The sequence below is a fragment of the Ruditapes philippinarum genome, unplaced genomic scaffold (assembly GCF_026571515.1).
Source record: "Ruditapes philippinarum isolate M1 unplaced genomic scaffold, ASM2657151v2 ctg2724_1_1_1_1, whole genome shotgun sequence".
Taxonomy (NCBI): Eukaryota; Metazoa; Mollusca; class Bivalvia; order Venerida; family Veneridae; genus Ruditapes; species Ruditapes philippinarum.
Window position 1 is genome coordinate 1,314 of NW_026856906.1, and position 118,571 is coordinate 119,884.

The 118,571-nt window shown below is 31.9% G+C and overlaps 5 protein-coding genes and 1 long non-coding RNA gene across 10 annotated transcripts; 1 reads left to right on the forward strand and 5 right to left on the reverse strand.

The window, feature by feature from the left end:
• Positions 1-3,178: 3,178 nt before the first annotated feature.
• LOC132748099 (E3 ubiquitin-protein ligase TRIM71-like) lies at positions 3,179-11,059 on the reverse strand. 2 transcript variants are annotated; one of them, XM_060737647.1, is made up of 2 exons: positions 10,945-11,059; positions 3,179-5,419 (listed from the first exon to the last, which is right to left on the reverse strand). In XM_060737647.1, the coding sequence occupies exon 2, from the start codon at positions 5,409-5,411 to the stop codon at positions 3,684-3,686; it is 1,728 nt and encodes a 575-aa protein (XP_060593630.1). In that variant the 5' UTR covers positions 5,412-5,419; positions 10,945-11,059; the 3' UTR covers positions 3,179-3,683. The 2 variants fall into 2 exon arrangements, with proteins under 2 accessions (XP_060593630.1, XP_060593629.1); XM_060737646.1 differs by lacking the exon at positions 10,945-11,059 and adding an exon at positions 6,072-7,682.
• A 5,770-nt stretch (positions 11,060-16,829) lies between these two features.
• LOC132748100 (uncharacterized) lies at positions 16,830-23,053 on the reverse strand. The gene is made up of 2 exons (XM_060737648.1): positions 23,020-23,053; positions 16,830-18,736 (listed from the first exon to the last, which is right to left on the reverse strand). Exon 2 carries the CDS (start codon positions 18,726-18,728, stop codon positions 17,004-17,006), a length of 1,725 nt encoding a protein of 574 aa, XP_060593631.1. The 5' UTR covers positions 18,729-18,736; positions 23,020-23,053; the 3' UTR covers positions 16,830-17,003.
• A 1,596-nt stretch (positions 23,054-24,649) lies between these two features.
• LOC132748101 (uncharacterized) lies at positions 24,650-44,599 on the reverse strand. Of its 3 annotated transcripts, none has more exons than XM_060737651.1 (5): positions 44,456-44,599; positions 43,892-44,032; positions 43,141-43,237; positions 42,433-42,568; positions 24,650-25,691 (listed from the first exon to the last, which is right to left on the reverse strand). In XM_060737651.1, exons 2-5 carry the CDS (start codon positions 44,028-44,030, stop codon positions 25,590-25,592), a joined length of 474 nt encoding a protein of 157 aa, XP_060593634.1. In that variant the 5' UTR covers positions 44,031-44,032; positions 44,456-44,599; the 3' UTR covers positions 24,650-25,589. The 3 variants fall into 3 exon arrangements, with proteins under 3 accessions (XP_060593634.1, XP_060593633.1, XP_060593635.1); XM_060737650.1 differs by lacking the exon at positions 24,650-25,691 and adding an exon at positions 39,951-41,136 and having other exon boundaries at positions 44,456-44,598; XM_060737652.1 differs by lacking the exon at positions 24,650-25,691 and adding an exon at positions 41,532-42,165 and having other exon boundaries at positions 44,456-44,598.
• A 691-nt stretch (positions 44,600-45,290) lies between these two features.
• On the reverse strand, positions 45,291-49,303 carry LOC132748103 (uncharacterized). Of its 2 annotated transcripts, none has more exons than XR_009628209.1 (5): positions 49,226-49,303; positions 48,094-48,162; positions 47,435-47,531; positions 46,921-47,059; positions 45,291-45,705 (listed from the first exon to the last, which is right to left on the reverse strand). It is a non-coding gene; the product is annotated as an uncharacterized LOC132748103 (long non-coding RNA). The 2 variants fall into 2 exon arrangements; XR_009628208.1 differs by lacking the exon at positions 49,226-49,303 and adding an exon at positions 48,587-48,838 and having other exon boundaries at positions 45,292-45,705.
• LOC132748102 (aminoacylase-1-like) lies at positions 49,281-65,236 on the forward strand. The gene is given in 18 exon segments (XM_060737653.1): positions 49,281-49,500; positions 49,809-49,873; positions 50,118-50,222; positions 52,144-52,179; positions 52,181-52,204; positions 52,206-52,217; positions 52,880-52,902; positions 53,161-53,237; positions 55,291-55,380; positions 58,053-58,109; positions 58,405-58,478; positions 59,811-59,860; positions 60,070-60,133; positions 60,887-60,929; positions 62,068-62,174; positions 62,666-62,745; positions 63,787-63,847; positions 64,672-65,236. Coding segments are annotated over 18 exon segments (1,221 nt in total). The 5' UTR covers positions 49,281-49,394; the 3' UTR covers positions 64,819-65,236.
• A 37,943-nt stretch (positions 65,237-103,179) lies between these two features.
• Positions 103,180-103,611, reverse strand: LOC132748105 (CCHC-type zinc finger nucleic acid binding protein-like). The gene has a single exon (XM_060737656.1). The coding sequence runs from the start codon at positions 103,609-103,611 to the stop codon at positions 103,180-103,182; it is 432 nt and encodes a 143-aa protein (XP_060593639.1).
• Positions 103,612-118,571: the final 14,960 nt, after the last annotated feature.

Consider the following 118,571-nt stretch of genomic DNA (forward strand, 5'->3'; position numbering starts at 1 on the left):
CATAGACTTACGGCGTTTGCAGTGGAATAAGTTTATTTGTACACATGCGAATATTCATTTTCCTACATGGATACTTACTTTTAAAATATTTTACAACAAAACATAATGTATATTCTTACCTTTCTTTCTTACTTATCCAGTTCAAACATGAACTTTGTAGGGTAAAATAAAAAGTTCCAGTACACGGAATCCGGAACACAGGATATTCTCCGCCTTACGCTGGATAGTTTCCGGCCTTGTACACCTTAAATTAAATTTAAATAGTACACTAGTACACTGTCAATAGTCTGATCATTCAATAATAAATTCAGTTTATGTAAATGAAGTGTAAAAAAGCTCGGGAAAGTGATACAAAATTAATTTGAATATACGGGTTGTCGCAAATTCCGGAAAAAATACGGCCCGGCACGTGTTGGTCAGCCCTCAGCCCGTGACATATGGCATGTGCTACCAGCATCGGGGCTGACACGTACACAGACTGCAGGCGTGCCTTACAATGCCTCTATCTTGGGGCTGAAGGGTCCAGAATGAGCTCCTCTTGTAAAATTATCATAACGGTCCTGTTTATATATATGTATATAAAGTCATTGCTATGATTTTTGATGAAGATGATACAAGTGCGCAGATAAATTATATATATGAATAAATACACACATACCACCAAATCGATATGCCAGTCCAATTACGGCACAGCGCCTAGCAGAACAGTCATGAAAGCATAGCCATTGCTAATCCACCATCACAAAAATGATGGTTTCAGAACAGCTTTATATACAGTCAAAAACTGTACTACACATTGAAACTGGCTCAACATTCGCATATATGTAGAGTATATTCTCTGTTATCGTGTCTCACAAATCAACGATGACATTTTTATTGTCTTCTTCATTGATTGGGACCAGAGAACTATATATCGATGTCCGAAAGTCAACTGGAGCCCGTAAGATCCGTAGGACTGTTCTGCTAGGCGCTGTGCCGTAATTGGACTGGCATATCGATTTGGTGGTATGTGTGTATTAATTCTCTCATTTCAATAATAATTTATCTGCACACTTGTATCAACTTCATCAAAAGTCATAGCAATGATTTCCCAACTTATAGTTTTCACAATTACAAAACGCTATACTCTGTAAAGTTATATGTGTTTACATTATTTTTTTATTTTCCGAATGGTTAAATATTTTTAAAGAACCTGAGCCTGGGGCATTTGTGTTTAACAAACACGTTTTTGTTTATATTTAGTATTTGTCAAGCATTTACATAGAAATGGGTTTACATATATTTCTACTAATGTATTCCTTAACTGTAGTAGAAGAGATGACTGGTGTTAAACATTTAATTATGACCCCACTATTTATAATGCAGTTGTAAACTTTTTAAACATGCATTTCTATCAAAGATTCTGAGACAGAAGATAACGGGTTATCTTCTGTCCAGCGAGAATCAATGACTATTGGAATTATTTTAATTAATATTCAGGGAAACATTCTAAGCACACTATGTTTCTGTATTTTTTTAAATTTTTAATTTTTTTCAGCTTTGGGTCCCCAAAAGCGGGAACCCCCTTTATTGGGGAAAATATACAACATACAAAAACAATTAACAAAAAAATTAAAAAAAGATCAGAAAAAAACTAAACATTTGGGATAAGACAGTTCAAATTTTCACATTACATTTATAATATAATTTGAAATGCGATTATATAAATATTCGTTAGGAGAACATTGTAATACGGCGGTTTATTAATTATATTATATGATATTCATAAATATATAGTTTTGTGAGATAGTTTTTACATTTATTTATATATGGTTTATCAAATATACATTGTATCTTATTGGTTTAAACTGTAGGTTTAAACTAATTTCCCCATCTATTATTATTCATATTATATGTGATAACAAAGGAATTTTTTTCGTTTTCGTATCATTACTTTTTGGTTTGTAATAAATTGTCACTTTGGTAATCGTCACATGTTTTCTCTAGAACACATTTGTTATACATACAGTTATCATGTTGATTTACTAGCCATGTATTGTTGTTTGAACTTTGTTTGTTTACAGCATATGGTATACATATAAATTTATCAAAATCATCTTGGGAGAATTATAGTTAAACAAATCGTTTTCTCAACTCAACCTTAATTTATAAGAAAGTTTAATCCATGGTGGATTGTAAACCACTGGCACTTCAACTCTGTAGGATTTAATCTTGTCAGGGACTTTGGTTTCTTTCATATCTGGCTACTTAACGGAAGGTTAATGACTCTACTGCGGTGCTCGCTTTTGACTGCAACAATGCATTGATGAACACTAGAGATTTACCTTAAACAAAAACATGATTACATTATCATAACAATCTTTATATTTTGAATGGTTTTACAGGGAGAGATATTTGTACTTTAATTTCTGTAAATTATCAAATATACTATTATGTACTAAATAGTGGCGTTACTTTGTTTATTCGCCGATATTTTAAATTTGATATATCCTAAGAACACCATGCATGTTTCCTTGTTTGATTTTACAGCAATATTTGATGTACGAAATAGAGCTAAAACCTTCTTATATAAAAAAATAAGCTGATGCACAGTGTATGATAAATAGTGATATTTGTGTTTTTTTGTGGTATTTGTTGTCTAAATGACGTTTTAAGTAGGGCATGGAATTTCATTCGAAATATTCCAAACACCACTGAACATTCAAATAGGGAAAAGCGAAGACGAATGTTTGGGAAAAAAAACTAAAGATTTTTTCTCTCATTTGTTTGTCATATGAGGATCATAGTTCTTTCAATCAAATAACTCACTTGTTTTTCAAACCCTTATATCTGATGAATATATTTGTCATCAATAGTACATGACTTCTATTTGTTGATGTTCAAGGTAAGAGTGACCACAAAACGTTTGCGGGATAATTTTGCATATAGACCCTATAATAAGGTGATGAAAATCGTGTCATATGTGTTACATTTACATCTTTTTACATCTTGTAGGACTGTGTGCAGAACCAACATTTTATAGACACGCTATAGTTTCACAATTTGTATTTGGTTATATGTATATTTTAGACAATTTCTTGTACGGGACTGTGTGCAGAACCAACATTTCAAACACGCTTAAGTTTCACAATTTGTATTTGGTTATATGTACATGATGTATATTTTAGACAAACTTCTTGTATGGGCATTCATTTTCTTAAAAGGTTTTAAATTGTATTTTGCAGGTTTGTTCATAACAAAGCAGTCCTGTTGGATATAACAATGCCATGTCGAACATAAAAAGTGATCAAATAATCATTATTCTCTATCACATTTGCACTTATCGTTATTTGCTGTTCCTAGATGTTCCATTTGAATGATGTTTCACCTAATACAATAATATACATGAATACCAGCAAATAGAAACTCTACTGATTTTTTTATCTCAAAAGTAACCAGGATGTCTTCGATGTTTTAACTGCTGGGCTTTTTATCAATTAAAGAAAATTTGTGGAAAATCTAAATATTTATTGGCAAAATGATATGATACAATATATTACACAAATGTCACTGTCAGAATAACTTCAGAAAGATATTTCTCCTTAACAGTAAATGAAATGGATACACTATCGTTTCTTAAAATTAATTGTCTTCTATAAATACTAGATTACACTCAAAGTAATGAATTGAACGGTAACATATCTCTAAGTCCATTTTACACTAAATATTTTGATTATATCACGAGGAGAACTTTTTCCACTTTCAGACGAACAACTAATGTACAGTTTATGATTTCTATCATTGTAATATACAGCCACTGGATTATAAAAGTCTGTTTTCTCTAATCCTACAATTTCACATTTCTTGAAGCTGCTCGACAATCTTACAATATTGCTACTGTCTGTGTAGCATACTAACAACGTACCATCTTCCAACTCTTGTATTCCTTTAGGATATATATATCCTTGATCCGCGAATCTTTGTAAAACATTACCTTGCCAGTCTACTTTTACAACTTCACTTTGCTGACCATCATAATTAGATACATACATGAACTTCTCATCACTGCTGATAACAATCTTGTCGGGCCCCTTAAACAAGCCAGGAGTATCAAACACCTGTATGATATTTCCGTCTAAATCCAGAATAACCAGCTTTCCTGGATTAAAATTACAGCCTACTACTAGCTTGTCCTGACAATAAGCTACACAATAACACGATTCTCCGACATCTATACGACGATCTAAAGACAAACTTGTATCAGTGTAAGACACTATCTGGATACACTTTTCAGCAGGTAATGCAACAGCAAGTTTATTTTGTGGAAGTTTTATAACATCGCGTGGTGATGAAGATAGGATTATCTCTGATACCAGCGTTCCTGTGTCTATATTAATTATTTTAATTTTCTTATTGTTGTAGTCAGCGACGATCATATTTGTTGTGGAAATCAGTACCATTCCTAAGATATTGCTTCTTGACTTATCAGAGGGGGGTTGCACTTGAATTTCTCTTTCATATTGGACACATACTGCACTTTCTGCACAAGGTCTCCTGTATGCCGAAATCGTTCCAAGAATGTTGCTACTTTTCAGTTTATTAAGTGTCTTCTCATTTTGTATGAATATGATTTCAGCATCTGTTTTGATATCTTCAGCTAATTGTTTCTCTTTATCCGATAGTTTTGCAACTTGAGGTTCAGCGTGTTTCATCTCAATAAACAGCTTATTCCGCTTGTTTTCGTCACTCAGAGACTTGAGCATTGACATTGTACTTGACATTTCCTCTGCGATATGTAAGCTTCCTGTCATTACATTTTCTTGTTTACTCTTTGCTGTCAGTGCGAGAGATTTAGCGTCCCTCATAATTTCGGCTTCCATCTTATCCAGACATTCGTTTATTTCATTTCTGAAAACTTGTATATCTTCAACAACGGCCGTATACATGTGTTCTATGTTTGCTGTAGCAGTCTCGGCAATTCTAACATTAGATTTACACTTTTGCATAAGTGTCTCCATTCTGTCAATCAGTTTTTCAAGCTCACCAGACACATTTCCTGAAACATCGGGAATATAGTCTACTTTGCAGTGCTTGTGTTCTAGAGTCACACAAACGTAACACATATTAGACTCATGTGTGTTACAATAGAATTCCAGTGGTTTATCGCTATGCTTTGTACAAAAATCAGTTATTTGATCATTGTTTGTATTCCCGGACTTCGATTGCTGTGGCATTCTGTCTTTATCAAGCAGGACGTGGTTCATGGTAGGTTTTGGTTTCCTGTGGTGTTTATAACAACTCTCACAAAGATGTTCCTCGCAGTCCTGACAATAACCAAAAGCTGGTTCTTTTAAACCTTCTCTGTCGCAAGGAAAGCAGTAAAGATTGGAATCTTGTTCTGAAGAAACAGCAAATTTCCCCGACACTTCCATGTTTTTATCTGTAATAAAGATCGGAAAGAAACATGTATTTTACGGAAGATTAATAATTATCAAAGGTAAGTAATAGAAAGAGCATCGAAACACGAGGCTATCTGATTTGTACGATGGGATTGCCGAGTGTTTTGATGTTCTTTCTATTTTGTATCATAGTCAAACATAACTAGAACTATCACTAAATGTGGTTAATAACCCCGCAAGACTGCTTCGGAAATGAGAAAGTTACTAGTAACAGAATACCTTGCAAAAGAATTGAAATAGAGTTATGGTTGTGGGCAATTGGGCAATTAAAGATAGTTGTGGTTCTTGTATGTTGCATTTCCTTTCAATGTGGTTGACCATTGATGAAGTTTTATTAAATTACTCTGTAATAAGTCCAGAAAGAGTTACACTTCTTAAGCACTGCACTTCCTCTCATTGCGCTTGACCATTGTATGAAGTTGCATTGAATTCTAAACATTAATTTTTAAGTTATTCACCATACAAGGAAGAGGAACAAAGAGCAATAACTCTACAAATACTGCAGATTGAGTTATGGTTTTTGTACGCTGCACTTCCTATCATTGTGCTTGACCATTGTATGAAATTGTATTGAATTCCAATTACTAGTTTTCAAGTTATGCACTGGACAAAAAAGTAACAAAGGGCACTAACTGTAATTAGTCCAAATAAAGTTATGGTTCTTGTGCACTGCACTTCATCTCACTGCCCTTGCCCATAGTATGAAGTTTCTTTCCAACCATTAACTTTCAAGTTATGCACTTGACAATAAAAAGTAACAAAGGGCAAACTCTTAAATGAGTCAATAAAGAGTTATGGTTTCTGTGCACTGCACTTTCTCTCAATATACTTGACGATTGTATGAAATTGTATTGAATTCCAACCAGTACTTTTCAAGTTATGCTCCGGACAAGGAAAAGTATCGAAGGGCAATAACTCTGTAATTTGTCAAAATAGTGTGATGGTTCTTGTGCACTGCGCTTTCTCTTAATATGCTTGACGATTGTATGAAGTTGTATTGAATTCCAACTAATAGTTTTCAAGTTATGCTCTGGACAAGAAAAAAACAATGGAAAAGTAACAAAGGGCAATAACTCTATAATTACTCTGGACAGAGTTATGGTTCTTGTGCACTGCAATTGCTTTTTGTGCTTGACCATTGTATGAAGTTGTTTTGAATTCCAACCAGTACTTTTCAAGTAATGCTCCGGACAAGGAAAAGTATCTAAGGGCAATAACTCTGTAATTTGTCAAAATGGTGTGATGGTTCTTGTGCACTGCACTTCCCCTTTTTGTGCTTGACCATTGTATAAAGTTGTATTGAATTCCAACCAGTAATTTTCAAGTCAAAATGCTCTGGACAAGGAAAAGTAACAAAGAGCAATAACTCTGTAATTAGTGAAGATGGAGTTATGGTTCTTGTGCACGGCACTTCCTCTCAATGTGTTTGACCATTGTATGAAGTTGTATTGAATTCCAACCATTAGTCTTTAAGTTATGCTCCGAACAAGGAAAATGCAACGGACCGCTGGACCGACCGACCGACCAACCAACCGACCACCGAGTGACTGCTTTATATCCCCCCAAACTTCGTTTCGGTGGTATAAAAACACGTTCCCTGTTGTCACAATATAAAACCCCAGAAAAAAGTAACCAATGAACGAGCATCTGAATATGATACTTTTATCGCTTTCCCTTTCTTTGCCGCCACAATAAGTAAACCCCAGCAAAAATAAGCCAATCAATGGGCATGCTCTGGAGTGCGGGTAACTAATACCTGCACTCCAGTTAACGCACTGTGCATGTATATGTATACGATTTAACTCTGACACATTTTCAACAGAAAGGTCCCCAAACACAATTAGTAAAAAATTAACTATAAGTAATAACTAGAACTCCGCGAGTCGGATGTGTCGCCTTATGAACAATATAGTTTAGGAGAAATGGCCACGACAAAAATGAAATTTGAAAATCAACAAAGGGCAATAACTCAAAAAATAAGAAATGCAGAGAAGCAGTCTCTGTGCACTGCACTTCTTATATTTATGAGAAATGGCCTGGACAAAAATAAAGTATGAAAATTAACAAAGGGCAATAACTCAAAAAAATAAGAAATGCAGAGTACCCGTTCTTATGCACTGCACTTCTTCTTAATGAGATCTATCATCCTATGAAGTTTCAAGTCCATAGCTTTTATCCTTTAGGAGAAATGGCCTGGACAAAAATAAAGTATGAAAATTAACAAATGGCAATAACTCAAAAAATAAGAAATGCAGAGTACCCGTTCTTGTGCACTGCACTTCTTAATGAGATCTATTTTCCTATGAAGTTTCATGTCCATAAATTTTATACTTTAGGAGAAATGGCCCAGACAAAAATAGAGTACAAAAATTAACAAAGGGCAATAACTCAAACAAGAGGGCCATGATGGCCCAAAGTCGCTCACCTGTATATAAGACCCTGGAGCGGGGCCAGTTTAAACCCCAGGGCTTTTATTTGAACAAACTTGGTTGTATATGTATGCATGTATATATATATATATATATATATATATATATATATATATATATATATATATATATATATATATATATATATATATAGATATATATATATATATATATATATATATATATAAATATATATGTATATATATAATATGTATATATCTAAAAAAAAAAAGTCAAGCTAATGAATGACCCCCGGGCGCGGGCCAATTTTGACCCAGGGCTTTTATTTGAACAAACTTGGTAGACACCCATGAGAACATGTTTCATGCTAAATATCTTAGCTCTAGCTCTTTGAGTTCTTTAAAAGAAGATTTTTTAAGTTTCTACTATATGCACATAGGGAAAATCAATGACCCCTGGGGGCGGGGCCAATTTTGACCCTAGGGCTTTTATTTGAACAAACTTTGTAGACACTCATTAGAAGATGTTTCATGCTAAATATCTTAGCTCTAGCTCTTTGGGTTCTTTAAAAGAAGATTTTTTAAGTTTTAACTATATGCATATAGGGAAAATCAAAGACACCCTGGGGCTGGGCCAATTTTGACCCTAGGTCTTTGATTTGAACAAACTTGGTAGACACTCACTAGAAGATGTTTCATGCTTTATATCTAAACACTAGCTATCTGGGTTTTTTCAAAGAAGATTTTTAAGTTTTTGCTATACACAGTCATATAAGGAAAATCAATGACCCCCGGGGCGGGGCCAATTTTGACCCTAGGGCTTTGATTTGAACAAACTTTGTAGACACTCACTAGAAGATGTTTCATGCTTAATAGCTAAACTCCAGCTATTTGGGTTTTTTTAAAGAAGTTTTTTAAGTTTTTGCTATACACATATAAGGAAAATCAATGACCCCCGGGGCGGAGCCAATTTTGACCCCAGGGCTTTTATTTGAACAAACTTGGTAGACACCCATTAGAATATGTTTCATGCTAAATATCTTAGCTCTAGCTCTTTGAGTTCTTTAAAAGAAGATTTTTTAAGTTTTTACTATATGCATATAGGGAAAATCAATGACCCCCTGGGGCGGGGCCAATTTTGACCCTAGGGCTTTGATTTGAACAAACTTGGTAGGCACTCATTAGAAGATGTTTCATGCCAAATATCTAAGCTCTAGCTCTTATGGTTTTTTAGAAGAAGATTTTTTAAGTTTTTCTTATTGGTTGCCATGGCAACCAGAGTTTTTAATGGAATTTAAATTTTTGAACAACTTTGAAAGGGGTCCACCTAAGGATCATTTCTGTAAAGTTTGGTTGCAATTGGCCATGTAGTTTAGGAGGAGATGTTGTTTGAAAAGTTTGACGCCATTTTTTGAAGGACGCACGACGCACGCAGAGTGATGACAAAAGCTCACCTTTGAGCACTTCGTGCTCAGGTGAGCTAAAAATAAGAAGTGCAGAGTACCCGTTCTTGTGCACTGCACTTCGGGTCATTATAAGAAGCATGCATACCAAGTTTGAAGTCAATCCAACTGATAATGACTGACTTATGCTCCGGACAAGCTTTAGGGGGCGCCGACAACGACGCCGGCAAAAGTAACCCCTATATGTCGCCTTTTTCAAGGCGGCACAAAAAGAGCATCGAAACACGAGGCTATCTGATTTGTACGAGGGGAAGTGGGGGGCGTAGCCCCCCGAGTATTTATCAAATTGCCGAGTGTTTTGATGTTCTTTCCATTTTGTATCATAGTCAAACAGAAAAACACGTTCCCTGTTGTCACAATATGAAACCCCATGAAAAAGTAACCAATGAATGAGCATCTGAATATGATATTTCTGTCTGTTTCTTTGCCGTCACAATTAGTAAACCCCAGCAAAAATGAGCCAATCAATGGGCGTGGTCCGGAGTGCGGGTATCTAATACCTGCACTCCAGTTAAGCACTGTGCATGTATATGTATACGATTTAACTCTGACACATTTTCAACAGAAAGGTCCCCAAACTATGATACAATTCTTGCTTGAACTTCACCATCTTTTCAATGAGATCTGGTTAAAATCAAACACATGATTGTCAATTCTACTCATTGAAATACTTTGTTTTCATCTGCACAATTTAGTCAGGTAATACAAATTTCATTAACACGTTTGATTATCTTAGACAGATTAAGTAATCCATTTATTAAATAAAGAATGCATGTATGTCAACAATCTGGCTGTTAATTAAAGTTGTTTGAAAATCCTTTTCAATAGTTTTACCTTTTTAATAAAACTTTCAATAGAATGTAAATTAAATTATCCACGTAAATTAATCCATTCACAGTTTTCATTTTTATCGATATACATGTATGTTGCTTTTAATATAAATACAATTTGAACAAAACGGACCATTTTCTCACTTTGATAATTCTTGAACGAGACATTTATACTAAAGTGCCTGTCATATACATTAAGTAGGCCCGCAGTTTTATAACTTTAGAAAGATTATCACGTATCTCTTCAAAACCAGTAAAGCCCAATTCTAATTTTCAGAAAATGAATTGTTACTAGGGCCATCCTTAAAAAAATGTTTGTTTGCAGTAACCCGACCCAGAATTTTCAAGGTGGGTAGGTAGGTCGATTTTTTTTTTTATTATTGATCTGTACTCCCAAATAAACATGGAATTTCAAAATGCTGGACAATATATGCTTTGATAATCTGGTAACAATTAATAAATTGATAACTGAATTCTAATTTAATAAGACCTACATTTTATTTCTTCCATCAACCTTTAAAAGAACAAAAACAAAGCACAAGGCATAATTTTCTGATTCAAAAAAATTTTTTTTTATCCAGACCATGAAAAAAAATTTTGAGTAGGGGCAAATTTTGTGAGTCGGTCGCGTTACTGCAAACGAACATTTTTTAAAGGATGGCCTAGTGGTTGGCCTACATTTTGGTTATCAATTTATCGATATATCACAGACTTGCGGCGTTTGCAGTGGAATACGTGTATTTGTACACATGCGAATATTCATTTTCCTACATGGATACTTACTTTTAAAATATTTTACAACAAAACATAATGTATATTCTTACCTTTCTTACTTCCTTATACAGTTCAAAGGGTAAAATAAAAAGTTCCAGTACACGGAATCCGGAACACAGGATATTCTCCGCCTTACGCTGGATAGTTTCCGGCCTTGTAAACTTTAAATAATACAATAGTACACTGTCAATAGTCTGATCATTCAATAATAAATTCAGTTTATGTAAATGAAGTGTAAAAAAGCTCGGGAAAGTGATACAAAATTAATTTGAATATACGGGTTGTCGCAAATTCCGGAAAAAATACGGCCCGGCACGTGTTGGTCAGCCCTCAGCCCGTGACATAGGGCATGTGACACCAGCATCGGGGCTGACACGTACACAGACTGCAGGCGTGCCTTACAATGCCTCTATCTTGGGGCTGAAGGGTCCAGAATGAGCTCCTCTTGTAAAATTATCATAACGGTCCTGTTTATATATATGTATATAAAGTCATTGCTATGACTTTTGATGAAGATGATACAAGTGCGCAGATAAATTATATATATGAATAAATACACACATACCACCAAATCGATATGCCAGTCCAATTACGGCACAGCGCCTAGCAGAACAGTCATGAAAGCATAGCCATTGCTAATCCACCATCACAAAAATGATGGTTTCAGAACAGCTTTATATACAGTCAAAAACTGTACTACACATTGAAACTGGCTCAACATTCGCATATATGTAGAGTATATTCTCTGTTATCGTGTCTCACAAATCAACGATAACATTTTTATTGTCTTCTTCATTGATTGGGACCAGAAAACTTTATAGCAATGATTTCCCAACTTATAGTTTCCACAATTACAAAACGCTATGACTCCGTAAAGTTATATGTGTTTACATTTTTTTATTATTTTCCGAATGGTATAATATTTTTAAAGAACCTGAGCCGGGGGCATTTGTGTTTAAGAGTCTATGACATCTAGACCCCTTGACACCTCGACCCCTTGACACCTCGACCCCTTAGACATCTCGACCCCTGACACTTAGACCCCTAAGACACTTAGACCCCTTAAATATACCGGACATTTCGACCCTTTATTAATGTATTGTTCTTTAAGGAAAGATCGTGCTTTTTTTAAATAAAAAAACAACAAAGTATTGACTAGTTTAGAACATTTTCAGCCGTTTATTAATCATTTATGTATATTATTTACAAAAACAGTAACACAAATAAATATGCATGTTCACACATTTCATTGAAATAACAATACATAGAATACGCAGACACTATCACTCTCTTTATATGCAAGTATGTAATAAGTACAATATTTACAATATATATACTTTTTGAAGCTGTATTTTTGTATGTCTTATTGATAATATTTTTCCAATTATACATTTCCTTGTCTGAATGATCAACGGAGTTGTCATGATCAGATGTTGCTTGATCTGAAGGAGCGTCACTGCAAATACTACAAGTGAACTGTACGACGCTTAAACGTTTACGTGCCTTGTAATAATCGATCCTACTGATACCTGCAAAATACAAATTTTTCATCTTATAACAAAATCTAAAAAAATAAAGTAATGTTTTATTGATAATACATGTATATACCGTTCTAATGAGCGATAATCGGATTAGTATTGGCACGCGCCAGTGTTAATCCAATTACGTGTCACTGAATAAACACATACATGTATGACCGATAATTTGATTATTTAACGGCACGCGCCGGTGTTTATCCTATCACGTGTCACTGATTAAACACATACATGTATGACATTAAACCAGCACACGGGAGATACATGATGATTTTTTATTAAAGTCATTTTCATTTTTTGTGGTCAAAATATGTATGAAAGTGATTAAATGTGTATCAAAAATAAATCCTTATTATTATTATTTTTTTTTTTGATACAGTTTGATGCACGCTCATTCTAATTTTCACCGTTACGAATTTTAATTGTTTAAGTAATGAGTCATATATATTTTTGTAAATATCTGACAGACCAAGTCAATAAATATATCTTCAACTATATCATTTATCTAAAATTACTGTAGTTTTTTTTATTTTGATAAATATGGCGGTCAGCTTCCGTAAATTATTACGCAGTCAATAATTACATTTCCGTAAACTATTACACACAATTCTATATTTCATTTAGTATAAACGTTCATTGCCAATGTAATATTATTACGTCTTACAAAACAATAAACTGAAGTTTACAAAGTTTTAGTTATTATTAATACGACTTGCGTATGAATTATATGTAAATGGAAAAATGAAACATTACTCACCAGTATTGCAGGTTCTGTGTTGCACCTTCTGTAACGACATGTTGTAAAGGACGAACAGTCTCTTTGCACGCAATACACAAAACGGACAATATCATTTAATAAATTATCATTTAATAAATTAATATGATTATGACAAATATACTCTCAAAAATAAAAGTCTGTAATAATATTCCTCCACTTATTTATCAGACAATATTAATAGGAAACACGCTTAATATTAATAAAACTGAAATGTTGTAGTAAATACGCGTTTTTATGTATATCTTCACAAGTTTGAGTAAATGATATTATTAAGAAATGTGTGTAAATAATTAGCAAAAGCTTTCTATAACATCAATACTCATTTGTAACGCGTGATGTTATATATTTAATAAATATTTCTTACTTAATGCACTAATAACAAAATTATAAATTAGCACCATTGCATTAAACCACGGGACTTTAATCCGATTTTAGTCCGTAATTAAACAAATGAAAACTGTGATTAGTTTATTATAATCACCAAAATTAGATTTAAAAAAAAAATGTAAATTTTGCAACTGATATGTCAGAAAAACAAATAAATTTAAACAAAAATCTTAAAGATTATATATAAGTCTTACAATATTTTCAAAATATATAAACGGTTCTTTTAAAGTCCAACATTTAAAACAGGAGTCGAAATGTCTTACTCAGTAGGGGTCGAAAAGTCATCTTACAAGGGGTCTAAGAGTCAAGGGGTCTAGATGTCATCTTAATATCCTAAGGGGTCGAGAAGTCAAGGGGTCTAGATGTCTTACTTGCGTGTTTAACAAACACGTTCTTGTTTATATTTAGTATTTGTCGAGCATTGTTATATATATATATCTACTAATGTATTCCTTAACTGTAGTAGAAGAGATGATTGGTGTTAAACATTTAATTTTGACCCCACTATTTATAATGCAGTTGTAAACTTTTTAAACACGCATTTCTATCAAGATTCTGAGACAGAAGATAACGGGTTATCTTCTGTCCTAGCGAGAATCAATGACTATTGGAATTATTTTAATTTATATTCAGGGAAACATTCTAAGCACACTATGTTTCTGTATGTTTTTTTTCCATCTTCTAGTCCACAAATGTGGAACCCTAGGGTGTACAACAAAAAGTGGTTTCCTGGGGGGGGAGGGGGCTGACATATTGGTGGAAGATTTTGATAAAAATAATGCAATAGGTGAAAATTGTGCATGTTTGAAGAGTGGGCCAGCAGTTATAACTGATGTGTTTTATAGCTCATCATGAGTGGCTTCGTACTTCGCTTATATATATATGCGCATACTATGTTTTTTTGTAAACATTTAGATGATATGGAATAAAGAAAGATATATGTAATTGGGGTGGGCCTGGGTGGGGTGTCTTCTCCCATAGACTGAGAAAATTTTGAAATACGAGGTTGAAAATGGTGTTATTTCCTTGACTTTCTAGTGCTGTTTATGGTACCTTTTGGATGGTTTTACACCACCATGGAGCTTAATATAAGATTTTATATATCTGTGACATCGCACTGTATTTTGCAAAAGTTAGTGTTTGCAAGGTTTGCAACCCCATTTATTGGAAAGACATACATACAATCATACAATAAAGAATAGTCATACAAATAAATATAAAGAAGATCAGTAAAAAAAACTAAACATGTGGTATAATACAGTTTCAAAATTTTTCACATTACATTTATAATATAATTTGAAATGCGATTATATAAATATTCGTTAGGAGAACATTGTAATACGGCGGTTTATTAATTATATTATATGATATTTATAAATATATGGTTTTGTGAGATAGTTTTTACATTTATTTATATATGGTGTATCAAATCTACATTGTATCTTATTGGTTTAAACTAATTTCCCCCTCTATTATTATTCATATTATATGTGATAACAAAGGGATTTTTTTTCGTTTTGGTATCATTAGTTTTTGGTTTGTAATAAATTGTCACTTTGGTAATCGTCACATCTTATTAAAAAAATATCGTAATGTTTTCTCTAGAACACATGTGTTATACATACAGTTATCATGTTGATTTACTAGCCATATATTGTTGTATGAACTTTGTTTGTTTACAGCAAATGGTATACATATTTATCAAAATCATCTTGGAAGAGCAGTAAATGATAGTTAAGCAAATCGTTTTCTCAACTCAACCTTAATTTGCAAGAAAGTTTGATCCATGGTGGACTGTAAACCACTGGCACTTCAACGGTGTAGGATTTAATCTTGTCAGGGACTTTGGATTCTTTCATATCTGGCTACTAACAAAGGTTAATGACTCTACTGCGGTGCTCGCTTTTGACTGCAACGATGCATTGATGAATAATGGAGATTTACCTTTACCAAAAACATGATTACATTATCATAACAATTTTTATATTTTGAATGGTTTTACAGGGAGAGATATTTGTACTTTAATTTCTGTAAATTATCAAATATACTATTATGCACTAAATAGTGGCGTTACTATGTTTATTCACCGATATAATTTGATATATCCTAAGAACACCATGCTTGTTTCCTTGTTTGATTTTACAGCACTGTTTTGATGTACGAAATAGAGCTAAAACCTTCACGTATTTTAATCTACGAAATATATCTAAAACAGTCTTAAATTTGAAGTTGACATTGGTTCAATTGATTGCTGCAGTATGAGTTAAATTACAAGTTACAGCAGTTATGAATAATGTTTTGCTGAATAAGTGTTTAACCATATATAGCAGAAGTTAAAATGGAGTAAAATACAGGATGTAAACTTGGGTTTTTATAAAAAGTTCAGACAGATAAGTGGATTTTAAAAAAGCTGATGCACAGTGTAGGATAAATACTGATATTTGTGTTTTTGTGGTATTTGTTGTCTAAATGACGTTTTAAGTAGGGCATGGAATTTCATTCGAATATTCCAAACACCACCGAACATTTAAATAGGGAAAAGCGAAGACGAATGTTTGGGAAAAAACAAAATATTTTTTCTCTCATTTGTTTGTCTCAAAATTTCAAAATATGAGGATCATAGTTCTTTCAATCAAATAATTCGCTTGTTTTTCAAACTCTTTATATCTGATGAATATGTTTGTCATCAACAGTATATGACTTCTATTTGTTGATGTTCAAGGTAAGATTGACCACAAAACGTTTGCGGGATAATTTTGCATATAGACCCTATAATAAGGTGATGAGAATCATGTCATATGTGTTACATTTACATCTTTTTTACGTCTTATAAGACTGTATGCAGAACCAACATTTTAGACATGCTTAAGTTTCACAATTTGTATTTGGTTATATGTATATTTTAGACAACTTCTTGTACGGGCATTCATTTTCTTAAAAGGTTTTAAATTGTATTTTGCAGGTTTGTTCATAACAAAGTAGTCCTCTTGGATATAACAATGCCATGTCAAACATAAAAAGTGATCAAATAATCATTATTCTCTATCACACTTGCACTTATCGTTATTTACTCTTCCTAGATGTTCCATTTGAATGCTGTTTCACCTAATACAATAATATACATGAATACAAGCAAACAGAAACTCTACTGTTTTTTTTATCTCAAAGTAATCAGGATTTCTTCGATGTTTTAACTGCTGGGCTTTTTATCAATTCAAAGATAATTTGTGGTTAATTAAAATATTTATTGGCAAAATGATATGATACAATATATTACACAAATGTCACTGTCAGCATACTTTCAGAGAGATAGTTCTCCTTAACAGTAAATGAAAGGGATACACTATCGTTGCCTAAAATTAATTGTCTTCTATAAATACTAGATTACACTCAGAGTGGTAACATATCTCTAAGTCCATTTTACACTAAATATCTTGATTATATCACAAGAATATAATTTTTTTTCACATGAACAACTAATGTACAGTTTATGAGTTCTATCATTGTAATATACAGCCACTGGATTATAAAAGTTTGTTTTCTCAATGCCTACAATTTCACATTTCTTGAAGCTGCTCGACAATCTTACAATATTGTTACTGTTTTTGTAGCATACTAACAACGTACCATCTTCCAACTCTTGTATTCCTTTTGGTCTTACATATCCTCTATTTTCGAATGTTTGTACGCTTTTACCTTGCCAGTCTACTTTTACAACTCTACTATGCTGAACATTACAATCAGATACATACATGAACTTCTCATCCCTGCTGATAACAATCTTTTCGGGCCCCTTAAACAATCCAGGATTATCAAACACCTGTATCAATTTTCCGTCTAAACCCAGAATAACCAGCTTCCAGTGTTTAGAATAACAGCTTACTATCAGCTTGTCTTGATAATAAGCTAAACAATAACATGATTCTCCAACATCTATATGACGATCTAAAGACAAACTTGTATCAGTATAAGAAATTATCTCAACATACTTTTCATCACGTAATGCAACAGCAAGTTTATTTTGTGGAAGTTTAATAACATCTCGTGGTGATGAAGATAGGATTATCTCTGATACCAACGTTCCTGTGTCTATATTTATTATTTTAATTTTGTTATTGTTGTTGTCAGCGACGATCATATTTGTTGTGGAAATCAGTACCATTCCAGAAATATTGCTTCTTGACTCATCAGAGGAGTTTTGCACTTGAATTTCTCTTTCATATTGGACACATACTTCACTTTCTGCACAAGGTCTCCCGTATGTAGAAATCGTTCCAAGAATGTTGCTTCTTTTCAGTTTATTAAGTGTCTTCTCATTTTGTAGGAATATGACTTCAGCATCTGTTTTGATATCTTCAGCTAATTGTTTCTCTTGATCCGATAGTCTTACAACTTGAGGTTCAACGTGTTTCATCTCAATAAACAGCTTGTTTCGCTTGTTTTCGTCGCTCAGAGACTTGAGCATTGACATTGTACTTGACATTTCCTCTGCGATATGTAAGCTTCCTGTTTTTACATTTTCTTGTTTACTCTTTGCTGTCAGTGCGAGAGATTTAGCGTCCCTCATAATTTCGGCTTCCATCTTATCCAGACATTCGTTTATTTCATTTCTGAAAACTTGTATATCTTCAACAACGGCCGTATACATTTGTTCTATATTTGATGTAGCAGTCTCTGCAATTCTAACATTAGATTTACACTTTTGCATAAGTGTCTCCATTCTGTCAATCAGTTTTTCAAGCTCACCAGACAAATTTCCTGAAACATCGGGAATATAGTCTACTTTGCAGTGCTTGTGCTCTAGAGTCACACAAACATAACACGCATTAGAATCATGTGTGTTACAATAGAATTCCAGTGGTTTATCGCTATGTTTTGTACAAAAATCAGTTATTTTATCATTTTTTACATTCCCAGTCTTCAATTGCTTAGGCATTCTGTCTTTATCAAGCAGAACGTGGTTCATAGTAGGTTTTGGTTTCCTGTGGTGTTTATAACAACTCTCACAAAGATGTTCATCGCAGTCCTGGCAATAACCAAAAGCTGGTTCTTTTAAACCATCTCTGTCGCAAGGAAAGCAGTAAAGATTGGAATCTTGTTCTGAAGAAACAGCAAATTTCCCCGACACTTCCATGTTTTTATCTGTAATAAAGATCGGAAAGAAACATGTATTTTACGGAAGATTAATAATTATCAAAGGTAAGTAATAGAAAGAGCATCGAAACACGAGGCTATCTGATTTGTACGATGGGATTGCCGAGTGTTTTGATGTTCTTTCTATTTTGTATCATAGTCAAACATAACTAGAACTATAACCCCGCAAGACTGCTTCGGAAATGAGAAAGTTACTAGTAACAGAATACCTTACAAAAGAATTGAAATAGAGTTATATGGTTGTGGGAAATAGGGCAATTAAAGATAGTTGTGGTTCTTGTACGTTGCATTTCCTTTCAATGTTGTTGACCATTGATGAAGTTTTAAATTACTCTGTAATAAGTCCAGAAAGAGTTACACTTCTTGAGCACTGCACTTCCTCTCATTGCTCTTGACCATTGTATGAAGTTGCATTGCATTCAGAACATTAATTTTTAAGTTATTCACCGTACAAGGAAGAGGAACAAAGAGCAATAACTCTACAAATACTGCAGATTGAGTTATGGTTTTTGTACACTGCACTTCTTCTCATTGTGCTTGACCCTTGTATGAAATTGTATTGAATTCCAATTACTAGTTTTCAAGTTATGCACTGGACAAAAAAGTAACAAAGGGCACTAACTGTAATAAGTCTAAATAAAGTTATGGTTCTTGTGCACTGCACTTCATCTCACTGCCCTTGCCCACTGTATGAAGTTTCTTTCCAACCATTAACTTTCAAGTTATGCACTTGATAATAAAAAGTAACAAAGGGCAAACTCTTAAATCAGTCAATAAAGAGTTATGGTTTCTGTGCACTGCACTTTCTCTCAATATACTTGACGATTGTATGAAATTGTATTGAATTCCAACCAGTACTTTTAAAGTTATGCTCCGGACAAGGAAAAGTATCGAAGGGCAATAACTCTGTAATTTGTCAAAATAGTGTGATGGTTCTTGTGCACTGCGCTTTCTCTCAATATGCTTGACAATTGTATGAAGTTGTATTGAATCCAACTAAAAGTTTTCAAGTTATGCTCTGGACAAGAAAAAAGCAATGGAAAAGTAACAAAGGGCAATTACTCTATAATTACTCTGGACAGAGTTATGGTTCTTGTGCACTGCAATTGCTTTTTGTGCTTGACCATTGTATGAAGTTGTTTTGAATTCCAACCAGTACTTTTCAAGTAATGCTCCGGACAAGGAAAAGAATCTAAGGGCAATAACTCTGTAATTTGTCAAAATGGTGTGATGGTTCTTGTGCACTGCACTTCCCCTTTTTGCGCTTGACCATTGTATAAAGTTGTATTGAATTCCAACCAGTAATTTTCAAGTCAAAATGCTCCGGACAAGGAAAAGTAACAAAGGGCAATAACTCTGTAATTAGTGAAGATGGAGTTATGGTTCTTGTGCAATGCACTTCCTCTCTATGTGTTTGACCATTGTATGAAGTTGTATTGAATTCCAACCATTAGTCTTTAAGTTATGCTCCGAACAAGGAAAATGCAACGGATCGCTGGACCGACCGACCGACCAACCAACCGACCACCGAGTAACTGCTTTATATCCCCCCAAACTTTGTTTCAGTGGTATAAAAACACGTTCCCTGTTGTCACAATATAAAACCCCAGAAAAAAGCAACCAATGAACCAGCATCTGAATATGATACTTTTATCGCTTTCCCTTTCTTTGCCGCCACAATAAGTAAACCCAAGCAAAAATAAGCCAATCAATGGGCATGCTCTGGAGTGCGGGTAACTAATACCTGCACTCCAGTTAACGCACTTTGCATGTATATGTATACGATTTAACTTTGACACATTTTCAACAGAAAGGTCCCCAAACACAATGAGTAAAAAATTAACTATAAGTAATAAAAAGAGCATCGAAACACGAGGCTATCTGATTTGTACGAGGGGAAGGGGGGCGTAGCCCCTGAGTATTAATCAGATTGCCGAGTGTTTTGATGTTCTTTGTATTTTGTATCATAGTCAAACAGAAAAACAGGTTCCCTGTTGTCACAATATGAAACCCCATGAAAAAGTAACCAATGAATGAGCATCTGAATATGATATTTCTGTCTGTTTCTTTGCCGTCACAATTAGTAAACCCCAGCAAAAATGAGCCAATCAATGGGCGTGGTCCGGAATGCGGGTATCTCATACCTGCACTTCAGTTAAGCACTGTGCATGTTCAACAGAAAGGTCCCCAAACTATGATACAATTCTTGCTTGAACTTCACCATCTTTTCAATGAGATCTCAGTGGCGTAGCTACTATTAGGCCATGTAGGATTGGGCCTACAACTTGGTCAAGAAATTGACATTTTCAAAAGTATAGTTGTGTGCATGATATACCATCTTCAGTAAAGTTTGCATCTAATCAAATTCATAGTTTAAAATTATTGTTCTGATAATTTTCCTTGAACATACTTTGGAACGCACATTTTGCTCTTTTTAATCTGAACTTGTTTTTTGCCTCTGGGGGCTAAGCCCCGAGACCCCCTTTTAAGTGCCTACAAGTTGAAGAAAACTGGCTACGCCCCTGGATCTGGTTAAAATCAAACACATGATTGTCAATTCTACTCATTGAAATACTTTGTTTTCATCTGCACAATTTAGTCAGGTAATACAAATTTCATTAACACGTTTGATTATCTTAGACAGATCTGGGATATACTATAACATCGTATTTATCGTATGTCCCAGGACAGATTAAGTAATCCATTTATTAAATAAAGAATGCATGTATGTCAACAATCTTGCTGTTAATTAAAGTTGTTTGAAAATCCTTTTCAATAGTTTTACCTTTTTAATAAAACTTTCAATAGAATGTAAATTAAATTATCCACGTAAATTAATCCATTCGCAGTTTTCATTTTTATCGATATACATGTATGTTGCTTATATATATATATTGAAGGCGAAAGTGCATATGTTAATTATGACTTTAAGCGAGGGTTTTAGTCAAGATTGTTTACTTTTTAGATCGACGTGTTGGCTACAGTAAATAATTTACTTTGTTTGTTTCATTAAGTTTAATTTTTAAACTGAAAAAAAAAAAAAAAACACCGAAAAAAAATGTTGTTGGGCTCTGATAATTGCGACAATTACCGCCGGTATAGAAGTTTGTCCATCGTCCATCATTAAGAAAAGTTTGCATTATTAAATTATTTTTCCTTTTCATCGTTTTTTTTTAATATTCTTTTTATTTATTTATTTACTTCCCTCCGATCATTATTTATTCGATCCATATGTGCTTAATTAACAGATTTAACAATTCATCTTTCATACAAATCATAAGCATGAAAATTAAGGACGTTATAACATGCAACTTAATTTGACACTCAATTTTATTAAGATAGACAACGCTTACTCGTATTTATTTTTTTGTGCAAAATTGCGGAGCATCTTAATTAAAGTGAACACACTAGGACAAATGCGGAGATTTGATTAAAATCGTTGTTTAAAGACACAAAATAACAAATGCATTTTCGACTTCCATATAATTTTGAAAAGTGCCGTACGGCTAGCCAATACAGTGTGTCCAGGCTAGTCGTACGTGACTCACGTACGGCTAGAACTTTTGGCTAGCCGTACGGGCCCGTACGGCTAGCCACTTCCTTTAATATAAATACAATTTGAGCAAAACGGACTATTTTCTCACTTTGATAATTCTTGAACGAGACATTTATACTAAAGTGCCTGTCATATACATTAAGTAGGCCCACAGTTTTATAACTTTAGAAAGATTATCACGTATCTCTTCAAAACCAGTAAAGCCCAATTCTAATTTTCAGAAAATTAGAATTGGGCTTTACCAACAGGTGCTATTTGCATTGATTTGACCTAAAAATGTGTTTGACCTTGTTATTTATACAATAAAATATCAATATATTAAAAAAAAAAAAAAAAAAAAAAAAAAAAAAAATTTTCACTGTTATAGATCTATTATTATAGTAATATAACAGTGAAATTTTTTTTTTTTTTTTTTTTTTTTTTTTTTTTTTAAATATATTGATATTTTATTGTATAAATAACAAGGTCAAACACATTTTAGGTCAAATCAATGCAACAAGCACCTGTGGGCTTTACTGGTTTTGAAGAGATACGTGATAGTATACTAGTGGTTGGCCTACATTTTGGTTATCAATTTATCGATATATCATAGACTTACGGCGTTTGAAGTTGAATACGTTTACTTGTACACATGCGAATATTCATTTTCCTACATGGATACTTACTTTTAAAATATTTTACAACAAAACATAATGTATATTCAGATAATTCTTACCTTTCTTACTTCTCCTCTTACTTCCTTATACAGTTCAAAGGGTAAAGTAAAAAGTTCCAGTACACGGAATCCGGAACACAGGATATTCTCCGCCTTACGCTGGATAGTTTCCGGCCTTGTAAACTTTAAATAATACAATAGTACACTATCAATAGTCTGATCATTCAATAATAAATTCAGTTTATGTAAATGAAGTGCTAAAAAGCTCGGGAAAGTGATACAAAATTAATTTGAATATACGGATTGTCGCAAATTCCGGAAAAAATACGGCCCGGCACGTGTTGGTCAGCCCTCAGCCCGTGACATAGGGCATGTGACACCAGCATCGGGGCTGACAAGTACACAGACTGCAGGCGTGCCTTACAATGTCTCTATCTTGGGGCTGAAGGGTCCAGAATGAGCTCCTCTTGTAAAATTATCATAACGGTCCTGTTTATATATACGTATATAAAGTCATTGCTATGACTTTTGATGAAGATGATAGAAGTACGCAGATAAATTATATATATATATATATATATATGAATAAATACACACATACCACCAAATCGAAATGCCAGTCCAAGTACGGCACAGCGCCTAGCAGAACAATCATGAAAGCATAGCCATTGCCAATCCACCATCACAAAAATGATGGGTTCAGAACAGCTATATACAGTCAAAAATGATGGGTTCAGAACAGCTATATACAGTCAAAAACTGTACTACACATTGACACTGGCTCAACATTTGCATAAATGTAGAGTATATACTCTGTTGTCGTGTCTCACAAATCAACGATGACATTTTTATTGTCTTCTTCATTGATTGGGACCAGAGAACTATATATCTATTTCCGAAAGTCAACTGGAGCCCGTAAGATCCGTAGGACTGTTCTGCTAGGCGCTGTACCGTAATTGGACTGGCATATCGATTTGGTGGTATGTGTGTATTAATTCTCTCATTTCTATAATAATTTATCTGCACACTTGTATCAACTTCATCAAAAGTCATAGCAATGATTTCCCAACTTATAGTTTTCACAATTACAAAACGCTATAGGACTCTGTCAAGTTTTTTTTTCCGAATGGTTAAATATTTTTTTAAGAACCTGAGCCGGGGGCATTTGTGTTTAACAAACACATTTTTGTTTATATTTAGTATTTGTCGAGCATTTACATAGAAATTTGTTTATACATATATTTCTTCTACTGTATTCCTAAACTGTAGTAGAAGAGATGACTGGTGTTAAAAATTTAATTATATGACCCCACTATTTATAATGCAGTTGTAAACTTTTTACATGCATTTCTATCAAGATTCTGAGACAAAAGATAACAGGTTATCTTCTGTCCCAGCGAGAATCAATGACTATTTGAATTATTTTGATTAATATTCAGGGAAACATTCTAAGCACACTATATATATATGTTTCTGTATGTCTTTTGATTTTTTTTTAAACTTCGGGTCCACACATGTGGAACCCCATTTATTAGAAAGACATACATACAATCATACAATAAAGCATAATCATACAAATAAATATAAAGAAGATCAGTAAAAAAAACTAAACATGTGGTATAATACAGTTTCAAAATTTTTCACATTACATTTATAGTATAATTTGAAATGCGATTATATAAATATTATATAAATATTCGTTAGGAGAACATTGTAATACGGCGGTTTATTAATTATATTATATGATATTTATAAACAGATGGTTTGGTGAGTTTTTACATTCATTTATATAATGTTATTTTCTCATCCTTGTCACCACAGTGCCCCCAGCTAGAAAACCTTAACGAAAAGTGTATACGAAAAGTAGATTAGGTCTTCCCGTGGATTATGGTTTAGAAAATGAGTAAAGATGTATAATATGAAAGTATTTTGTTAAATTGACATAATTTATTACATAGTAGGTAGAGTTATTAATTATCGTGGCATATTTCTGCAACCAGATAACCATATAATTAACCAGTTAATTAAGAGGTTAACTAGTTACGTAACTAGTTAACCTCTTAATATTAAGCTGGCAAAATCAAAGGATGGCAGTTGTAAGCACAAACATGCATTTATTTCTCGTTATGATCTTTTATTTATTGAAGAAAAAAAACTACATGTAGTTACGTAACTAGTTAACCACATAACTAACTAGTTAATTAAGAGGTTAACGAGTTACGTAACTAGTTAACCTCTTAATTAACTAGTTAGTTATATGGTTATCTGGTGGCAGAAATATGCCACCATACTGAACACCATGGACAAGGATTATTTTGATAAATAAAATAAACCACAATTCCATGTCTCCTAACGGAATAGTTTATTGACATGTTTCTATTATCAGAGAATCTTTTTGAAGAAATTTATATAATAACATTCTTCATTTATACTGTGTAAATTCTCCTTTGAAAACATTCAGTTCGCCACACATACCCTCTCAAATCTTTGGCTTTTGTCATGAATAAAGTTTTGAGTAGTCCATTTATAATTAATACATTTTAACAGATCATAATTTCATATTTTACAAGTTCTCTTAAATACAGTTTTATTCTTGTCCATTATTTTTTTCAATTTCAACCATGGTGTTGTTATTGCGTACTGGAGTTATTGTTCCGGACAGGTTGAGAATGTGGCATCCATGTTTTAGGTGTTATTGGTGTACTTCTTCTGCTTGTATTTAATACATTTACCTGTAACATAGGAAATAAAATATCTACAGGTTAATCATATTGTAACATAGTCAATCATGATCAGGCACCTTGCTATAATGTGGTAAAGCACGAATTGAAAACCAGGCAATCTGTATGATTGAAGACGGGACCAGATCCTGGCCAGGTTCTATAATACTGGTGGCAAAGGCTTTGTCACTTTTCCTAATAAACTGTGAAGCTGACTAAACACATCTTGTAGACAAACAGCGGACACTGACAGATAAGCTGTCACTACGGTACTTGAATACATCAAACATGGAAATATTATATTCTTAGTCTTTTCTCTCATTATATAATGCGAAAGATGAATTATTGATTAAGGGATAATAATTGCTTTTCTCTTGTTCTGTTTTAATAGATTAGTAAATCGACAATTACCAACAGTGCAGTCTAGCTCTTTTCACGAATTAGTTCACAACTTTGAATACCATCAAATCCTGCCACAGTATTACGTATCTATTTTACACACAACGTTAACAAAATCCTCTATTAAATGTGAGTGGGCAGATGGAGGAAGTGGTGACCTAATATATTGGAATTGAAATAATTGTTTAAAGTTATCAGCCTTTTACATACTGCCGAGATTGCTTTTGAAAGTGTCAAATGTCACTATTCCCTTGTTTTTAAGCTTTAATCAACTAAACGACTATCATATCAACAAATACAGTTTTTCCATATCAATGTTAATTTCTTATCTGTAGAAACACAATACCGACTACAGTCGGTTTTGTTTTGTTTTATTTTCATTTTAAATAAATATGATAAAAAATACATTGTATGACACGAAGTAGCCTTCATTAAATTTCTGCAATTGACTTAGGAGATGAAGTAATTTTATCATCAATATGCAAAATTTAAGCAACCAATAGCGTAGCGCCTTGTCACACACTGCAAGGATGTCCATGCTGACTTGGAACTACATGTGTATACTGGCAACAAACTTCCAACAGGTTAATGGTAAAAAGTTATGAAAGCTGTTCGTAACTTATAAATCCATGAGACACAAAATATTATCTGTTAAAATACATGTACAATTAATGTACATCTACTGTAAGAACACAACTTATAATTGTTAAAAACTCTTCAGAGCAAGTGTTTAGTGAAGCAACTATGTTAATCTAAGAGGAGGCACTACTTACAACAGAATCACAAAAAAAATCACAAAATCAAAACGTATTTAATTTATTACTCAAAGCATTTGAGTTATTATTTCTTTTTGTCCCTTTTCCATCTTCACCTCACCGTCTCTGAAAAGAGACAAAATAGTTCAGTCAACTAAACATATATACGTGCAAAAATGTTATTTGAAGTGAAAATAACCAATAAAATGTTGCAAGTGATAAAAATGTTTGTATTTTCCCGGGAAAGTGACTAAAAATGTTTTAAATTTAAATTTAATGTTTTATCGGGGAAAGTAAATTGGAAATTTTTCGTTTGGGGTGTTTTTCCCGGTTACTAGTAGTTTAATTGGGAATTTATGTTGTCCCTTAACAAATTAAAATTGGACACTTACATAAGAAATTTGTCCGTCATCTAAGCGACTTCTGACATATCATATTTGAGTTGAATATGTACCACTGTTGGGGAGATAATGAATGTGAACTGAAAATTTCCTTTTTTTCAAAGTTAAAGGGGATTAACTCTGCCAAAAATCATCGAACCATGACAAAATTCAAACTTGACCTGTGCATTTCTTTGACGTATCCATATGTCAAATTTGAGTTGAACGGAAACTGAAAATTTCATATTATTTTCAACGTGAAAGAGGGCATAACTCTGCCAAAAATCATCGAACCATGACCAAATTCGAACTTGACCTGTATTTTCTCATGACATATCCATATGCCAAATTTGAATGTTGAATGTGTGCTGCAACCGTTACTAAGATAATGAACGGAAACTGATGATGGCGGAATGACAGAATGACGGAAACAGGGTAACACTATATGCCCCAGCCATTATATGGCGGGGGCATAAAAAGCTGATGCACAGTGTAGGATAAATACTGATATTTGTGGTATTTGTTGTCTAAATGACGTTTTAAGTAGGGCATGGAATTTCATTCGAATATTCCAAACACCACTGAACATTCAAATGGGGAAAAGCGAAGACGAATGTTTGGGAAAAAAAACTAAAGATTTTTTCTCTCATTTGTTTGTCATAAAATTATGAGGATTATAGTTCTTTCAATCAAATAACTTACTTTTTTTTCAAAACCCTTATATCTGATGATTATAATTTTGTCATCCAATAGTACATGACTTCTATTTTTTTGATGTTCAAGGTAAGAGTGACCACAAAACGTTTTTGGATAATTTTGCATATAGACCCTATAATAAGGTGATGAAAATCGTGTCATATGTGTTACATTTACATCTTTTTACATCTTATCTGACTGTGCAGAATCAACATTTCAGACACGCTTAAGTTTCACAATTTGTATTTGGTTATATGTATATTTTAGACAAACTACTTGTTCGGGCATTCATTTTCTTAAAAGGTTTTAATTTGTATTTTGCAACCGAGCCTGCAACATTTTCAATTTTGCCGTGTTGGGCTTTCTTTAGGGATTCTGTATTTATCTATTTTGTTCATAACAAAGCAGTCCTGTTGGATATAACAATGCCATGTCGGACATAAAAAGTGATCAAATAATCATTGTTCTCTATCACATTTACACTTATCGTTATTTGCTGTTCCTAGATGTTCCATTTGAATGATGTTTCACCTAATACAATGATATACATGAATACAAAAAAAAAACAAAAATTGTACATAAATACAAGCAAATAGAAACTCTGCTGATTATTTTATCTCAAAAGTAATCAGGATGTCTTCGATGTTTTAACTGCTGGGCTTTTTATCAATTAAAGTAAATTTGTGATAAATCAAAATATGTATTGGCAAAATGATATGATACAATATATTACACACATTTCACTGTCAGCATATTTTCGGAAAGATATTGCTCCTTTACAGTTAATGAAATGGATACACTATCGTTGCCTAAAATTAAATGTCTTCTATAAATACTAAATTACATTCCAAGTAATGAATTGAACAATAACAGATCTCTAAGTCCATTTTACGCTCAATATCTTGATTGTATCAATAGGACAATAACTTCCTTTTTCAGATGAACAACTAATGTACAGTTTATGAGTTCTATCATTGTAATATACAGCCACTGGATTATAAATGTCTGTTTTCTCTAATCCTACAATTTCACATTTCTTGAAGCTGCTCGACAATCTTACAATATTGCTACTGTGTGTGTAGCATACTAACATCGTACCATCATCCAACTCTTGTATTCCTTGAGGATATTCATACCCTTGATCCTCGAATCTTTGTACACAATTACCTTGCCAGTCTACTTTTACAACTGAACTATGAAGGTAACAATCAGACACATACATGAACTTCTCATCACTGCTGATAACAATCTTTTCGGGCCTCTTAAACAAACCAGGAGTATCAAACACCTGTATGATATTTCCGTCTAAATCCAGAATAACCAGCTTTCCCGGATTATAATTACAGCCTACTACTAGCTTGTCCTGACAATAAGCTACACAAATACACGATTCTCCGACATCTATACGACGATCTAAAGACAAACTTGTATCAGTGTAAGACACTATCTGGATACACTTTTCAGCAAGTAATGCAACAGCAAGTCTATTTTGTGGAAGTTTTTACAACATCGTTTGGTGATGAAAACAGGATTATCTCTGATACCAGCGTTCCTGTGTCTATATTAATTATTTTTAATTTTAAAATTGTTGCGGTCAGCGACGATCATATTTGTTGTGGAAATCAGTACCATTCCAGAGATATTGCTTCTTGACTCATCAGAGGAGGGTAGCAATTGAATTTCTCTTTCATATTGGACACATACTGCACTTTCTGCACAAGGTCTCCCGTATGTAGAAATCGTTCCAAGAATGTTGCTACTTTTCAGTTTATTAAGTGTCTTCTCATTTTGTATGAATATGATTTCAGCATTCTGATTTTCATATCTTCAGCTAATTGTTTCTCTTTATCCGATAGTTTTGCAACTTGAGGTGCAGCATGTTTCATCTCAATAAACAGCTTATTTCGCTTGTTTTTCGTCACTCAGAGACTTGAGCATTGACATTGTACTTGACATTTTCCTCTGCGATATGTAAGCTTCCTGTCATTACATTTTCTTGTTTACTCTTTGCTGTCAGTGCGAGAGATTTAGCGTCCCTCATAATTTCGGCTTCCATCTTATCCAGACATTCGTTTATTTCATTTCTGAAAACTTGTATATCTTCAACAACGGCCGTATACATGTGTTGTATATTTGATGTAGCAGTCTCGGCAATTCTAACATTAGATTTACACTTTTGCATAAGTGTCTCCATTCTGTCAATTCATTTTTTCAAGCTCACCAGACAAATTTCTTGAAACATCGGGGGAATATAGTCTACTTTGCAGTGCTTGTGCTCTAGAGTCACACAAACATAACACGCGTTAGAATCATGTGTGTTACAATAGAAATCCAGTGGTTTTATCGCTATGTTTTGTACAACAATCAGTTATTTGATCATTTTTTTACATTCCCAGTCTTCAATTGCTGTGGCATTCTGTCTTTATCAAGCAGAACGTGGTTCATAGTAGGTTTTGGTTTCCTGTGATGTTTTAACAAAACTCTCACAAAGATGTTCATCGCAGTCCTGACAATAACCAAAAGCTGGTTCTTTTAAACCATCTCTGTCGCATGGAAGGCAGTAAAGATTGGAATCTTGTTCTGAAGAAACAGCAAATTTCCCCGACACTTCCATGTTTTTTATCTGTAATAAAGATCGGAAAGAAACATGTATTTTACGGAAGATTAATAATTATCAAAGGTAAGTAATAGAAAGAGCATCGAAACACAAGGCTATCTGATTTGTAGGAGGGGATTGCCGAGTGTTTTGATGTTCTTTCTATTTTGTATCATAGTCAAACATAACTAGAACTATCACTATATGTGGTTAATAACCCGCAAGACTGCTTCGGAAATGAGAAAGTTACTAGTAACAGAATACCTTGCAAAAGAATTGAAATAGAGTTATGGTTGTGGGCAATTGGGCAATTAAAGATAGTTGTGGTTCTTGTATGTTGCATTTCCTTTCAATGTGGTTGACCATTGATGAAGTTTTATTAAATTACTCTGTAATAAGTCCAGAAAGAGTTACATTTCTTGAGCACCGCACTTCCTCTCATTGCGCTTGACCATTGTATGAAGTTGCATTGAAGTCTAAACATTAGTTTTTAAGTTATGCACCGCACAAGGAAGAGGAACAAAGAGCAATAACTCTACAAATGCTGAAGATGGAGTAAGGGTTATTGTACACTACACTTCCTCTCATTGTGCTTGACCGTTGTATGAAGTTGTATTGAATTCCAACTACTGGTTTTCAAGTTACTTAGTATACACTGGACAAAAAAGTAACAAAGGGCACTAACTGTAATTAGTCCAAATAAAGTTATGGTTCTTGTGCACTGCACTACATCTCACTGCCCTTGCCAATTGTATGAAGTTTCTTTCCAACCATAAACTTTCAAGTTATGCACTGGACAATAAAAATTTACAAAGGGCAAACTCTTAAATGAGTCAATAAAGAGTTATGGTTTCTGTGCACTTTCTCTCAATATACTTGACGATTGTATGAAATTGTATTGAATTCCAACCAGTACTTTTCAAGTTATGCTCCGGACAAGGAAAAGTATCGAAGGGCAATAACTCTTTAATTTGTCAAAATAGTGTGATGGTTCTTGTGCACTGCACTTCCTCTTAATGTGCTTGACGATTGTATGAAGTTGTATTGAATTCCAACTAAAAGTTTTCAAGTTATGCTCTGGACAAGAAAAAAGCAATGGAAAAGTAACAAAGGGCAATAACTCTATAATTACTCTGGACAGAGTTATGGTTCTTGTGCACTGCAATTGCTTTTTGTGCTTGACCATTGTATGAAGTTGTTTTGAATTCCAACCAGTACTTTTCAAGTCTAAGGGCAATAACTCAGTAATTTGTCAAAATAGCAATAACTCAGTAATTTGTCAAAATAGTGTGATGGTTCTTGTGCACTGCACTTCCCCTTTTTGTGCTTGACCATTGTATAAAGTTGTATTGAATTCCAACCAGTAATTTTCAAGTCTAAATGCTCCGGACAAGGCAAAAGTAACAAAAAGGCAATAACTCTGTAATTAGTGAAGATGGAGTTATGGTTCTTGTGCACGGCACTTCCTCTCAATGTGTTTGACCATTGTATGAAGTTGTATTGAATTCCAACCATTAGTGTTTAAGTTATGCTCCGAACAAGGAAAATGCAATGGACCGCTCGAACGACCGACCAACCAACTGACCACCCGAGTGACTGCTTTATATCCCCCCAAACTTCGTTTCGGTGGTATAAAAACGCGTTCCCTGTTGTCACAATATAAAACCCCAGAAAAAAGTATCCAGTGAACGAGCATCTGAATATGATACTTTTATCGCTTTCCCTTTCTTTGCCGCCACAATAAGTAAAACCCCAGCAAAAATAAGCCAATCAATGGGCATGCTCTGGAGTGCGGGTAACTAATACCTGCACTCCAGTTAACGCACTGTGCATGTATATGTATACGATTTAACTCTGACACATTTTCAACAGAAAACGTCCCCAAACACAATTATTAAAAAAATTAACTATAAGTAATAACTAGAACTCCGCGAGTCGGATGTGTCCCTTATGAACAATATAGTTTAGGAGAAATGGCCACGACAAAAATGAAATTTGAAAATCAACAAAGGGCAATAACTCAAAAAATAAGAAATGCAGAGAAGCAGTCTCTGTGCACTGCACTTCTTATATTTATGAGAAATGGCCTGGACAAAAATAAAGTATGAAAATTAACAAAGGGCAATAACTCAAAAAAAAATAAGAAATGCAGAGTACCCGTTCTTATGCACTGCACTTCTTCTTAATAAGATCTATCATCCTATGAAGTTTCAAGTCCATAGCTTTTATCCTTTAGGAGAAATGGCCTGGACAAAAATAAAGTATGAAAATTAACAAAGGGCAATAACTCAAAAAATAAGAAATGCAGAGTACCCGTTCTTGTTGCACTGCACTTCTTAATGAGATCTATTTTCCTATGAAGTTTCATGTCCATAAATTTTATACTTTAGGAGAAATGGCCCAGACAAAAATAGAGTATGAAAATTAACAAAGGGCAATAACTCAAAACATAAGAAATGCAGAGTACCAGTTCTTGTGCACTGCACTTCTTCTTAATGAGATCTATCATCCTATGAAGTTTCAAGTCCATAGCTTTTATACTTAAGGAGAAATGGCCCGGACAAAAATAAAAGAATGAAAAATTAACAAAGGGCAATAACTCAAAAAATAAGAAATGCAGAGTTCCAGTTCTTGTGCACTGCACGTCTTCTTAATGAGATCTATCATCCTATGAAGTTTCAAGTCCATAGATTTCATACTTAAGGAGAAATGGCCGGGACAAAAATAAAGTACAAAAATTAACAAAGGGCAATAACTCAAACAAGAGGGCCATGATGGCCCAAAGTCGCTCACCTGTATATAAGCCCCTGGAGCGGGCCAGTTTAAACCCCAGGGCTTTTTTTTGAACAAACTTGGTTGTATATGTATGCATGTATATATATATATATTTTATATATATATATTTATATATATATTAATATATATATAATATATATATATATATATATATATATATATATATTAAATATATATGTATATATATAATATGTATATATCTAAAAAAAAAAAAAGCCAAGCTAATGAATGACCCCGGGGCGGGGCCAATTTTTGACCCCCCCCCCCAGGGTTTTTTTATTTGAACAAACTTGGTAGACACCCATGAGAACATGTTTATGCTAAATATCTTAGCTCTAGCTCTTTGAGTTCTTTAAAAGAAGATTTTTTAAGTTTCTACTATATGCACATAGGGAAAAATCAATGACCCCCCGGGGGCGGGGCCAATTTTGACCCCCCGGATTTTATTTGAACAAACTTTTGTAGACACTCATTAGAAGATGTTTCATGCTAAATATCTTAGCTCTAGCTCTTTGGGTTCTTTAAAAGAAGATTTTTTAAGTTTTTAACTATATGCATATAGGGAAAATCAAAAGACACCCTGGGGCGGGGCCAATTTTGACCCTAGGCTTTTATTTGAAAACAAACTTGGTAGACACTCACTAGAAGATGTTTTCATGCTTTATATCTAAACACTAGCTATCTGGGTTTTTCAAAACACCTAAGGATCATTTCTGTAAAGTTTGGTTGCAATTGGCCATGTAGTTTAGGAGGAGATGTTGTTTGAAAAGTTTGACGCCATTTTTTTGAAGGACGCACGACGCACGCAGAGTGATGAACAAAAGCTCACCTTTGAAGCACTTCGTGCTCAGGTGAGCTAAAAATAAGAAAGTGCAGAGTACCCGGTTCTTGTGCACTGCACTTCGGGTCATTATAAGAAGCATGCATACCAAGTTTGAAGTCATCCAACTGATAATGACTGACTTATGCTCCGGACAAGCTTTAGGGGGCGCCGACAACGACGCCGGCAAAAGTAACCCCTATATGTCGCCTTTTTCAAGGCGACACAAAAAGAGCATCGAAACACGAGGATATCTGATTTGTACGAGGGGAAGTGGGGGGCATAGCCCCCGAGTATTTATCAAATTGCCGAGTGTTTTGATGTTCTTTCCATTTTGTATCATAGTCAAACAGAAAAACACGTTCCCTGTTGTCACAATATGAAACCCCATGAAAAGGTAACCTATGAATGAGCATCTGAATATATGATATTTCTGTCTGTTTCTTTGCCGTCACAATTAGTAAATCCCAGCCAAAATTAGCCAATCAATAGGCGTGGTCCGGAGTGCGGGTATCTTATACCTGCACTCTAGTTAAGCACTGTGCATGTATATGTATACGATTTAACTCTGACACATTTTCAACAATAAGGTCCCCAAACTGTTTTCAGCAAGATTTCTTAAGAGTCTATAGTTTTCAGCGAGGTTGTCTTTTAAGAGTCTGCGGGGTTTTGAGCGAGGTTTTCTTTATGAGTGAGAGGTTTTCAGCAAGTTACTGTGGGGAATTATTCACCAATTGTGTAGATTTTTGGCTTGAAAAATGAAGAAGAAAAGTAATATAAATTTCCAGTATGTAATGTTGTCAACAGAATGGTCTAATGAAAAGATGAATACAAACATGAGAAAAATAATGAATAGTTATAAGAACAAAATGTATGTGAATAAAAGAATGAAAAGACCTAAAAGAACGTTACACTTTATGAATTGAAACATAATAATACAATTGACAAATATTAGAAAAAGTGATAAGTTACAAAATATAAATTAAACATTTGAATTAAACATAAGTATATAATGAAAAAATTGCATGAAAGAGTGGGGAAAATCGCTCAGTGAGAAGTTGTCAACAAATAATTGATAAAAATAACTTTTTAAAGAATTGTTTAAGAATTATTAACAAGAGCTGTCGGTAGGACAGCAACGCTCGACTATTCTTAGTGCTTGATAGTAAAACAAATGCTTGATAGAGTTACCTCCTCCTGTTTACAGGTTGGGGTCATGATGGTGAACAAGTGTGCAAAGTTTCAAAGCCATATGTCTATGGACTTTGAAAATATTTGAACTATTACAAAAACTTTAACATAAGTGGTCAGAGCTGCATTACTGGTACTGGTACTGCAGTACGTACTGCAGCGATTTTGCAAGTACTGGTACTGATACTGAATTACTCTTACAAAATTTTGCTACTACTGGTACTGGTACTGCATTACTGTCTTAAAAAGTGGTACTGCTACTGCATTACCCAGTACTTTTGGTGTTGATAAAAATTAAAAATAACATCAATTTTTCTCATAAAATAAAGCTGTAAATTACATTAACTATATTTTATTTTTGTGAAAAAGTAAGTTATCAAATCTAAAGATAATTTGCTGCAATATTCCTTCAAATGTAAACATAGTTTTCATCATAAAAAGCACCAAAGACTTTAAGTAAAAATTAGATTAAGATAAACAGACTCAATAACTCTTTACCCTAAAATATCCTTATTAAAATCTTTTATTACTTTGTATTTACTAGTAAAAGAGCAAAATAAACACTAATTAATTTCTTCAATTCTAAAAAATCCCATTTCAAGTGAAAAAAGTGATATTTTTAGCACCATAAAAAGTTGTTATTTACTTTGGTATAAATTGAACAGTGGTGTGAAGGTGTGAAAGGCAACAACAGACTGTTGTGTTTTAAATGAAAGATGTTTGCATTGTATTTATACAGTTGACTGGTTACTAAACAATTAGATATGACATGAATATATGTTGTAAATATTGTTTGTAAAAAGTATGTTAAAAATATAAAATTGTAGATATGTTAATATGTTAACTTTAAAGCAGCATGCCTCCAGATTCATCCTAATTTTCATGAAAATTTTGAAAATGTATTTAAAGGTAAAATATTGTTAAACGAACAAAGAAAGTACTTGACACATTACAATCGGCACTTAAAATCCACGTAAATTACCAAAAAGAGGTCAAAACATGCATAAATAGCCCCTACTGTGTTAGTAACGCAGTAGAAATATGGTGATAAATACTACAAAATACAGTCATAAAAAAAAATTGCACATAAGATATAAATTATCACTTGAATCTTTAATTTGTTTACTTTTCTCAAAGTTTTAGTAATTTTTTTCCAAGTTTAATTTTCTTGAAATAGTTTTGGTCATCTGGAGGCATGCAGCTTTAAAATTATGATTTTATTTCTTTGCTGAATAATATTTGCAATTATTTGTTCGGCACTGTATTAATTCAGATGAATATATAAAAGTAATGGTACTGATACTTAATTACTTCACCAAAAAAAGTACTGGTACTGCAGTACAGCTAAAATCTAGTACTGGTACTGGTAAACTGCATAATTTGGTACTGGTACTGGTACTTAAGTATACACCCTTAGTTTGCCAGCTCTGTAAGTGGTACTTTGCCGACGACGCTCGGGTGAACTGCAATAGCTCTACTTAAGTATCGAATAGTCGAGCTAAAAAATCTTAAAGAAAGAATTGATAATAATAAGTTATGAAATGCTCTTGAAAAATGAAGAAGAAAAGTAATATAAAAATTTCCAGTATGTAATGTTGTCAACAGAATGGTACTGTGTAAAAACAACACACTGGCCTTTTATATGAATTTGTAGTCAAGCATTTCACCTTAACAACAAACAGAAATTAAGACATGGTGATAAATAGAATTATAAATGTAATATTACTATCTTATAGAGAATTAAGATTTATTTGTCAAATACAAAGTAATATGTTGAAAACTATTGATATTGATATTTTCCTGTAACAACAGGTACCCTAACATGATTACTGGACAGATTAGTAAAATATATAATCTCTTTGTTTGGTAAAATATCTTTGTGACACTATGATACAATTCTTGCTTGAACTTCACCATCTTTTTGACAATGAGATCTGGTTAAAATCAAACACATGATTGTCAATTCTACTCATTGAAATACTTTGTTTTTCATCTGCACAATTTAGTCATGCAGGTAATACAAATTACATAACACGTTTGATTATCTTAGACAGATTAAGTAATCCATTTATTAAATAAAGAATGCATGTATGTCAACAATCTGGCTGTTAATTAAAGTTGTTTGAAAATCCTTTTCAATAGTTTTACCTTTTTTAATAAAACTTTCAATAGAATGTAAATTAAATTATCCACGTAAAATTAATCCATTCGCAGTTTTCATTTTTATCGATATACATGTATGTTGCTTTTAATATAAATACAATTCGAACAAAACGGACTATTTTCTCACTTTGATAATTCTTGAACGAGACATTTATACTAAAGTGCCTGTCATATACATTAAGTAGGCCCGCAGTTCTATAACTTTAGAAAGATTATCACGTATCTCTTCAAAACCAGTACTGGTCGGAGAGATAACTCCGACGCATAGATAACCCCGACACTTGATAAATATAATTGTTTTAGCTTTGTTTTTCAACAAATAAGCACATGCTCACCTAACAGTATAGGAACAGGACAGAATGTGATGATTTGTTATGAATTTGGTAGACTTTTTAATGTTTTTCAAATAACCTAAACTTTTTGTAGGCAAAAACTGCTTCAAAACGTTCTTTTTACTAAATTACAGTAAGGTAGTTAGAAATGTATTGACCACAGGCCACTGACTTGGGAAAGATTTTTGAAAAAATTGTTTAAAATATTTACAAAAAATAGATAAACCATATAAGATGTAAAAATAAATTATTGATGCTGATTTTCCAGTCATTTTTTACTTAAAAATTTAAGTGTCGACTTTATCTACTGTTTGTGGGGTAAAAAGACCATGTTTTGTATATACCTCATTCAAGACCTTAAAGAAGTACCAGATTCCATTTTCATACATAGTTTTTGTGGTGTAATGTAAAGTCTTTGAACTGAACTTTGTTTAGGTGGTTCAATATTTAAAATATACTGGAAGATAATTAAAATATTGCAAAAAATATGTGTTTTAGTGTCGGAGTTATCTCTCCAACCAGTAAAGCCCAATTCTAATTTCCGAAAATGAAACTAGTGGTTGGCCTACATTTTGGTTATCAATTTATCGATATATCATAGACTTACGGCGTTTGCAGTTGAATACGTTTACTTGTACACATGCGAATATTCATTTTCCTACATGGATACTTACTTTTAAAATATTTTACAACAAAACATAATGTATATTCTTACCTTTCTTACTTCCTTATACAGTTCAAAGGGTAAAGTAAGTAAAAAGTTCCAGTACACGGAATCCGGAACACAGGATATTCTCCGCCTTACGCTGGATAGTTTCCGGCCTTGTAAACTTTAAATAATACAATAGTACACTGTCAATAGTCTGATCATTCAATAATAAATTCAGTTTATGTAAATGAAGTGCAAAAAAGCTCGGAAAGTGATACAAAATTAATTTGAATATACGGATTGTCGCAAATTCCGGAAAAAAATACGGCCCGGCACGTGTTGGTCAGCCCTCAGCCCGTGACATAGGGCATGTGACACCAGCATCGGGGCTGACACGTACACAGACTGCAGGCGTGCCTTACAATGTCTCTATCTTGGGGCTGAAGGGTCCAGAATGAGCTCCTCTTGTAAAATTATCATAACGGTCCTGTTTATATATACGTATATAAAGTCATTGCTATGACTTTTGATGAAGATGATATAAGTACGCAGATAAATTATATTATATATATGAAATAAATACACACATACCACCAAATCGATATGCCAGTCCAAGTACGGTACAGCGCCTAGCAGAACAATCATGAAAGCATAGCCATTGCCAATCCACCATCACAAAAATGATGGGTTCAGAACAGCTATTTTAACCCGTCAAAAAATGTTTCTTTCACATTGAAAATGGCTCAAAATTTGCATATAAAGTAGAGTAAAATACTCTTTTTTTTCGTGTTCCAAAAAAATTTAACGATGGGCATTTTTTTGTTTTCTTCCCCTAATTTGGGGCCCCAAAAGGGAAAAATAATCTATTTGCAAAAATTTTTAACTGGATCCCCTAAGATTTAAGTACATTTCCTTTGGACTGGGTTTTTCTAGGCGTACAATTTCCATAATTGGACTGGCATATCGATTTGGTGGTATGTGTGTATTAATTCTCTCATTTCTATAATAATTTATCTGCACACTTGTATCAACTTCATCAAAAGTCATAGCAATGACTTGCCAACTTATAGTTTTCACAATTATAAAACGCTATATAGGACTCTGTCATGTGTTTCTTTTTTTTTTTTTCCGAATGGTTAAGTATTTTTTTAAAGAACCTGAGCCGGGGGCATTTTGTGTTTAACAAACACATTTTTGTTTATATTTAGTATTTGTCGAGCATTTACATAGAAATTTGTTTATACATATATTTTTTCTACTACTGTATTCCTAAACTGTAGTAGAAGAGATGACTGGTGTTAAACATTTAATTATATGACCCCACTATTTATAATGCAGTTGTAAACTTTTTAAACATGCACGGGTTATCTTCTGTCCCAGCGAGAATCAATGACTATTGAAAATATTTTAATTCATATATTTAGGGAAACATTCTAAGCACACTATGTTTCTGTATGTCTTTTGAATTTTTTTTCAGCTTCGGGTCCACAAAAGTGGAACGCCATTTATTGGAAAGACATACATACAATCATACAATAAAGAATAGTCATACAAATAAATATAAAGAAGATCAGTAAAAAAAACTAAACATGTGGTATGATACAGTTTCAAAATTTTTCACATTACATTTATAATATAATTTGAAATGCGATTATATAAATATTCGTTAGGAGAACATTGTAATACGGCGGTTTATTAATTATATTATATGATATTTATAAACAGATGGTTTTGTGAGATAGTTTTTACATTCATTTATATAATGTTATTTTCTCATCCTTGTCACCACAGTGCCCCCAGCTAGAAAACCTTAACGAAAAGTGTATACGAAAAATAGATTAGGTCTTCCCGTGGATTATGGTTTAGAAAATGAGTAAAGATGTATAATATGAAAGTATTATGTTTAGTTGACATACTTAATTACATAGTAGGTAGAGTTATTAATTATGGTGGCATATTTCTGCCACCAGATAACCATATAACTAACCAGTTAATTAAGAGGTTAACTAGTTACGTTACTAGTTAACCTGGTAAAATAATAAAAGGATGGCAGTTGTAGGCACTAACATGCATTTATTTCCCGTTATGATCTTTTATTTATTGAAAATATTTAGTTACGTAGTTACGTAACTAGTTAACCACATAACTAACTAGTTAATTAAGAGGTTAACGAGTTACGTAACTAGTTAACCTCTTAATTAACTAGTTAGTTATATGGTTATCTGGTGGCAGAAATATGCCACCATACTTAACATCATTGACAAGAATTATCTTAATAAATAAAATAAACCACAATTCCATGTCTCCTAACGGAATAGTTTATGGACATGTTTCTATTACCGTATCAAGAATTTTATATAATAACATTCTTCATTTATACTGTGTAAAATCTCCTTTGAAAACATTCAGTTAGCCACACATACCCACAAACCTATGGCTTTTGTCGTAAAATAAAACTTTGAGCAGTTTTTGATAGTAAATACATTTTAACAGATCATAATTTCATATTTTACAAGTTCTCTTAAATACAGATAGTTTTATTCTTGTCCATTATTTTTTCAATTTCAACCATGTGTTGTTATTGCGTACTGGAGTTGTTGTTGCGGACAGGTTGTGAATGTGGCATCCATGTTTTAGGTGTTATTGGTGTACTTCTTCTGCTTGTATTTAATACATTTACCTGTAACATAGGAAATGATATATATACAGGTAAATCATATTGTAACATATTCATTCATGACTGGACACCTTGCTATAATGCGGTAAAACAGGAATTGAAAACCAGGCAATCTGTATGATTGAAGATGGGACCAGATCCTGGCCAGGTTCTATAATACTGGTGGCAAAGGCTTTGTCACTTTTCCTAATAAACTGTGAAGCTGACTAAACACATCTTGTAGACAAACAGCGGACACTGACAGATAAGCTGTCACTACGGTACTGGAATACATCAAACATGGAAATATTATATCCATAGTCTTTTCTCTCATTATATAATGCGAAAGATGAATTATTGATTAAGGGATAATAATGTGTATTATTATAGACGTTGAAATATCAAAAGTCACCACCCGCTTTTCAAGCTTTAATCAACAAAACGACTATCATATCAACAAATACATTTTTCCATATCAATGTTAATTTCTTATCTGTATAAACACAATACCGATTAGAGTCGGTTTTGTTTTGTTTTATTTTTATTTTAAATAAATATGATAAAAAAATACATTGTATGACACGAAGAAGCCTTCATTAAATTTCTGCAATTGACTAAGGAGTTTAAATAATTTTTTAATCAAGATGCAAAACTAATGCAACCAACAACGTAGCGCCTTGTCACATACTGCACGATTGTCCATGCTGACTTGGAACAACATTTGTGTATATTGGCAACAAACTTTCAATATGTTAACGGTTAAGCTATGATTCCTTTAATGGAAAGTTGTTCGTAACATATGAATCCATGAGACACAAAATATTATCTGTTAAAATACATGTACAATGTACATCCACTGTAAGAACACAACTTAATTGTTAAAAACTCTTCAGAGCAAGTGTTTAGTGAAGCAACTATGTTAATCTAAGAGGAGGCACTACTAACAACAGAATCACAAAAAAAAATCACAAAACCAAAACGTATTTAATTTATTACTCAAAGCATTTGAGTTATTATTTCTTTTTGTCCTTTTCCATCTTCATCTCACCGTCTCTGAAAAGAGACAAAACATTTCAGTCAACTAAACATATATACGTGCAAAAATGTTATTTGAAGTGAAAATAACCAATAGAATGTTGCAAGTGACTGAAATGTGTTGTACCTTTCCAGGAAAGTGACTGAAATGTGTTAATTAATTAATGCTGATCGAGAAAGTAATATGGCATGTTCGACTGTGGTGCTTTTCCGAGTACTAGTAGATAATTGGAATATGTTGTCCCTTTACAAGAAATTATTAACAAATTAAAATTGGGCACTTACATAAGATATTTGTCCGTCATCTAAGCGACTTCTGCTAGACACATAAGTTGGTCGGCAACACCAACATCCGAGATGGTCTGTATCATCTACGGGACGCCTCAACGCACCAACACCCAGAATATTCCCCGTCCAACACCTGTATACGAATATAATAAAATTCTATATGTAATACTTTTTGCTATTTCATTGTTTTTATGACTTAAAAGATTCATTAAAACCGTGTTCGCGAAAACATTTTAGTTTTAACATACATGAATTTATCAAAGCTCGATTGCGAAACAAGTTTTTTGCAACTTATCTACTATAATCACTTTCGAATCCGCTTCCTGGAACCAACCTGTACTTGTATCATATGAAGAAACATGTTCGTGACCCGATTTGGCTCGAAACTATGAACTTTGGGTTGAGAGACAGACACCTTAACCTCTAGTGAATCACAGGAACTTGAAATTCTATCAAATAACCAATATTAATTATAATTTCCAAATATACCCCCTATATACTATAAAAAAACTATATATAAAACTATTTTTTTATAGTATATAGGGGGTATATTTCGCATATTATCGTTAATAGTGATAGAATTTCAAGTTCCTGTGAGTGAATACAGATTAATAAATTTCATGAGGGCGACCCCTTTTTACAATGCATATTTAATGAGAAATTATCTTTGATAATATATTATATTTTAGATATAAAGATACTGACCCACATAGTCTCATACAACATAACAACAGACAGGTCAACAACAGTAACGCAGCACAACATGCTGTGATCCCTAGCAACACTTGCAGCCAAACTGGAACTGTAAAATTAACAAGAAAAATCAGTTTTCATTAAAAAGGCCTCCTAACTAATAGGTTACACAAAAATTCTAACAAATCGAATACTTAACATGTGTGTATAGATCACAAAAGATGCGACAGTTTATTATATATTTATAAATGAAATTTTGGGAAATATTGATGAAATAAAATGCATATCTTCATTTTTCGTATTTTTACTGCAAACATTTTGTTTTCACTGCTGTGAACATATTTGCCGTATTTTCTCTGGTGACTTGCCGACTAACTTCCTTATAAATTCAGCCAATACAAACGATTAAAGGGGAAGTCTTTCGAATTGCAAGGTCAAAAAAAGGTATATATAATACACAGTATTTTTAAGTTTTTTTCCATACAATAACAGGATTTATTTTCATCGAGTGGTATGAAAAATAGTTCACGACTTGCGGCAATATCCTCTATTTATTGTTCAACTCTGGTAAAAAGTGTTTTAACAATGTTAATATATTTTACTTTAACTCTGAGTTACATAATAATTATTATATAGGTAATATAATTACATTTTCTTTACGTGATTAGGTTTTACAACAATTTAACACTAGATGATCAAGAATACATTCTTGCACATTCTGACTTTATAATTAAAAGTTGTGAGTAAAAAAAATCGTACTAACTGTCGTTTGTGTAGAGGTATAATTGTGGTGGTGGCGGTGGTTCAGTTGTTGCCGGCCCCTGTGATTCTATTATACGTAGACATTTAATCAAAACCGCTATGAATAACATCCAATATGGATGACCACAGATTCCAGCCATTTCTGAAAATTTATAGACACCTGTGTCATTGGTAGGCAGAGGGTTTGACAGTATGATTTACGTCCTTACATCTTCGTTGTTACTTGTTTCCTCTTGAATTCAATCATAGATTATCGAAGAAATTCAAGTGAGTCTGAATGAAAGTCTGAATTGTAACTTTTAATTGTTTAAACTAGCCGAGACTCCCTTAGAACCTAATGTATGTAAAAAATCAAGTGGTATAACTTTAATTTGTTGTATCCTTATAAAATATGTATACGTTTTAATAACGAAAAAACTTGTCCATAAACATTCTTAAAAGGAAATAAAGATTATTGTCATAGAAGGAACTGACTTTTACTATTAAAATGCAAAAATGTACATGTAAATATTATTATTAAAAGCACTTATTTCCTCAAATTATTTGAATTATCAAAATGACTTACCTGTATGAATTTAAGTCTCTCTATTTAAACATCCAAATATAAACGGCTTTTAAATTACCCGTATTTCAATCTCGGCTTATAACGGAATTTAAGTTGCACTGGAAATTGTCGTTTTTTGAATCGTATCTTATCATTGTTTACATTAGTAGTTGACTAATTGAATTGATATAAAAGTAATCACGTTATGTCAGCTATGTAAATAATAACACATTTTACATGTTGGAGTCGAACTAAAGGTAAATTTTCTTACATTTTTTTCTGTGTTGTAAATAGGATTCATTTATTGTTCCAGTCCAAATATTCGTTCTCTCAAAGTCTGAGAAGATATAGATTTCTTGGACGTTCAACACATATTTTTTATGGAATAATCGGAACTTAAACTGGTTGATATTTGTTACACATGCACGAGCAACACTGATGCACGAGAAAACTAGGAATGGATCAAGTTCAATGACTTCGGATCACTTTCCTGACTCTGACGAAGGTTCTATGTTAGATTTCTCTCCTTTTTTCTTGGCCAAATATATCGGTGTTTCAATAAAGTAACTGATTCATTAAAAGGAACACAAGTTATATTTTACAGTTTTTGTAACCAATTAATATCAACAATTTTAGTCTATATATCAAACTCAGTTCAAAGTTCACATATCACACCTTCATTAATTTAAAATGATGTAGGCCTATCCTTTAATACCCCTGTGATATTTGTGTGAGACTGAAATATATTATCAATACAAGATTTCATCTAAACCAGATAAATGGAATGGACTTGCATGTTACCCAAGTAGAGGAATGATAATAATCATTATTATACAATATCTTGAAGTCACAGAACACAACATACATATAGTAGGTTCAAAGTGTTTTACTTGTGATAACAATATATAGTAAACATGACAAAAGGTATATGATAAACACATTTACAAAATCTATTAAAAGCAATAATGACGTTAAAGTATGTACAAGTATATGCAAACATAATATGAGTCAATTACAAACACAAATGTATATACAATGTATAAAAGTAAGTAAACGAGCACATTCAACTATAAATTAACAGCTAGTGCGAATAAAAGAAATAGAACTACTTGGTTCATCATGAATAAAAAAAAACTCTTTTTTCCTAGATTACTGTGATTAAGGTAAACCATCTACAAGTGTTTTATAAGTTTTAGAAATTTCAAATCAGTCCGTGACGTGTACGTCTCCGTTACTTCTTTCTGATAGATTTTTGTCAACTCCATGCACTCCTGAAAATTGAACACACAAAAAATTAGGCCCAAGAAATTAAACCTATTATATTTTTTTTAAATTATACCAAATCAATGTGCACGTATAGGATTCTTAAAACTTCTATTCTTATTATCGCATTATGTTTAACATCAATCTGAAACGTGTGTTTTCTCTAATTAGTTTGACCTATAACAAAACAAAAATGAAACGGTTACATTTTATGAAACACTTAAGTCTACTGGAACTGAAAGGGGTAAGCCCTTGGTCGGACAAGCCTGTATCTGAATCGTGCCGTCTGACCAGGCTTTATACTGTGGGTTAACAATGTATACATGTATTTTGATACTCCTTCAACTTTGAACTCAAAATGCAAAGCAGGACAAATCCATAACAAAAATTCAGCAAATAAAGTGTCAGTAATATATAAAGATAACAAGTAAAATACATTATAGATTTGACTAAATTTGAGGTAATTATAGTCTATTTTCTTCTTCTTTTTAAACATTACCAGGAGAAGAGTTGCTTATGTTGTGACTTGTCAGAACATTATGTTCAACGCTTTTGCATTTTGCTTTAATTGTTGCTAGATATAAAAAATTAATTAAATGAAATACATAAACAGGAACAAACAGATGTTAACTATGATATACCCGACATTTATTTCCGATCATATCATGTATGTTTTTGTCTTCAACTTAAGATATATTGAAATGCCTCAGTCTGCAATTTTCATGTAATTTTGTTGTTATTAATGCTTTCGAGGGCTCACACTTTTTTCCAGACTTTTATACTTCACAACAGCAGGTGTCAAGTGTTGTGTGGCAGCTGTAAAAAGCTGTCCCATACTTAATTTCAGTGTTGTTATATTTTTCTGATCCTTCGGCGTCATTGATTCAAACACTTTAATTTAATTAAGTGTTGAAAATTGAGTACCGCTCAAGCCGGTGCTACGGGGCGTGAGGGATGTTACACTTTTTCATTCTCCCTCATGTACAGACTCAATCAAACCGAGTCTTCAGTTTTCATGTAATTTTATTGTTTTAATGCTTTCGAGAGATCACACTTTTTCCAGATTTTCAAATATACTTAACATTATGTTAAAAGTAAAATATTGCACAGCTAATGGATTAAAAAAAACTACACGAAGAAAATGTATTGGACATAGATTGATTTTTGCAGAAGATTCAAGCGCGAAGATACTCATAATTTTATATGTTATACATTGTACATACTTTATATATAACATTTGTCCGTCATCTACGCGATCTGTCTGAAACATAATGTGGTCTACAACACCAGCACCCCATATGATCCGTGTCATCCATTGGTCGTTTTAGTGCTCCAACACCAAAAAAATTCCCTGTCCAACATCTGTAAAATATATAGCGTTATTGCTCCTTAGCCACTTTATGTTGTATGCATTTCAAAATGTAAGAAGTCGGAATAGTTAATTAATATCATTTGCCAAAAAATGAAAATAAATGTACCATTACGAAGAAACTTGCATATTAACTTATACAACAGACGGAATAACGTCAACATTGAAATAGGTGTTTAAGAAATATGTCTATAGAACGTGTAACAGAAAAGATTCGAAAACTTTAAACAATGTTGCAGAATTCTATGAAGTTACGAGTTACTAGTGTTGTGCAAGTGCTTTTTTTCAAAAGCTTTTTTAGAGGCTGGTGCGTGCTAGGGCAGGGTAAAAGTAAAGTCATCCTTGTGTTTGTAAAATATTAGACTCACCCACACAGTCGCATACAGCACAGTGTTAGACATGTCAATAATAGTAACGAAGCTGTTACTGTAGTTATCCCCAACACCACCTCTAACCATACCGGAACTAAAAAAAAAATGTCATATATTGTAGTGTGTCGACGTTTTTTATATAGCATTGTAAGATAGTTTATCTACTGGATTTGCCATGCTTTAAATTTGAAACAGTCCATTCGAAGTTTACGGGATTTCAATATCAAAATAATAAAATTTAGCTAACAACAGATTGTAAAGACTAAGGAACTTGGAATATAGCAGATTAAGATGTTAAATCAAAATCGCTGAACTTTTATATTATCTAATATATTGTATTCGGTGACCTATGTCCTTTTAAACGAGGGTTTCCGTGGCCCTGTGGTTATGGTGGCTGACTTCCAATCACTTGCCCCTCACAGAGCACTTCGGGTCTGAATCCCGGTGAAAGCTATACAGCTAGCATGCGAAAGGTCGATGATCCTTCTTAGGAGCCCACCCGTTCTTTTCCTTATGTTTTAGCGCATCTTTTAAAATGAAAATATCAATATTTAACATATCAAATATACATGTATTCATGCAATCTCTCCAGATATTAATACAAGTATATATTATAGATATACATGTATGTAACATAGATAAAAAGAAATACATACTTTCACTTGTATATAGATAAATAAGTGGTGGAGATCCACTTGTTGCTTGTCCACTTACAGACCCCATAACTGAAATCATTAAAGATTATAAATGTGTAAAAAACAACTTTTGAATGCCATAGAAATATAAATAATCTTACGCACGTTATCTTCCGATACAGTTTAAACATAGATTTCGCTATATTCACTGTTTAATGCTGCAAGTATTAATTGAATTATTATTTCTCTTGATTTGATAGCAACATTTAAATATAGTCTAGCCTCTCGTTCTCTGTTGTGCAACACTGTTTCTAACGTAAATACATATACAGTATGCTTTTTAATGAAGCAATCGTAAAATTTAAAAGTGCAAAAAAATAAAAATACAAAAACCCTCAACTATGTATTTCGATCGTAGACTTAGTCTCTCCTGGTAATATTAAGTCCTAACACTTGCGTACGTAGTTTTATATGTGTGTTTATTGAATAAAAGAAAATAAAGAAAAAAATGTACCTGCACATAAATCCGGATGGAATCAGCCGAATAAATATCAAATATTTTCATTTGTGTAAACACTAGAATTCAAGATGAATTGGGAATGGCGTTTCGTGAATAATATCTTATCTTTCCGCAAATTAATGATCGGCTTGTTGAATTAATTTAGCTTTAGTTGTAAACATGACAAGTTTGTAAACATTGTAGACTAAATACCCATGTCAAATATGTAGACAGTCTTAACTATATAGTTCTTATATGACATAGTATACGCCATAGGAAATAAGTCATCAAAATATTGTCTGAATAATGTTCTAAATTTAAAATTTATATCATTATTTACCCTGGCATTTCTAAAATGGAATTGTCCAGCTTTTTGTTTTGGAACTGTTCATTGGCATTTTTGTGTATTTCTTTTACATAAAAAAATTGGTTCAAACAAGACAAATGAGCCGAATGCCTGTGATTACGATGTTCACTGCATTTTGTTATTTTTGAACCATCATATTAAATATATATTGTTCACGGCTTTTTTTCCATTACAACCTTAAACATTCAAAAAAATATATAATCTACTTAAGATTTGTACATACAAAAAAATAAAATAACAATAAATAAATAAATAATAAATAATAAATAAATAAATGAATGAATTACCAGAATTAAATATAGTGGTGTTCGACTCGAATCCGTCGCGTAAGAAATTTTCACAAGCAAGTATATCTTCACGACACACCGTCCTGGAAAAAATAGATAAAAAATTGGAATTTTGTTTTAATATTTTCGTATTTATTGCGGAATTTCTACGCTAGTACAGAGCGACAAAATGCCAGAGGAGTCGACAAACAAACGTGTTAAAGCAGAGGATAAGGCTGTCACAAATTTTCGAGAGTATTTGAGGATAAAAACTGTTCACCCAGAACCTGACTATGGTAATAAGGTTTGAAACAACTAAATCATAGCATGTTTTTATTTATTCTTTTTTATTTATCTCCAGAATTTAATATGCACTTGGTTTTCTTAAGTGTACCCGAGCCTGATGAAGCTGAGTTATTCCATAACTGCTATCAAAGTGTAACACAGATGTGTTAAACTAAATTGGACAAGAGAGCTGTAGCTTTTCAGATACAGTAAAGATGCTAAATTTAAAATATGCCTGATAAATGATCTGTAGTAAACAAATGTTGAGTTGAGTCCTGGAAATTTAAGTTTTTAACAACATTTTTGTTTTTCATTTCAGATGGAGCTATAGCTTTCTTACAAAGGCAAGCTGATGAAATTGGTTTATCATTCAGTACTGTTGAGGTAACCCTTACTTTTACACTTAAGATTATTTTGCATATTGGTTTTGAAAATTAATAATTTTTTTTATTAAATATTTATTAACAATTATTTTGAAATAAAAGAAGTTTCTAATAGTGCTTCTTATGTTCATTTACTGAACAAGCCTAAATTAGAAGAAACATGTGTTAAAATATATTTTGGTTATTCTCTCTATACAAGTCAGATCTACATGTATGTGATATTAGAAATATTTCATGTGTTATAGGTGCACCCTGGAAAGAAGGTGGTGATTATGACATGGGAAGGGGAAGATCCTACATTACCCACAATCCTCCTGAACTCTCACACAGACGTTGTACCAGTATATCCTGTATGTAACTCTATACTGGCATGCGAGCAGTTCCCGTACAGAAGCAGTACCCGTATTTTTCATTTAAACGCTTGATTTTTACTTGCATTCTTTAAAAATTCATTTCAAATCAAGCAGATATATAAACGAGACAAAATCTAAGTGTCAGTTCGGCAATACGCATTAAAAGTCTCATTTTAAATCACTTTCACCTGTGCGTCGTCAAAACGTGACCTTGTTTTCTCTGGGGGATTCCGTCCTTGCGCGCATGCGCAAAAATATTTACACGTGAGGCTTGTTAAAGGGTTTTCCACTAACACCAACTGTTTACAGATAAGTAGGCAATGTGATTAAAACTTGTTTAATTATTAGAATTTTGACCAATATTACTATTTAAAATAATTTTATGGTTTTGATGCGTAAAATATCATGTATACAAGCATGCTATTGCATGTGAATGCGTTGGGGTAACGGTACCGGGTAATAGATACCCGCGTTTAGTCTACGGTCTATTTCCTGAATTACATCTATTTATTTCTTAGATAATGGTCTTTTCAACAATTGTAAATGAAAAATAGGTCCGATATAATAAGATTGTATAATTACAATGGGTTAGATTTTATGTAACTCCTCTTCATACAAAATAATCAATAATTTCGGTACCCCATATGAGGCCTCATAAGTAAGGGTTATTCTATGTTTAGAACATGATGGAATTTCCATGATTTGTGTGACGAGCCGAATATTGATGTGTAAAATTCAAATTTTGGTGAGTGAGCGTAATAAAAAATAATGTTTAAGTAAATACGATTTTTGTAAGGGAACTGCTCGCATGCCAGTATACAATAATATTATTATTGTGTTCTATTATTCAAAATTATGCTCTGAACTTAATCATAACATTATGATACAAATAGATACAATTTATTTCATGCTTTCCGGTGTTTTATTGTAATATATCAGATGATTATATTCTGATAAACCACTAGTGAAATTTATAAAATATAATTTTCACTGTAGCCGGACTATATCTGAATGCGGATGAAAAGAAAATCATAACTAAATGGAATAACAGGCGGAAATAAATTCCATCATGCGTAAATTTTGCTTCTTTAGGAAAAGAAAGTCGATGTCATCATACATAATGTTAAAAAATGTAACAAAATTAGAGAAATGTAACAGACCTATATTTCAAAATTTATAATGTGACGTCATGATGTGATGACGTCACAAGGGAGAATGCGCGACGTTACGCGGCAAAATTAGTAAAAACATACTTAAAATCACTATAAAAGCATGAAATAAAAAGAAAATTTATTTGTTTTACATATAAGATTGAAATATATTTCATTCGTGAACACCAGCTATTATATTTTCACTCGTGGCTACGCCACTCGTGAAAATATTGCATCTGGTGTTCACTCAGTGAAATTATATTTCAATCTTACATGCAAAACAAACAAATATCCTCTATTTATATACACATGGGTGAAAGTTTTCAGGATTATTTCTTAAGTTCAGGATTCTCAGTCTTCTGAAAGCCTTCTATTTCCTATGAAAAACTATAGAATAACTGCTTAATTCAGGATTTTCAGGATTTTTAAAATTTCCAACTTTCACCCATGTATACATGTATTTTAGGTTGTAATTGCATTATTAACCAAATACTTCATATAGACCCTAAGACCTCATGTTGACCTTAAGGTTGCATGTAACCTACGCTAAAAAGCCTTTGACTTTATCTCAATCCATTGAGAAGTTGCAGCACTTTGAAATCAGTTTTGATGGAAAAAACAATGCAAAATTGGTGATTTTTGGCAATTTTGAGATGTCCCATTGTTGCTCATGTAGTAATGGGTAAATATTGGAAAAATAAAAGAAAAATTGTATATAAAAATGTACTTGAGTATTGTTTTGATATGTATATAAATAATAATTACAGGAAGAATGGAAAGTAGACCCATTTAGTGCTGATATAGATGGAGAATGGTGACATTTATGCCAAGAGGCACACAGGTATATGTTTACTTGTTTACATTGTATTTTTGGATGATGTTTTTTAGGGGAAACAGATAGATACATTTTGTATTTCTGTCTTTAAGATGCAATTATCAAAATGATGTATGTGTTACATTGATGGCATATAATGTACAATGTTATGTTTGAGGTTTATGTACATAGTAATGATAATATGAGGACATCAGTTGAGAATGTTTAGTACAAAATAAATAAATTACACACTTACATTATTATTACCTTACCAATTTGGCAAAGGGATCTAGTTTTCTCATTATCCACCAGATCTACCAAGTTTTTCAAGAGTTGTTTCCCTTGAACTAATTTGAAATACAAACAAGTGTCTCCCCAGAGGTACAACTAGAAAATGGTCTAGAATATTTAAGAGAATTAAAATCTTTCTTGCATGTTTAACAGGAATAATTATATGTAGCCTGTGTGGTTTTTTTTCAAATCTTTGTAGTCTGACAGGAGTTATTGCCCTTGAACAGATAGTAAAACTATGTGCTAGAGAATATTAACTTCTGAATCATTAAATTGTCTTGTGTTGATACTAACACTTTTGATTTTAATAATTCTGGAACTGTCTTCAGTGATGGACAATACTGTGTAACTGTGTAGGCGCAGTACTTATAGTCATGTTACGATTTCATTTCTTTCAGGACATGAAAAGTGTTGGAATACAGTAAGTAAACGACCCTTTAACTTCTCATAGATGTAGTACTAAACAGTTCAACATTGATTGTGGTAATTAAGAAAGTGATTTTTTTTTTAAGTTTACAGAAAATTTAGCAGATTATTACTTATATAATGTCACAAAATTGTTATTATTTATTCTTTGATTAGATTTTTGTAACTTATGTTTTCAATAAAGACACTTTAATCCTGGCATTCATATCATAGTTTAAATTTTAAAGAGTGAAATATGTTGTTATTGTTTAAGGTATTTAGAAGCTGTAAGAAAATTGAAGAAAGCAGGACAAAAATTTAGACGAACAATTCATCTGACATTTGTGCCAGGTATATAACTAGGTTTAATTTTACTATTTAGTAGAGCTGTCATTGATAGAGACGATATCGATTGGATATTTTTCTGTCCATCAATAATTGATACACAGTTCAAAAAATCAATTATTTTAATAAATTTTTTAAATGTCTATAAATTATGAAAATTCACTAATAACATATACAAAAGCAGGTTGCCATGTCTAACACTAATCTGTTGTTACATAATGGACACATTTCATAGCAGTGATGACAAAAATATGGTCAGAAAAAAAAATCATGCAAAGGTCATTTAGAAATGGGACACAACATATTTGCATGAACAGAACATTTATTTTACCAAATCATATAAACAGGTATGAAAAAGTATAATATACAAGAAATTAGGAGTATTTATCGATATATCGGTGTATCGCCAATATTTGTCCTCCAATATATATATTGGTATATTGTCAATATGCTTTGCACTGAATCAATGACAGCTCTACTATTTAGGTAAACTGTATCTCCTCAATAAACAACAGATCTGTGCTGACTAATCCTGGTCTGCTCTGTTCACTATTCAGTCAGTACATATTTTAAAATTTTCTCGTAAAGTGATGCATGGCTTTATCCAGATTAAAGGATTGACCAGTTGATTTATGATATATAATGTGGTGAGTGTATTAGCAGGACATGTACATGTATTGGACTTTCACCAAAGTCTTCATACAATGATTTTTGTGTCGCCTCTACGGAGTAGTGGCGACATAAAGGGATCACTTCTCTGTCGTCTGTCTGTCCGTCTGTCCATCCGTCCGTCACAAAACTTGTCCGGACTACTCCCTCATAAACTACTAGTGCAATTTCATCCAAAACTTTACAGGAATGATCAGTACCCCAAGTCTAGTTGTGCATATTGTAAGCAATTTTCTGGTTCAGTGATTTTTGTCAGAGTTATGCCCTTTAATAATTTTTATTTTAAAGTTTGTCTTTGGACTACTTCTCTTATACCACTAATGCCCAATTTAAATGAAACTTTACAGGATTGATCTGTAGCTCAAGTCCTTGCGCATATTGCACGGGTTTTCCGGTTGAATGATTTTTTTGGCCGAGTTTTATGGCCCTTTGATAAAAAGGTGTTTTTTTTCTGTGTGTTGCCAGATTACACAAAAGCTTGTCCGGACTACTCCTCATAAACTACTGGTGCAAAATTTCATCCAAACTTTACAGGAATGATCAGTACCAAGTCTAGTTGTGCATATTGTCAGCATTTTCCAGTTCAATGATTTTTGTCAAGAGTTATGGCCCTTTTAATAATTTTTATATTTTAAAATTTATCGGACTACTTCTCTTATACCACATATGCAATTTCAATGAAACTTTACAGGATTGATCTGTTAGCTCAATGTCCTTGCGCATATTGCACAGGTTTTTCCGGTTTTGAATGATTTTCGGCCAGTTATGGCCCTTCGATAAAAAGATGTTTTTTTCTGTGTGTTGCCAGATACACAAAAGCTTGTCGGACTACTCCTAATAAACTTACTGGTGCAATTTTATCCAAACTTTACAGGAATGATCAGTACCAGGTCTAATTGTGCACTGTCCGTCTGTCTGTCAGTCTGTCACAAAACTTGACCCAACATGAAATTTGCCATCATGAGGCAACACATGTGATCACTGATCGCTCTTGTTATATGATTGAAATAAAATTCTTCATTTGGTGAATGTCAAAGTTGTTCTATTTTCATGTGGACAAGCCTTTGATAAACTGACAAAAAGTGCAAATTTTGTTTCCCTTCTTTTTTGCATTCGTATCTTTTTCAAAAACTTGTAAATGTTTCCAATAATGTGAAGCCCTTTATGGTTGGTCAGCTAGTGCCCTACATGTATATCTCGTTAATCCATTGATGGTTAGTTCCTGATAATTGACGGATAACTAAAGGGCCAGGTTTAATATTGCTGTTTGTTTATATCAATATAACCTAGAGTCAGGGAGAATATCACTGTCTTGAGGCTGGGTTTCGCACCACGGGGAAATTGTTAGTCATGTACTAATATTGTATAAATGATATTTTGTTTATTACAGATGAAGAGACTGGTGGGATATTAGGTATGAAATTATTTTTAAAGCGTGAGGAGTTCAAGAAGATGAATATTGGTTTTGCATTAGATGAAGGTAAGTCTGCAGTATTCCAAATTTATTACTTCAAACTTTTCATATAATGATACTTATGTGGGTAATCTCCCTTGTGATTTAAATAATGATTATACTGACTTGAGTGATATCCCTTGTCTGGTTTCCTTGTTTTTGTTCAACTAAGCAGTCTTTACAGTCTTTAATAGTTGTCATTTTTGCATCAAATTAATCAAAGCATTAATTAAAGCAAGATAAAACAAGAGCACCGCTAGGCGGAGCATTATATGCCCGAAAGTGTTTTTTTTTTAGTAAGGATGAAGCATTTGTAAGACATGGAATTCGCTGTTCATCCTATAAAATTTTACAGCTGTAGGTTTGATTAAAATACTTAAGAATTAATAATGACCTTAAACCTTTTGACCTTGTGACCCCAAAAATCAATAGGGGTCTTCTAAACCTTATATAGGGACAATCCAATCCCTAAAAAGCTTTGAAATATTGTGGGCCCAATTGGAACTTTAATTATGCTCTAGAAACTGTTTTCAGGTATGAAGGTAAAAGTGACTTTGACCTTGTGACCCCAAAATCAATAGGGGTCTTCTACCCAATATGGATAATATCCTATGAAGGTTTGAATATTGTGGGCCAAATGGAACATAACGTTTTGCCCCGGGAAACTGTTTTTGGTTTTAAGGTTATTGTACCTGGAACCTTTGACCAGTGACCCCAAAATCAATAGGGGCTTTTGCCCCCATATGGACAATCATCCTATGAAGTTTGAATAATTGTGGGCCAGATGGAACTTAAGTTATGCTCCAGAAACTGTTTTTCAGTTTTAAGGATAAAGTGACCTTGACCCTTGACCTTTTGACCCCAAATCAATAGGGTCTTCTACCCAATATTGACAATCATCCTATGAAGTTTGAACACTGTGGGCCAAATGGAACTTAAGTTATGCTCTGGAAACTGTTTCCAGTATCAAGGTAATAGTGACCTTGACCTTTGACCTTGTGACCCCAAAATCAGTAGGGGTCTTCTATCCAATATGGACAATCATCCCATGAAGTTTGAACATTGTGGGTCAATTGGAACTTAAGTTATGCTCAGGAAACTTTTTTCAGTATCAAGATAATAGTGACCTTGACCTTTGACCTTGTGACCCAAAAATCAATAGGGGTCTTTTACCCAATATGGACAATCATCCATGAAGTTTGAACATTGTGGTCGAATGGAACTTAAGTTATGCTCCGGAAAACTGTTTCAGTTTTAAGGTTCATAGTGACTTGACCTTTGACCTTGTGACCCCAAAATCAATAGGGGTCTTCTACCTAATATGGAACAATCATCCTATGAAGTTTGAACATTGTGGGTCAATTGGAAGTTAAGTTATGCTCCGGAAACTGTTTTCAGTTTTAAGGTCATAGTGACCTTGACCTTTTGACCTTTTGACCCCCAAATCAATAGGCCTTCTACCCAATAGGACAATCATTCTATGAAGTTTGAACAATTGTGGGTCAATTGGAAGTTAAGTTTATGCTCCGGAAACTGTTTTCAGTTTTAAGGTCATAGTGACCTTGACCTTTGACCTTTTGACCCCAAAATCAATAGGGGTCTTCTATCCAATATGGGCAATCATCCTATGAAGTTTGAACATTGTGGGCCAAATGGAACTTAAGTTATGCTCCGGAAACCAAATTGCTAACGGACGGACGGACGGACAGACAGACGGACGCCAGGGGGTATAACATAATATGCCCTTTCAGGCATATAAAAAAGAAATAAAGAATTTGAAGTTTACAGAAGAGCTAAAATATTTTGAGAAAATCAAAGTAAAGAAAAATGTATTAAAATTTTAAAGAAGTAAAAAGATTCATTTCAAGATTCAAGTAATAATTTACATGTTATCTGCAATTAATCATTAATGACTGAGTTTCAGTATTTATCACTACATGTAATTACTAATGCAGTAAGGGCTATCTTTGCATATTTTTACCACTTTTTGGTAATTTATGTTGATTGTTAGTGTCATTTGCAATGTGTAAATTACTTTTTTTTGTTCACATTTAAAATTAACTTTTAAAAACATTTTCAAATTTTTTATGAAAATTAGCATGAACCTGGAGGCATGCTGCTGTAACAAATACTTGTAGTGAAGTAAATGAAAAAAGTCTCTAGCTTTGTGATCATGTGATCAAAAGCTGCCTGTTATCTGTCTAACATCATTTGGACATTGGTATATTTTTGGTGCAAGTAAATAAACTAACACTTCAATTAATTATACCAATGGCAAAGTGTGCTACCTGTGCATTTTTCTAATTATGACCTTCAAATATTGATCATTTATATAGTTGTGTTTGTGTAATAACACTGGACAGTGCTTGAACATGATTGTGGCCATGTTGATTTACTTTTGAATTGTTAATCTGTTACACTCCAGATCTGATTTTTTTTTGCATGTGTCATTGAAGTTTGACCTTGGAGATTTTTAAATATGGCCCAGTGACCAACTTTTGTTTAGTAGAAATTATGACCATGTGAAGCAGTTGTTCTCAGGTGAGCAAAATAGCGCAATCATTGTCCTTTACATTAACTAGCCTAGGTTTATGTTTATAAATTGAGGAAAATTTGCTTCCACTTTTGAAGGAGAATATAATATTGAATCAAACATTCAAGATTCTAATTAACATATGAATCATTGATATTTATTTCAGGGCTAGCTAATCCTAAAGATGCTTTCACAGTATTCTATGGTGAACGAAATCCCTGGTGTAAGTTGGTTCTTTTATAATATAGAAATTGAAATATATCAATTAATAGAATAAGGGTTGTCTTAATTTTAAAATAAATTTTAGTTGACAAGAATTTCTCTTTTGGAATCATTATTAAAATAAAGGACAAATCTTTAACACATTGTTTCTTGAAACACGAAAACAAAGATATTTCAAAAGTTCAGAGTTTGACAGTTTTAACTATTATTGTTTGATGTTGTTTCTTGTTGAATTTGAATAGCTACAACATATTAAGTGGCAAAAATTTGAATAAATTAATATTTTTATAATACAGGGGTTCTTGTTAAATGCCATGGTAACCCAGGTCATGGGTCAAGATTCATAGAGAATACAGCAGCAGAAAAACTGGTATGTACAATGTTTATATTATAACAATTATTATCTTGATAATCACACAAACTAAACGGGGCAATGGATACTGCCCGAGTTTTGAAATATTTTCCTTCCTTGACAAAAGTAGCAGGCATTTCAGGGGTGATTATTAGCTTGTCTGTTTCGAGGGAAAAATTGAGCTTCATCACACACCCGTGCCAATTTTGCAACTCCGTAAATATGGTATTGCACGGCCGTGCATATATTGTGACGTGACGTCATTAGAGTTATACAAACATAGTGTAAAGATGTGCTAAATGTTAGCGTTGTACTATAGGCGCGTCAATGAAAAATGACTCTTATTTCACTTTAAACGGTCTTTATTTTGGGTATGTGATAAATAGAATATTAAATTGTGTAAATTCATTACTGAAATTATTGCACTTGTTGAGTAATATAATATGCTCCCCAGAGGCTCGCATAATAGAATTTTATTCAACTCATGCAATAAATTCAGTATTGAACTTATACTCATTCAATATCCTCTATATTATGATTGCTGTGTCATCATTGGTTTTGTTTTTGTCGTGCAAAAGCTTTAATGTAGCCTATTATTCAAACATTTCAAAAAGTATCAGCACTTTCTTATCATGACAAGGTGCAGTTGTTAGACTAGAGGGGCATAATTTTGAAAGCAATGATTTTGGAGTAATGCCCCATATGCATATAATAGGCAAAATACGTAAATAAGCAAAGGATCTGTTTATTCAGTTGAATTGTCAAATTCTTTTTCATTATCTAAATATGTTAGAATTTTACTAAAGTACCAATATCTAAAATGTTTTTATGATTGTTACATAAAGATGATAAAATTGTGAGAGATTTTTTATGTCTTAAGCTTATAATATTTTGAAAATTACCTTCAGATGGTGACGTGATGTAGTAATGCATCAGTTGTGAAAAGGATCTATTCCATTGCACAAAGTCGTCAGCATACAGGATAAAGCTATAACTTCAAGTTTTCCACTTGAATATTTCAATATTGTACTGTTCTTTTCACCTTTTCATTGCCAATAGCATAACAAGAAGCATAAAGCAACAGTTATAATTGAGCCGTGCCATGCCAAAACCAACGTAATGGGTTTGTGACCAGCATGGATCCAGACCAGCCTGCGCAGTCTGATCAGGATCCATGCTGTCCGCTTACAAACCCTATAACAAGTAGAGAAACTGATAGTGAACAGCATGGATCCTGATCAGACTGTGCGGATGCGCAGGCTGGTCTGGATCCATACTGGTAGCAAATCCATTATGTTGTTTTTGTCATTACACGGCTCAATTATAGTATTACATATTTGTTCATTTCAGAGAAGAGTGATCAATAAATTCCTGGATTTTCGAGGCATGGAAGAAAAAAAGTAAGAAAATTTGCATGATTTCCTTGTTTTTAATAAGGGTTTTAAGATTTCAAGTTTTACCCTACAGTTTGGAAATTTATTTTCTGAAGACTTTCATTCTTTAGAATTAAGGTTTAATTTACAGCATATTTTAAAACATTTTGACTATTTGTAATTTTAACAGGAGCTGAATTTTAGCTGATTTATTTGAATATGATTTTCTTTTGAAGGTTAAAAAGCTCCGGCTGTCTCACATTAGGGGAAGTAACTACTATCAATTTAACCATGCTAGAGGTAAAATTTGTTTTACTGTTAATTTCCTTTATGTGTAGATTTATAGTGTCTGGTTTCTTTTTTTATGAAAAATAAATACCCAACTACTACTCTGATCACAACCATGTTTCTTCATATGACATCAGTACTGGTTCGTTCCAGGAAACGGACTCGAAAGTGATTAAAATAAGTTGCAATAACTTGTTTCGCAGTTGAGCTTAAATAAATATGTTCAAACCAACCAGATACCCAACTTCTGATCACTCAAAATATTTCAGTCATCATATTCTGACAACATGCTAAGTTAAAGTGACATTATGCTCATATTTTCAGAGTCAAGTTGAGCTGAATTGACTTTATATTTCAAAAGATTGACTGTCAAAATGGTGTTTGACCAACAGTTGATATTGGAAAATGTTTAGGATAAAATTATAAATCTGCCAAAAATTTAAAAAGACTGCCTCACTCTTTTTATTAACTAAGCGTTACACATAAATTCTAACGGACATTTACAGAAATTTCATTCGGATCTGTGTGTTATTAATTGTTAATGCGAACTTAATTATTAAATTAAAAGGGATTATGGCAAACTGAAAACCTTATTTTGATCTTCACCCGTTCACTTACTATATACCCTTGGATGGGCATAATGTCACTTTAAAGAAAGTTGATTGAACAGTTGTAATTCTGCCTATATGTCTATATGAAAACTCCCGAAAACTTCCATAACAGGAATTACTTTATGTATTATCATTGTATATGTTTACATTGCAGGGAGGTGTACAGTTTAATGTAGTACCAAATGAAATGAAAGTAGGTAAGTATGTTACCAAAGAAAAACAATTATTATTCTTATACTTTATACACAATTGTTTTACACTATTGTTTATTTAGACACATCAAGAAAATTTTGTTCCTGCTTTGTATAAAATTAGAGTGCTCAATATAGATAATCTAATGTGATTTTGTTTACTTTCATGATATAGAATAATAATAATAATAGAAAATATTTATTGTGTATATCATAATCGAGTGTAAATAACTTTCAACTTTGTCAAACAAGTTGAGAATTTTAAGTAATACCAATTTACAAGCACCATTTAAATTGGTGAGGTAGCCTAAAAGTTAGAGTTGTCCCCTCTCATCCGGAGGATTATGGGTTTGAGCCTGGCCAGTACTGGTAAGTCCAGGAAGTGAACTCTAGACAGGTCCTAAAATCTGGTTGCTTTCATCAAAATCATGCTAAATTGCTCTTGTTTATCAATTTCTGACTCTAATATGGTTATGTATTTCTGACTATTGTAAATATTATCATGTTCATCTATTTCTGACTATTGTAAATTTTATTATGTTCATGTATTTCTGACTATTGTAAATATTATCATGTTCATCTATTTCTGACTATTGTAAATATTATCATGTTCATCTATTTCTGACTATTGTAAATTTTATTATGTTCATCTATTTCTGACAATTGTAAATATTATTATGTTCATCTATTTCTGACAATTGTAAATATTATAATATTTATCTATTTCTGACAATTGTAAATAGTATTATGTTCATCTATTTCTGACAATTGTAAATATTATTATGTTCATCTATTTCTGACAATTGTAAATATTATAATATTTATCTATTTCTGACAATTGTAAATAGTATTATGTTCATCTATTTCTGACAATTGTATATGTTATTATGTTCATCTATTTCTGACAATTGTAAATATTATTATATTTATCTATTTCTGACAATTATAAAAAATATCCTGATGAAGGTCTTGAAAGACCGAAACCGGTAGATCCTAGAATAAACCAGTTATAAACCATCCTGATGTTTGATGTGTATTCTCTCCTTCCCTTGATTTACTTGTTAATTATAAAAATTATTATAATATTTATCTATTTCTGACAATTGTAAATCTTATAATGTTAATCTATTTCTGGTTATTTTAGGGTTTGATATTGGTATTGCTCCTACAGTAGATCTTGTAGAATTTGAGGAGAAAATAAAAACCTGGTGTGAAGAGGCTGGGGAAGATGTCACTTACAGTTTCATTCAGGTAATGCATTGATTTGTGACTTACTCAAAGTGTGGTACATTTTGCCATTTTTTAGCCCAACTTTTAGTTCAAAGTTGTCAGATTTTCTTATCACTTAATATCCATTATCTATCATTAATTTAATGTTATTAGCAACTTTTTTCAAATACGAAAAGAACATTTCATGTCAAACGGTTTGTAAGATTTTGAAGAAACTATACAGGAATGATCCTGGGGTATAAAAAAGTACAATTACGGTGATAGTCTGATGCAAGTCACTTGAGTTAACTATGATTATTTTCATGTTATGAAGCTATTCAGCTAGCTTGCCAATGGTCAACAATTCTACTGAGGTGCCCCCTGTGTCTGAAATATTGCATATATGTAGCACCGGAGGTTCGCCTCCACTAGTTAAACTGAAAAGTAGTCAAGTGTCTTGTTTGCCTTAAAATCTTATTTAAAAATATTACAAAGTTTTCATAAGTAAGTACTTTACCTATTATTGTATACAGAAATGTGATGATCAAACATTGACTAGTACAGACAAATCAGATCCTTGGTGGAAGGCCTTTTCTACTGCATGTGAATCTCTGTAAGTATTTAAACAAATTTTATAATACTACACGTTTGTAACGTTGCTTTTCATTGGATAATCATGACATTTATAAAGTTTTATATACACAGCTGCTGTCGATTTATAAAAAAAACTCGCTTAAATCCTCTAAAAATGATGCTTGCTGTATTATAAATTCATTATAAATATTTCTGACAAGTTATATGGCCGTATCACCTAGCGGCTTGGGTTATATTTACAAACAACCGTTTATATAGGGCCATATAACATGTCAAAAATCTTTATAACTAATAATATACTCCTTGTTCTTCAAAACAGTTAGCAGGACTTACTTCCCTTGTACCATATCCAGTTCAAAAATTTTTATTTACCACTTTACATTTAACCTGTATTATAAAATGTGAAAAAACAAACTGATAACACTTATTTGGTTATTTTATGTTACCAAATAAATGTTTTTTTTCTGCAGGCTCCATATTCTGATAAGCGTTATTACTTTAGATGACACGGGTCATAATGTAGGACACATATCAGAACAGGTTAAACACCAAAACATGTAGATATATTCTGCTGTTATTATTTCTGCAATACTAAAACTGACTGCAGAATATGCAGAAATAAAGTCATATAAAAGTATATAAATTGGAATAGCACTTTAATGGGTTTCTTTATATTAATGATATACAATATAAATTGTCATATCTTTATTTATCTTGACAAAACAAATTATTAATGAGGACATTGATTGTGTGAGTGGTAGTGTGAGTTAAACCCCAACCCAATCATTTAACAATTCATATAGGGTATGTCCAACCTGGGGTTTTTGCCTGTAAACTATAACTAAGAAAGAAAAATACAGGTTTAATATATGTTATCAATATTTATCCCTTAAATCATTTAAGTTATTCATTTTACTTAACACATGTCTTAATTTCTAAAGGATTATACTTGAGTTCAGGGATGGATTTTGATAAAAAAATGATCCAAGCACATTATTTGACTAGCAGCATTCTATGCCATGTTATATTTGTAGATTGACACTTTATTTCTTCACTACAGGGGTATGGTACTCGAGAAGGAGATTTTCCCTGCTGGTACAGACAGTAGGTTTCTAAGGGAGGTAAGTCAGATTATACTTATATTTCAGGTTGGTAATTATTATAATCATTATATATTTATAGTTATATAGGGATGAATGTTGCCAAATGGTTTAGGCTGTTGTATTTAGACCACTTGCCCCTTAGCTGTGGGGTCAAAACAGGGATTTAGTATTCTTTTATCGGATGAAGCTATCCAGCTACCTCACAGAACGTTAGTGGTTCTACTCAAGTTCCTGTTCATGTCTGAAATGACACATGAACGGGCACCTAAGGTTTTCCACCACTTGTGAAGCTGAAAAGTATCCATATTACCTCTTCTTTGTTGGTGCTGGGACTGAATAGCATTATATTCTGTCCCAGGTTGGTGCGACATAAAACCCAACCAAAATATTTTCAGGTTTTTAATAGCTTATATGATCTGGTTTAAAGAGTTCTAATTTTATATTTTCTGATATATTGTCAGGGAATAATCAAGCAAGCATTGGTTATATGACCTCTGTATTTTACCTGTATTATGTAATGAACATATTTTACATGTACTGTATATGTGATTTTTTCTATGGGCTCCAAATTGTTTTTCCAAATTTGTCATGTTTTTATTTCTGCGGACTTTATTTCTATGGCACTTTCTTTACACAAAACAGGATATAAATTCTGCGGCTCATCTTATCGTAAGATTTTGCTGTGGTCATGGTGGCTGCTTTAGGCTCGATTTTACAGCCTTCTTGAAACTTAAATCTATGGGCTGTATGTGGTCAGTGCAGTTTGTGGGAATATATCACATTCACATGTACACATTCGCATTTGTTTATCATCATATTTTACCTGTATGTTTATATTTCAGGCTGGTTATCCTGCATTAGGATTTTCTCCGATGAACAACACACCAATATTGTTACACGATCACAATGAGTTTCTCAACGAAGATGTTTTCCTGAAGGGGATAGATGTATACTGTCAGATTATCCCAGCACTGGCTAATGTTAAATAAACTTTAAAGTGTCATATACATACATATATACAGTGCCATCTTTAATTACCTTTATATCTCTTAATATATGGATTTTACTTGATGTGCAAAATATTCATCCATTTAAAACAATATCTAATGCATCCGTTTGGTATAAACGAGTGTAATCAAGATGAAAACATAAGAAATTTATAAAGTTATTATGTGGTGTGTCTAGAATGTCCATTTTATTCATTAGACTTTATCTTTCAACAAGAACATTCAATATACCATACACTTGCAATCTGAAAAGTCTTGAAACAAAACCACAATTATATTTGCACCAATTTTATTATTTACAATGTCAAAGGCTTATTTTTACCAAAGATAAAGGAACCAGTTATTCATGCAGAAGTTACATAAGCTATGGAGAAGTTAATTTACTATGAATAGATTGATATTATTAACCAGGTTTTCCGAAGGAAAAAACTGGTTATTAGATTGAGGTATGTCGGCGGGCGGACAGGCGGGCAGGCGGGCGTAAACAATTTCTTCTGTGCGCAACTCCTCCTACATTTCTCAACGGATTTTGACCAAACTTTCACAGAAGCTTTGTCATCAAGTGCCCTGGCGCATATTGTCGGGGTTTTGCGATTAGATAATATTTGACCTAATTATGGCCCTTTGTTTTTTTTTCCTTATATAAAATATATAGTGAACAATTTCTTCTGTGCGCAACTCCTCCTACATTTCTCAACGGATTTTGACCAAACTTTCTCAGAAGCTTTGTCATCAAGTGCCCTGACACATATTGCCAGGGTTTTGCAATTGGTATATATTTGACCTAATTATGGCCCTTTGTTTTTTTTCCTTATATAGAATACATAGTGAACAATTTCTTCTGTGCGCAACTCCTCCTACATTTCTCAACGGATTTTGACCAAACTTTCTTAGAAGCTTTGTTATCAAGTGCCTGGCACATATTGTCGGGGTTTTGTGATTGGATAATATTTGACCGCATTATGGCCCTTTGTATATTTTTTCCTTATACAGAATATATAGAGAACAATTTCTTCTGTGCTCAACTCCTCCTACATTTCTCAACGGATTTGGACCAAACTTTCTTAGAAGCTTTGTTATCAAGTGCCTGGCACATATTGTCGGGGTTTTGTGATTGGATAATATTTGACCGAATTATGGCCCTTTGTTTATTTTTTCCTTATACAGAATATATAGTGAACAATTTCTACAGTGCGCAACTTCTCCTACATTTCTCAATGGATTTTGACCAAACTTTCACAGAAGCTTTGTCATCAAGTGCCCTGGCGCTCACTAAATTCCCATGTTTCTTCCAAGACATCATTCAAGTATTTTTGGCCGGGTTGCACTGGTGCAAATCCGGGTTATAGTATGGTGAATGTCGGGCGGCGGGCGGGCGGGCGGGGAAAATATTTCCGTTACAGTTTTCTCAGCAACTACTTATCACAGCCTCTTGATATTTGGCATACAGCATTGACACATGGTCCCATAATGTGGGATTCGATTTCAGGTCTGTCGCTCATCCACTTCCTGTTTATCCACTTAGTTAAATTAGTGAGATTTTTGACATTAAAGGTCAATGATAGGAAATTTTCGTAACAGTTTTCTCAGCAACTACTTATCACAGTCTCTTGATATTTGGCATACAGCATTGACACATGGTCCCATACAGTGGGATTGGATTTCAGGTCTGTCGCACATCCACTTCCTGTTTATCCACTTAGTTAATTTAGTTAGATTTTTCAACATTAATGGTCAATGGTAGGAAATTTTCGTAACAGTTTTCTCAGCAACTACTTATCACATCCTCTTGATATTTGGCATACAGCATTGACACATGGTCCCATACTGTGGGATTTGATTTCAGGTCTGTCGCTCATCCACTTCCTGTTTATCCACTTAGTTGAATTAGTTAGATTTTTTGACATTAATGGTCAATGGTAGGAAATTTTCGTAACAGTTTTCTCAGCAACTACTTATCACAGCCTCTTGATATTTGGCATACAGCATTGACACATGGTCCCATACTGTGGGATTTGATTTCAGGTCTGTCGCTCATCCACTTTCTGTTTATCCACTTAGTTAAATTAGTTAGATTTTTCGACATTAATGGTCAATGGTAGGAAATTTTCGTAACAGTTTTCTCAGCAACTACTTATCACAGTCTCTTGATATTTGGCATACAGCATTGACACATTGTCCCATACCGTGGGATTTGATTTCAGGTCTGTCGCTCATCCACTTCTTGTTTATCCACTTAGTTAAATTAGTTAGATTTTTCGAAATTAATGGTCATTGGTAGGAAATGTTCGTAACATTTTTCTCAGAAACTACTAATCACAACCTCTTGATATTTGGCATGCAGCATTGACACATGGTCCCATACTGTGGGATTAGATTTTAGATGTGTAGCTAATCCACTTCCCGTTTACCTACTGAATTAAATTTTCGACATTAATGGGTCAATGGAAATTTTTTTCGTAACATCACAGCCTCATGATATTTGGTGTATAAATGCAACCCGGCCTTTTCTGTCTTTGACCCATTTTTTTAAAATTGTGAACATACTTTTCTTGATATCGCACAAAACACCACACGCCAATATTGTTGACAAAAGAAAATGACAAGAGACGCAAAAATGCAAAAATTAAGCAAAAATAAAGTACTGTTTACCTTTCTAAAACATTTGGGAAAAAAAGGCGAATAGACAACATAAAATTTCTCAATCATTTTTGTTTGAGGAATATTAAAAAAGCCATAATTCCTCCTAAAAGTTCAATTAAAAACAAATGCCCCTTCATGACAAAGCTTCTGTGAAATATTTTGCTGAAAACCTGGTTGCATCGCATTGCAATGTTCCTTGTTTCTTTGATTTTCTGATAATTTCTTCATTTATTTACGTTACAGTCAGTTATAGTAAACTAATGCAATAAATATGTAAAATATATGGATAAAATATGTTTGTATATCAACCACACAGCAATTTTTCAGTTGGTGTAAAGGTATTCATTGATGGCTCTGTATGTACAACAAACTTTAACCAGAAATTGTTACAAATGAGTCTTGAAATCCATTGTTTTATTGAGATCTTATTGTTAAAATGCTTAGCATGCTTGCATGGAGTTAAACTAAATCATTCAAAAGAGTTTCATGTACAGTGTTGATAAATTTCTCCAAAGGAGTTCCATCTATATCATAGATAAATCACTCCAAGGGTCTTTTATGTTCATAGTTGATATTTCTCCAAAGAAGTTTCATGTACATTGTAGAGGAATCATTAACAGAGAATTTCGTGTACAGTTTAGATAAATTTCTCCAAAGGAGTTTCATGAACATCATAGATAAATCACTACCTGGGTCTTTTATGTTCATAGTAGATAAATTTCTCCAAGGGAGTTTCATGTACTGTACATTGTAGAGAAATCATTAAGAGGGAGTTTCATGTACAGTTTAGATAAATTTCTCCAAGGGAGTTTCATGTACATTGTAGAGAAATCATTAAGAGAGAGTTTCATGTACAGTTTAGATAAATTTCTCCAAGGGAGATTCATGTACATTGTAGACAAATTACTAACAGAGAGTTTCATGTACATGTCAAGTGTAGATACATAACTCCCTGGGAGTTTCATGTACATTGTATATGATATCATTGATATAACATGTTTGTCTCAGATCCCAGTCATTGAGAAGACTGGAGATAATAGATAACTACATTCGTTCAGTTTTAGTGCTGCAATTTTTTTATAAGAAAATAGTCCAACAGAAAAGTGCCTTACAACACTGTTTTGCATGTTGAAGTATAAATATGTTAAGCCGTATGAGGATGGCAATATTAATGCTAGTCTATAATACAATTATATCTATGCAGAATCAATCATGTTTATATTTGTAGGATTGTTTTTGCTCCATGTTTTAGTGGAGTATATAGCTTCTGTTCTGTCTATTGTTGACATTTCCCAGTTATACCTTCATTTATTACCCAGATTCTTAGTTATTAGTGATAATGAATGTTTTTATGAACTACTTTTTGGTGGGGTTGCATGAGTCAGTTTCTAGGTCATTGTAGCTAAAAGTAGAATTTTCTATTTCTCCTTGTGAGACAACTTTTTTACCTTTGTTTAAGTAACATACAGGGTCACTGACTCTCTTGTTAGATACTGATAATGTAGGATATGATAGAAAATGATAATTTCCACAAGAAGATGTGATAATGAATATCAACATGTTAAATTTTGTAACAGTGTGCTAAAATTGATTAGTGTACCTTTGCTTTTTAGCTCACCTGTCACAAAGTGACAGGGTGAGCTTTTGTGATCTCTTTTCGTCTGGCGTCCAGCCGTCCGTTAACTTTTACTTTAAATGACATCTCCTCATAAACCACTAAGCCAATTTCATCCAAACTTCACAGGAATGTTCCTTTGGTGGTCACCTTTAACAATTGTTCAAAGAATTTAATTCCATGCAGAACTCTGGTTGCCATGGCAACCGAAAGAAAAAACTTTAAATATCTTCTTTTAAAAAACCCAAAGAGCTAGAGCTTAGATATTTAGCATGAAACATCTTCTAGTAAGTGTCTACCAAGTTTGTTCAAATAAAAGCCCTGGGGTCAAAATTGGCACCGCCCCAGGGGGTCATTGATTTTCCCTATAAACATATAGTAAAAAATTAAAAATTCTTCTTTTAAAGAACCCATGGAGCTAGAGCTAAGATATTTAGCATGAAACATCATCTAGTAAGTGTCTACCAAGTTTGTTCAAATAAAAGCCCTGGGGTCAAAATTGGCCCCGCCCCAGGGGGTCATTGATTTTCCCTATATGCATATAGTAAAAACTTAAAAGAATCTTCTTTTAAAGAACCCATAGAGCTAGAGCTAAGATATCTAGCATGAGATATGTTCTAATAAGTGTCTACCAAGTTTGTTCAAATAAAAGCCCTGGAGTCAAAATTGGCCCCGCCCCAGGGGGTCATTGATTTTCCCTATATGCATATAGTAAAAACTTAAAAAATCTTCTTTTAAAGAACCCATAGAGCTAAAAATTTAGCATGAAACATCTTCTATTAAGTGTCCACCAAGTTTGTTCAAATAAAAGCCCTGGGGTCAAAATTGGCCCGCCCCGGGGGTCATTGATTTTCCCTATATGCACATAGTAAAAACTTAAAAAATCTTCTTTTAAAGAACCCATAGAGCTAGAGCTAAGATATATAGCATGAAACATCTTCTAATAAGTGTCTACCAAGTTTGTTCAAATAAAAGCCCTGGGGTCAAAATTGGCCCCGCCCCAGGGGGTCATTGATTTTCCCTATATACATATAGTAAAAACTTAAAAAATCTTCTTTTAAAGAACCCATAGAGTTAGAGCTAAGATATTTAGCATGAAACATCTTCTAATAAGTGTCTACCAAGTTTGTTCAAATAAAAGCCGTTGGGTCAAAATTGGCCCCGCCCCAGGGGGTCATTGATTTTCCCTATATGCATATAGTAAAAACTTAAAAAATCTTCTTTTAAAGAACCAAAGAGCTAGAGCTAAGATATTTAGCATGAAACAATGTGCTAATGGGTGTCTACAAAGTTTGTTCAAGTAAAAGCCCTGGGTCAAAAAATTGGCCCGGCCCCGGGGTCATTGATTTTCCTTATATGTGTATAGCAAAAACTTAAAAAATCTTCTTTGAAAAAACCCAAATAGCTAGAGTTTAGATATTAAGCATGAAACATCTTCTAGTGAGTGTCTACAAAGTTTGTTCAAATAAAAGCCCTGGGGTCAAAATTGGCCCCGCCCTGGGGGTCATTGATTTTCCTTATATGTGTATGGCAAAAAACTTAAAAAATCTTCTTTTGAAAAAACCCAAATAGCTAGAGTTTAGATATTAAGCATGAAAAATCTTTCTAGTAAGTGGTCTACAAAGTTTGTTCAAATAAAAGCCCTGGGGCTAAAAAAAAAAAACTGGCCCCGCCCCAGAGGTTCATTGTTTTTAACTATATGTGTATAGTAAAAAAAACTTAAAAAATCTTTCTTTAAAAAACCCAATGAGCTAGAGGTTAGATTTCAGGAAACATCTTTTGGTGGGTGTCTACCAAGTTTTTCAAATAAAAGCCCTTGGGGTTAAAATTGGCCCTGCCCAAAGGGGGGGGGGGAAGGTCATTGTTTTTTTCATTATATGTGTATAGTAAAAACTTAACATCTTGAAACATCTCCTAATGAGTGTCTTCTAAGTTTGTTCAAATAAAAGCCCTGGGGTTTAAACTAGCCCCGCTCCGGGGGCCTAAATACAGGTGAGCGACCTCAGGGCCATCATGGCCCTCTTGTTTAATTTTTAAAGGTTTCAGTGCTGTATATATTAGAGCTTTTATATTTATCTTCAAATTCTTACAAAATGTAGAAGATTAACTCGTCAGTCACATACCATGTTGAAGAATTTTTAAATCATATAAATTTACTCAGCAGTTAAATATTATGTAGAAAATTGACTCAATATTAAGATTACAAGATTATCTTACCAGTTATATACCACATAGTAAATGATTCCACCAGTTAATATACCATGAAGAAATTTAAAACATTTTAGGGAAATTTAAACCCCAATAATAATTTCATGTTTTAAAATGTTTGAACATTTTAAAATCAAATTTTACACCCTGTAAAAATTTTTTTATTTTTAACTAGTTGGGAAAATTCCACCAGTTATATACCACATAGCAAATAAATCCATTGGTTATATACCATAAAGATTAAAGCACCAATTATATACCACACACCTGTTATATACCATGAAGATTAACTATCAGTTATATACCAGTTCTGTAAAATAATCCACCAGTTATATTCCATATTGAGGATTAAATAACCAGTTATATACCATGTAGAACATCAATAAACCTGTTATATACCATGTACAAGTTTAACTCACCAGTTATATACCACATAGTAAATAAATCCACCAATTATATACCATAAAGTCACCAGATATATACCACTTACATAACATAATCCACCAGTTATATACCATGTAGAAGGTTAAATAAGCAGTTATATACCATGTAGAAGATTAACTAACCAGTTATATACCACTTATGTAGAATAATACACCAGTTATATACCATGTAGAAGTTTAAATAACCAGTTATATACCATGTAGAATATTAATCCATCAGTTTTGTTATAATATATGAGAAAAAGCCATATAATTTTAGATATTTGTTTTTGAAGTATAGAATTAGTTATAATTGTGATCTCATGTAATTTTTTATACTTTTGTTAATAAATAATCTGTGATTGGCATGGTTACCAATTTTATGATTTTATCTTGATTGTTAATGGGATGTTTTTTCATGAAAATAGAAAAATACATGATTTTAAAATTTAATGTTGTTTGTTCTTTTTTATCTATTTAGAAACATTTTTGTCAAATATTGTTTAATACTAAACTTGTTTAAGCTCGTATATATTACAGGTTCAAGATGATCTTTGTGAGATTTTTGTCCCAGAATTATTCAAATATTATTTATCCTGTTAATCGGACAAACAAGTTCTTATAAGGTTTTGAACATCTATTTTATCATAAAATAATTGTTGGATTTTCACTAAACTTAATCTTAAACATCATTGATTAAAAGTTATTTATTATTGTTTAAGATGGAACAATAAATCGAGTCATTCTTGTTCCAGTTTAAAACAGACTAAACCTTAAAGGTTCATTATGCTCCAAAAATATTTCTCAAAAGCTTTGTATTTTGGATGTACTTTTATGGTTTCTTTAAATTTATTCATTGGCCAATTACCTCAATCCTCTCCCTCTTCTGTTGCTTTTTGGTAATTAGTACAGTTATAATGATTTAGAATTTTGTATGAAAGTCAAAATACTACTTTGTTAACATTTTGCTACTTTTATGACAAATTAATTCACAGTCAGCACTACTTTATTCAGGTAGCATGCAATTTACATGCTCTAAAACCATTATTTTAACGTTATAAAATTCATGTTGGCCTTTCTAGGGAAGTAAGAATTTTTTGGGGGGATTCTTTCATGTCAGCTAGCTTACAGAATGTCAGTGGTTCTACTAAAGTTTGTGCCTGAAATATTGCACGGAGGGGGACAGGTCTTTCATCACGTGTAAAACTGGAAAGTCGCCATATGACCTTTACTGTGTTGGTGCGACGTAAAACACAATCAAAAAGAAAATAAATAAATCGTAGAATATAAAGATGAATAAATTAATACCTTCTCAGCTGTATTCAACCCCCTGCCGCGAGTGCTAAGTAACTTAACAAACTCGGTAAGCTAAATAACCTCACTACTCAGGTGAAGGCCAAGTAACAACACGACCCGGTGAGGGCCTAGTAACCACACAGCCCCAGTGAGGGCCCAGAAACAGCACGACCCAGTGAGGGCCTATTAACCACAACCCTAGTGAGGGCCCAGTAACAACACGAACCCACTCAGGGCCTAGAATCAACAGATCCCAGTGAGGGCCTAGAAACAACACGACCCCAGTGAAGGTCTAGTAACCAAACGACACCATTGAAAGCATAGTAGCTACACGACCCTAGTGAGGGCCTAGTAACCACAATGCCTGACTGGGTGCCGAGTTACCACACCGCCATTATGAGGAGGCAATTAGCAACACACCCAAATGAAGGAAAGTAACTACACGATCACGGAAAGACCAAGTAGCCACACGAACATGGTGAGTTACAAGAAACCACGATGAGAGCCAAGGAACAACACGACCCCAGCAAGGGCCAAACCACACGACCCCGATGAGGGCCAAATACGCTGTGACCCCGGTTTGGGCCAAGTAACTACATGACTGGTGAGGGCCAAGGAAGCACACGACTACGGTGAGGGTCAAGAAATCACGTAATCCCGGTACGGACCAAGTAAGCATACGACTTTGATAAGGCCAAGTAACCACACGACCACAAATGATAAAGGATAATGTAGTAAAGTATGGTTTCAGCGAATTTATACCAACTTTATTAATGCCAACCTTCAAAATTTAATAAGGTATGTGGCTTTATGTTTAAGACTGAACTTATACCTACATATAGTAACACCTGTATTCACCTTCATCCACACTTATATGTACGGTTTAAACCTAGGTGAACATTGATCGACGGAGTGTTTTAAGTTTGTTTTAATCATCATTTCACTTGTACTTATGCAAACTACTTTCTGATTTAATGCAGTAATTTTGTTTGGGGAAACGTAATTATTTTGCACATAAATCTGTCGTGTATCTTGCAATGCCTTGTTCCGTTCATAGTGTCTATCAACAAGCTGAAAACTATAATCTCAAAATCATTTTTAGATAACATTATATGCCGTGGACATAAAAATTCCTTTAACAAGCACTTACTCCGGATAAAAGTTCATCAATAAGTTACATCGATGAATATTTCAATACTTGAGATATACTGATATATACAGTGTTTTATATATGTATACAGGAATTACTGGCCGTTCGTCCGTACTAACGTATAAAGGTAAGTGATTTGACTTTTTATTTCAAATACGTGTATTTACTTAATCGTATTAAATTCGTGTATGAAACAATGTACATGTGCTGCAAAAAAATACAATAGTAAAACTTTTGTTTTTTCATTTACAATGCTTTTAAAACTCAGTTTTATACACATGAGAATTAACAATTAATATACCATAGTTTACAGCAACATCTAAAGCACGTGCTTTAAGCACGAGTAGCGACACCACTTTTTCTGGACTCGTGCAAATCGGACAGTTACATTAATTTCTCATTAATTTACGTTAAAAATGATAAGTAAACTTAATTAGGAATGAGAATCAATTTAGTCAGGTAGAAAAAAATAGATTAACAAAAAGTAAAACTGGATACAACATTTTTAAGAATTGCGCTTGTGTGAATTGGAAAGTTGAAGAAAAAAATATAAAGAAATTAAAACTTAAGAGATTTTAAAGTTTTAATTATATCGCGTTATCTCGTGGTAAATATTCTTTCATCTACGATTATTTGTATATACATCTTGCAATCTCAATCAGATTTAACGTTGAAGTAACAGAAAGAATGCACTTCTAAATGCATAATTACATTTTGATCATTGCTGACTAGGTTTTCTGGCTTAGGGTCAACGCTTTCAAGTGATCTCACGTTACGAGGTTTTTATGATCATTTACCATTGAGCCTGCTGCACGTGAAAATTCCGAAATTTTAATCGAAGTTTTTATCATGTTTTGAGTGGGTTGTCTGTAAATGTGTTTAAATCCAGCATCTGAGCTGTGTTACTTTATGATGAAAGTTTTTTTTTTTAAACTTATTCCCATTTCCTGAGTATTTAATGAAAATATTCCTCCCGTCCCCAAACCCGAACAAACACACACATTTTTCACCCTTGCTTTTCTTTATTACCAACAACATTATAATTTTTAGTTTTTATTTTAGAAAAAAAACAACAACAAAAAAACAACAAAACAAACACAATCTCAAATTAAACATACATCAAGATATCATATAATTAAAAGCGATCACAAGTAATTACTACAGCATGTATATATATAGCAAGGACAACAGGTTGAGCTTTACCAAGTGAAAAAAGTAAATAAATATCTATACACGTAAATCCCGTGCAGTTTGTGTTCGTTGGTTCAAGCCCAAAGAACCTTAGTCGTCAGAAAATAGGCGTTCGAAATGTCAATTTAAAAAAAAACCATCTCATGTTCGCCTTTACCTGTTTCAGTGGAGAATACCGAATGTTGAATTTATTTTTATTAACAAAACCAACGTTTGGTTAATTATCTGCCATCAAGTTGTGAGATTTTTAAATGTTTATATAAAAACGAATACTTAGTAGTAAAAACATTTTTGTGTTTATTTTAAAACACACAATGGAGAAAGAGAGCATTTTTGCATAAATTGTTGCAGTAAGTAATGTCGTGAAAGATGTACAATTTGTACCAGTCTGGTTTTTTGTTCCTCGAAAGTTTGTGTCAGTTTAAATTGTGATAATTTCAGATTATATAAGAAAATAGTTCACACATTAACTGTACATTGTTCATCATTACGTTGATCAAAATTTAAGTATGCCATTCCCTTAGTACTTTAAAATTATTGTTTCATGTTCAAGTCGCTATGCTATTTCACGTACAAATCCCCATGCCATTTAATCTACTAGTCGTCATACGCTGTTCATGTATACAAATCACCATGCTGTTTCATGTGAAATATGAAGACTTTGTGATAAATGCTTTTCAAGATAATCAGCGAAAACCATGTGGTCTACCGACGGACAGACCGATGGACCGACAGACAGACCGACATTAGCAAAACAATATACCCCCTCTTCTTCGAAGGGGGGCATTATAACTAGACTGTATACTTTATAATGTAATTATTATTGCATCCTCGCCAAACACCTTTCAAACAAATAACCAGAAACCTGTAAAGTTTGATACTTTTTATTTTTTTGTACAAAACAAAACAATCAAAATATCATTTCTTGCATCAAAAATTTCAATATTTTATAATATGATTTTTTGTATTTAAAATATTTGCATGCAAAATTGTAGCCTTAACAAAAATAACAGAAAATTTTCCCCTTTTTTCTATTTTACACTGTAGGTTTTATTTTTTAAATAAATTACTTTTTGGAAAATTTTGATTGAAAATTTTAAATAGACACGGGGAAGGGAAAAAAAGGGGGTAAATAAAAGATTTTTTGCTTAAAAAACACCACACAACTTTGTAACAATCTGGGACAAAACATGTCACACAATTTCTCCTGTTTTACCAATCAGCTTTTTTTCCCCATTTTAACCAGTCATTATTTGGTCATTAAAAAGGACCCCAAAATTTTTTTATTTTCACCAAAATGAAAAAAATATGTTGGTTTTAAACCCGATTAAAATTTTAAAGTTTCTTGTATCTTGTCTATTCAGTTTCAAATAAAAATTAATATTTTCAATAAAATTTTAAATGACTATTTTCTGCTGATCCTGTTAACTGCTCTAGCTTCTCATTGGCCATGTAGGCTTCATCAAACTTTTTTTCCATGAAAGTTTAAAAAAACAAAAATGCAAAATGAAATTAATTTCAGACAAGATCTGTCTGAAGTACAGCATGTTCAATTCTCAGTGCTTGATAGTAAAACAAGTGTCTGGATGATGTTTATAATTAAAGTTTAAAAAAGGGGGAATACCTCTGTTATATCCATGCTAGAATTATGGGTATTGGATAATGACTTTATTTAATTAGTGATCAAAGTTTTAACCCATCCCCCACACCCTTTATACTCTTAAAATTTAGCCTTCATAAAGCTAAGCTGCTTGAAATACCCAATCACAAAAACATTTAGGGTGGACAATTATTATACATTTGTGTAGGAAGGCCAGAAACAAACACTGTGGCCTCCCATTTTAATAATAATTGATAATTTGATCATGGGATAATATAATATATGCTAGCTAATAACTTTTTTTTACATACATGTATCAATGAATAAATTTTTAATTGAAACTTAATTATTTTTTGATAAGAATGATGTTACATTGTATTTCATTTTTCTAAGATACTTCAATAAAAATTGTCAAAGTAGTTGGGTTTAACTATACCGACGTGTAGATATAGGTCAACGAAAGCAAAGTACGGGAATGTAATAGAATGTAGCATTTATATATTATTTAAATAATTTCTCAATACATACTTATATATTTACCAATATTCATTCTAGCATTCAACAAAAAATTTTTTAAATGGCAGCCAAGAATGAACTTTAATAATGAACAAAATGCTTAAAATGGCAGCCGGAGATTTGACTTTAATCCAATAATGAACAAAAATTCTTAAATGGCAGCCGAGTTTGGACTTTAATATTAATTTGAACAAAAATTCTTAAATGGCAGCCGAGTTTTGGACTTTAATATTTAATGAAAAACAAAAATTTTTTAAATGGCGCCGAGTTTGAAATTTAATAATGAACAAAATTCTTAAAAATGCGCTAGCCGATTTTTTGGGACTTTAATATAATGAACAAAATTCTCAAATGGCGCCGAAGTTGGACTTAATAATAATAAACAAAACACACATGTCACCATACTAAATTATATACATAAAATTAAAAATTTATAAGTGATTTTAATATAGCACTTTCTTCTGGAAAAAAAAAAAACTCGGAGAATCTACACAAAACTATATATTTGCTTTGTTATAATGTGATTTTTACTGTAATTATATTAACGAATTTGTCAATTTTGCTTTTATATAAAAGTTCTAGAAAACATAAAAATTTTATCAAATTTTGATGCTACTTTACTTACATTTTGATAATAAAAATTATATAAAAGATACTGTCATAATGAAATGGTGTATAACTTAAAATTCTGCACTGAATTATGAATATGTCTTTTTACATATCAATGAAACCTTGGAAGCATTGCCTATATTTAAACATGTAAAAAATTATCTACAATAATTTTTTTTATTTACTTACCACACTATGACTTACAGAAAATTCCTTGTCACATGTTATATAAAAATTGGCAAGTATCTTTCTGAATATGGGTAAATCTAAGTTAAACTTTGAATTATGATATGATTTATTGATATAACAATGACTATGGGGTTTTTTAATAGCAACCTTTAACATGATGATCAAATGAAAACATCTTGATACGATAAAGAAGTATTGTGGAAGAAAGAGAATTACTTGCACCTGTAAATTAAATCTTGTTATCTGTTAAAATTGAATGATCATGGCTTATTTTTGGTGATTCAAACCCCAGGGCAAGCCCTAACTTCAATCTTTGGGGGGGAAAGTTCCCATTTATAAAATTCCAGCTAATTGCCCCTGTCTTAAAGGTTTTAAAATTTCTATTAACCCCACTATTTTTTTAGAAAAAATAGCACAAAAAATATCAAACTTAAATACCCCATCAGGGTGAAGGGACAGATCTATGGAAAGTTTAAATATGGATCATTTTCCCCCGCTAAATAAACAATCAGTATCAATGTTTGTAGTTTGAACATGCATCTAGCATTTAGAAATGTAAAAATTAATTATTCAAAAGACCTTTATAAACACTGGGCCAAAATTTTAAAAAAAAAAACTAGTTGACAAGTTCTATTAGAGCAAATTTTTAAACCTTTTTAAACCTAATAATAAATAGTGTGGTTTTAAAAGACTTACACAATGTAAAATGGCTGAAAATCTTATACAGTTAATATCTTAGCTTGCAACACATGAAAAAATATAAATATAAAAATCTAAAGGGTTTACAACCATTTAAAGTTTATAGCCCAGCATATGCAATATGTTTAGAACTTTTTTTACAAAATAAATCTTCATGTGACTTTTCCCGCTTATTTTCTTGGAGTTCATTTATAATTTTTGAATGAACCTACATACAAACTTCTGAAGCAGTTTGACATTGAAGCCCAAACAAAAACAACACCAATAATTTCATTGGTTTCTTTCTCTTGGGAAAATGTTTAGAATATTTTAAAAAATTTTTTATAACAAAATGTAAAAAATTTTTTAAAATTTTTCGGGCCCTTTTTCCTAAAATTGTCAACAAGCTTAAGAATTTTTACAGTATTTTTAAATCTCTCTTATCCCAGAGCCCCAGTTTCCCAAGGCTTTTTAGAATGGCAGTTTGAAATTGCTTTTTTAAAAGCCCAAACATTTTTGTAATTCTTGTACATCCGTACCGATCAATGTTTTTTAAGATTTTTTAAAATTTTCATTCCAATAGCACTGAGCCCCTTGTCTGTGTTCCCTGTCAAAAACTGCCAAAAGGGTTCAACATTTTTAAATTTCTTGCAAGGCGTTCAAAAAAGTTTCCTCAATTCCATCATCATTTTTACATTACAAGCACTCATGACGGGGTTTTCTTGGGACGGGTAAAAAACCCTTGAGAAGAAACTGTAGCCCTCATCTTCCCGTTATCACAAAAATTTCACATCAAGAACTTTCAACCCTTTAAACCCCCCTTTTCAGAAAAAAATTTCCAATTTCCTGATCTGCCCACATTGTCCCCAGTTTTCTTAAAATTAAGGTCTCTTAGATTTTTGCATTTTGGGAAAGGGAAAATTTTATCCCCGGTCTGTCACTTTTCCCACAAAAGTTTAAAAATTCAAAAATTTTTTTAAAAATTCCAACCACTGTTTTACATGTTTAACCCGATAGATCAGTTATTTTTTGGGAAAATCCGGGAACCAAGATGTTCAAGTTTCCAGATTTTTCCTGGTCCCGGGCATGGGGATTTTAACCCCCGCAAAAAGGTGACTAATGCCAGGGCCCAGATACGTGTCTGCAACTTCTCAGTTTTTTAAAATTTTTAAATTTTTTCGGGTCCCCATGAGATAAAACAGGAGACCAGTTTTTTTGGGTAAAAACTTTACACCCTTTCCAAATTTCGAAAAATTTTTCCAAGTTTTTGGAAAAGTTTTTGAGAAATTTTTTCCCAAAAATTTTCTGTCAGTATCGGGTTTTGCACAGATTTAAGTTTTAACATGTTAATAAAAGGCTTTCTTGTGAAATTTCATGCGACAGGGAAACCATCTTTAATGTTAAAGGGCATCCACTCAGATTTAAGCTTTCAATTTTAAACAAAATTGCACACCCCAAACTTTCCCCCCGGGGGGTTTTCGGGAAACCCTTCAAAAACTTGAATTTTTCCGTATACCACTTTTTTACAAGACGGGGGAAAAACAAAAAAGGGTTTTTCGCACTTTTTTCAAGTGAATTTTCCCTCCAACATTTTCCCCTACTTGCCCGGGTTTAAGCTCATCTTTTTCCCGCCCTACAAACTTGGGCAGCTCGCCCCCCTTTTTCTCTTACATCTAAATGGGCTTTTAAGAATTTTCGTCAAAAATTCGGGGAAAAAGACCCTTTAAATGTGGGGGAAATTTTTTTTTTCCCCCTGGGGTGGGCCCCCATGTTTGGGAGTCACGTGATAAAATTTTAAAAATTTTTGTTTGTTTTAAAACCCAAAAATTTTTATTGGCTGTGTTTAAGCGTAAGAAAATTTTTCAATACTGTTCAAATTCCCCTTATTAAAAGGTTTTAATCCACCAAAATTTTTAAAATGAGGCTTTAAAGAAAAATAAAAAATTTTCCAACAAATTATCAAAAAAAAAAAGAAATCCTTAGTAAAATGGGGTTTGGATTTGATAATAAAATGTATATCAGAGGGGAGTTATAAAACCATTTTTACCCATTTTCTTTTTTTCGTAAAAAAGTTTTGAATTTTACTATGTTTGCATTTAAAATTGAAAAAAGACTCTTTTTATTTTATTATTTCCACCAAAACACATAGCTTTATTTTAAAAATCCCGGGATTTTTAAGTCCCCTGTCACCAAAACCAAAATTACTTTGGAAAATTTATTTTAAATTTTTTTGATTATACCTTTTTATTTTTTAGTAAATCAACATATTGGGAAAAATTAAACCCCCGGGGGTTTTGGGTTATTTTTATTTTTTGGGCTTTTCAGAAATAACACCAAAACGGGGCTAATCGGGGAAAATTTCCCGCTGGGGGGGCGGAAATTTTTGCACCAATTGTTGGGTAAATTTACCCTGATTTTTTATTGAAAGATAAAAATTTTTACCCCGGGTTTGGGTTTAAAAAAGAAAAAAATGCGTCTTTTTGGCCCTCAGGATGTTAGGTGGTCCTTTTCCTTTTGAAATTTATTTCCCATATGTCTTTTCAATTTATTTGGGGAAACCCGAAAAGGATTTTGGGTTCTTTTTATGTTTAGGAAGCTAAACAGCTAGCTTTCGGAACGTCGGTGGTTTTTACTCAGGGGTTTCCCCTTCGTGCCTGAAAAAACTGCAAAAGGAAGGGCACCTTTAGGTCTTCCTCCCCAGTAAAGCTTTGGGAACGTCGCGATATTTAAACCAAACTGTGGGCGATGTTTAAAGTAAAACCCAAAAAAAAAAAAAACAACAAACAAAAAAATTTATCCAAAACAGTAAAGGTTTCCCAAGGTCTAAATACATGATATTTCACTAAAAACTTTTTATAAAAATAATATGAAAAAAGGGAAAGCCTCAAACGAAGCTCGAAATTTCTTTTAAAAGTCCAAAAAAGTATGAAAAAAATCGTTTTTTTTTAATTTTTCAAAAAGGGAGTGAGCCCGTGCGTGTACGTCAAACGTACTGTTTTTAAATAGGCTCCGTCCCTGTCGTTTAAATTAATAACGAGTTTTGGAAAACGTTGAAAAAAACTTTGTTTTTTATTTTTTTTCACTTATAATTTATAAGCGAAATAAAAATTTTAAAAAAGTGAAATAAATTTTTAAATTTAAAAAGTTTGGGGGGCATTGAAAAAGCGTTTCTTTATTTTGATTGTTTTTCACGTGCTGTTTGGCGCTTTCATTGTGACGTTTACGGGAAACAATACTTTTAAACGTCCCGTACAAACGGGGTTTAAAGGACTGAAAAAGATAAATTTTGGGTTCGGATTATTTTTTAGTTAGAAACCCTTTTCTTTCAAATTTTAGATAGTTTTCACAACAAAATTCGAAAAAAAAAAATGTTTTTTTTTTTATCAGATTTTTTTAAACAAAATGGCGCCTTTTAAGTTTTTATTTTTACATTTTCCGTTTTTTTTAAATGTCATTCGTTATTTTATACACGCTTGCGTTTTGGTTTTTGGTTCCCTGTCCAAATTATGGGGTTTCCCATAGACGTGCGCGGGGGGACCCCGTCTAACAATCCGTTTTTTGTCAGAAGTCCCCAGTTTTTTTTCGTTAAAACTTTAAATTTTGAAAAGTTGCGTGTGTCCAATTTTGGCGGGTTTTTTGGGCGAAAGTTTTTCAAAAAACCCTTTTACTTTTGCAAAGGTTTCTTCGCGTTACCGGGAAAGGGTCGGGTTTTGGGGAGGCCCTTCGGGCCAGCTCGTCGAGCTCGCATAAAATAGATAAGGAAAAAATTTCAAGCCTTTTCTATAAATACAAATTTATTTTTTATCGAGTGGGATGAAAATAAATTTTTTCCCCGAGTGGCGGGAGCCACAAGTGGAAAAAAGAAAAATTTTCATAATTTAAAGATGAAAAAATAATTTTGAAATTAGGCCAAAGCCCCCATGAACGGGGAAGTCCCTTTAAAAAATTTCCCTTTTATTCTTTCCCTTTTTTTAAAGGTTGGGCATTCCGGGATTACATGCACCCCTTCCGTTTTCCCTCGGAAAAAACTCGGGCGATTAAACATTTAAACCCCAAAAATTTGAGATTTGTTCCGTTATCGGAATACCCCGCCTGTTAAACATTGAGTTTCATTTTTAAATGGCCCGGGGCCCGACTTTAAAAATGACACGGGGAAAAATTTTATTTTGGGGTAGGTTTTTAGAATTCCTATTATATTTTTTTAATTTTTTTTTTTATTTGATTTTTTTTTTAAATTTTTCACGTGTAGTCTAGCCGGGGGGAAGCCCAAAACCCGGGCCCGGGTTCGCGGGCCCCTTTTTTGGGCTTCCCCCCTATTATGTTTTTTAAAAAAAACAAAAAACAAACTTAATTTTTTTTGGGTTTTTTAAAATTTTTTTCTTCTTTTTACCTTTTCAATTCTTAAGACTTCTTTCTTTAATTTTTTTGAAATTTGGGTAGATGAAGAAAAAAGTTCACTGCAAAAAAAATACATTTTTTCAGTGAAAAAACGGAAAATGAAAAAAAACGCATTTTTATTTTTTTTTTTTAATTTTTCCCCAAAATTTTTTAAAATTTTTAAAATAAAATTTAAAAATAAGTTTTATTATAATTTTTATATTTACAAAAGTTGTAAAATCAAACCCTTTTTAAATTGGGGGAAAAAACGGATCTTATTTTTTAGGGTTTGAGTGGGTTTAAAGTTCTTTTTACACAAAAAAATTTAAAATTTGGTTTCAAAAAATTTTAAAACCCCCCCCTTTACTTTTTTTTTTTGAAGTTTAAAGTATCCTTTTTTACAAAATCACTTCAAAATTTTCTTTTTTTTAAAAAAATTTTTTCGATATTTGCCCCCTAAACAGAAGTATAACGGGCATCATTATATCTTTGCCGGGGTAGGACCTAGCAAATTTAAAAGCAATCTTGTCTATGTTTTTTGAAATTTTTTTAACCGCTTTGGGGGAAAATGTTCGATTTTTACTTTTTTGAGTCATAATTTCGTAAAGGGATAATTTTGTAGTGCATTTCATTTAAAAAAAACAACACTGTTCAAAACTGATTTGTGATTATATATTTAAATGATTTTAAAAATACCATTTTTAAACCAATTTAAGTTCAAGGGGAAAATAACAAAGTTTAAGACAAAAAAGAAAATCTTTTTAAGCTTTGCAAGCAATTTTTCCCCTTTAATTTTTTTCGTGCGTTTTAAAAAGCAGAGGAAAATGGGATGTTAAACAAAACATTAAAAGCGAAAAAAAAACTGTTTTTAAAGCGATACAATAAGAACAAACCCAAATCTCTGAAGTGATAAGTTTGAATATATTCCCCAAATACATGCAAATTTTATATAAATCCCCTTACCCCCCTATACTTGTTAAATGCTAATATATCAATAATGAAAGACGTAATTTTTCATACGTGAAAATTTCTTTCAAAGGGCGTTTGGGCCCCTTTTCTGGGGATTTGAAACGTAAATATATTATTATGCCCAACTTTTTAAAATTTTTTTTAATTTGGTTTTTCTGGGAAAAAAATTCAAAAATTAGGGAAAAGGGTTTCTTTAATTGCCCCGTTGACAAATTATTTATTTAATCAAAAAAGGTAACAGATATCAATGCCCCCGTAATAGAGACAATGCAAAAATTTTGGGAATTTAAAACGTCGCTAAATAAATGTTTAGAAAATTCAGTATCCAAAAATTAATTTTTATTCCAAAAATTCCAAAAAAAACACCTTTTTCATGGAATGACACGGGAAAATTTTCAAAATTAATGGTTACATGGTCCCGACTTGTTTGAATGTTTTAAAATTCCCCAAAAATTTAAACCCTTGTCATGTATAAACGTTGGATACTGCTTAAGCCGGACTGGGGGGTTTGACGGTAACTTGCCCCTTGTTTAAAGAACGTCCGTGAACAAGCTCAAACTAAAAAGAGCCTGCCAAAATTTCCAAAAGTTGCCCTTTTTTCTATTCCCCGTAAGGGCTCCGTTTTTTTTTTTTCTGTTTTATAGAGTCAAAATCAACGTAGTGTATATGCGTTAAAGTGTATAGCCGTGATTTGTAAAATGCGTGAATTTTTTTGCGTGGTTGGTTTTATTTTGCGGGGTTGGGAAAATGCGTAGTTGAATACATTTTGGATATTAAAGGCCGGGGAAAAAATCGCCCCAAGATTTTGGTTTTTCGAATTTAGGGGTTTCCCAAATTAAATTATTTTTTTTTTCCCCACTAAATTTACCCATAAAAAAGCAGATGTTTTAAAGGGCTTCATTATCGAGGATCTTTTACCCTTTCTCTCTTTTCCCCAAAAAATTTTGAACCCCTTTTCCGATTTTTCCATTTGTATTTGTTTCCATATAACATTTCGTATCTTTAATGAATATTTTTAAAAAAGGTAAAAAACTAATAGAAAATTAAGTCAAAAACAAATTTTTTAGAAAAATTTTTTTTGGCCCATGTAACGCCTTATTATTTTTTGGGAAAACACGATTTTACGTTTTTTTTCATATGGGCCCCCAGAAAATAGGTGTAATTTTTTTAAAAAAATTTTTTAAAAGTTTATTGGGAAAAATGGGAAAAATAAAAATTTAAATGAAAAAGGGGTTTTTTTTAAAATTATGAACGATAGTAATTTACAAGATTAAAACATTTAAAAAATTCCCTTTTTTTTTAAAAAAAATTTTTTTGGCCCCCCATTCCATTTTGTTCACGATTATTTAGAACAGGAAAAACTTATGCCCAACTAAATACTAAATACCAAAACATTGTAGCAAAAAAAATCATACATAAAACTTTTTTCCAAGGGGCCCCAAAATTTAAAACTTTTAAATTTTTGGGGGGAAAAAAAAAAAAAAAAAAAAAAAAAAAAAAAAAAAAAAAAAAAAAAAAAATTTGGGGAAAAAAAAAAAAAAAAAAAAAAAGGAAACCCAACCAAAAAACAAAAGAAAAATTGATTTTCCTTTGATTAAAGGGTCTTTATTTATTTTTAAAAGTAACCCGTAAAAATTTAAGGGGTTTTTTTAAACGGTTTTTTTTTGAAAACCGATATAAACTTAAACAACACGACAAAGGGAAACGTAAAAACAAGGGGAAAACTTTTTTCAAAATTTTTAAAGTGAATAAAAAATTCGTTTCCACATCAACAAAACCCTGGGTTTTACAATTTTAAAAATTCCTCATTTTCAATAAAAAAGATTTCTTTCCCCCCCCATAAATGTCATTCCAAAAATCCCCAAATTTTTTAAAAACCCCAGTTTTTGGTTTTCCCAAAATTAAAAAAATATTCAATTTAAAAATTTAAATGTGGTTTTTAAAGAAGTTTAACGGGTTTTTTAAAAAAAACAACCCTTTTGTTATTTAATTTAAAAAAATATTATTCAGCAAAATTCAGAAAGCAAAATTTCTTTTTTTCTTTTTTTAAAATGATTATCAAATAAAGAATTTTGGTTGCGCCAAAAAAGTTTTAAATTGGGCACCAAAAAAAACCCGGCCCCAAAAAACCAAAAAACTTTCTAAAATTTCCGGGCTTTTTACAAAAATTTTTTAAATTTAAACCCCCGTTTTTAACCCTTTGGGAAAAACCCCAAAAAAAAATGAATTGAAAAAAGAAAAAAAAAAAAAACAAAAAGGGAAAATAAAAATTATTTTTCGTCTGCTGCAAATTTTTAAATTTCCTTTTTTCCCCGTAACTTCTGTAAATGAATTGATAATTCAAGGTGTCATGCTGTTTTTTCCGGGAATTTAAAATTTTTTCTATATTTAATAAAAAATTTTTTAAAAGGGTTTTTTTGAAAACCCTTGCGTTACGGACAATTTTGTCAAAAAAAAAACAAAAAAAAACAATACCTTTATCACTTTTTTAAAGTAAGTTGTCAAATTTTTAAAGCGTTTCCCAAAATTAATTTAAAAAACCTTGAAATTTTTATTTTTAAAAAATAATTTTCAGTTTCTGAATGGTGTTAAGTCATTCATTTATCCCCAGACGTACAAAATATTCAAAAAATTAAATTTTAACCAATGTTGGAATTAAATGGAAAAATATTTTCAAAAATAAAAACGCTATGCAAAACAAAAATAAATTTTTTTGTTTCCCGAATGTCCCAGGGGAAATTTTTTAAACCCAATACCCAAAATAAAAAAACTTTACCTGGGGTTTTAAAAAAAAAATTTTTAAAATTTTTTTAAAAAGCAGTGCAAAAATTTTAGAAAAAAAAAAAAACCCGCAAATTTATATTTTTAAAACAAAACACAAGATCTGATAGTGTTTTTTAAAATTTCCTTTTTTATTTTGACATTAACAGTTTCCGGGGGCTTTTTTAACAAAAAAAGAAACTCATTTCCCAAAAAAAAAATTCGGAACTATGACATGAAAAATGTCCCGTTATCCCTTTATGTCACCAAAATTTAAAAAATTCCTCCCAAATAAAAGTCGGGCCAAATACATCTAAAAAAAATTTACCAAAAAGGGCTACCCCCCACTAAAATTTTCAAACTGCTTTAAAAATTTAAATTCTTGAAAGGGGACAAACTTTAAAAATTATGGGGTTTTTTAAAAAAAAATTTTTTTTTTTTTTAAATTTTACCCCTTTAGAAACTAAACATCAATGGTGTGGGTTTTTAATTTTTAAAATTTTTGACTTTTAAAATCCAAAAAAAAAAGGGAAAATTTTTTACAAATAAAATTTTATAAAAGACAAAACCTAAAAATTTTAATAAAAGTTTTTTTTAAATTTATCTGAGTTTAGATATAGGGGTTCATTTCTGTTGCGATAACACAAAATTGTTTAAGTTTACAATTTATTTTTTTAAGTTTTTTAAAAGGGCAGTTTATAGCCTTTTTATCTGAAATAACGATTTTTGGATTTAGTTTAAAAACCTGCTAAAAAGAGTCAATTTTTTAACAAACATAGATTTTTATTCCCATTATTTTTTATTTTTTATAATGAAAGGAAAAAAAATGTATATTCATCTACTAAATTAAAAAATAGACAATTTTAAAATTTCTTTCCCAAATAATTTTATTTCCCCGTGTTATTTAAATTTTATCACTGAATACTTTAAAAAAATTTTTATTTTTCTTTTTCCCCCTTTCCGGGGGGGAAAAACAGAGCAAAATTAGATATGCCCTGTTTTGAAACAGTTTATTTAGAGTGTACACTAACACCATTTTAACTTTTGCACATTCCATTAATTTCGTTTTTTTTCTTCGTTCTGTCTGTATTTAGCATTATTGTTTTACATGGTAATCGCCATATGAACACAGCTGCGGATGTTTCATTCTGCTTAAGCTGGTGCTAGGGACATGGACGGTAGCTTTCCAGTACCGTTCATGAACATCTCCAATCAAACCGAGTCGGCAAAATTTTCAATTTTTGGCGTTTTAGTGGCTTATTGTTCATTGCCTTTTGAACTTTTTCGTATTTTTCACAAAATTTATTGCACCTTTTATTTGTTGGCATTTGTATAAAGTTGTCATATTGAAATATAATTGCAGTTTGGAACGTTAGCTTTTAGCTTACAGTGTTATAAAAAATTCTTATATACAGTAGATTTATTTTGATTTCATACCATCTGGAAAGTATACTTTAAGTTACGAACAAAATGATTGTGTCAACGCCGAAATTCTGAAATAATCTTAATTGCATGCAATGACTTTTTGCTTAAAGCTTCTTTTTTGTAATTTTCAAAATAAACATAGATCTACCAAATGTTCTGGTATTGCCTTTTTTGTGCTAAAATACATAAAATTTTGTTTACAAGAAATAATTGTTATATTCCTCTTCTTTTGAAGTTATAAAGTTACTCATTTAAGCTGTATTTTACCATTTGCTACAAATCATTTGTAAGTTTGTTTTTGCCTTATTGCATTATATAATTATAACGGATTTCTCAAGATGACAGAATCTACATTTTTACAATTTGCTATTGAAAATTGTCAGCTGAATCATTTTGCTGCAATACATGTTTTGATTTTTCGTAATGGTAAACTAATTGCAAGTCCATATCTGAAGCAAGTTTGTACAAACCAAATTATATGAATAATCATAATTCATGGATTGCTTTGAAATTACCTTAGTTATCAATCACATACATGTACTGAAGTTGTCAGTCCTTTTCTGCTGTTGTCAGTCCTATACTACTGTTTTCAGTCCTATACCAATGTTTTTAGTCCTATTCTGCTGTTGTCAGTCCTATTCTGTTGTTGTCAGTCCTATTCTGCTGTTGTCAGTCCTATTCTGCTGTTGTCAATCCTATACTACTGTTTTCAGTCCTATACCAATGTTTTAGTCCTATTCTGCTGTTGTCAGTCCTATTCTGTTGTTGTCAGTCCTATTCTGCTGTTGTCAGTCTTATTCTGCTGTTCCCAGTCCTATTCTATAGTTGTCAGTCCTATTCTGCTGGCTGTTGCCAGTCCTAAACTGCTTTTGTCAGTCCTATTCTGCTGTTGTTAGTCATATTCTGGTGTTGTCAGTCCTATTCTGCTGTTGTCAGTCCTATTCTGCTGTTGCCAGTCTCATTCTGCTGTTGCCAGTCTTATTCTGCTGTTGTCAGTCCTATTCTGCTGTTGCCAGTCCTAAACTGCTGTTGTCAGTCCTATTCTGCTGTTGCCAGTCCTATTCTGCTGTTGTCAGTCCTATTCTGCTGTTGTCAGTCCTTTTCTGCTGTTGATCAGTCTTATTCTGCTGTTGTCAGTCCTATTCTGCTGTTGCCAGTCCTATTCTGCTGTTGTCAGTCCTTTTCTGCTGTTGTCAGTCTTATTCTGCTGAGTTTGTTGCTACATTATCTGAGTTGACGTCTAGCTGCTGTTGACTAGATTATCGATCTGCTGTTGAGACCAGTCTCATTTACTGCCTTTAAAGTTTGCAGTCTTATCTGCTGTTGTCATCCTATTCTGCTGTTGACAAGTCCGTATTCTGTTATTTGTCTCAGTACTTTATGCACTGAATTGTCTAGTCACTATTCTAGCTTGTTTGCCAAGTATCCTATGTTTGCTTGGTTGCCAAGATCTTATTCTGCGTGTTGACAAGTCACATTTAATGCTGTGTCTGTCTAATCTGATATTGCCAGTCTTATTGTGTTGTTGCCCGTCTTATTCGCTGTTGCTGTCCGATTTGCTTTGTCAAAAGTCGATGCTGCTGTTGCCTGTCTTAGTTTGGTCTGAGTTGACACAGTCCTAGATCTGCTTGTTGCCAGTCTCATTGCTGCCTGTGAGCAGTCTCTAATTCTGCTTTGTTCGCACGTCTTTCTGCTGTTGTCAGTTATTCTGCTGTTGTCATAGTCCAAGAGCTATGTGTCAGTCTATTCTAGTTGCTAGTGAATTGACTGATTGAGTGAGTCTATTTCATGTCTAGTTGTCAATCTTTTTGGTTATGTCAGTCTAATTCGTCTGTGTGAGTACATTTCTTGAGAGCTGAGTTGTCAAGTCCAATAACTTATGTTGAGGCATAGATTGTGCAGTTACACGCCTAAACTAGCGTGTTTGACACACATATTCTTATTGTTAGTACAAGTCCATTTTACTGCTTGTTGTTCAGTACCTTATAAATCTGTATTATGCACACCGTGACGAAGGATTTAGACAATATTCTTACAAGCATCATCTTTGATCCTATGTTGAAGATTGTTTGTATACGCATAGGGGCGTAAGATAATAAATTCGAATTTAACTTTAATAGAGTACATGAACTAGCGCTTATGATGGTTAAATTTTGTGTGCGAGTATTCAGTTAGGATGATATTACATACTCTGATTCAAAAAATTACTGAGATTTGTCGAGATTTATATATCAAATGGGATGTTATATAATATACCATCAATGTAGATCCGCTAATAGATTAAGCTTATGAGAATAGAAAGGTTTAGACAACAAAGAATAATCTTTGAACTTTTGCAAGCATTTCATAAACTGTGTATTACGTTGCGTATTATTTAACTGAGGAGACTAGGATGTCTACGTTATGCTAATACCATCAGCGAAATATATCGTTTTATAGGAGACGATACCAATAGTAGAAAACAGTCTTTGAATTGAGTGGATTTAAAGATTGATTTATAATTCACAAACATACATGTCAATTTATATGATAAATCTTATTTCACTCCTCTTTTCTGTTAGAGTGCTGATAGGGGGGTATCGAGAGGGAGTATGACGGATATCAGATCAAATATAACAATATAGCATTAGATATTCCTTTCCAAGTTCGTCTTGACTCAGTTCTGAGAGAGTGTGAATAGCGTAAATATATTATTATGCCAACCTTAAATTTTGTGATGGTGATACTTGGAGAATAATATTTAAAACATAATAAGGATAGGAATTATGTATAATGAGTTGACGGCAGTTGACAAATTCCATAATTTATAGAGGTAATCCGGACATCAAGTGTACCAGTCAATATAGAGACACTATGGTAGATATGCACAAATAACACGTACGACGCTAACGTAAGAGTGTATGTTAATTTAAAGTTTTATAGTGCATATTCCATCATCTCAGCATATTTAATACTACATAATCTTTCAAATTCAAAGATACGCTCTTTTTTTTTCTCATGGACACTGACAGCGAACGATGTCTACATTTTATGGTTTAATGATCTCAATTGTGATGTCCCAAATTACAAATGTTAAATGCGTCCAGGTAAGCCCGATGCTAACGAGGCGAGTTGGACGCTCTAGGCTTGCACTTATTACTTACTCCATAAGAAACTCACAGACTCACCTAAACTGGCAGCCTCAATATAATTTTCAATAATTTGCCAAGATTTGGAATAATTCTTAAGGACCCCGATTTAATCTTCCTTACAGTCACATCAGCGTTGTTTTTTGATGAATAGTACAAGATCGCTCCGAAGAGAGTTGCTCCTTCAATATGTTTCTGTTCCAAATTTTGTTTCAACGATTTTTTATGGTTATCAATGATCTTAGATATTATTTTAATAATTACGAATTCGAAATCTATTCATAAGAGCATAGATTTAAGTATTGACTGAACAGTTATAACAAAGTTACTACAGTCTCAATCTACACTGTTATTGTTAAATATTCATTCTGGTTCAGTAAGTAGGTAGATTGAATATTGGCATGGAGTAAGGTAGTCTGGGGCACTTTCTATGTTCAGTGTATATGTCAATCATTTGGGTTCGGATTTTTCATATACTCTAGGAATTGATTCTCTCCTCATTTTTGTTCGTTTCGATAATTATTGATAGAACAGTACAGATCTTATCGCTGATATTAACTTTGATTTATCACCTATATTTCCATAATAGTTATCATTTTACGTTTAAGCAATGTAATATATATGTCATACATGTGTTTTAGAGAAAAAACATAATTAACTATTGATTAAAGAAATAATGTGTCTTTTGGCACGAGATGTGTAAAGAGAGCTATCATAATTAAGTTTGAGAGTACAATACAATATTTGGACGATTTATATATTCATAATGCTAACCAGAATATATAAGGGTGTAAATTGTAAGATCTTGAATAAAGTAATCACAGCTGATATATAAATGATAACTGGTAAAAATGTTATTTTCATTAAATTAATAATAATCGTAAAAGACATTAATTAAAAAACAATGATATATTGTTTACTTCACATTGTGTGGCCGCATATCAGAAATATTTGTTTTCTCAAAGAATTATAATTTTTTTACACTAATATTTAGACACAAATGTAAACATTTAGCATTCCGCAAAAAGTAACCTCACACATGATATATAACGTGGTTTTATTACATCTTTATTGAACTGAACAAATTGCATTTTAAATGTAAATCAAAGGGCTGCAAAGCTCAGTGGTATTTTGATCCTGCAATTACACTCGTACTGTATACTGTATCTGTAGTGTTTTTCCTGTAAAGTTTATTTTATGTACTATAAGTCATCTTGCATTTGGCACCAAAAGTTTAATGAGCTTATCACGGAATTAGCATAAGAGTTACAATAAATAAAATAAATTATTATGAGTTAATTGTTTTATGATGCCACTATATATCCTTATGCATATCGTGGACTTATTGTTACTAAACACAAAGAACAACTAATATAAAGAATTTAAAATGTATAGTTAGACAAACGAGAACTGGATTTGACTCCTCAGAAACTCTAACACACTTAACGAGCATGCTGTTATATGCGCCAGACAAAAGTGTTATTTAAGAATCCATAGCTGGATAAAATCAAGTGTAAATTTCTAAATTTAGAATTTCCCCATTGCATTCGGGTTTAAGGGTAATTTCGGTATTTTGTTCAGGGTAAACCTGTTGTTTGAGATGAAGTTATAATAAATCATTGAATTTTAGCAAAGTCTATACTCAGAGTTCACCTCATAAAGATGCATATAGTAGCTATTATTTCAACTACGGGCTCTTGTATGTAAATTAATACGTAAATAGAAATCATTGCTAATATATAGCATTTTCTATTGAGAGATTAAAAAGATATTTCACATTACGCGTGAATTCAGTGAGATGCTGTGTTAGTTGACAACTCTATAGAGCACTTAGTAACAGATCTTTTAAGAGTAATTGAAAAATAATGGTATATTGTAATTGGACACCTTGATAACAAACAACTTGTTCTCTTCTTATGAGTGTAGATAAAATATATAATTGTGTCAGGTTTGTTTAGGACTGAGTATAAGAAATTTATGTGTAGACTAGAGTATGTATAGCTATTTTGTATATTATCTGAATCTGACTGAAAATCCAACGAAAATACAAAAAGGTAAATATGTATTTTATAAGTTCTTAATTGAGTAAAAGGATAAAACTGTTTGACTATTATGCAGAGTCAAAAGGAATTAGAACAACAAACATAGTTTCATATACATGTTACTGTAATTTTGCATAAAGTACGAAAACAAGGAATGTATAGAAGAAAAGAAAAAAAAGCAGTTTATGCATTATTATATTTTATTCACATGGTCATCTGAGAGTTTGTATGTAGAAGCTTGTAGATAAATATGGTTAGGGGGAATACATTGACGGAAGTGTTATCTAACATTGCCATAAGTTCTATCCATTTATATGTTTATATATGTTGAATTCGCTAAAGCCTGCTAGGGGCATGGACGGATAGTTTGCCAATCCTTGACATAAGAGAGAGTCCATGACTTGATCTATTTTAATATATGGTGTAAGGAACATACATTTAAAGTGATAAACGATGATTATTTATGATGGCTTATTGAGAGTAGAAGAACACAGGAGAAATAGAGCAGTAAATAATCTTATATTAAGTAGTAAAATCATAGGATAAACATGAAACATATTGCATTTTAAACTCAACACAAGTCTTAAATCAGCCTTAAAATTATGAGTAAGCTGGTTTGTAAAAAAGAGAGGACAACATACAAGACAGGAATAATATAATTGTACCCGTCCTCTCCTTTTAGTGAATGAGTTTCTATAGATTTTTAAATAAAACTATGAGTAAATGTAAACTGTAATATTCCTTGCACCTTTATGATCAGATAAAACTCTGACAAACAATCAATGGTAAAATAACGTATACAACAATGAGAAGACTTATATTGCATATTTTTGATTAGTGGTTAAAAAAGTCGTTTCTGTACATCAACAAACATGTTATTCAATTGAGCATATTTCTCATTGGTAATAAGAAAGAGATTCTTTCCCACAACTATCTTGTCCGATATGCATCAAAATAAACCATCTCAGTTTTGTGCATTCACTCTCATTGAATAACTATTACAAAAAATCAGACCTGACTGTTTGAAGAAGTTGAGAACGCTTTATAAAACAAAACAACAAATTGTGTTAGTTATATGTTTGACATTATAGATCATTTTCTAGCAAAATGTAAGATATTATAGACATTACAGATTATTTTTATTATTTAAAGTGAATTATAAATAATAGATGATGCAGAATTTTTATGTTTGTCATGTACAATCAATACATTGTGACATCTGTAATGGGGCGATCAAAAACACATTAAACTTCGTACGCCAGGAAACTAGTACAAGATATTTGCGTTTGAGATTTCTTAAAACAGTAATTTAAAGAAAGAAATAACAACAAATCAAAGAACACTTCAGTTTTTTTGTCGTTGTCTTAGTTTCTATGCGTCTGGTTCAGTAATCATTACTAACAAATGATATCGAGAAATTAACTTTGTATATAAAGGAGTGTCACATACTTTCTCGTGGGATTGTAATTTTATCTATTAGTTTTATAAGTTTTATAGACAATTTGCGTATATGCGGAAACAATATTGTGTCAAGCAAGAACTCAACACAAATTATTTATATTACTTTGTAATATAAAGTTGTCCTCATATTTTAAATGATGTACGAATATTATAAATATTAAGCCTATTTGTTTAATTTTCAAAACAGATCAAGTACTATCCGTATTGAGCTTAAATGGATATAGACAAGTCGTTCAGTTATCTCTACAGATCAGATACACAGAATATTAAAATATTAAAATGCAGCCATATGTTGAGAATTTAATGGAGCTATTTCAAAAAATAATATCGTATGCTAAATCATTAAAAGAAATGTTGTTGCTGATGTTCCTGGTGATGTATAAACGAATACGCAAATATAAAACTTTACCTGGATAATAGAAATACTCATGATTTGTTTGTAATAAAAGACTCCTGCAAGATACTTGATTATCAAATATAACACAATACGCAGATTATCTTTTATATAGTCTTTTAACACCACCACTCGTAGAGAACTAAAGTACAATTGTAACCGTTTACCTTATGACTCCAAACTCGTATAAAGGATCTAATACAAAAAAAATATTTCGGTTGAAAATAAATGAACATGATATGTGCAGTTATCCTTCATGTCAACACCCATTATATGTGATCCACGGTCCGAAGAATTGCTACGAGTCCGAAATCTTCTATAAGATAATTCACCAACATTTGGAATAATGGCGCCACTAAATGCCATAAACTGCTAAAATATTATGACACTTGAATTCAGCTTGATAATAAATGGGATTATTAAAAAAAATATTTTTTTTACAATGTATTATTTACAGCTCAACAATTTAAAAAAACATAGACTTAATCAAATAGTGTGAGGATTTGTTAATTTATTTAGACTATTTAGATCGATAACACGAGGATTTATTTCTTGCACAGATATCAATTTATATTAATTGCCAATAACTTAAAATTAATATATAGATCGGTCTATTTAATAATTCATGAATTACTAGAAATTTAGGATTAGAGAGCTAATTAGATTAACTGTTAAAAGCAAAATGTATATAGTTAAAATAAATTAGTTGATAGGCAAACATTGTCGATGTAGAATCCGAGTTTTAAAGACAGAGTCATCAAGCTTTTTATCTGAAACGAGTCGTAGTGTGAAGTAAAATCTTAAAATACTGTGTGTCAAGTGTAAAAGTATATTGATTAGTAATGACTCAATTAATTGTATTAATGTTTATATAATAATATAATATATTATCGTATGATCATTATTTATTAAAGAAAAACAAAGTAAATATTTTTCGAATAAGATTTATGATTATACTCTTATTGTTTGTTAATTCATTTTCTATTTATGGTCTTGAGTAAATTTTTGGAAATTTGATATTTTTGAGCATCGGGTAGAAAACCAACATATAAGCAAGAGCAAATATACTCCGTTTGAAATAGATTATTTGTAAGAAAAGCTTACTAAAACAATATCACGAGCTATGCGACACTTCGATATGTTTTTCATTACATCTATCCATGTAATTTGACATATTGTTGTACATGATATACGACCATCATAACACTGGAACACATGCTGGAGGATGAGTTTTTTAAGAATAACAATTAAATGTAATTCTGCTTCAGCGGTGCTATGGAGGCATGCACGGTACTTGCAACATCCAGTACTCCTTGCCGATATAAAACCGACGTCCTGATCTTTAAAATTTGTGCTGAGTTTTGGACCTTATCTATTAGTGGATGTTTATTTTTTTATCTACGATATATTAGACTGCTATTATGAGTGGACAACGTTTCGTGTTTACATATAAGTAAAGTGTTTTGTAAAAAGATTTATGAAGCTGGATGTTCTGTAATGGCTATTGTATCTTTTCGTCATTTTTTGCGCGGAGAGAAGATGTTTTACTGCACTTTTTTATTTATGGCCTATTCGATAGAAAGCTGTCATTTTGAATTATCATTGAAGTTTGGAAACGTAATTGTTTTAATTTTCCTTCTTAACTATATCTTATCTTTGATTTCGCACTGAATACATAACTGGTATGGGAATTTCTTTTGTATAAAATTGATTTGATAAGTGAATTATCAGGTGCTTTCGAGAAGCTGAAAAATATGCAATCATTAATTGTAAATGCAAATCAGTATTCTAGCTAATAGCTTCTTTCTTGATAATTCAAAAATATACATCATAACGAATTCCAGCAAAGCTTCTGTATATGCCCTTTGTAAGTGCGCACCTCAAATACATAAATTTTGTTACATATGAATGATAGTGGTTATATTTCTCTTGATATTCTTTCTATTGAAGTCTTTAAAGTTACTTATTCAGCTGGTTTTCCATCCATAAATTGATATAAAATTCAATTTTGAGTAAGTTTGTTTTTTATTGACTATATTGATTATAATGTATAATTATAAACAGGTTGTTTCTTGAAGCTGATAAACAATATTAATAATTACTTACACTATTTGGCTATTGAACTATTATCAGCACTGTGAATGCAGTTTGCTGAGCACCCTCCAACCAAGTTTTCTTTTGGTAATTTCTAATGGTAACTTGTGCATTAGTCCATATCTGATCACTGTGTACTAACGCAATAAATATGAATAATCATTATTCTAGGATGTTTTGAATACCTTAGTTGTCAGTCCTATACTCAGTTAGTATGAATTTCGGCGTACAGTTCCTGGTCTCATTTTAACCCGAACGGTGGTCCTCTTTAAGTGGATTATTTTCTCTAAACAACAAGTTAACAAGAGCATATGATTATCATCATGTTATTCACTGTTTAGATTTTAAATAGTAGCTTGTGACCTTATGAGCCTCTGCCAGAAAATCATGTTAATGACCCAAAGTGATATAAGGAAACAGGCTGAGTTAAAAAATTGAATGAATATATTTTAGACAGATCACCTGATTAACCGTTAATCATTCATATGTGAAATTTGTAATAAAATTTATAACTGCGTATATCATATCCTCTTTAACACATTTCTCAAAATACGTTAAGTTCTTTTACCAAGTGTATAAACGGGTCTTATGAAATTCGGATACTTAATACAGTTAACCAGTGAGAATAAATAGGATTATCTAGCCCAATGGGCCTGAAGAAAAAGGCATATTCATTAATAAATTTCATGTTAATACTAAGATATTGTATGACTAATCATATTTTCCTGTTTCTATAGTCTTTTGATTATCACTGTATATAAATAATAGTGTATTAATAATAACATTAATGAGTATATACATCATTATAAGTATATATTATAATAAGCCATATGTTAAGTATGTAAAGAAAAATATATAGAAAAAGTGAAAATCTTGCATTTTCAAAGTGAATGTAACGTATTTTAAATTCATAGGCTTTCACACTACCGAGCATTATATGAAATCCATTAATCTCAGAAGTAATTCGATCATTCTTCCTAATTCAGCATTAGTTGAAGTTTTCGATAACTAGATAATGGGTTATATAGGTTAAGTTTAAAGTGACTCGTTTAAAACATTAAATCTGTCTAATATGAAATATGCAATTTAATCATTGGAACGCTTGAATAGACACCTAGACATTATGAAGGCTACGTCTTCTAATGGCTTCGTTATATTTGCCTGGATATAGGATTTACCTGGTATGCTATTGTTGAGTTCATTCAGATAACTACACATCATAACCGAAAAAAGATAGGAGAACGATTAGCCTTTTAAAAGTAACAGCATGGACGGTCTTAGAGCCTTAAATAAATTTTGATTTCTTACAGTCAGGGAGAGCTAGGGCAGTAAACAGAAAGTGTAAACTGAATATCAAGATATTAACTCACTAATTAATTGAAAGTTATCATTTTTCTGTGTCTATTCGTCTTAGGGTCCGAATTTGAAGATGAAAGCATGCAACTTGTGCTTCCATAATTTGTTGGGTCATATTACAGCAAAATTTAGAAGTGATTATATCCTGAAGATAACACGAGAGCTATTGACTGCCAACATGCGATCGCCATATGTTTACAATTGTATTATGCTCTATGAAAAAAAATGATTAATTTGGTGTGGAGGTCCCCTTAAGTCCTTAAGGACGCTGATCGGACTCGTACGATGACACACAATCTTAGCAGAATCTAAACAGAATCCACTGAATCACCCACCAAGTCATTTTCACATATGATCACAAAATTAAGTACAATATTCATAGTATTTCTCATTTTTGTCTAAGAGTAATGAATAAGATACTGACCGAGTAATTACAAGAGTCTAGTGTTGTCTTCCTATGTGAATCTTCTTGAACATTCGTTACGCGTTCTCTTCTGATATACACATCCTCTGTTTACAAATTGTGTAATAAGTAATGAAACAACATTACTAACATCTATGAGTAACGGATGTGATTGTGTTGCTCTCGATTTGTGACTGTTTTATGGTATTCACGATTCGTAAACAGGTAATACAATTTCATGTGCAAAAATATCATATAAAAAGAGATGCATTTTGCCTTCTTAATACAATATGTGATAAGGTAAGTACGCTTTTGTAGGCTATTACCAAAACTGGGTCACATTAAAGTATTTGTTTCATATTGGGAATGAAAGTCGTTGAAAATGGATGTTATAGTGCTTACTGTCGTCCGTTGTTTCTGTTCGTTGTTTTTGCTCTATTGGTTGTTATTATATATATTAGAATAAGTATTTATCAAACAAATAAATTTATGGGTGACAGTTAGTACAAGTTAAGAGACAATTTGTATTTTTAGCGGTTTAATAAAGTAGTAAAAATGTAACTTTAATGGTAAATTTTAGTGATTAAAGCTAACATAGTTAAAATAGAAATTCCACTTCTTTATGAAGAAGATTGTATCATCTGTACAGCACACACATATATATTTCATATCATTGACACAAATGCGCGACAATTATATATCCAAGACATCAACATTAGTTATTGGGAAATACTGACAGTGCTAGGACATTCAAAATCACAATTCGCAAGCTCGGGCTAAGGAAACCTCGGTCACGATTGAGAGTAGAATGAGCTAATCAAACGTTCTCATAAGTAAAAGTCGTTCACGTATGTAAGTTGAACAGCACATAATAGTATTGAGTATTATGTTAGATACAAATAAAATTAGAAAAAAATATTCATGTCATTTGAGAAAGTATAATAGAGATAGAGAAAGAGCAAAGGTTCATAACAATTTTAACAAATAACACGGAGAAATAAACACACAATGGCCAGGATGGTTTTGTTGGATGTCAAATATTTATGAAACCAAGTGTTTTCACGTAAATTTTGACAAAAAAGTATCTTGTTGGTGTTCGCCAGCTTATTTTATTATGGTGGTTTACCATAACTAATTGCTTTAATTGGAGTGTGAACAGACAGGCGCATTGTTCTTTTCTTTGAAATCGTAATTTTAACTGAAATTCTCGAATGTTTTATTGCTATTTTGAAACATGCAAAATATAAAAACACAAATTGAATCTGATTATCATAATACATATACGGATTTACATAAATGAAACAATTGTGGTATAAATTTGACATGTCATGAATCAATGTTCACCTTTTGAATGAAAGACAGTATCCTTGATCGCATAATTTCAAGGTAATTAACTTATTTCATCAATTTTGTCTCCCACAACAGACGACAATTCATAAAACTAAGTGCAACAAATGTATGAATGAACGTAGAAAATGTATAAGAAAAAACAACCAAATGCTTTATGACATTTTAATACGTTTTATTCACCATTATCTAAAATTGTTTTACCGCGTCTGCTGTCTTTGAAACAGACTTCATGGTTTTGTAATAGTTTTCGTTTTTTATTATTCAAGTTGTTGTTGGTTCACAGTCTAAAACTCGTGCATGGTTTAAATGTAATACGCTCCTTGTTATGTTTTCTGTATTAGATATTGACCTTAGATAGCAGAACAAAGATAATTCACACATAACAAAACTGACAAACCACATCTACACTCATTTTAATTCATTGGTCATCCATATATTTCTGGCGCACAATACACCATTATTTAATTCATGGAACTATTGTATGTTTAATCTCATTATTACAAAGTCATTTATATGATTTGATTTGTTATGATTTAATTTGATTCGAAATGATTTGTTTTGATAATATTGATATGATGTAATGTAATGTAACTCAATACAATACAATACAATATACAATACAAAATATAATACAATACAATACACAATATACAATACAAAATACAATATAATAACAATGCAATGCAATGCAATACAATTTACACAGGAGAAAAGAAGTACAGCTTTAACTTATACCTGAATTGGCATAATGTCCCTGTAACTTATCAAACCAATTTTCCTCACATAAACAATAATTTTAAGTCTCAGCCAATAATAAATATTAGTCGTATATTCTTATTTATTCTATAGATTTATCAACTACAAATATAATATTATGTTAGCATTTTCGTTCCAGATTTATCTAAACAACTTTGATCATTTCAGAAAGTTGTTTTGTCTGGCAACCAATGTAAAACATGTCGTTCTACTTTATTTCATCGCCTACACCGAATAAAATTACAGTTCTTTAATTGTATATGTACTCCCGATGGCAACAGAATTTGGCTCATTTACAATAATATGTAACAAGTTTCTATCAATGGATTCCGAAGGTTTAACACGTGAAACACATGGATCGCTTTACAACCTTACAATACATATCATTAATTACATTTTAATTTGATGAAAACATTATTTCAATTATATGTCGGGTAATTGCTGACAGAAAGCATTCATAAACATTTAATGTCTTTTACTTGTATCCAAAATGGACGTTTCAATGTTCTAAATTTTACTATATCAATATGCATGTATCAATAAAATGATGCTAAAATTTACAGATTTTTTTGTAAAGTATGTCTTTATTTCATTCAACCACAAAAACCCACGTCAGTCTTTTTTGGAAGATAGTAAATAGTGTGTAAATTAAACTGCGTTTGATTAATGCGTTTTTTAAATGCAGGTATTTTGTATCTTTTTCAAAATACTAAATCAAAGTAAACCTTTTATTGTGATAAAATATGAGCAACGAAAATGTAAAATAATTGGTATGATAAACATCTGAAGGAGAAACCAATTTTATAATAAATTTGTGTGCATCCAATCCCTCATGGTGTTATAAAAGTTAAAATGGTCGTAGCCAAAGGGAGGTAACTTTCTTTAAAATGTATACACTTAATTGTATAGCACATCGTTGTAACATGCAATTAAAGAAAGGGCGGTTCATTCGCAGCATTGTCTAGTTTGCCATATAAATTCGTATTTTGAATGATAAATCTTTAAATTACTTTAATGTTAAATTTAACCTGCATACCCGTTCACAAAAGTCGTTCAATAAGTCAATTTTAAAGTTTTATTCTTTGTGTTATGACTTTATCGTAATGAGAAATTAATTCAAATATGGTTACATTATAAACCTTACTAAACAATTACATGACTTTGAGAATTGCTTCTTCACAAAATACTATTTAATAGTGATTTTCAAAATAAAAAGAAGTAAAGTCAAATACTAAATGGAAAAACGGGTTCCAAGCGTCGTTCGTTTTTGCTTTTTTCGTTTACATCAATTTTACGAAACATTGCACCAACATTGAATGCACAACAGGCATTCTACAGGTCACAATGAAGGATCATAAATACATGATTGATGTAAATACAATAAAGTATGCTCAAAATATGTTTTACACACTATAAACTAAATTAATGATGACATAAAAATACAATAAATAATCTCCAAATGTGTGATCTCATATTTTTTAACTATAACAAGAATATTTATATTTTATACAAGTTATTTGCAGATTTTATCAATGTCTCTCCATGCATACATTTTGTGGGGGCGTGTGTACTTGGAACTTTGCTTTACCTTGTTAAAAATTTACCTCCATATTTTTCATTAAATACATGTACTCAAAACTGAAATGTGCAGATTAACATCAGTCAAAAATGCCCAGCACTTGTTATAACATGTATTAATTGTTATTTGTTATCAGTGGCACAATTGAGCAATCCAACCACATATATGTGCAGTCTCGTCACACATATGAGTATTCTCACCACACATATATGCAGTCTCACCACACATATATGCAGTCTCACCACACATATGAGCAGTCTCACCACACATATTAGCAGTCGAACCACACATATGAGCAGTCTCACCACACATATGAGCAGTCTCACCACACATATGAGCAGTCGTACCACACATATGACCAGTCTCACCACACATATAAGCAGTCTCACCACACTTGTGAGCAGTCCCACCACACACATATGCAATCTCACCACACATATGTGCATTCTCACAACACATATGACTAGTCCCACCACACGTATAAGTAATCTCATCACACATATGTGCAGTATCACCACACAAATAAATAACCTCACCACACATATGAGCAATCTCATCACACATATGTGCAGTATCATCACACAAATAATAACATCACCACAAGTATGAGCAATCTCATCACACATATGTGCAGTATCATCACACAAATAATAACATCACAACACGTATGAGCAATCTCATCACATATATGTGCAGTATCACCACACAAATAAATAATCTCACCACTCATATGAGCAGTCTTATCTCACATATTTGCAGTCTGTCGGAACTCTTTACTGTTAGCGGCCAATTTAAAAAAAAGTATTAATCGTAATTTTCCTAAATATCGGCTTTTGACTGTTTTAAAATGAAGGTTTGACCGGTCTGGTCAGCTGCCATGTCGTTGACTTCAAACCACTTGCCCCTCACCGCTGTGGGTTCGAATCCCGAAAGGGACTTTGTACTCTTTCATGCGAGGAAGCTATCCAGCTAGCTTACGGAACGTCGGTGGTTCTACTCAGGTACCCGTTCGTGCCTGAAATAATGCACGGAAAGGCACCTGAGGTCTTCCTCCACCAGTAAAGCTGGAACGTCGCCAAATGACCTATACTGTGTCAGTGTGACATAAAACCCAAACAAACAAACATATCAAACATAATTTGGCATTATTTAAGTATAATATTTGTGAACACTTCATAGTTATTTATATCAGATCGGTATTGTTAAATGAATAAAAAATGTTATTGAAAGTGAGTGTTATTAATGTTATTTTTTATAATCATTTTTAGATATATGTCTGCTTCTACTCAATTTACTATAATTGTAATATATTTGATACAAACATGACGTTTTGAATCAATGAAAAAATCATACATCTCATACGTGTTGTTCCGAATGAATAATATACAATGTATAAAGAATCATTTTAACGCTTAACCACTTACAATATTTTGTCAATTTCTTGTTGTCTAATTAAGCACATATAACATTTAACTTCACATATTTATCACCAGGAAGTAGTGCTGTTGTGGTCGTCAGTATATTAAACATTTGTTGTTGTTCATTTTACCTGACAGCTCATTAACATAATATCAAACAGTTGTGGCCAAACACCTTTACCATAGACCACAGATTGTCATTTGAGCCGTGTCACGACAAAACCAACATAATGGGTTTGCGACCAGCATGGATCCAGACCAGCATCCGCGCAGTCTGATCAGGATACATGCTGTTCGCCATCAGTTTCTCTACTTGTACTAGAGTTGGTTAGCGAACAGCATGGATCCTGATCAGACTGTGCGGATGCGCAGGCTGGTCTGGATCCATGCCGGTCGCAAACCCATTATGTTGGTTTTGTCGTGACATGGCTCATGATAATCACTTTATTCCTGCGATATATCATCCAAACGATCTTGCACCTTGCGATTATTAGATAATACTTATAAAATCAAACAACAATGGGAGAACGGAGCTATTTTTTCAGTTTAGAAATTGACCATAAAACCAAAGCCCATTGAAGACACGTGTAGACATAATTCTATATAAGATAAAGCAAAGTGTGTGCCAGAAGTTGTGTTATGTAATAAAGATGATATATTATAAAATTACATCATGGATTATCACATTATGATTCTGTTAGTTAGAATGTCTGCTAGCAGGGTAAAGCAGGGTAATGCAACTGCCTTGTTGTTGTTTTTTGTGGTGTGGTATTTTTTTCTTCTTCTTTTTTGCATACGAAAAAGCTGCAAAATTTTCATACTTTCTATCAATGAAAGATTGCATGTTCCAGTGATCACGGTTAAATGAATGCGTTCAATTTCACATCTCAAAAGCTGTAATTATTCTCATGATTTTCATACACTTTGTTTTTAATGTACCAAAAAATTATGTTCATTAAAACAACTTGTTAGTTATGTGTCATAACAACTAAATGATCGACTTCTAACACTTCAAAAGAATAATTAAACTTTGATTATAATAAACCCTTTCAAACCAAATTATTTTCACTTCTGTTTAGGACCAAACTTGTTACTACAGTATTTCAAAGGATTTTAGTTCAAATCAAACAATCTCTAACCGTGAACTGTTGATGCAAATGTTTAAGGTTTCACCTTGTTACAATAAATCGAGTGTAATTAATGCTCAAGATGAAACTTAATTGATTAGTTTTGAGAATCTTGCTTCAATATAACTTGAAATGTGCTGTTGCAAAATAAGTTAGCTGAAAAATAAATCCAATAAAGTAGTTCATTGAAACATTCATTATTCGGTGTGTATGACGTGTCACCTTTATTACATTTAATGTTTCAGTTTAATACCAATAATATCTGAATACATCACATTATAGTCAGTATTTTTTATACATATTTTTTTTCATTAAAACTTGAAGAATTTACTTTATGCTGATATTAGTATAAATCAGCTACATATAAAACTACTGTAAGTTATTATTTGTCCATTACTAACGAAAAGAATGTGATCGTTTCTCTCTTTTTGGGCCCATGAAAATTTGATACAACCGTTTGTGAAAATAAATGCTTGTCGTTTGGAGAGACCATTAATTCTGACACCCCTCAATATACCACAATATAACCTTATTAAAGCTATAACATTTACATTTCAGTAGTTTATAAACTTTTATACACTTGTTTGTTGACAAACTTATTTTCATATTTTTGAATCGCTTCAGTTACAGAGTTGATTTTATTCATTGTTTATATAATTCATATTCTTTTTCGAAATTTTCGGAACGTGTAAAGGCGCACAAAGTTTGTTGTGAGTACTTAGTTTTAATATTTTATTTAAAGACTAATATTATTATACTGTTTATGTTTTCGCTTTATTTGTGTACCTGTTTTAATTCCTTAACATCTATTTGAATGAGATTTATTTTCAGCAAGATTTTTTCCTTTCTTCATTTTCTTTCTTTTATATTCTTATTTGTGAGTTTGTTTGTTCATTGATAAATTGATTGATTGATTGATTGATTGATTGATTGATTGATTGATTGATTGATTGATTGATTGTCTTACGTTTATGTGTAGATCTGCCTTGCTACAAAAATAACCTCCGGCAATTACATCTCGGAATCTAGTCTTGAGCTCAGTTTTTTTTTTGCTATCGTGTAAGTCGTACGGGATTTTTTCTAACGCATCTTTCTGATACTAATTTGAAATGTTTGTAAGAATTGATTGATTTGTTTGGAGATTATGTAGAAATTTAATTATATTCTTAGTCTTTGTTCATTTAAAGAAAAGCGTGAAATTAGAGGATGAACCAATGATAAGTTATAACACTGACGTTGCCTTAAATGTGCAAAAAGATCTTTTTAAAATATGTTCTACATTGGTCTAGACACATAAGAAAACAACAACAAAAAACGAGGAAATGCATACGTATTTTATTTTGCAGCAAGAATATACTACAAAGAGGGAAACTATAAAGAATCTAATATACTCACAGTGTGGTATTAGAATAAACATAGTTGTTAATTGATCTATCATACAAATTAAAAATTCATTAATCAGATGAAGTGAGTGTTTCCCCTAACGTAAAAACATCATCAACATATAATGTGTGGCAGTGTCGACATTATATTGATATAGGATTTTTTTATGATTTATTAAAATATATGAACTGTCTTACATCAATATGGTAGTACAAAGGTATTAAATTAAATTGCATTTGCATAATTATAATTAATTAATGTAAAACTTAAGTTATTTAAGGACATGTAAGACTATAGGTAAATATTAGACAGCTGTAGACTTGGTGTAGGAAATTGATTATGTTTAACATCACATATATAATGGATGATTTATAGCCAGGATTAATCACTGTTTTATATGACAACTATGAGATAATTGTCTGTCAATATTCATGCCTAGGTGACAACTTACCATCTATTATGATATAATATATGTGCCAAGGATATCTTTAAATAATCAAACTTTTGTTTGTACGGATTCAGTTTTTTATACCACAACATTTTTTTTACAGTATATACAATAGGGTATAACAAGATTTTTTTTTTCAAGATTCAAAATATTTATTGGCAAAAACATTTTACAATGTCCATCGCCATGTTCGGCGGTTCAATAAACACATAATGAGAAAAGTATGTACATAACGAGAATGAGATAATTATAAATTAATTAGTAAATAGATTTAATAAACCAATCTTTTTAAATCTCTTACCAAACATACAAAGCTTTTATCCTTCCAATTTCTATACAAAGTACAAAAAAGAAACCCACTAGATAAGTGCAAAGAACATAAATATGAGACATATAAATACATAATATACAATCATTGTGAGAACTGGTGAAGGGTATATTGGAAAATGATATATAGTAATATTTCAATCGCTTTTGAACCTTATGTTCCTTACAAAGACATGCTATACGATAAATAGCATATCAGAAGGAGCTAAGTAGCAACGTAACACGTACAGGTACCTCTTTTCCGAAACAAAATAAAAAGAGTACCATTACATGATAATCAAGTACATGTATATATTTAGATAGCTACAAGAGTAATTGACGTCTGGTTATCACTTGTCAGACAATTTGCTAGAATGACCATTTTATCAGCTTCGTTACTGTTACCCAATTACTAACAGATCATTTTATATTTCATGATGTTTTAAGTATACCGTGTGCAAAGTCATTTTTATTTCTTACTATACTTATAGGGTTGGTTCGCATTTTATTGGTATTTGTTTTTGTTTTTTTTTAATGTTGTTTTTTTTGTTTGTTTTTTTGGTCTTTGATCTGTGTGTGCCAAACTGAGACGACAAAATTGAATTCAAAGATCCTGTATATTGTAATTAAGGATGTAACAACACTTAAGTGAAATTTTATATATGAATATAATTATTCTTCTTACTCAATTTTCCAAACATCCAATTATATGTTAAATATGTCCTGCAAATGTTTATTCGCATTATATGTAATCATTAAAATGTATGTATTCATTTCTTATTGAAAAATTACATAAAAAAAAGTTGAGTCACGGAACCTTTAACATGTAACTATAACGTAAAATCTGAAAATCTAATGCTGTAGTTTTTTTCCCTTCAAATTGATAGTTTGATAATATGTTAATCATGGCGATAATTATATGAGGTTTTTTTGTGATGATTTATCTTCACTTTGACATGTAATAAACGTGCCAGTTTTTGCTTTAACGGGATAATTAGCATAAATATGTAATATATGTACCAATTTGTGACTTCACAATAATATCGACACTAATATCAGGGTTTTTTTATGTGAAAATCTATTTTTTTTTATTTATTTATAGTTTTATTTTGACACTGTTTAAAACAGATTAAGACTCTGGATAAGAAGGTGTTTTCATTTTTTATAATCTTCTGGTTTTTCTAGTAAAATCCTTCACACAGCATAGCATTTACATAATTATGTTTTGTTTCGTTTGAAATGATAAAAAAAAATCGGAAACGCACACAAACAAATACAAGGTCAAATATGAGATATTGTGTTTTTTGTTGGAGTTTTTAATCTATGACTGATGCAGTTTAGAGATCATGTGTTCTTTCTTTATTTTTTATATTATCATAAGATACTGCTCTTATTTATTACTATATAAGGGGTATATTATGCTAGGGGTAAATCCGAGACTTATGATGTATTAAACGCAATACGAGTGCTCGGAGTCAGTCATTGTCGAGGAGAAGCATGGAGTAAAAAATTCTAATATTATATGTTTATTTATTGGTGTTTTTTCGGCCGAAAGCCGGCCTAAAATCAGTTTGACATCCTGTAAAATTTACAGGGAAGGCCATTCTAAAATAAAATGTAAAGGACAGTTTTTGTCATTCTAAGATAGTTCTAAACTAAAATGTAAAGGATAGTTCTTGACATTATAAGGAAAGTTTTAAACTAAAATGTAAAGGATAGTTCTTGACATTTTAAGGAAAGTTCTAAAATAAAACGTAAAGGATAGTTCTTGACATTATAAGGAAAGTTCTAAACTAAAATGTAAAGGATAGTTCTTGACATTATAAGGAAAGTTCTAAAATAAAATGTAAAGGATAGTGCTTGACATTATAAGGAAAGTTCTAAACTAAAATGTAAAGGATAGTGCTTGACATTATAAGGATAGTTCTAAAATAAAATGTACAGGATAGTGCTTGACATTATAAGGATAGTTCTAAACTAAAATGTAAAGGATAGTGCTTGACATTATAAGGAAAGTTCTAAAATAAAATGTACAGGATAATAGTTAAATTGCTCAGATTTTTTTAGTTCTGTTTAACAATACTTCCTCCCACAAAACATTATACATTGCATTCAATCTCATTACATTTTCTAGTGAACAGTTATTTTATTATATTATACGTAAGAACAACATATGCAAATTAACAAGTTTTACTTCGGCCGAGTATCTTTTTTTTTAAAGATACTTCTTGTTTATTACTTTTGTTGTTGTTGTTGTTTATGTGGTTGTTGTTGTTGTTGTTGTTGTTCGAATGTGCAAAACAGAGATAAGAGACCGTGGTTATGATATCTATATAGCGCAGGTGTTATATACCGTTTAAAGGACACCAGTTTTCATGCTTGCACCTTACTAGATACCACCCCTACGTTTTACTTATCGTTACAGACGCTTGTATTTTCAAAGATGCAATCGTCTGATAGAGGAAGATCACACGTGTCATGTTTTATAGAAAAGAGGTGCCATGTAAAAGACACACCTGTTAAAAATAGCACCACGTGCATATTTATGAGAGGAATCATCCCGTAAATCATAAATCAACCACGTACATTTTCAAACCATTTTTCATCATTATGAAGTATGTGATACGACAACTCAATATATCTAATGTTAAATGATGTGTTTCCAGTTATATGTTGGTTCTAGGTTCATCAAGTCACTATTTCATGCTTAATGAAATAGTATGTAAATACTCTTAACAATTTGTAGCCTGGAATCAGCATTGGAATAATTAACTGCCTGTGCATATTCACGCATGCGTAAACCTGTAGATAAGCTTTGCAGGAGATGACGTAATATCAATTATAATCATTATTTAAGAACCTTTAATGATTGAAAAAAAATTAATCTGAATTTTTTTCATGGCTCGTAAAATCAATTAAAGAGCACAAATATGTAAATGGTGTATATCAACTGACAGTTCATTGACGTCCAATTAAAGATAATTATATTTACGCACGTTTCCTGTAAAAAAATATATAATTTGCCGACCAAGCAATTTGTTGTTATATCCACCATACTTTTAAAATTTACATTCAGATTCAAACTAAACCATGAGAACGCGAGACATTAATAAACAGAATAAATTAGTATATTATAATATGTAATTGAATAAATTTCTATTTTTATATTCTTTGCTCTATTGCCGTATAACAAATTGCTTTTTTTTTCAAAATGAATTTATAATTTATGTTTTGATAAATCACTCATATTTTTTTATAAAACTAAATTATGTTTGGTATTTTTATAAATTTGGTAGAAAATGATATATAGCTATACGAGTCAAGTGAAGCAAGGATTTCAGTATTTCACGAACTTTTATTGATTTAAAAACCAATGGTTATTGGTTTTGGTCTTATAAAATTAGGGTTTTTTAAATATAAATATAACAAAATAAAATTCTTATTTTGGGAAACGTTACGATTTTATTGCCAATTTACCAGCATCCGTAAAAGTGTGCAAAGGGGTGCTTAAGAAAGATTCACGTTCATTGGCTATTACCTAATTATAGATTAGATACACACGGGTTACTTCTGTACAAGAAGCCAATATTAACAGATTTAGAATCTGTTCTGATAATCTTTTAGATTGACCTTCTCAACATTTTATAGATATTGTGTCAACTAGACTATGTCACATTTTATATTACAGGGGCAGTAGTAACATGTTCTGGTAATTTAATTGACAGTGAAGTGCGACACTGACATAGATTAATGTTTAGAATTTATTTTATTACAAGGTTCATGTACTGGCAGATATTTTCGACAATCTATGAAGATCTATAAGATAACGACAGAATTTCTCTCGTATATTGAGATGTATCTAGCTAAATATTAATCTGCAGTGATGACATATAATAATAACAAATATGTAAAACATATCTAGATATAAGTTTTGCTAGCTTCCATTGCAAAGAAAAGTAGACAGAACTTCTCAAAATAAAACACCTTATTACATACGTATAAATGAAATATTGAAAAAATATTGATGAAATAAAATGCGTGTTTTCTTTAATATTCCGTATTTTCACTGTAAAAAAATATTTTTCACATAATTATTTTCCGTATTTTGACTGATGTACCCGAACTTATTTCTTTTTAATTCAGCCAGTACACAAAAATTAAAGGAGAAGTCTTAAGAATTGTAAGGTCAAAAAAGAGAAAGAAGTATATACTAAAAAGAAAATCAAGATTCATTTCTATAAATACATTTAATACATTTAGTGAAAATTATCATATTTCACTTCCGCCACACGTGAAATATTTATTTTCATTTCACCAGATGAAAATAAATCATGTATTTATAGAAATAATTTGAAAATCCTCTTTTTATTCACGTTTTCTTTATGATGTTAAGACAAATGATTCCATCTTTCTCATTTCTCCAATCTGGCAACATTGTGATGTTAACATGATGCCTTTGGTGAACAAAGGAATTATAGGTTGTCATGAAATTAAAGTTAATATTTCTTTTATGAATTTTGGAGTACATGCTAAAAGCCAATTCTGTCACGATGGGAATTTCTTTGTAATATTGTTGAATTTGATTCACGTTTTTTTTCACATTTCTTTTCATCTATTAATTTCGGCACATCATTGACTATACACCCAGTTTAGTTTTTTTTTTTTTTTTTTTTTTTTTTTTTACAATGACTGGTTTTTAAAGAGAGACAAAAAAAACACTCTAAAATGACCACCAAGGGTGAGCAACACAAAATTTTTATAACATGACAAAGTCAGCATTAAAATCACTGAAGCCAAAATCCAGTCTTGATCAATAAAAGATAAATGGTGAAAATTTTGTTTTATAAATGTATCCCATCAAAGACAATAACAATAAAAACAGAAATTATCCGAATATTTCTCATTTGTAATAACCGCAAAGGTGTGGTGTGTATTTGAAACATCTGAAAGAAACAAAAGAAAACAAATAAACAAAAATAAGTCATATATTAAATGAATTAAAATCTATAATGAGTTTCTCTTGATGTCTATCTATATATTATAATGTTTTATACAGTTGTATAGTGTTTTTTTGTTGTTGTTGTTGTTGTTGTTTTTTTTTTTTTTTTGTTTTTTTTTTAATTTGATCTTCCCTACTCAATCCTTCACATCATATGCACTGTGATCAAATGATAACCAGTCTGGGTGTGTGTGAAATCTACATAATTATAAAAGAAATGGTCTGGCACCACTAAAACGATTCAACTCAAGCGATCTTATAACTAAGGTATTTCATGTTTACCATACAAAGATTGATATTTCTGTTATATACATATACAATTTATTTAATATCATTATATTACATCAAAAATATTTTCAATTATAATAATAATTATTAAGATGATTTTAACTGTTTGAATAATGCCAGCAGACGACATTTTTTTGTTGTTATAGTAATTACGGTACGATACGGTACGATACCGTACCAGCTGACGTACCGTCATCATTTAAACGAATCCTTGATGATATTTCAGATACCTATATCATGTGTGAACATTCATTTCTAACTTAAACACCATGACAAATTAGTTTCTTGAGATATCATTTTATAATCTACTAGCTCACTAGAGCATATGGAATATTTTAACTAACATATAAAAAAATATTAGATATTCCATAACGCATGAATCTATGTATTAATACAACTGACAACATTGCTACACCGCCTGGCCATAAAAAGCATTGCAAGAACAGCATATACGCTTGACAATAGACCTGATGCTGGTTTATTTAAATCTATATTTCCTTGAAGACATTTATTTTTTCTTTACTGTAAATAAATCTGAGATTTTATATAGATTTATATATGTAAAGCAATGCAAAGGTGTTAGACTTTCTGTGAGATTATTTTTTCGTTTTTTTTTAAAGAAATAACAGAAAATAACAAAATAAAGAGGCGTCACATTAATGTTTTGTTTCTGAGAATCGAACGATTTCACTATTCTCTAATATATTTTTCAAAGAAACGTCTCATTGCAAAGTCAATCAACAAAATAATACGACTTATTGAAAACCTAGAACTATTGGATAATGACGATTTAATAAACCATTCTGACATGAACAAAACTTAATCAAGAAACAAAATCGTTTGCTAAGGGAAGAAACGTACTGTTACAGAAAACAGTTGACAAGTTTTACTTTAAATTAGTTCAACACTGACATTCTTCAGAAAAACATGTCACCAGACGCTTGTCATTAAATTATCACAGAGACGCTCGGAATTAAAGCTGAGTACCAGACAATGTCTTGCAATATCCTTATGACACAGACCAATAACTATTCATTAAAGTCAGTGTGAGTAAAACGCTGACTGTTTCCCGGCATGTAAAACTCTTCTTGTCACATCAACTATATCGATTTCAATATAATTACAATCAACTTTGTGATTTTTCTCTGCAGATTTGGGTGATTAGTCACCACTCGTTTACTCATTGTTTGTTATCACCTGGAAAATTGATTCCATGACAAATTGCAATAAAATGCATCATAAAATTTTTTAATCAAAATGACACCGTATTTGATTCTAATAGTATCAGGTTCAACTTTTGTTATTTTGTTTGCTTGTTCGCCAAACATATAAATATTTCGTGTGCCTTTACTACAACATCTTTTTCTTCTATATTTCGGTTCAAAGGTTGGAGAGTAGGATAATTTATGTTTCACAGAGAAAAATGCCTAACTTTCTTGGAACTTCTCTTGTAGTTCAGGCTTAAGTACCTGATCATAAATCAACTGAAGTGTCCCAGTTAACTCTGAAGTAGAAGGTCGCTGGCCACTCCTTTCTATTTTTCCAAATTTCTTTACAAAGAATTATCTACATGTAAATATATCTACATTAAATCATTTCATCTTACCAGGGTCTTTCCATTAGAATTTGAAAGACCCTGATTTTACTTGAACTTTAAGTGTTAAAAATGTGTAAAAGTTTGTTTTTATTTGTTTTTTTTTTAAGTTTAGATTCTTCTTCGTATACTTCTATTGGGAAAACAACAAACAATTCATCGGTTTTATGGATTTTAGAAGGTTGCGGTTATTACAAACCATTATTTATCTTCATTCAAACTCCGTTTTGTTTCCAACAGATTCGGAAAATGGATATAAGGTACCCGTGTTGAAAATATTGGTCAAGTGAGTTTAAGTTAGCCGTGTTAAAGACATTCGTCAACTGAATATAAGTTACCCATGTTTAAAATATTCGTCAAGTGTATGTTAAACATATTCATAAAATGAGTATAAGGTACTCGTGTTAAAAATATTTGTATAGTGATTGTTAAAAATATTCGTCTCGTGATTATAAGGTACCCGTGTTAAACTTATGCGTCAAATAAATATAAGGAACCCGTGTTAAAAATATTCGTCAAATGCATATAAGGTCCCCGTGTTAAACATATTCGTAAAATGAATATAAGTTACTTGTGATAAACATATTTTGTCAAATGAATATAAGGTTCCCGTGTTAAAATATTCTTCAAGTCATTTTAAGATATTCGTGTTAAAAATTTCGTCAAATGGATATAAGGTACCCGTGTTAAAATATTAATTTAGTGTATATGGATTTCCTTTCCTGTAAATTTTACAAGAATATGAATATTTAATGAAGTGTTTACACTTAAGTTGGCACAATGAACAACGTATGCATGTTTAAATTACACATTGGTTATTTTTATTTGTTTGGGTCCTCAGACCTGGGGCAGAAGATAAAGTGTATGTTAAACATATTCGTCAAATGGGTATAAGGTACAGTCCCAGCTCAGACCAAACAAATAATGGTAGCGAAATTTCAGACCCTGATGTTCTTATTTGCAAATGCCGAAAGTAGTCCAAACAAATTCAGCGCCTTCTGTGCTTTGATTATGTAATGCTTCATTCAAGTTATTAACTGATTTAATGTTTATGGTACGAAACTGAAAATATGGAGGCGTTTTCTTCTTTCATTTTATTCTGTTCTTTGATTTTTCAAAGCGTTTAAGAGGTACTATCACATATACAGAATCAAATCCTTTTGGCGTCATCACGAAACTTTGATATTTCAGTAAATTACAATTATACGGTTAAAAATACAACAGAAACAACAACAAAAACAAAACAAGATGATTACATTGGATGAGATGTAAGATTGATACTAAAAAGAAATATTTGTTTCATTGTTTGTTAGTTTTACTTTTGAAATATACATGATAAATCACAAAATAGACGGAAGTTATTGTATGACGTAATACATCATGTTCAATCACAGACGCTGGAACTTTTGATATGCAAACTTCACATAAGTTATTGTTTAATGGATGGGTAGATAAGGAAACGGTGCTTCTCGTAAGAAAAGTTCACTGTACTTTGTAAACAATCATGAGTGAACGGCAACATTTGCTTACCTCTATTTCAGAAGAGTTGATAAATGAGTTTATGGAGAACAAAACAAACATTTGATTGACTTCATGTATTTGTCGAAACTATGTCTGAGCGAAAGGATGTTGCAATTCATTACATTTTTCACCTTTTATTCCATATTTTGATATGGGGCAATATTTGGATGAAGATGAAATAAGTGAAATCGGGCCCGATATTTGTTGTCCTTATGCAAATCGTCCTTCTTCATTTATTGTCGTGTCAGCCAATCAGAATCCTCGTTACAACTGAAACGATCCTTGTTATATTTTGATTAAAAAAAAATTCTCAAAGTTCCAATGTAACCTTAGAAATGATAAAGTTGTCGCCTTGTGAGGTTTCTTTTTTAAATATACTAAACATTATTCAATAATACATTTTCTTAAAATGTAACTATAAAAAGGAAAAGAAAAATGCCAAATATTTAGTTCACTTTGTGACGTCATTTTGAGGATTTATTATACTTAGTATGAAAATTCAACAGAATGAAATATTTTAACAACCAATTATGACGTAGATTCTGCACATTTTAAACACATTTATATAAATTAAACATATTTATAACAATTGAGCGTTTTAAGAAAACTACCAAACGCTGTGAAAATAAGTGAAATCAAAGCTTATTTAATTTTCAACTTATTGCTTAATATGGTAGATAGAAACGTGTTAAAATAGTAAAACTACAATAGAAGTATATGACTCGGAAAAGGTGTAATAGGTTAAATGTATTAAGGTGTACAGGACCATAGAGCAATAAAATATTTCATTAATCTACGAGAGGCATTAATGCTATGTCATGCTGACTCCCGATAATACATGCTTACCAGAAACTTATTAATTATTTTTAATGTGAATGAACCTAGTAATGCTATGATGAATTTTCAGTTAAAAATCTCGTTTTCGTCCCAGATAATGGGCCCAACTTAAAGGAATGGCATCGGCATATGCCTTTAATACATCAATATACATTGTAAGTATATTAGATCATTTTTAATTTAAACAAGCTGACTCGGTGTTTACTTTCTGAACTAATTCTCCTTTATTACAATCAAATAAGCTTTTAGGTGCAAGTATTCGATTAATTGGTACTGAAACTATTTAATATTCCACACTGGTGTTTCGTAATGTTAGAATATTTCTCTGATTAATAAAAAGTTGTATAAAACTGTACGTTGTGTGGTTGTTTCAGAAATACTCAACCTTAGGGTACTTAAATCTGGCATACCTGTTTTGTTTATGTTATTTATTAATTCGTTTCTTTGTTAACTTGTAGTAATTTAGTATTAATGTTCATAAAACAAAACACAAGTTAACAATTTAATTTGAAAAATAAATCTTCCATAGAACAAAATTGTCTGTAATATATTTTGTTTGAAAAATGAAATTTACTTAAAGGCACATTATGCCTCAGAAACCAATCTATTTGTTACCTCTTTCACTCCTTTAGAAAGGGTAAACATGCATTTAAATTTAATAGCGTTTAAATAGTGGTTTAAGAGCATGTTAGATGCTTGTTACATGAAGAAAGTAGTGCTAAGCGTGAAATTATTTGTAGTAAAGTAGCAAAATGAAAGAAAGAAAGAAAGAAAAGAAAGAAAGAAAGAAAGAAAGAAAGAAAGAAAGAAAGAAAGAAAGAAAAGAAAGAAAGGAAAAAAGAAAGAAGAAATAAAGAATCAGCAAATTTAAAACGACGTTTCGTACACATTTTAAAATGAAATCTAAACCGTCAAAACAAAACTTTAAAAGCAAATTACAAGTACGTTGATTTGAACTGATTAACTGTCATCTTATCCATTGGTCATTCCTTCATCGTAGGTAAGTGACTTACCTTACATAGATGGAGTGTTTTACAAGTGTCAGGTCATTAGTAGACACACGTAAAGTGGTCATTTTGTCGAGTGTTGACACCGACCACATCAAGATACGCCCGATAGTGTCACAAGTCAATACACCCCCACGGCGGTTAGATATCCCGACAATAAGTCAACGATTTACACAAATATAAATGACCTTAAATAAATCAGGTTCTTTCAATTCGAAAGAACTTGAAAATATCTAACGAGCAGAAAACCTGACTGCTGATGATTGCATACATCTAGAGACGGTGCTAGGGGGGGGGAGATCTTGCCCTATTTAATACCAGTGAGATAGAACAAAAAGTTTCATAATTGACAATTATTGGTTTTGGGTTTTATTACTCTCGAGTGATCTCCCCGTCCATGGATTTATATTACAGTATGTACCGTTGTCCATCTTGATTCAGGTACTTAGAACAATTAATTAAGAACGAATAATTTGTTATATGTAATAACTGTTTTTTTTAACTTATTAGTTCTTCCTTTTGCCGACAACCTAAACTTACCTTTTCCATTATTTATATGCTTCAGAAATCTTCCCAGTTCTGGTATATCTTCTGTC

Bases quoted from the DNA above. Each gene is read 5' to 3' on its own strand.
- LOC132748101 (XM_060737651.1), bottom strand. From the start codon at position 44,030: ATGGCTGGAATCTGTGGTCATCCATATTGGATGTTATTCATAGCGGTT. The intron at 43,238-43,891 runs GTTAGTACGATT...TTAATTTTACAG, and splicing joins ATACCTCTACACAAACGACA to TTCCAGTTTGGCTGCAAGTG. The intron at 25,692-42,432 runs GTAAGTGCCCAA...CCTATGTTACAG, and splicing joins ATGACGGACAAATATCTTAT to GTAAATGTATTAAATACAAG.
- LOC132748100 (XM_060737648.1), bottom strand. From the start codon at position 18,728: ATGGAAGTGTCGGGGAAATTTGCTGTTTCTTCAGAACAAGATTCCAAT.
- LOC132748099 (XM_060737647.1), bottom strand. From the start codon at position 5,411: ATGGAAGTGTCGGGGAAATTTGCTGTTTCTTCAGAACAAGATTCCAAT.
- LOC132748105 (XM_060737656.1), bottom strand. From the start codon at position 103,611: ATGTGTGATGAGATTGCTCATATGTGTGGTGAGGTTATTTATTTGTGT.